The following is a 142,414-nucleotide window of genomic DNA, read 5'->3' as shown; positions in this document are numbered from 1 at the left end:
TTTTAAAAAAAAAAAAAAAAAAAAAAAAAAAAAAGATAATCTTCTGTGTGGAAGTAGCCCAGTGAGCAATCATGCAGATATACCTGAGGAGCACAGCCAGGCCGGGGGCACTGGGCAGCCTAGGCATGGGTGATGGGCATGGGAACACATTAAGCCAAGCATTGCCATCTGCAGAGAAACTGGTACATGAAACTTAAGAGGAAAAACTTGGGTCTTACTTTCCTTACCAGTTTTATGCCTCAGGTTGCCCATCCCTCTATTTCTAAGGACTACCTTAAGATATTGTTAACATTATGAAAAGGTTTGAGGTTCCTGAAAAGAAGACAATACCATTTATAACAGGAGTTTGTTTACTTCTAACACTTCAGGTTATACATCAATAGGACTGTTTCTGCCACTGCAGTCACTCTATGGTAATACTATATAAGTGCTTCATCTAAATAAGTGATTAGATGAAGGAATATAATTTGCATAATTACTTAATATCTATAATTTAGCATTTTCAATGCCCATTAACTTATAATTCATAACAGCAATTTATTCCTCTGTACCCATCCACTATTTCTCTCTCAGCTACAAATAGCAGTAGCCTATTTTTGGCCAGCCCTAGTAAAGAAATTAATAGACTGACTTTGTGATTATTTATTACTTGTTGGCCTTCTACCAGTAACTGTGAGAGTCCCAACACCCTGACATCTGTCTTTTGACAGGTGTAGATCTTGCCTTTTTCTTCTTGAGCTCAGATTTAGAGAAAGCTCAGCCTTCCCATTGTTGCTCTATGCTATCATTTTACTACAGACCTAAGTGTTCATAGAGCTGCTAACGTCGCATTCTGTAAGGGCACCTGTTTGAGAGCCAGTGGTGTCTCCCTGTGGCGGCAGTGGAGAGAAAGTCTCTTCTAGAAAGCACTTCAGACCACCTCAGCTCAGGTCTTGATCTCACTTGTCCTTCAAGAGACTGCTGACTGTGGAGCAAGGGTAGCTGCCCAAGTTCACAGCACCAGTGCCTTTCCTTCCATGTTTTTTGACACCTGGAATCATAGCATGATTGAGGTTGGCAAAAGCTTCTAACGTCATTGAGTCCAGCCACTAACCTTACACTGCCAAGCCCACGACAAAAATATGTCCCTAAGCACAGCATCTACATGTTTTTTGAACACTTCCAGGAATGGTGACTCCACTACTTCCCTGGGAAGCCTGTTCCAATGTTCGATCACCCTTTCAGTGAAGAAGTTTCTCCTAGTGTCCAATCTAAACCTGTTTTGTTACTAGAAAAGATATTAAATTGATAGTGATTCTTACTGTAATATATACAACAAAAAACTGGTTAGCTCCTTCAGTCCAGCAGCATTCCTGTTCCAGCTGGCATCTCACTGTGGAGTTGCATGAGGCAAACATGGCAAACAAAGGCTGTAAAGGGCCTCCTGGGCAGTGTCCTTCAGGCACAAGGGTGCGCAGCTGACTTCATCTGCTTTGCACTGCCTGAAGACTGTTATAGAAATTTGGTACATTGTTCCCAAGCATGGGGACAAGAGCTGTTCCGTGTGGCTTAAACTGGTTGCATCCATGCTGCCTTGCTGGTGAGACTGGGTTTGAGACAACACCTACCTGCTGCCTGAGTTACTCCACCTGGCAACACCTACCTGTTGGATCACACCAGGGTGCATTTCTCTTCTTTGCCATTTTTTAGTTGCCCATGAATCATCTTTAGTTAAGTTTAGGACAATGAGTAACTCAGTGATGCAACAGAAACTACAGCTCAGAATTCAGCTCTTCAGGCACCATAAGTAAAGCGTGATACCTTTGATTGATCTATTGTCAAAATAACTTCAGTTTAAAGCAGCGTTTAATTTCAAAGGGTTTTCATTTATTTCTCAGGACTATGGCATATGGATTTCTCTTTATCTGATGGGGAAAAAAACATGTGGTAATACACTCAGGGCTCACCTCCATGTGGAAATGCACTGGAAGAAGCATTCCCCAATAACTGTATCTGATGCAGAAACGAGAGCTGTGACTATTATTCCAGAATAATTTTTAATACCTATTTTCTATGCAGCCACCCAGTTTCTGAATTAGCTCTGAATAAGAAGTAGAGTCAGACCAAAAAAAGCATTCCTACTCTGAAATAGGAGCATCCAGAGAAGATGTACGCCCAAATTATGTTCTGGAATAGCTATTTCAGAAACTTTCCAAACACTGAGGAGCCCTGAGGGTAGGCAGTCCGAGGTCTTCCAGCAGCACCAGGGTGGCCAAGTTTGGACTGCTGTGAAATCTTGGGTGGAGCAGGGAAAGCTGCCACTAGCAGCCCTTTGTGGAGCTCCTGGAGAAGTTCGGTGTGCAGGGTTTCTTGCAGGGAAACAGATCCTGTCCTTGAACACACACCCCCAGCTCACAGATGTGAGTACACATGATGCCAAGCAGGCCTGTGTCCAGCAGTCCTGCCAGGACATTTTAGCTTGACCTTCCCTCTCTCTCTCTCTCTCTTGTGTTTTGACAGACCTGCAGTTATTTTTATAGAGTTAGCCCAAATACATACTGAATATACTGAAAATGTGTATTTAAATTTCTGCTTCACATTTGCCCTACAGTGTCTTACATATAAAGAACTCTTCTGTATCCCTTTTTTGAGGGCCAAAATTCAGTTTAGGTACTTCTCCTCACTATTCAAGAAAGACTGGAATAAAATTTTCATGTGAAACAATTTTTCTTACACTGAACAGTGAGATTTTTAAAAAATTTTTATTTACCATGTAAGGAATGTATAAATGAGACTATAAAATATGTGCATATTCTTTTTCCTAGTTTCTTTTATGGAAATACAATTTCCCCCCTCTATTGCATTGCAGCCTATTTACATATAAAATCATAGTCTTCCTTTTTGCTAGTGAGTCAACAGCCATGCCTTGTTCTAACTGTTCCTATTATTTTCTTATTGCAGACAAATGTTAACAAGTAGGTATATATGTAAGTAACTTTATGTTCCTCATAGCTACGAATTCAACACAAAGTGTATTTGCATAACCCAAAACAAAAATGAGCTTATTGTTTATAGTAGGCTGACCCTGGGTGGATGCCAGGTACCCACCAAATCCATTCTTCCTTCTGCTGCTGGAAAGGAGAGTAAAAAATGTGCCAAAGAGTTAATGGGTTGATTTCACGACACAGAGAGATCACTCACAGACAAAACAGACTCAAACTGGGGATATTAATTGAATTTAGTACTAAAAAAATCAGAGCAGGATAATGAGAAGTAAAATAAGATCTTAAAAATATCTTCTCCCCATTCCTGCTTTCCAGCTCTACCTCCTCCCCCGGCAGTGCAGGAAGATGAGAATGGGGGTTATGGTCAGTCAATCCCAGTTTGTTTCTGCTGCTGCTCAGGGTCCTTCCCCTACTCCAGCATGGAGTCTCCTCCACTGGAAATAGTTCTCTATGAACTTCTACAATGTGAGTCCTTTTTTTTTTTTTTTATCTATATGATACTTACAAAGTACTTCTACACCTCCACTGCAACTTTTACTAGGTTCATGCAAAGAAGTAACCTGTCTTGTTGGTTTGTGTCACAAACTTACTCACTTTGGAAGTTTCAATCCTCTCTTGGCATATGTTCAAAGACACCAGAATGGCTCAGTTGGCTGGCAATGCAGGAGGATGGATGTCCTATTCCTGCAGGAGCACCCAGTATGAAGTAGTAGAAATGCCAAGGTAACCAAAGCTGCTGTTGTTTATCAGTTGCCTAAAAAAAAGCTAAAACTGAGGCTAGAAAACACTGCTGAGGTAATATTAGCTAGGGGTGCTGTTTTGATGACTTAACACTGTTATATTAACTAAATATACTGACAAAAAACATTATACTTTTTTTCCACCTTTTTGTAGTTTGGGAAATTTTATTAAGCTCTACCAACAAATCCCCCCAAAATGGAAAGGCTAAGCCCAAGGGCAAGGAGGAAATATTGTATTGGTGTTTGGGATAATTTGGTGATCTCTTTGGCTTGGCTTGCTGTGGGATTTTAACCTACAACAAATGCACATAATTTCCTCATTGGGTTGGCAGGAAATGAATGTATGTGATCTATTATTACTGCTGTCAATGCAGTCTGTAAATGGAGGTACAATGGGCTCACTTGGGTGGTGTCATCCTCTTCAATCACCAGCTAGATTCAGCCTATTCAGTACCATTAGGCACTAGATAGAAAGTAGTAAGTAGTTCACTGGCTCTTTTGTTCTCTATAGACTATTAAGCCTTGAAGGGAAGAACCAAACCTCAGACATAGCTGTGAAGCAGGAGAGTATTTTCTGTTTGTTGGTTTATAAATCCCAGGGAGTGTCTGTTCTGATGTTTGCACTACCTGGATGCTTCCCGTACACATGGTTTTCTGAGAGCTAATTTGAGTGGCTTTGCCTGACCCAGCAGGGATGTGTGCCCTACCCCAGGCGGTCCCAGCTGTGGTTAAAGGGTGGTGTGGGGTCTCTTGAGGGCAGTAAATCCTCCCCCGTGCATCATCAGTCACTGAGCATCCTCACTCAGCCATACCCTGGGCAGGGCAAACAGAGACCTCATTTAATGCCCACCCCACGCACTGTGGCTAAAGGTACTCTTTAAACTACTTGGCAGGAAGGCAAATGGAGTCACTTGCTCTGCTCTGCTTCCAGCAGTGCTCCACAGCCCCCAGTAGAGCTTTGCTTTACATTCAATCACTTACAACTGTGCAAAAGGGCAGAAAGCCTCCACAAGTATGTAGAAGGGAGTAAAAGGTTACTCCCACACTGCATTTCTTTCCACAAACTACAATATTTAGAGTGTGATGAGTCTGCTGACTGCAGCTCAACGTTTTTACATTGGCAGTCAATATTTCTGCCAGTGTTGCCTACAGTTGATCTAAAAGAATGAGATTCAGGGAATTATTTTTCCACACAGAAAAAAAAGAAAACGTGATTTTACTACTATTTACTGAAAGCTGTCCCATAGATCTTCCAAGGTATAGAAAAGGCTAACTGCTAATAATAGAGGATTTGGGTGTTTCAAATATCCAGAGGTTTCAGACAGCATCTTCAAAACTGAATAACTGGGATTACTTGAATCCACAGTTAAGAATCAGGCCAGTTGCTTCCTGGTGCTGAGGGACAGAAGTCTTCCCAGCAGTCTTTCAAGATGCTGACATCTGGAATTGTTCAGCAGCTTTTAATTCCATCCTCTTTAGGTGTATAAACGTGGATTAAAATAAAAATAATATCTACCTCTGATCACACTTTTTTCCTTCCTTAAATAGTCCTCTCCCATGGGTACATTTATGGATAAACCCGGCAAGTTTTCAGAAGAAATACAGAATTTGATTGTAGGTCACTGTTATTTTCATTGTGTCAGGTCCCTAATACAAATCTCAGAGTAACAGTAACATATACTTTATATTAACAATACTTTATATTTTGTGCCTCTAACTCAGGAATCTCAAAAAGCATTTCTGAAACATTTAGCCAGTTAAAGAATGTAACACATCTGTTCATATTTGGAAGGCTCCTGCTAGGTAAGTAGTAAACCAGTTTTGCAAGTGAATGAACTGAGGTTTGGTAAGAGTCACATAACAAAACCAAAATTTAAACTGGAGATCAATTACTGCACTAATAAATAAATAAACACTTTGTATTTTGTTTTCGTTATCTGAAATTTTCAATCTCTTATGTTTTTTTATTTGACTTGCTTTCTTCCCAGGGCTAAGGCAAGCATTCTCTTAGGTTTGATTAGATTTAGATCTCTCTCTTGTTCCAGCTTTGTAAGGAAGCAAGATGAGATGCTTTGTAATACTGAGGATCTGATTGCACTACTTTTCTCCAGCCTTGGTTTCAATTGCCCATTTTTTTCAGCTTCTTTTTAACTCTTCTCACTTGTGTTGCACTTGTGCTTTGCCTCTGGAAGGCTGTGTCTCCCTGTGCTGCCAGGTGCACGCATGCTAGAGGCTACAATGTGGGGAATGCTCCTGGGCCGTGCTGTGACTGTCTTACAGGCTGCAGGACTGGGGTGCTTTCTGTGGAAACTGAAGTGCAGGGAAGGCATGCCCAGTGCACAGCTCTGCAATGAGCAGCACAAACAAAAAAAGTTCCACTACACTCCTCCACTACAAAATCTTGGAGGTCAGGACCTCTGCTTTGCAGATCTAGCCCTGCAGACCTTTAAAAAACCAGATTCCCTGTCCTAGTATTTACAAGGATGAAAAACCAGCCAAACAAGTAAACTAATAAAAAGATAATGAAGCAGTTTGTATCACCAAACAAGAAAAAAGGTATTTTTACTAATTGAGTGATTCTACAGAAAAAATATATATGGAAGAATGGCTCATCCATGTGGGGTTTTTTTAATGAGTTTTTTCCCCCCATGTAATCCTGTGCCATTCCACACACAGACATTTAAGGAAAAATGGAGCCACACAGAGCTCTAGGATCTACAATTTTAACATTTCCACCTTGGTCTGTTACACTGGACTTGGATATAACAAAATTTTTAGCTCACTGAGTAAAGCTGGCCACTTTGGATGTCACATTTTACACCACACACAGTGATTTTGGACTGAATATAAAATTTAACTTTTCACTCTTTTTGCTTTCTACAGGTCATGTCATAACCTTAGTAAACACATTTCTTTTGTTTTACTGTGTCACAGGTTAAATTCTTATCAGCCACAATCTTTTCAGCAATGCCAGTTCAATAAGAGCTCACTAAGCTTCAATTCAGTTTTCATCCACAACGTAATGTCTTCAAGACACCACTTGCAAACCTCACTAAAGGAAACAAATGCTATGTTGCAGCAGCCTGGTAACACAAGCATAGGCACTGGCAGTGCTAAGTCATGAGCTTTAGATTTCTGTACAACAGCTTCCAATGAAAAGTCTTATGAGATGTGGCTGAGGGAGTCAGCAAGGAAGTTTTGAATACCAGTGTTCTTCTGCAATGGAGAACATCTTCGTTCTGTTACAAACTGCATTTTTTCAGGCACTGTAAATCATTCTTCCATATCAAAGTTTAAAACTGCACTTTCTAACAGACAAATATTACCATAAGACAGCACAAAACTATTTTCTTTGAATATTTATGCATTTTATAACATTGCTTACTCATAGATACCTTGTTTATTCACAGATGGGAAATATAAAACACCAGATAACAAAAACTGTGATACTAACAAGCATGAAAAATTTATTACAGATTATTTTAAACTTAATAGCATACAGATTTATAGCACAATATCACACTAACACTCGTTTTGACTGATGCATTAAAAAACCTAATAAATGTTCCATTACATAGAATATGCCACTTCTTTTTTGCTGGATGATAGTTTTGTTCATTCTGTGGTTGAAATTACAGATCACTGCAATCATGGATCTCCTTCATTATCCTGCACTTGCAGATTTGGCTTAGGAAGTGAAACTGAATTGTCTTCCCCTGGTACTGCCACTGGTGCTAGAGGTGGTACTCATGCTGTTAAGTACTGCCCTGGACTACCCTGCCATGTGTCACTTTGTCAAGGTAAGAAAATTTACTGGCAAAGTCACTGGTTTTTACCAGTTAAGCTGGTCAGAATGACCACTTACTCTGCAATCAAGATATTTTCTGTTGCTGACCTAACTTTGTGAGCAATGTCTGCCTGCAGAGAAAAGCTAGTATACCTCTAAAGATGTAGTTCTACAGGAATAGTGACAAACTCCTCCATACAAAAATGTGGGCTGTGGAGCTAAAAGAAACCCATATTCAATTAGGCTATGCTGGATTTCTGGAGGGCAGTTGATCATAATCTGCATCTTCCTAGCAAGCACACCTAGGAATTACCCATGGGAAGTGCAGCTGCTCCACCATTATGGGTGGATAAGGAGTAGTCACCATCCAAGTCATGCTGCAGCTGTGTTTGTACAATTTAGACATGGTGCTTCTCATCTAAGATTATGCAGCATTATTAACTTCTGCTTTCTGGAAGCAATTAAAACTCCCCATAAACAAACAAAAATACTCAAATCTCTTTTGGGCATGAGGTTTCTGTAAGCTATTCCTTGACTCATGCATCAAAACACTGCTTGGGATAGTACTGAAAGAAAAAAAAAAAAACCCCTAGATTTTAATAGTGCTACAATAATGTTTCCACAGATCCTCAGGAGAAATGCCACTGGCTTTTTTCATAGGAGAGGGTCAGCACTAGGATTTTTATTGAGTAAATCCATTGATTCTTATGCTAGTGTAATTCACAACTTTACTCAGGCATTTCCCTGCAGGCTCGTTTAATGGAGAAAATATGCGTATATGTATGACCTGCAGAATTTCTTTGGACTTGTATTTAATTAGGTTAAAAGAATTTTTTTTTTTTTTTGCTTAGTTGTTGTTACCCTTATTGTCAGAGATATTGTAATGTCCAAGTCTTTAAAAATTACACAATAAAATTATGCCTCCAGATCTCTAAAGAACACAAGGATCAAGTCATTAAAGAAAAATATGTAATATTTTATACATTCAAGTATCTGCCACCTAAAAAATTCTCATTCTTTCTTGCAGTGGTGGTGAAGAGGCACATGACCTCTACTAGGCAGAAACCAGATTTTATAGAAGCATCATGAAAGGAATTCCTCCTTTTTGTGGGCTCAGGTCCTGTCTGTTGTGGAAATCTTCTCAGTAGCATGATGAATACTTGTAAAATGGACACACTGGTCACTGAAAAAAACCTGGGAATTGATATGCCACCCTTGGGTTTCTGTGCTTAGTCACCCATCACAGGATATCACCCTTGCTGCATTTGTGCAGACGGAAAAGACTTACTGAGGGCCAGGCAATCAAAAGCTCTTTGAAGGAGGGTAGCAAAAATGAGATTGTTTTCTTCTTAATACTGGGGTGATGAGGGGGTAAGTGGCAGCTTCCCATCTCCCAGCAACCAGGCACTGTGACACCCAGGGATGCTGCAGAACAGGGAACTTGCAGACCCTGTGCTTAGGGAGCTGGTGATTTAACTTAAACTGTGATGAAAGTTTAATCTTTCTGGATTCCAAACTAGAATTTAGCAGAACACCAGGTACCCAGATCCCAGCACGGGTTAATGGGATGTGCTGCTTTCCCTCTGAAATTACCTCACTGATAGGTTTTCATCAGTGTACACAAAAAAGATGTGGTGCAATATTACATCAAAATGCCAAGCCTTTCTTTGCAAAGAACACAAAAGAGGTTCACCAAAATTTATCATGTAAAAATAGATTAATTTGGTGGCTGAGCTGTCATGTCCCATCTGAAACAGTTCAATACTTGCCTTTATAGGCAGTGGCAAACTGATGAACTGCAGGCTCCTATGCTACTGAGCTCCTCCAGAAACCTTGCACAGGACAGCTAAACCAATGTTATTTGCTGTGAAATTCAAAGGGAATCTTACTTCCTAGGTAGTTCTTAAGCAAAATGCAGGATGACTGACTTTGTAGGCACACATAATGGCTGCTTACCTGCAAGATCAACATTGAGGTTAATGGGGAACTGCAAATCAAATATGAAGTTTTAAAAACAGTTTTGCAGAAGCAGAATGATGAGATTGCAGCACTATACAACAGCACAACAGACACAATACAAGACACAGCAGGCAATGCTATTTCTGAATCTAAACATTTTCCTTCATAGGAAATGTAATTTTATTCATTTTTATATCAATCTTCACCTTTCCTGAAGCATATGAATTTCTTGGTTCCAAGTAACTGATGGGTTTCTTTTTTTCTTTTTGTTGTTTGCAATAAATATAAATTCCTGACCAAATGGACAACTATATAGTAAACTATTATGGTATTAAAAGCAAAAGGATTTATGTAAAGTATGTATTGAGCCTACTAAAGTCAGGAGGAAAATACAGTGGAATTTCAAAAAAATTAGTGATTTCATAGTATAACTGTAATAGGTGAACATGCAAAGTCATCAACAGTGGATGAAATAAAGGCAGGGTAAGCTATGAAAAAAAATTAAATTACATTATTTTAAATCTAAATAAAAGCGATGCAAATTTAAGTTATGAAATTCTTATGAAAAATAAGTACTGGTATACAAATATATCTACAAAATGTAAACTCCTCTAATTGAAGCCTGTCCTAAAATCTCTGTACTCTCTAAATAAAAGTAAGCTTCTTAAGCATAAGCAAATTCTCAGCCAGTATAAATCTCTCCAGCTTTAGCTTAAACTGAATTCCTATATTGGCATAAGCCCCTTGTGGCTAAAGCAAGCTTTATATTCCCTTACTGCCAAACATAAAGGACATAGTCTCTGGTACCTGGCCTACACGAAGCATAACACACAAAAAGCAATGTAAGCTTTCAGAAAGTAATTGTCACCTGTATTTGCTTTACAGTAGACCTTTCTGTTAAGTAAAACTGAGCATGTTATTACTGAACATCTGGGGAAAAATTTATTTGGATCTAAAATTTTAGGTGCTGTAAAAAAGGTGGAAGATCTAGATTATTGTAGATTTACATCTCACTGGGGGTACGTGAAGGAAATTGTAAAGTAGCAAGCTGCCAGTTTGGGGATCCACACTGGCTTTACATGCTAGTGGCCTTGAGAACTGCAAAATGCAGCAACTGATGGGTGAAAACTTGATGATTTTGGAAGCACTTTGGTTTTTAGTTCTGCTTTTGAAATAGCCAAATGCTAAGAAAACTATTGTCGTTGAAGCTGAGATTAGAGACAAGAAAACCTTAATGATTCCATGATTCTATGAAAACTGAAAAGACTCAACCATGTAAACTGTTTTCTAAATTTCTGTAAACAGGTTTTTAAATTTAAATCATCTACACAATCAGATAAATAATACTAATAACAGAATTTGAGACCCTGCCCCAATATCCACTAGATTTTTTATGCTCTTAATTTCAAATAATTGTTCAGTAACATTTTAGATAAATCTCTGTCAGAAGAAATGGGGCTAGCCCAAGATGTCCTTTCAGGTTAGGTACTGCTATGATCAAGAGGGCAGAGACAAGGAAAAAAAAATCACTCCTTTAACTAGGTTTTGAACCAACTGGAGTGAATCTTTCTCTTGTGAAATTTAACTGGATAACAAAATCTCTTTTTAATACTGATCTCAAAGGCCTAAGAGAGAAACCAAGAACTAATCTGATAAAATACCTCTTTAGATTACATTGATATTTCCACACTGCACATACACAGGTTTGTTTGTTTGTTTTTTTCCTCCCCCTTCTGTATGCAGTTATTTTGAATTAAAATACACCTCTGCTAAAGTCAGGGAAAACTTTATCAATGACATCAATGAGGTCAAGGTTTCAGCCACTTGGTCTAAGCATAGAAAGAAAAACACAACTCCATCTTGCATCATTAGCCTGTCCATGGGAACTTGTTTTTTTCATGCAAAAGAAATTTAATAGGAATGGCAAATACTCCAGGGAAATTTAGGCAAATGCCACTGACTCCTACATACTTTATTAGAAAACTAATTAATAATCAAAACTGAGTAATAACTTTTGTAGAAATATTTATAGCTCTCTTCCTGATTGTCATTATCCAGGACTACAGCAGTCTCCCATATCAGCATGTCACACCAGCCTTGATTATATAGAAGCATTCAGGAAAATTATCTGAACCACCTACAGGTGTGACTTGGAAGTGTATTAGTAAAACTGCCTTTAATCCTGTGTGGACACAGCTTCAGAATTAAATCACTTTTACTTTAATTTTGCATATATCAGAAGCAAAGTAAACAAACTGAAATCAAGGTCAAATCAACAGTAAAACTATATATGTAATGAGTGAATATAATTTAATCCACATTTTAAAGTATAGTAAATTCCAAAGTACAGTAAGCAAAATTCTTATTTGCAAATTTTTTTTGTTCTGAATGAGTTATTCATGTGCAGTTTTGTTGCGATGACAATACCTTGCATTTAAACTATTTTAAATTTTCAACTTTCATCAATAACAAGATTTTTTTCTACAGTATTCTATGGAAAATACATGGTCATATTTTCATAAGCCATAACTCTAACTCCATCTGTTAGGCATTTGGGACAGTTTTGTTGTTTAGCTAGTATTTATACTTTTTCCAATGCCATTCCACCTTTTAATTTTCTCAGTGCCTTTCATTGCATTATCCATAGTATGCTTTTATACTGTATATTTCCTTACAATAGAAACCAAGTGCATTTCTCAGACTCTGGACTCCACTGGCATTCTCATAGTCAGAGATTATAGATTGCCAAACATTTAAAAGGGAAGGTGATCATATAATAACAATAACACTTTGGACGCTTAATGGGCTGTTTGGACTTGATCTTTATCCCTTGCCAGCAAGAGAAAGTTAAATTACTGTAAATTCCATCATGCCCTGAAGGTTTATGCTTGAGCAAAAGCACACCTGAGTGCTGGGCATGCTGGCTGTGGGCAGAGATGGATGGAAGCTAAGGGGCACAGAGCTGTCCTGCAGTGACATACAGGGGGACTTTTTGCAGTGCATGACACCGTTCCACTGATAGGAATATGACCAGGTGACCCACATAATGTTTCCCATCGTGCTATTAACGTTCCCAACTTCTCCTGCATAAAAGCAAAGTTTTCTTTGTGGTTTTCTTTCTCATTACATTTAAAAAGAAAAAAAAAGTAAGAACATTTTATGGAGAAAAGTTGAATTCATAGTGAAAGCTCATGGAATAGAAGTCCATCAGGTTTTTTAAAGCCAAAGATGCTGATATAGTCTCTAGAACAGGAAGCTGATGCTGGCAGGACATGCCATGGGAAGTACCACACTGGACTTACTCCATCCCTTGTTTCTTTTCTGAAACATCATTGTTAGAGACAGAATGCTGGGGCAAATGGACTTTTGGCCTGATTCAGCCATTCTGAAACAAATATCCCTTTACTGTTCCAGAAGGATGTTTGTCTTTTAGCAATATTGCTTCTCATTCTCTGGTTTGCACCTCTTCTATATTCCTCACAAACCTGGCTATTGCTACAGCTGTGATAAACAGCCTTGCACCTTCCCTTCTCTCCAGCACGAGGATATTCACACTTTTTCTCTGCAGACAGAAGCATGGTATTTAGGTGTCTTCCCAATTTATGTAAGGCAATGACTGCCTGCCTGTGATTTGTGCTAGCAGTGGAGAAAATTTCTCAGATGTGGAGTTTTCATATTACATTTATCAATGCAAAGCAATAGAAAACAAAACCACAATGGGACAATTGCTTTGAGGGAACAGGGCATTGTGGAACTGGAAAATTGTTAAGAAATATATAAGTGAGGAAACATCTATGTTCCTATTCTTCTGTAGGCTTGATAAAAGCTTCCGTGGCTTTGGGAAGGTTGTATCACTCGGATGAGAATATTTTGAGGTTTTAATCACTTAAAAAAATGTATTCGTAGATACACAATCCATGACTACTTGGTGACAGCTCTGCAACAGTGCTTGTTAGTGTAGATGTGGAATTGGCAAAGAAAGTGGGCTAGTGGATAAACAGCAAGAACGTGAAGTCAGGATGTTGCTGCTTGTTTAGTAAAAGATCTGACAGTGCTTGCTAGAAAATCTGTGTATTTTGGCTTCAAGCATACATAGTGCTTTATTATTAGTCATGATTTCTTGTTTTATTCCAGTAATAGCAAACTTTGAAAAGAGGCCAAAAAAAAAAAAACCAAAAAGATAAGCTGGAGTTTTCAGCTATGAAGAATTTTTTTTTTTACTAATATGTTGTCAGGATTAATTCACTAATATGTAAGTGAGTACTTTCAGATCATTGCACTGAAGTTGCATTACAAAAGAAGTATGTAATTTGTTTTCTCACATCTGAAGCCCATTATTAGTACAACAAGTAAAGAACATTTTAAATGCCAGGGAAGAATAGAAGTTACAAATAAACAAAATTCTGTCTTAAATCATACATGACATATAAAAAAGCTTGCTCACTGCAGAACAGTATTTCATTTTTGCCTAGATTAAAGAGTATTTATTCTTCCAACACATTTTCATTAATGACCACTTGAGATGTTTATAACACAATGGGCAGTAAACACAAGACCTATTCATCAGTCTCCTCCTGGTTACAGCCAAAGTGGCCTTTCATGCCACCATGAGACACAAACTCAATGAGGGTACCCTGCCAACTGCATCATCTGCTTCCAGGCCCTCATCTTCTCATGCTGACAAAGAGAGCACTGGTGGGCAGCAACCATGGCTCCCCTGGACACATTCCAGGAGTGACTGATGTTGTTGGGGGCTGCCCTCCTCCAGTGCCCATCAATCTACTTTTGAGTCTGGCACACTCACACATTTTCCTTTTAATCTTTTTTTGTCCTCTGGAATCACTTCTCATTCTCATATTTCTTTTTTTCCTCCAGCCTCTTCTGCTCAAAGGGCTTGAAGGGTTGGTTACGGTTGGGCTAGCACCTGGCTCTAAAAGGGAGAAAGACAGATAACATGGTTTCAACAGGACTTAATTAAAAAAATTTTGCTCCTTTCTGCAGGGTCTAGTGAGAGCTTATGTGCTCACTGCATCACTGAGAAATACTTGAGGAATAATTGGTCCCAGGAGAGTCATATGCCAGTGCCTTGAGATTCCCTCTTCACACTGCGTAGTTTCCTTTGTTATCTTCCCACTGCCGATGTTAACCAGAAGAATAAGCACTGAACTGGAATGTTTCTACTATATTTTTCTTTGCCAATCTCTTTTTGCTGTCCATCTTTTTTTGAGATATTTTTTGTGACTAATGGCCTCACAATGCTCTGAGCAAGAAGAGAACTTGGAGGTGAGCCTTGAGCTCTTCAGTGTCCTTGTGCTGTAAATTTGGATCAAAGCTGCAGGTAAGAGTTGGATCTCCAAAGAAAACTGAGGCCATGACAGCAGACTCCTGCAGTCCAGTCATGTCACTTGGGGTCAGAGCTACTGCTCTGGTAGATAGCTGTTTGGGGGAGAAACAGTCCCCCTTTTCCTCCCCCAGCACACCTTGTTTCCTTCAGATAATTGTGGAAGTACAAAACAGAGGTCCCACCTGGAGATCTTTGCCTGTTTGGAGTGCTGGTATATCCATGAAAATATCTCCGGCTGAGATTGCCACTTCACCAGGCAGAGAAGGCCTGAATCTGCAAAGTTTCACTGTTGACTTAAATAAAATGCTGGGGAGGTTTCATTAGGTTTAACTCCCTGCAAAACAGATCACTGAGTAGTCTAGAAGATGATGCATGTTTGATTACATTTACTCTTCTTGAGTGAGTCTGGGCAAACTCATGAGAGTATTCTCATGAGTTGAACTACATACTCTGTGGCTTAAATAGTCAAAAGTTAATCTCCCAGTTGTTCATTTTCATTAGATTTTGGTAATCAAAAGTTTTAACTGTGCTAGATTTCTTGAAAAAGTCTGTGATCAACATAATATAAAATACAGCATACCTCAAAGAACAGAGAATTTCAGCCACTTTGGATCTGTTTCCTGCAGACAATGAAATCTTAGTACTTGAAATCTTCTGAGCGCATTTCTAGCCAGTGTAGATATTGCACAGAAAAACACTGTTTCAGGTCATTTTATTTGAACTTTCCTTTGTCTAGGAAAAAAAATTTGAAAATACTTATAAAAAAGAAAAGGGATGTAAGATCAGAGAGATTAGGCAGTGGTGTGTTTTATATAATATTCTATTTCCCATATAGGTCACTGCCAATTTGTTATACATTACAGCAAGAAATCCTGCAGTGGAAAATAATGGAATATATTTTCATTTTATTAAAATCTAGAGAAAATTAGTATAACACTTGAAATCTGAACTAATCCTATTAGCTTTTTTGGGCTTACTTGTGCTACCTGATGCTGTTGTTATCCTCATGAAGTTCCTGTTTCTTGAATACAACTTCAGTGGCATTCTTTAGAAATGAATTTGCACAGTGTGCAATTACACTGTTGAAAAACATCTATTTCCTTTTTCAGCTATAAATGCTTTATGTTTTGTCTAAATGGATGCTTCCTTGTTTATATCTGATGAGAAGAAGCAATTCTATTAGTTCTATCCACCTTTCCAGTCTTTTTCTGTGTACATTTATTCCATTTCCTCATATTTATTTCTGTGTACATTTATTCCATTTCCTTATATTTATTTCTGGTTTAAAGCAGTGTTCATCTATCTTCATAACAGTATTTTTCCATGTCCAACAGTGTCTTTGTCATCAGTTCTGGCCTTCTTCTATTTTTGCTATGTCATCCCTGGGGATATAAAATCTATAATAAATCGTAATGACAAAGTAGAAATTAATTTAGTATGCATTTGCACACAATAATCTGCTTCCTCTAGGAGCCTTGGTATTTCTTGAACTGACTTACAGTTGATTCAAGCAGCTGTCAAGTTTTAAAATAAGTCTATTTTCCCAAAGTATTTTCCTGTTCTCTCTTACACATTTTCTTTGGACAAAGATCTACATTGACTAACTTACATGCCAAACCACAAACAGCTTTCCTATACATGTCAGTATTTCAAATCAAAGTGGGTTTGTTATCAATAAGAATGGAGTTTGGCTAGAGACAGAAGATTTCCTTTCCCCTCTAGGAACAAAGAAAAGGAAATATTCTGTCTCTTTATTGGTAAGCCTTGAGAGTTTAGAAAGGAAGGTTAGACCATCTTGGGGTGTTTTCTGGCTCCTAAACCAGCTATATTTATGCTTTGTTTTAAATGAGAATTATACTAAAATCCCAAAATAGTAGAATTCAATATTTTTCAAATTGCCTAGAACAGCTTTTATGTAATAAATGTAACTTACACACCTATGTATACATAAGTGAAATGTAAGTATTGCTTTTAAATGGGCTTGGACATTGTGATGACTTGCAGAACCCATGTACTATAGTCATCCAGAAATCATATTCCTAAAAATTGTGTATTGTATCACACAATATGTATTTTCTGACACATAACACATATGTTTTAGCTTGAAGCTGGCTAGGGAGCTGCTAGGAAGCATGGGGGAAAACATGAAGAAGAAAGTTTTGCTCTGAACTCTGGTATTAGTAGTTGCTGAACCTTCCTCACTTCCTCCCTTTCAGTTTAAAAGATATAGATAGCCCTGGCATTGCTTATTTTTGTGAACTTTGATACAGTTGTAAGTAGATGTCCACAGTAAATACTCCAGAAAGCCAAGATGAAAAAGGCAAAACAACACAGTGTTGCTCTCCACAAGTTAAAAAGGGAGAATAACTGAGATATGACCTCTAGGCATTTAAACTTCCATGAGATAAATTCCAGACTGGTACTCTGGCACTATCACTGTCCAGAAAGTGGGGGTAGGAATCTAGGAGTGGATATACAGTGCCTGTGCTGTATTCTGGCACAGCGCTATAAAGACAGCTTTTACCATGAAATGGCTAACAATGGGTCCCTGCAGGGGGAGAGGGATGTCTCCCTAGTGTTTGTGGAGTGTGCCTAACACTGCTGGGAAATGACAAATCTCATCTTGCTAGCATGGTCTCCAGCAGCCTGGCTAAGGTCTGAGCACCAAGTGCAGCTGAGAAGGTTGGCAGTGGTGGCAGCAGTGGTGGATGTGTCATCTGTAGCACAACAGGGGTTTGTTTTTGCATCTTGCTTGGAACAGCAGCACTGCAGCCTTGTTCAGGCAGCCATAGCAAGGTTGGCAAAGGTCCTGCAGCCTGGAGTCACTGCAGAATGCTAAAGCCACCAAGAGTCATGGAGCTATGTGGTATGATACAGGGGATCACCTCCTTACTGCTCTTCACTTTTCTCATTTTTGCTCTCTGTCTCCTGAGAGCTTGGTTTAGGCCAGCAAAAGAACTCTAGCCTTTTCTCTCCTGGGTCAGAGCCTGGAGTAAAAGAGTAAAGGAGAAACATTTTTCAGCAGCATAATGTTTTGCCAGGTCATGAAGTGGCTGCTAAAACCATGTTGTCTGGCTTTGCTTTCGAAACAGTTCAGTACTCCTTGGGAGTTAGAGACAAAGGCTGCATTTTCTGTTACTTCTCTCACTTTTTTCCCCCAGCTCTGTGTTCCCTTAAGGGAGACAGGATCAGAGTTCAGAAGAGGAATCATCAATTTTTTCTCATGATATTTATAAAGATGTTCATGGCATTTTAAACACCATGCAGGAAGTTTCTAATAGGATTTCAGAGCTTTCTCCTGAATACAACTTAGGGACACATGACAATATAGCTTCTTAGTGGAAGAAAACTTGTATTTAAGTGTTTTGTATTCTTTTTCACCCTAGACAGGTCCAGTTGGCAAATGTCAGCTTCTTACTCTGGAAAAACAAATTTTATTAGTTGTATATAATTAATTTTAAAAGGAAATAATAAATTTATAAGCCCAAATCTGTAGAACAGATCAGCAGAAAATAATATTCTTCTCAGAAGGATATGAGATAACACTCAGCCATGCCCTGGGGTCTTGAAGATAAATAGAAAATGTGAACTGAAATTCTCACCTCTCTAAAGTCAATTGGACTGATTTTCAGTGACCAAAGTAAAGCCAAGTTTTCACACTGAACTTCAAGATCTTAGGAGAAAACCTAAGGGGAAAAAAAGTTAAAATTATTTAAAAATGAAGACCAAAGGCATGTAGTTAATTTTGTGTGTATTGGGAATGCTGTGTGAATTTCTTAGTGAGACTAAAACTGAGCAGAATCATAAGTATTTCCATGATTTAAGCCTAATGGTAGAGTTGATGTTTCAGGCAGCAATAAGAAAAATAGCATAAGGAAGGCATTGGATTAAAATAGTAGGGTCACATGGTGACAACTTACTTGATCTTTTCAAGGTCTAAATACATAATTCAAATCAAATAAAATGGTTATTTTCTACTAAGAGTTACACAAACATGTGCCAATACAACTTAGAAATACTTTTGTTTATCAATTTGAAGGAGCGAGTGGTTAAAGAACTAGTTATAAATTGACTTGGCCTTCTAGAGGAAATCCATGCTAAACCTGATCTGTCTTTAATAAGGGAGAATGTGTTTTGTCTCCTGCCCTCTTGAGATTCAGTTAATATTAATGCAAGCAAGATGTGAAAGGAAAATCTGTGCTTCACTTTTTAGTAGCTTTTAGTCTCACAAGAGATGGGATTGAAAATGAGATAAAGAAGACTTTGTTTGAAAACTTATTGCAAAACTAAAGGCCTTTAGAGCCCTTCAAACACTTGTTCACTTGCTTTATGCTCATTGATATAATTTTGCAAAGTTCATTTTCAAGACAGAGAGTTAAAACTGCACTGGTGTAAATGCTGTGGTTACAGGTCCAAGTGAAAGTGAATGTATCTTTTGTGGAGTCAGCTACAAATTAAAGTTAGCTACACAGCATTCTTAAGCCATTACAGAAATCTTGAATCAGTACAAAAGAGAATTTATAGTTAAAACTATGATGCCTCTGAGGTTAGCGTCCATAGGACATTTTATGACAGAAAAAGTCCTTTTCTCATTGATTTGCAAATCTGGAATCTGTGTGTGTTCTTCTGCCACTGATGGGAGCTAAAGGCAGCAGGCAGCACAGGAGCAGCCGGCCTGCAGGAGCTGCTGCTCCTGCCCGGGGTGAGCCCTTTTCCTGTTAAGCAGGTAGGTGCACATTGCAGCCAAAAAACCCTTGGCAAAGCGCTGCTGCTCGGCCCCAAGGCATCAGGCAGTCACAGCAAGACTTTCAACTCTCTCATGAGGGATCCTTGAGTGTTACGGCCTTTCACTAGTGAAATCATAGCAGCATTAAGCAAGAGAACAACCAAAAATGGTGGTTTTAGAATGGTTTCTCAGTTCTTTGGACATCTGACCCTAATTCGCAGATCAAAATAATGGATAAAGGAATGCTTAGGTGGGGATTTTAATGGAAAAGTATCCTTGCAAATCTGTCTGAAAACTAAGAATGAATGAAAATACCAGCTGGTACACAGGGCATTAAATCTGAATCATTCAGCCATCAAACTGGGAGCTCCTGGCACTCACTGGACTCCAGCTGGATGCACCAGGCTTTTCCACCCTGGCTGTAGGGCTCCGTGGGTCGACGGGAGCAGGCCTGGGGTCCAGGCTGGGGTGCTGGCTGTGCAGCCTGTCCTGTGTCACAGGCACCAGTGACCCGCGGGGGTACCCGGGTGGGTGCACAGATGGGTGCACCGGTGAATACACAGGTGGGTGCACTGGCAGGTACACGGGTGGGTACACAGGTGACTGGCACACGGATGGATAAACTGGCAGGCACACCGGCAGGGTACACGAGGGGGTGGCGGGACCATTTGCAGTTGTCGGGCCATCTGTGGCGCCCTGCGGATGCCGCTACTCCCGCTGCCCAGACGGGTCCAGCTTCACCTCCGAGCGCCCCGCGTTACCCTCACAGACATCCTGCTGCCACCGCTGGCCGGGCAGCGCCATGCGCGCCCTCCACAGCATCGGCCGGCGTTCGGCGGGTCCTTATCCTCGGGACTCCCTCCCGTACCATGGGGGGCTGCGGGGCGAGCGCAGGGGCGCTGCCGGCGGGCCCGGTGCTGTTGCCGCGGTGATGCCGGGCAGGCCCCCCTGCCCGTGCCCCCGCCCCGCAAACATGGCAGCGGCGGCGGCGCGGCGGCTGCGGGCGGCGGCGGCTCCGGCGGGGAGCGGCGGCAGGTGAGGAGTGGCAGGGGCGACGGCTCCCGGCCCTGCCCGGCCCGGCCCGCCCGTCCGCACCCCGGCTCCATCCGCAGGCCGGTGGGCGAGGCGGCGGCGAGGGGCGGGCTCCCGGCGCCGCCAGGCAGCTCCTCCCTCCCTCCCTCGCTGCCGGCCGGGAGCCCCCGGCGGGGTGACAGCCCTGCCGAGCGCAGCCGCCCCGGCCGGGGCTGCGGAGCAGCGCCCGCTCCCGCCTCGGCCCGCTCGCTGCCGGCTCGCAGCGGGGCCGCCCCGCGCCCGCCATGTGGAAGCTCAACAAGAGCAGCAAAGTTCTGCTGGACGACTCGCCCGAGGAGGAGGAGACGCGTCCCCGCGGGCCGCCGCCCGCCGCCGCCTTCGCGGCCCCCCAGGTAGGAGCGCGGAGCCCGGTTCGGAGGGGTCGTGAGGCTCGGCCCCGCTCCCGCTGCCCTGCTCTCCGGCGGCATGAGTAATCACTTTTCCCACCCTGGTGTGCCGGTAGGCTGGCCCTGGTCGGAGCTGGCAGTGTTTGAGCGGATCGTGCGACTGTCACCCGGTTTTTTGGGGTGCTGACTGGCCTGTCCAACCCTGTTTCCTTCCAGCAGCCGGCCTCCGGCGTTTCTGGGACTTGCTGTCCTTCATTCCAGCGGCTTCCTACCGCAGGGTACTTTCTCTCCCAACCCTAGGCAGAGGCACTGCAACCCATGTGTTAAGCACAACACATTAAACAAGGATGTTTAAGAGCATAACTTTATTTGTGTAGAGCCCTGATGTTTTGGCAGGATTGCTTTTTTCTTTGGTTTTACTAATAGTAGTTCACTATTTTTAAATAGCTGCAATCTTGTTTGAAAGCTTTTGTTGTTTAGTGTTAAATTAAATACCAACAGTGATTTTCTCAAGAAAAGTAACCTGAAGGGAAGGATATCAGTTGAGTATCAGGAGAAACAACTAAAAAAAATATTTGTTGACTTGCTTTCAAAAACTTGGTAGCAATTAGGTATCCATCCAGCTCAGAAGCCTGTTACACTGCCCCAGCTTGGTTGCTGATCTTCTGTTGCCACAGAGTTACTTTAGATATTGAATGAGAGGTTCTGAAGTAAGCAGTTGCCTCTGGTTGCAAAACAGTGAGGTTTATTTTCAAAAAAAGGTACTAGAGCCTTCCCAGCTTTCTACCCCATGTTTAGGTTGCCTATCTTGCTGAAAGAGCTGGAGTGTGTCTGGATAAATTATCCTCACCTTGAGTTTCTGGTTGACAGGTGCTGTGAGTTGTCAACACGTGTGACAACTGCTGAAAAGAGCCTCTCCCAGTCACAGCAGTTATTCTCTCCATCTTCCAGTAGCCACAACCTCCAGTTTAGCCTTGCCTTGCCCTTGCCCCTGCACAGTAAACAGTAGAGCCATAGCCCTTGCTTCTTCTTTGGCAGCAGCTGTGGGGAGTCCTATCATAGCCCCCGCAGACTTGCTCATCTCCTGAAACCCTCCTCGAGCGCCAAAGGTCACCGAAAACCTCCAGTAAATCCCACTGACTCTTCACTGCTCCTCTTCTCTACCACTACTGATCGAAGCCCCCTTTGAGGCTCCTGACCATAGCCTCCCAGTCAGGAGAGGATCCTTCAGACTTCTGTCCAGACAATTCTCCTAGCCCTCTACTGTAGCAGCAGAGGCTGGAGTTTGTTTATTTTATTTTATCCAGTCCAATTGTCTTTTACTGTCTTGGGCCTCTTTTCCATTAGTTGAAGTCTCAAGTTATAATGGTGATGACAATGGTTTCTTGTGCAAAAGGTTTGCATTTTTGTGAATTTTAAGAAAATTTCTTTTCAACTCCCGCTGAACTGGGATGCTGATTTTAGTGTTGAGGGGTGGCAGGAGAAAAATAAATTATTCTAAGTCACTAAAGGAAATATTCTTGAAGATAAAGGATTCAGTAAGGATAGCATAACTGTAGTGTAGTTTGGCACAGAGGCTAGAGTGAAGATTGTAAGCTATTAGTTATTTTGCCTGTTAAAATCAAAATATTTTGAAAGGAATGCAACACCCTGCCCAAAATCTTTAGCAGTAATCATTTTAGAGTTTATGCACAATTTAAGGTAGAACAGACTGTATAGAAAGCTCTGATTGACCCTGTAATTCTCATGATCAGGGCGGCTTTTAGGTCAGCCATAGGCACAATGTATCTAAACCATGGCTGGGACAGGTGTCAGGGGAACCAAATGCACTTGTTCAGCTTGTTGTAGCTGACCTGGTTCATGTTCCTTGCTTTTAGTATTTGAAATTTTTGATGTTTCATCAGATCCTGTTTTATTCTCCTAATAATATGACTGCAAGTGAGTGAAATCCAGTAATGCGTATAGGGATTTGGTAATGATGTGCACTCTCTGCTGCTGCATCCTGACCTGTGTCAACCAAGCCCCTGGCCTTGGAGGACAGCAGCACCATGAGAGCTTGGAGGAGTTCTGGGGGCAGTTCTTGTGGTACCTTAGCTGTGCACAGGGATGCCTCAGTATGTGTGTAAGTGTTGTTGTGGTACAGCCTGCTGTGAATGAAGGATTACCTCATCAAGATGAGAAGAAACCAGGACGTCCCTGATTTCTTGTTGTTAGAGCCAAAATCTAGATAATTAGTGTGAGTGCTTTTTAGTAAATTAGGAAGCCCAGTTTTAGATCTCAGAAGTTGACTGTTAGATTTAATTTCCTTTTCTGATACATCATTTGGTAAAAGAGAAGATGAACCAGACTAATTGTGTTTTGACTTTGATTTATGAGATGTTGCTTTCCCAACAACCATATTTTGTCTTTATTTTCATTTTTAATAAGCAATTGGGAAGAAAATCCTTAAGCTTCTACCATTCATGCTATAAATAAGGCTGAAACTTTTTACTTCAAAGGCAAGAAATTGGTAGTCACATCTATGTCATTAAAGCAAACCACATTGGAAGTATTTCAGTATAATGAAATGTTGGTGCTGTATATTGTTTCTTCAAAGCTGAGAAAGAGTGAAGGAGTTCTCACTGTGCAACCTAATAATTAGGACATCGCAGTAGCAGACAGCAACAAAGAATTAGTCTACTATAAGTTAAAAAAAAAAAGCCCAACACAAAAAACCCCTTTGTTACTCCAGAGAAATTTTAATCATCGTATTTAGATATGGAAGCCTGATTTGGGCTTAAGCAGACATTTGAAATTGTAGACGTTCATAGTTCTTAAATAGAAAAGCCTAGTTTGATCTAAAAAAAACGTTTTGACAGTCCTGGTTTTGTGTTATACAGAATGGTTTGATTTTGTTCCAGGGGAGAACAAAAACAAATTTTAGAACATGAAAATTGCAAGGGAGGGAACTGTCAGCCTCTGGCCACTTTTTAGCAAAAGTTTTTGCATACATTCAAGTACTTTGATTTGTTAACACTTATTTAAAATAGTAAGGTGTTTCCTGAGATAAGAAAGACAAGTAAATTTTGAAACAGTACTTGTGTAAATAAATGCGTGGATTATTGTGAGGTTTTTTTAGACCAGACAGTTCTAGACTGTATCATAGAAGTTAATTTTCATTTATGCTTTGAAGCATAAGTATTTTTAATTTATGCAGTGAAGGTGCTTTATTCACTTAAGTTATAATTAATGCATGAAGGTAACTTGACATGCATAAATAGTACACACACGAGATGAGATTAATGTGTTTTGTGTGTGTCTCTCTAAAAATATGCTAGAAATGTACAGTGTTGCATGCCAAACTTGCGTTCAGTTTGGAATATAGTCATTATGTTTCAAACTGTAGTTGTTTTTCTGGAACGGAAAAACTGCTGGGTTTTGATTTCTGGAGGGCATTGTTTTGGCAGTTGTGCTAAGTTCTTCTTGGTGCAATCCTCCCATCTAATCAGTTCTCAGAGATGTCAATGCTGTGTCAATATCGCGTGTAACTCTGACGTAAAATGGAACTCCGCATTAAAATACATCTATATATTAGGGGAGGGCATGGGTGTCAGGCTGACCTATATTATCTAATGAAACTCTGTCTTTCATGTAAAAATATTTCAGAACCCTAGCCTTGATCAGTTCTCCCTAGTTGTATGTTTTTTTATGTTCAAAGAGAATATGTGCAAAAACATGTTTTATGCTGAATTTTGTTTAGACTTGCTCAGGATGTTTGAAGGTTGGCTATACAGAATTTTAGTTATCTCTTTTAATGAAGATGTGTAAGTGTCTGGTACAATTTTAATACTGGCTTTCATCTTGGAATGAGTTGAACTCAGACAAGCCCTGCAGAAATGGGTGGGAGCTGAGCAGCTTTTCTTATGTTTTACTAATACGTTGAATAAGGGTGTTTTTTAATTTAAAAAAAATAAAGTAGAAAATGTTAATCCAGCTAATGCCTTTCCTTCACTTTCTAGCCATTTCTTTGTGTATCAGGCTTTGCCTTCAGTACTCTAATAATCCTATCATACCTTCTCCTCTCTGCTAGTCTGGTTTTTTCCTCTTCACTGGAGTGGTTCTTGTGACATTTCAGTGGTATTTTCCTGGCTAAAATCCATCACTTATATTCTGTCATCATTCTTGAACATTAGATTGTGGTACTGTCAACGAAGACTTTCCTGAGCCTTCCTTGGCCTGCCTTTCTTGCTTTTCCTCCTTCTTGTCACATAGAATCTTTCAGCAGCTTCTTGAGTGGGTCCTGTTTCTTTCTCACAGTCTTTCTGGAGCTCTACAGAGCTGACAGTGTCTTTTGGGTCTTTCAGCTTTCTAAGTTTTAAGTCGTTTTCTTTTTTGAAGTGCTTCACATTTTAAGTTATACTGTCATTTTTTACACAGTTGACTGGGATCAGATCTGTTTCTCACCTCTTATCCCCTCTCTGTTGGCTTATTCTGACTCTTAAAAGTCCACAAAGCACATATTGTCTGATTGGTCTTCTATTACAGACACCATCATTAAATATTTTTTCTTTCAGCAAGGCCTCTAACCTGCAAATTGTTGGTGTTTTTTATCTATTGTGTGACAGAGAATTTGTGTCCTAGACTTCACTGTTGTTTCCTCCATGAATTCCAGGTCAAGTCTGCTTTCTCCCTCTCTCCCTCTCTCTCCCTCTCTCTCTCTCTCTCTCTCTCTCTCTCTTTTTAAAAATATTATTATTATTTCTTGCTGTCTAGACAGTTGAAATTCTTGTGCAGACCCTCACTTCCCATACTGATGGTGATTACTTCCTCTGCAGCTTCTAATACCTATCTTGTGGTTTCCCATCCCCTAGTTCCTGTAAATTCCATTGCTGATATTAATGTTGTTGTTTATGGCATAAAGTTTAAGACCTCCTCATCCTTCAGATTCCATTTCTTCAGCTGGCCTCCCTTTGTTGCAGGAAATTTGCATTTAAATCTCTGTCCTTACTTTCAAGGTTTTTCTTAGTCCATCCCCTTCCTCTCCCCCATTTGTCACTTTTATCACTTGTATCTTTCCTGCAGCCTGTTCTGCTTTACTGGCTCTGATTGCCTGGCTTTGCCAGCAGCAGCCGTGTCTGCACTCCTCCCCTCCAGCCTAACACAGAATCATCCACTCCCACTGATCCACAGACCCACCAGCATGTCCTCCTCTACAGCTTTGCTGAGGTCTGCTTTCCCTGAGTTATTTGTTGCATCTTCTTGGGGTTTTGTGAGGTTTCTGGAGCTATACTCTCCTGCCACTGCTGGACTTCCTACCATAAATATACTTTTAAAAGTAAAATGTAAATGGTTTTGAGAATGAATGAATCATTTTAATTCTTTACTGTTAAAGTAGGCTTATAGTCCTTTCCTTGCTTTTATAGAAACTATTTGCCAGACTGTGTGAGGACATCCATAACATAGTAGGGTTACTAGAAGTTGCTGAACACTTTACTAGGTAGAGTTTTTTTCAGCTCTGTCATCATCAAAGGTACATTTCCAACAAGTTTTGCTGCTGGTTCTCTGTGAGGAGCTCCAGGAAAATGTTTGTGTGATCACTGCACGTGTGATGAGAGCCACACATCAAAAGGAAGCTGTACGTGTGCTGCTGAACACTGTAACAAAAAACGATGCATTCAGCCCGTTTTGCAGAAACTGTACTAGGAAAATATGGCCATTACTCATCCGAGACCTTTATTGGAGACATGTAGTTTAATGGCAAATTCCATGACTGAATAAGAATTGTATGTCAGCTACTGTTTCTTTTCTGGATAAGGAATGAGCAAATATTAATTTCTGCTATGTTGTTAAAATAACTGACAGATTTTCAGCTGAAAATTTCATCAAAATTGTAAACTTCACTGAAATAGTTGAATTGTTACAGAAATTGAATTAAAATTTACTATCTGATCTTAGTTGTTTCAGCTTTGACACTGATGGGTTTTTGATCTTAATACAGCTGTTTCCATTTCGTGAAGCATATTTGAAATATTATAAATTAAGTAAAACTAAATTCTTAATGACATACGTACTTTTAAAATATTTTAAGGCGATTAATCTTTAATATTCTTCCAAAAATATTTCAGAGAAGCAAAGTCTGAGTAAGATGTACTTACTTACTACAGAGATGTAGTAATGTGAACACTTTAATAGAGTAACCTTGTTACAGAGATGTACAGTACTCTTACTACAGAGATGTACAGTAATGTGAACACTTAATAGAGTAACCTTGTGTATTAATGTAAAAACAGAGCATAGGAACCTGGTGTTCCAATGTTTCTCTTTGTAATGCCAATAAAATTCAGAACTACAGAAGTATTCTTGTGTAAATACTTACATTCTGAAATTAATCTTCTCTGGTACATTTGGCCATTTGTATCAATTGACAGTAAAAATATGGAAATAATTTAGATATTCTGTTTTAAAATGTAATGGAATGTGAAACAATAACTGAAGTGGTTGAATGAAACAGTTTGAAAATGCTAAGCAAGTTCTTAACAGCTGTGGATGCTAAAGAAAAGAGCATCGTCTTTATTATGAATACTGAATAAATTAGAATTGTTTGAAAGACGAAAACCAGTTTCCCTATGTTTTCACCTCTCAGTTGGTCTGGTGAATAGTAGGCAGTTATGAGAGACTGGAGTCTAGAAGATGGAAGAATTTTTAAATATGTTAGATGGGTTTTCTCCTGTAACCTTTCTGGGTGAAGTAGTCACCCACACTTTTTAAAGTTAGTGTAGTGAAATAAGTTCTTTTAGAAATGATCTGACGAATTACATTTTAAAAGCATGTTTCCAAATTAGTGTTGTCTACAAACTGTATGCCAAAATGAAATTATATTCTTCAACACACTTATGTTTTACATTTTCTTTTTCTTTATCAACAAAAGTATTTTCAGGTTTGCTGAAGACTGGAAGAGGAAACTTGCAGCATAGGAGTCACTGTTACTATTTAGATAGTTTATTGTTATGATAAAGATGCTTTTTCTAAGTGTAGGAAGCAATCTGGTGTAGGAAAGTATTGTTTATAGAAGAGAAAAAATGAGTTTAAAATACCAAATTACTCCTAAGCAAGACTGTAGAAATGCCTATGTTAATACTTTTCATTGGTGACATTAAAAGGAAATTTTCAATTTACACCATCTGCCCAGATGGCTGGTTTGATTCACTCATTGCTTTAGGGACATACAAATGGAAGACTGAGCTCTAGCAGTGGATGAAATATGGACAAGGCTGATCACATTATCTTGATCTTAGTCTAGAATATTTCTGCCAGAAAGGAGCAGAGACAATTCACAGTTCAGCACTGGAGTTTTTCTGCTGAACACATAGCCTCATGTCCAAGAAGAAACTGATGTGTGACTGAGTAATGCAGCCTTTATTTGTTAAAATTGAAAACCTTGTTTTTCCTTGTTCAGTTTTGTGTGGGTGTTCAGGTACAGTTCAGCTTTGTTTTTCAGCTGTGTTAAGGGAATATGGAAACTAGTAGAGTTGTTTCAGTGCCCATTTACATCTGATCACTGTTGCATCCATTTCCTAACTCAGAAAGCATATATCCATGCATTGAATTGTTCCAGGTGTGTATTACAGGTACAGCAAAAAAATGAGGCCAAATGCCACTGATCTTCTACTGATAACTTTCTTCTTACTCAGTGTTTGAGTGTATTTTGTATTGGTTTCGATTCAGTTCTAAACTTAGATAAGCAGAGTGGCTTTTGCATCAATAATCAGATTTAGTCTTGTTTATTTCATTTTAGGTTATATTAAAATCCTTCTCAAACCCAAGGAAATCTTTTCTTTTCTTAGCTGTATTTTAAGATGGTGATCTGGCTGTGTGATCTCCTCTTCCCAATCAGTGTTGTTTCTGGTCAGGCTGTGTATATGTAGTTGTTCTACTGTTTGGTTTGTAATCAGTGTTTTGGGAATCTTTCCAGCTTCAGAGGTTGACTTTCAGGTTTGTGATTTCCTGAATGATTTTTAAAACTTTTTTTTAACCCTTCTCCTTTCCTATCCCTAAATTATTTAGTAGGGTTTGTAGAGTACTGGAAATTATGTTAAATTCTTCCCTGGAGTGTATCTCTTCAGGTGCTGTTTGTTTTGGGATTTTTTTTTTTCCACTTAAATGACACATTTGTGGTACATTGTCACATTTGCATTTACAGGCATGACTACCTAGACTTTATATTACACTCAGTCCTCAATGAGATGTGATGATAGGCAGAGGGGATGCAATAAGTCAGTAGAAGGGTGAGAATTTGCTCCAAAAGGACCTACTCTTTTAACAATAGCTTGTTTACTCTTATGTTTGCACAGCTAATGTTTGTGTGTGTGTGTGTGTGTGTGTGTGTGTATGATAGGAAACTCCCACAACTGGGCAGAGAAAATCAATAATATATCATTTTACTTACTAGAGCACAAGAAGGACATGCAGGACGAAATGATGCTATTTCCCTTAACTCTTTGATGTTCAGCATTCTTCATCTTGGCCTGAATTATGAAAGTGAATGATCTAAAGAGACTAATTAATTACTTTACCACAAAGGAAGCTGAGGGAAGCAGATTACAATTTTGATCTCTGTACAAAAAGGTTTGTGTGCTAGTTGAATTGGTCCCTTGAGTACCTTATGGTTTGCAGTATGTCCAACAAAAGGGCACTTGTTTCCTTATGAAAACACTCTGTGCATACCAACCTTCCCCTGCCAGAACTAGAGGGCTATTCAAGCTGCTGATCAGAATTTCCCACTAGCGTTAGCATTTTCACCTAGAAGTATCTAAATACTTTAATGTAGTCCAGGTTTTTCTTTTAAATGGAAGTAAAACAATGGATTGCCATACCTGTGAACCAACCAGAATAAAACATACTGAAATTATTTATAAGTGTTCAGCATCACTATGTGTTATGCAGCATGATAAAGAGTGAAGATGAGCTTTTTTGACATATAGCTGTACAGTAGCTTGTCCTCTAAAGAAAATTGATAAACCAAATCGTAGGCTTCCTCATCAGAATGGTAACGCAAGCAGTGAATTTGTATGAGGAGAAGGGTGTAATAATGTGCATCACTTAAAAATACAAATATTCCGTGGGTAACAAGGGAAGATGGATTGTAGTGATGTCTCATCTTTCCTCCTGGGTTCTTCTCAGTGGTGGCACAAGTCCCCTCCCTCTACTCTTTTCCTCTGTATTTTTTTTTTTAATACAAAGCCCATCCCTCCTGCAGGGTGCACAGATCCCTCCCTGCCATGTGGCCCACGGCTGGCTCTGAATCCCTATACCTACTCCTCTCACACTCTGTTCTTGCCGTGTGCATTTGTCTGCTTCTCTCTGCTTCCCCTAAGGATGGATTTTCCACAAAACGTTTTCAAATCTAGTCTGTTGGAGATGACTGAATGCAAACCTACAGACTGTTTTCTAGCAAAGCATGGGATGTATGGATGGACATCACAAGCACTCTGCCATTATCCAAGTCTCCTTTTTCTTCAGCAGTGTATTTAAAAAGATAATATGAATACTTTACTGGTTTTCTGCCCCAAAAAATGTATTTTAGGGATTGGATTCTCACCAGTTTTTCTTGAGGGTTTAATGTATTTCAATCTTTGTATTTCATCTCTTTAAACTTTGTGTTGTCCCCTTACCATTAGCCCGGGTTGCATGAGTATAGTTGCTGCAAACATGTGTCTCCTTCCTTAGGAGGTACCGCTTTGTATAACCATGAGTAGTAACACTGTATTAGTACAGAAACAATCCTAGCTGCCCCCTTTTAAAAGAAGCAAATAAATACCCCTTTTTGTCTACTATTTATTGTTAATTGCATCTTTTGTAGACAGCGGTATTCACATTCTATTATGCTGACTCTCTAGACCAATACAGTGCTCTTTGCATTCGTGGTTTTCCCCTAAAAGCTTTCACTGTGAAAATGCCTTGCACTCTTGCTTCCTTGTGCTTAGCCTTGCTAGAGGCTCTGTGCCTTCACACTCCATCTTTTCTCTTCTCTCTTCTGGAACATGGTATCTCTATGCACTTTCATAATTTTATTTTCCTTTCTAAGACACTTGGAGAGCTGGAAGAATTAAAATGAGAGTGTTATTTCTTTCAAAGGTACTAACAGTGTCTTGTTTGTTCTGGAGATAGTATTGTTGGTTATTGAAACTAATAGTTCTGCCAGCTCTGGATGTCTGAAAATTTCTCCTCTTACCATATTTCCCCTTGGAGCTTTCCTAGTTCTTGTTGATTTCTTTTTGTTCTTGGGAAAAATTTGGATAAAACAGGTGATTCTCTAGCATTCTCTAGCTTGTACCGTGTCCTAGCAGAGACTCCATCATGTTAAGTTTAGGACTTTGCAACCTCATCCAAAAACTGGAGAGCTGAGAGTGTTAAGGGGAAAGAGACTTCTGAATAATGTGTGTGAGCTGTTTCCATTTAAAACATGGTCAATGTTTCTTTAAAAGTAGAGGTATAAAAAAGCCAAAAGAAATCGAAGCAGTTGAATTTAATTTGAGAGAACTACACAAATCTTAACGTTTTTGGTATCCTATCTACAATCCTCCTGTGTTAGACAGCTAACTGAATTCGGAAGTTAAGTAACTTGTTGAAATCCACAGGAAGCAATAGTCTCATTTTAAATGATAATACGAGTTCCTGACTTTGTGTTCTACCCCAGCAAGTAAATCTAGCTATCTACAGCTCATTCTATTCCAACATACAAATATTATTGAAGTATAGAGAAATGCTCTATTCTTGTCCCTTGTATAACATAAAGTATTGCCTGTAAAGTAAGTGGAAACATTAGTACGTAAATAAATATATAAAAAGATATATAATAAGTAAATATATTAAAATAGTGCATGGGATTTGAAGCTAGTCTGTCAAAATGAAGCTGATACATCTAGGTTCCCACATGACTAGAAATAACATAACACTTTTGTGCTGGTTTTCTCACCTTTCTGATGCTGTTAGCAAAGTGAAGGAGGCCTTTGGCAATGCATAGGAGCCAGGATAATGAGTGCTTTGAGTGTCTTGAGGTATGTGCCTGTGGACTGCATATCAACTCCCTAGCATTTACTTTAGTTGAAAAGGAAGAAGTTGATAAATTTGATTTTTAAAACAGTAAGTGGCTGACATAATCAATATATGGACCAGAGTGAATACTGGAGGTTTTGTGAAACTGCTGCTTCAAAGACACTTTGCACTTTTTCTGTTTTAATTCTGGTTTTTTTTCCCTGAAACTAGGGTTAAATATTTTTGGTCATATGTAGTCATAAGTTCTGGCTTTGTACTTGGGACTGTTTGTATTTGTAGTCATATGTAGAGAAAAAAAAAGGTAACATTTTTCTTACTGAAATACAGAGTGAAGAAATTGAAAATTGCAGAATTCCTGAATTCTGTCCCACTTCCTTTATCTTTGACCTCTAAAGTACTCCCAGCAATGATCTTACTTGCCATGTCTTGAAGAGAGCACTCATAGTAACAGGAGGGCCTGACAATACTAACATAGCAGCTTAATTCAGAGATGGACAGAAATGCTTCCCTACTGAGTGGCCTTCACAGGCATTTAGAACTCTAGTTTTCTTCTGAAATCTACAGTTGTGCATGGAGGGGAAAGAAATGTGGAGGAAAGTGTTGCTTTGAGTTAAGGAAATCTAGGGCTTTTTAACATGAAGGAGGAAAAAATCCTGGGACATTCCTCTCCCCCCAGCCCACAGACAATGCATAAACCATCATCTAGTACAGTATTTAGAAACTCAGTGCAGATCCAAAAAATTAAGATACTGCCATTAAGATAAAATCAAACTAATTGGACTAAATTTTTTATGATGTAAGGCTGTTTCTCTCTTTGTGGTATGGGGTTTTGGTTCTGTAAGGGTTTGATTTTTTCATAATTCTAAGTGTAGATTTATATTTTAGTAGTGGTGTTCACTTAGTTTTGTGTTGTAATCATGTTTTGTCAATTTTCTTTTATGATGTGCCAAATAGAATAAAAGCATTTATGAATAGTCTAAAATGTGTCAGTGCTAATTGTCAAACCAAAACTGACTGTGGGCCTTTTTTATCTTTATCCTTCTTTTGAGAATAAAGACCAGTTTCTTCAAGATGAAGTTTCATCTTCAGTGTCACATCTTGCAACAAAGGTAAATACCTGCTTTTTGAAAATGTAACATTTAATATAATATATATTTCAGTCTATGTATGTTAGAAAGTTGCCAGCATTTCATGGACAGCTGATTAAGGAATTTATATAGTTAATTGATGATTTTATACTTATGTATGATCCTTGGTCATGGGTTTCTCATTGAAGTAATATTAGTAGTGCAGGGTTAGTTGGAAAGCTCCCTTACTTACTTTCATTAGTGGGGATGGGAAGGCATCCTGATTTTTATTTTTTTTCCTCCCAATGATGGCTATTAAAACACAAGATGAAAATAAGAAGCCACAGGAATTACTGAAGTCTAAAGAAGTACTAAATTCTAGCTGTTACTGGCAATAAAAACATGAAAAGTAGAAGAGTTTGGGGTTCTTTATTCCATTATATGTCCACTGGCTCTCTGACCACAAGAGGTTAAGGATTTTCTTTTGTATCTCTTTCAGGAAAGAGAAGTAGGCATGCAAGTTAATTTTTTTTACCTTGATATGTGTCCAAGAATCTTCTTTAATGTTCTTAAAATACATTAGTAGAAGATGAAAGAAGTGGAAGTTATTATGATAAGCTAGAGCTTGTTTTGAAATTCCATAGGTATAAAGAAAAGTATTTTAAAATATGTTCATTAGTGTAATAGGATACTTTACATTAATATGTATAAACTGAACATCTGTCTCTGTTACTTCTTTTTGTTCTACTTCAGATGCAGCATGATTTTCCTTGAAAATAGAAGTCAGATTGTACTATAGCTTTTTCTAACCTTTTGAAGGATATTTTTCTTTATGAAAACATAAATTATCATATATTTTATACCAAATGATAAACGTTTAGGGAGAGAATCTTAAAACTAATCTATTTTCTATAGAAACATTTTTTGCCCCTTTCTTAGTCAGTCAGGAAGGCTTAGTAAGTGTGTGTTCTGACTTAAAAAACCAGAAATGCCACCAGATAAAACACTGCAGTATTTTTGTCTTTTAAAGTAAAACCCTCTTGTCTTAAAAATGTATTCTCAAGAAAGCACCTTATCCTTCTCACCTTCTTTCTAAAAGCAATTCTGTATTTTATTTGGTTGTTCTGTTGTCTTAGAAGCTGTCAGTACAGTGATATTCCAGAAATTCTAAATTTTAATATATTGATAAAAGGCTGATCAATTGCATGTGTGGCCTTTCCAGTACACACATGTCATGAATAAAGTAGTCTCCATGTTGCAACAATGTGGTGACGAGCAGCAGAATTCTTGAAGAAGGTAGTGGATGAATAGTGTGTGTGTGCTCCTTGGGGAGACAGCCTTTCTGGTCTCTTAAAGCCTGAATTTTAAGACAGTGTTGATGCCCATTTGCAGAGGAAAGCCTTTGGGTTTGGAGGTCTAAAAGTGGGAGCTAGTCCTAAAGGCTGCAGGTGGAGCTTGGTGAATGGTCTTAGATCCTGCTTTTGCAGGAAGCTGCCCACTGAGCACTGAGGACAGGCTGATTGCAGTGCTGAATTTTTCTAGTTCTCACATCACAGCTCTCTTGAAAGGCAGGTATAGGTGTTTAAAAAACCTCATGATGTCTCAAAATGAGGAACCATGAGGGCTCCAGTGTTGCTCTGCAAAATGCAGAAATCTGGAACCTGTGTTCACACTCTGCCTGGACATGTGAACTAGAGAGCAAGTCCTATGAGGAGTGACTGAGGGAGCTGGGAGTGCTTAGCTTGGAGGAAAGGAGGCTCAGGGTAGACCTTTACAACTACTTGAGTGGAAGTTGTAGGCAGGTGGTGGTCGGCCTCTTCTCCCAATTAGGACAAGAGGAAATGGCCTCAAGCTGCATCAGAGGAAGTTCAGGTTGGACATCAAGAGGAATTGCTTCACTGAATGCATGGTTAGCATTGAAATGGGCTGGCCAGAGAGGTCGTGGAGTCACCATTCCTGGACGTGTTCAAGGAACAACTGGATGTGGCACTCAGTGCCATGGTCTGGTTGACCACCTGGTGTTCAGTCACAGGTTGGACTCAATGATCTCAGAGGTCTCTTCCAAACTAAACGATTCTGTGATTCAGCCTCTGAAAACTCAGTCTTTGGGGGTCTCATTGCCATGCTCAGATTCTGAATTAAAAGTATTGTAGAAACTTCATCTGCAGTTGTTTTTAGGCCAGATTTTGAAAAGAGACAAATTTTGAGAAACAAAATAGATCAAGAATCTTCATGTACACAAATCCATGGAACCTGATGATATACATTTGTAGGTCCTGCGGGAGCTGGTGGAGAAGTGGCTAAGCCACTATCCAGCATACTTGAGAAGTTATGGCAATCTGGTGGGGTTCCCACCGAATGGAAAATGGAAAACATGACCCTGATTTTCAGAAAAAGATGTAAAGAAGACCAGGGAAGACTGGTCAGTCTCATTGCTGTGCTAGGCAGGGTCATGAAGCCACTCCTCTTGGAAACTCTTCTGAGGCTAACGAAAAACAAGGGGGGAATTGTCGACAGCCAACATGGCTTCATTAAGGGCAAATCATGCCTTTAAATTTGATGACCAACACAACAGTGTTACAGCATTGGTGAATGAGGGAGGAGCAACTGATGTCATCTGTGTGAACTTGTGCAAAGAATTTGCACAATATCCTTGTCTTTAAACTGGAGAGATGTGGATTTGACAGATGGATCATTCAGTAGATAAGAAATTGGCTGTACGGTCACTTGCAAAGAATTACAGTCAGTGGATTGATGTCCGAGTGGTGGCCAGTGAAAAATAACGTTCCTGAGGAGGTTGGGTTGGGACCAGGCCTGTTCACCATCATTGCTGGGGACATGGACAGTGGCACTGAGTGCACCCTCAGACAGAGGTGAGCCTGTGTGAACTTCGTAAAGTTCAACAAGGCACCGTGCCAGATCCTGCAGCTGGGTCATGGCAGTCTCAAACACAGGTACAGGATGGGTGGAGAATGGATTGAGAGCAGCCCTGCTGAGAAGGATTCACGGGTGTTGGTACACAGCAAGAACCATTGCTCTGCACATCAGAAGCTGGCTGACTTGAGAAAACCCCCACCACCACCAGTGCTTTAATATCTGTAAGACAAATTTGGAGGGGACTTAGTTTTTTTAATTTTGATTATCTGTCGTTTTGCTTGTTTTGAAGAGGTTTCCTGTCATGCGGGAAGAATGCTTCTTTAATTAAAATGGATTGACATTTTTTTAACTGTTAAACACTTAGTTGTAACTTTATTGAACTGTGGGGTACTTATATGGAAAATTATATCTCTAGCTTTTATTTTAGCTTCTTTTTTTTAGGGGAGGAGAGAGGGAAACTGTGGAACAATTATTTCTTCTCAGTCAAGGTCAAGAGGAAAATCTTTTCTTTTTGTTTATATTTATAAAAAAAAAATTCTACAAGTGTTTTGTGAAGTGCCTCTACTTAACTGGAGAATTTTGGTTCACCAGTTGTCAGTCCTCTGTGAAAATACTTGTAAAGGTCTGCTGAAACATGGTCCAAATATAAATTTCTGGAAATCTCATTTAATACATGCTGAGCAGTGCCTTTTTAGGATTAGCTGCTTAACTACATGATGGCATTGAAAGTGCTGGTTCTCACTGCAGGTGTACAGCAAGAACACCCTGTAATTGCTCATTTTGCTTGCTAAGACTCTGTCATGTGGCTTGTTCTGGCCTGCAGAGACTGATTTCTGTGCTCCAGAGCCCTGCTGGCCTGGCAGTTGGGAAGTAGAAGAGTCTAACAGGAATATTCTGAAAGCACCAGTACCCAGTCCTAATGCAGTCAGGGTAAATTCAAACGTACTTGAATCTCTTGCTTTGTAAACTGCTTGTCTTGTACCTCTATCTCTGTGACCCACAGCTGGTTATTCTTTGACTTGATTGAATTCTGTGCTTTTTTATCTCTCCCATTATAAGATGTTAAGCTGTATTAACCACATCCATCTGATGCACAAGTTTACCTGTTTTCAGTTAAATTTACACCACCTTCCTCTTTAGTATATATCTGCATCTGCATACTTTTTTTGGGTGCAATAAACTTTTGAAATTTGCTTTTAGTACCGAACTACTTTAGTTTATACCAGCTGTTAGTATTCCTGGTTTGTTGCCCTTTACCCTAATAGTTCATTAACCTTCTTGCCCTCTAGCAGAGCTCTAATTATCAACTGTTTACCTTTGACAGTAAAATTAACTGAAAAGTCTTCCCAGTGATGCTTTGCTGTTTCCCATTAGACTCTTGGATTGTTCATTTGCCTGTTTACCTATTATTACCTATTGTCTTTGCCTGTTTACCTATTATGGGAAGATAGTAATGTAAACATCAGAGTTTGTTGATGTGGTGAAAAATGGTGTCCTTAAAGTAATTTTTGGTAATAATACCTGTCAATTTTGTAGGAGACCTCCAATTTAAGGGGTCCTGACCCATTCTGGGGCATTTTATAAAGTTAACTATTGGTAGATGTTTGTTCCCTGTTTGTTCCCTTAAAGAAAGAAAAATTGCAGTCAACGTATACAATTTGTATACAGTTAATTCATTTGAATCAATACAGGTAACAGCTGAAGTCTTACTATGAAGGTTGAGATTAGAGTGGGGCTTAGGGGTTTGCGGAGAGCCATAATGTATGTACAAAGCTCTGATTATGGAAGAAAGCTGATAGATGACTGCAATTTTCAGAGGGTGCTTCAGGTGTTATAACAGTTGCTGCTACAAAAAAGGTGCTGTTGCCCCTAAATTCCACATGCTTTATCTTTAATTAATTGATTCTTAGCACTAAGAATGCAAGAATGCACCTAAAAGAATGCAAGAAATGAGGGAGTTAGATTTCTGCTGGCTTAAGTTGTTGAAGCAGTTTTCCACAGCATCACACAGGTACAAAATCATAGCATAAGGAAGGCAGTATCAGTGAGCATGGAAGGGCCTGGGTTGGCCCTTTTCAGCAGCAGTATCTGATAAACCAGGTCTGCCTCTGTGATCCCCTCTCTCTGGGGATCTGTCTGACAGATGAGCACTGATACTGAAGCACTGGCAAAGCAGAGGGAAGAGGAATGAGCAAGAGAAACGGCAGGCAGCTTGACCAGGGACACAGACCACATCCTTTGCATGATGTTCTAGGAGGGACTGCTTGTACTCCCACTTTCAGAAGATACACTAATTAAATGGTAGCTTTCTCATGGTGGAAAAAAAGTACGTCATAAACTAGAAGGAGTTAAAGGAAAAGAATCTGTGCTCTGGTCTTGAGCTCTTAAGATACCAGTTGGAGCAAACCATGATGGCTTTTCAGTAGTTTGCCAGTTATGGATTGATATGTATGTTTAATTTCACTTTTTACTGATTCTTTTGGGTGATTGCACAGGACATTGCTGCACAGGTTTTCCCAGCCTGAAGTGGAAGATACAGGAGAAAATTTATTAATTGCTGTGATAGTCAAACTGCTATGAGACCAGCCTTTATTTCTACTTCAGAGAATACTGAAATGGCTTCTTGAGAAGTTCCTGCTTTGTTTCTCATTGACATTTGCTGCAGTAGACTGCAGCATCCAACATGGTCCATCTAACATGGACCATGATCTGACATTTGTAGTCAGCAATAGTGCTCTCTTCCTTAATAGAGGTCCCCCCTTTTTTTTTAGTTGTCCCATGAGCATTTCACTGAACTTTTTTTTAACTTTGTTTGGAGTGTACGCCTGGTTCTATCAGTCAGCTTTGATTTTCAAAGATCACCTACTCCAAGCTCAAGCCCAAAACCATCAGGCAGAGAAAGAAGGAAAGGAGGGCATGAATGTGATATTCCTGAAAAACCTCAGACATTAAAGGAGGCATTCTGGAGGTGGAAGTAAGGTCAAGTGACCTGAGGGGAATATAGATACACTCTTTGAGTATGCAGAGATGGGGTTAGGAAGGATTAAACCCACTAGAGTGAAAGCTGTTGTGCAACAAGAAAGGTTTCTGCTTGTACACCAGCAGCAGAGAGAGTGTGTAGAAGATGGAGCCTGACTGTTCTCAGGGTGCTCAGTAAATGGGCAAGAGGCAATGGGCACAAACTGAAATAGAAGAAATATAATTTAAAAATAAGAACAATGTTTTCACCATGAGGACATTCAAGCCAAGGAATGGGTTTCTGTGGATTCTCCAGTTGTGGAGATACTCAAAAGCTGTTTGTCCATGATCCTTAGCAGTCTGCTGAGGGTGACCCTGCTTAGATCAGTGGGGTTGGACTAGATGGTCTCCAGAGGTCCTTTCCAGCTGTAAAGGAAGGAATTTCTGTGAATTCTGGATGTTTAATTATTTCTTTTTCCAATGACACAGGTAAAAGTAGTTTAAAGATTTGAGAATATAATCAGGTCAGTTACATTTATAAACCTCCTAGGAAATTTTAGGAGTAGTACTTTTGTGTAGAGAGTTACATCATAAAAATGAAATATTGAGCTTCTCTCAGTGGATTGATGCTTTAAGGCCATATCAGTACTGTGTCTTCATACTTCAAAGCTTTAATAGTTTTACATAAAACAGGTCTCCAGTGTGGTGAGGACTCCACTTACTGAAGTGTTATCTTTGCTTGCTGACCTTCCTTTGACATCCATTGCAAGGAAGCTAATTGTTCTGGGATATGGGTCTTTCTCCAGGTGCTCTGTGAGGTTGTGAGTGATTCCCAACTGATTTAGATTCTGGCAATCTGTGAGTGTGGCAAAAGGAGATGGTGTTCAGGGAGAGCATAACATGGCTGGTGTGTAGGCCTCTTCCCCTAACATGAAGAATCATTGTCCTGAGGTATTAGAGGGTGCACCCCTTTAAATAGGGGGTATTCATATATGAATCTCCTGTCTGAATTTTTCTAATTTTTCTTGTGATGGTTCCCAGCCCTTTTTGGCTATATAGCTGCTGCATGTCAAACTGATGGTTCAAGGGAATGGTGACTTCAAGATCTCCTTCCTGAGCTGTACCTACCAGCTGATACAGTTGTAACTGTTCCAGCAGCATTCATCAGTTGGTTAAAAGTGTTTAAAGAACTCTGAAAAGAAACATGGAAATGCAGCAGGCTGTTCTGAGGAATTTTGTTATTACGTGTCAGCTATATGACAGCAGTAGTCAAAAACCAAGATTGTTGCCTTAAAAACAGTTCAGTAGTTACAAAAAAGCTTCTGGAAGTGCGAAATGTGTATTTGACCACCTCCTCCGCTAAGGTTTTGATTCAGGAGGATGCTACCACTGGCAATCAAGAGTGAGCTGTTGCTCCTGGTTGGTGCAGTGAAAAGATGCCTCAGGAGATCGGTGCTGGTGCAGGCAGGTGTAGAAGAGCAGGCTTAGGCATGGTAGGCAGAGGTTCTGCTTTCACTCTTGCCCTCCTGATTTCTCTCAGCCTAGTCTGTCTAATATGTAGTGGGCTTTGTGCCGTGAGTTATATCACATGTTGGCAAAATATGGTTTACTTGGACATTGGTGTTCTTAGGCAGATTATCCTGACAGTGTTTCCTTTGGAAACCCCAAATAAGTAGTGGAAGTGTATCTGAAATATTTAGCATACTTTTCTCCTAAGGACTAGTTGACAGAAGGAATAAATCAGTTACAATCTGGGTATTAGCCTTGTATATACCTACCAAATACCGTGGACATGAAAATATGGAAGGAATGGTACAAGGTGTACATAGACAATGATTTACATGCAGATGGAAAGAGTGCAGAGATTGTACAAGTTTATCCAAAGACCTGCACATTGAATAGAAATTTTCTCATTGTTGTTCTTAAAGATATCTGTGAGTCGGAACTGGATAAATGAAATGAAATTTTAAAAAAAAATCTAAAGTTAAAAGGTATAAAAAGCTTCTGGATTTTTTTTTTTTTGATGATTGCTTGGGTATTCAGACAGTGGCAAAGGTTGGGATTGCATTGGCAAAGTATGTATGATGTTCTAGATTAAAGAAGGTGTATGTACAGGTATATCCTTTTTGTTACATTGAATGTGTGTGTATAAATGCTTGTCTCCAAGCATTTAATCAGTGTTGTTCTTTAAAGGTACATATAATTTAAATGAAGCCTCTTCTATGTCTTAAATTGCTATCTGAAAACTAGTAACAAGGTTCTATTTTTTCATAATCAGCAAATTTGTTAGATGGAAGTGACTTCATCATTGGAATGATAAAGCATCACTTTTGAAAGAAGGCAGCTTATCTATGAATTGCATCATCCAGTTTAAAGGGAAAAAGAGTTTTTAAGTGCAGCTTGTAGCTGTGTTTTTGCTTTTGGTAGCAAAGGTTCCTTCCCCAAAAGTCCTGAAATAATAGAATTTTAGTAAGATAACAGATAATAGTGTCATTGAATGGTTTGAGTTGCGTGAGACCTTAAAGATCATCCAGTTCCAACTCTCTTGCCATGGGCAGGGACACTAGACACAATTGCTCTAAGTCCCATCCAACCCGGCCTTCAACAATTACAGGGATGAGGCATCCACAACTTCTCTGGGCAACCTGTTCCAGTGTCTCACCATCCTCAAAGTAAAGAATTTCTTCCTAATGTTTAATCTAAACCTACCCTCCTTCATCTTAAGGCCCATTCCCCCTTGTCCTATTACTACATGTCCTTGCCAAAACCTCCTGCTTGTCTTGATGGTTGTGGCTTTGTTTTGATTATTATACCTCGTAATGTATAATATTTTTTAATATAGTCAAGTAACACTGACAGACTATCACTGCTGTTCTTACTAGATCCTGTGAAGAAGAGCAGCAACTTTCATATTCTGTGCTCGGCACATACATGTGTTTTTGTGAGCATGCTATCAAAGTAAAAATAACCCATACCTAGGTATTTTGCCTTGAGGGAGGGAGAATCAAACCTTTAATAAAGTTTAAAAAGTAATTTATGCCGTATGCTTAATGGTCTCAGTAAATTTAGAGAATACACTGTAGTGCACCAGTGCTGCATCATACATTGCTCGGGTGAGCCAATGCTCTTACCCTTCTTGCTTGCAGGGCAGGAAGTTGTAGTTTGGAGATTACAGAGAGGGACAACATGTGTTAAATCTGAAGAGTTTCATAATGTATGTGGCTGTCCTGTCTGTTGACTCTTTCTAGACATGAGAGTTTGTTTCATTTCTTGTCTACTGAAGCTCTTTAGACTGTTTTTAAAGCTGCCTAGATTTTCTTCTTACTGTGATACATTAAAATGGAGCCCAGCTGTACTCAATGACACCACAAAACCACCCAGGATTTGTATTGTTTGCTCAGCAAGTGAGAGCTCTTGCTGCAATAACCAGGCATGGCCATCCTGTGCAGCTCTTTTCCCAGGCATGGCCATCCCCTGCAGCTCTTTTCTCAGGCACGGCCATCCCCTGCAGCTCCATGGAGTCGCTCACTGCCAGCGGCACCACGTGCAGGAGACAGAGCCACTGCTGCCTGCCAGCCCCAGTGTCAGCAGTGGCAGCCCCGCTCCGTGCTTGCCAGTCTGTCACCCACACTGATGAGGATTTACTTCTCTCTGTAGGTTCAAGGTGCAAGTTTCCGGGGCTGGAAGGAAGTAACGTCTATGTTCAATAAAGACGATGAACAGCAATTGCTAGCAGGATGCAAGTCTCCAAAATCCAAGGGGTGAGTAAAGCCATTTAGTCTATCTGCTATTAAAATACACTATTAAAATATAGAAAATATCTGTGCAAAGTAATGATGCTGAGAAACAGCAGTGTCCAACTGCTGGAAGTTAAATTGACACAGAAAGTTTTATGGGCAAAGCTATAGATACATTAAGCTTACAATGAATAAGGCTTGTTGTATTAGGAAAGGATAGATGATGTTTTGAACATTTTTATGTTTGTCAGGAAGAAAAAGGAATTTAGCTGCATAATTATTTTTTTACTGTAGAAAAGTAGTAAAGGCTTGTGAGTGAAAGGGTCGTTCTCACACTTTCACTTTCCTCTTAGGGATTAATTATAGTTGAGTTTACAAATTCCCTTTTTTACATGCCTTACTCTCTCTTTTGAAGTCTTACTACACCTAGAAAGGCCAAGTGGAGTAGCTGTACTAGGATCTGCAAGTCTTCCCTGTTGGCACTGAGCTGTGTTTTGGCCCAGCTGTGTGCTGGTGTGGTGAGGGCAGCTCCCAGGACAGAGCAGGCTTCCAGGACAGACCATCTCCCTGTTACAAGTATCCGTAGGCATTACCTACGTGTGCTACCTCACTGCCTCATTACAAACCAAATATACCACATAGCAGTAGATCTGTTCCTGCCAAATATTAGCTTTGATAAGACTTGCTGTAGCAGGCTTTGTCTCCAGTTTACTTTGAAATAAATATGTTTCAGGGTGCAAAACCACATATATGCATATGGGGGGTGTATGTATATAAATAAACAATTTAGAATATAAATCAATATATTTAATTTCCATTTGAGCCTCTTTCATAAAACTTCACAAAAGTTCCCATCTATTAACCCTGTGCAATCATATGGGTGTTATTAAGATGCTAGGCTCCTGCAATAATGCTTTGCAATTGATGCTGAATGTAAGAATCAAGTAATACATGAAGAGAGCAGAAGTATGATAACAGAGTTACCACCAATGTAGAAAGCTATTTTGGTATTACTATGAGAACTGCCTTTTTTTTAAGTTCAGGATATTTTTCTTTAATTATATACCACATTTTTTACTTTACTTTTAAATACACATGCAACTTTAAAGTGTACTATTTACAAAATACAAGAAAAGTGTTTGGAGTCTGGCTGGTTTTAGCAAGATGAAAATTCTGAGGAAGCATAAATTCAAAATCCAGTAAAGGAAAAGGGATTTTTAAAGGTATTGCTTGAGTTGCTTCTGTTTAAATATGATAGAGCTAAGCTTTAATTAATGGAACAAAGCTTTTTTAATATAATTTTTTAAAAGAGATTCAGTGGTGTGTTTAGTTGTGGCTAAGGAATTGATATGCTACTACAGATAATGTTTTCTATTTGCTTTTTGGCTCATTCAACCTTCAAGGTTGTGTCTTTCACCCCTGGTGTTCAATCTTTCCTTGTGGCCCATTATTTATGCATAAATATTTGACATTCTGTAATTCAAATATTTCATGCTGCAAAATTATTCAGATTGAAGATTCTTAAGGGGATAAGAAAAGTAATAATATGAGTAGCCTTTCAAATGTCTGAGAGAGAAGTTCCATTTAGTTTTTGGGTTTGGGAGGGGCATTGTGAGAGTTCTTACCAGAAATACAAAACAGCTGTTATCACGTTATTGTGTGCATCTTTATGAAAATATTAATAAAAAAGCCTGGTATCTTTAAAGTCCTAATGCTGTGTACATCGACTATTTTAAGGTATAAGGTTTAACTGGTAAGGTGGTAGCAGGTATATGAAACTGAGTAACATAGTGAGTGTTAAAGCTGGTGTTAGAACATCGTCATATTCCTTCTACTAGTTTTTTTTTAATTTGTTTTTGTTTGGTTGGGGTTTTTTTGGTTAAAGTCCTAAATTGTTCAAATGCATCCTAAAATACTTCATACATTTTCAAAGGCAGCTCTGTGGAGTTCACCCCACAGGAATGGGGTGGGGGTGGTGGTGTGTCAGTTCTCTTGTAATAGAAAATGACCATACTCAGTCCTCTTCTGATTTATCACTGCAAGATTCCGCTGTGTTTAGGTTTATGTGTATGTGAGGACGTTTTTCCTGAAGCTGACAGCAATGGATGTGCTGCCACAAGCTGACAATGATTAGCACTCCTTCCTGAAAAACATAATTTAATTGAATGTTTATTAATAACTACTACATACATTCTTAAATGAAGGAATTAATCACTACATCATTGTTATTTTCTAGAACAAACCTAAAATTAAAGGAAGAGATGAAGTCTGAAAAGAAGCCAGGTTTTTGGGACAGTTTGGTGATAAAGCAGAATGTTCCATCTAGGAAACCAGATGAGATTGAGGGATGGGAACCACCACAGATTACCACTGCTGACTCTACCAGTGATGCAGCAACTCCTTTAAGTGACTATACAGCCTGGTCAGGCTGGGAAGATGAAACCAAAGGCTCCACAAAATACACAAACCTGGCCAGCTCAGGAAACAGTTCCAGGTGGAGTATCAAATCAGCTGGAAAGCTGGTTAGTATTAGACGTCAAAGCAAAGGTAACCTTACTGACAACTGGGAAGAACTAGAATGATACTGGTAATACTGGTGAAATACTTTATACATAAGAAGAGAACAGTTCCATGATTTACTCACATGTTTAAACCAAAATCAAATCTGCTCAATATTGCACCTTTATACAGTACTTTGTTTTATTCAGATTGTTACAAATTTTTGCTCACCTGATAGTAAATTTTCTTATTACATTGTTAATAGCTATGTTTTCCACACTGAAAAAAAGTAGAGAATCTATTTTGTGCCTATATTTCACATTCAGACTCTGCAGTATGTCAGCTTGTTGGATTTACCAAAAAAAAGTTGTAATTCCTTAGTGAATGTATACACTGGTTGTAAATTTGACTGCCTTATGAAGGAACTGCCACTAGCTTGAGGTCCTCCTTATTTTCTGGTATTTGAGAGCCATTCAAAATTTTAGTTTTGATGCTGTCCCTTTAACTAAGAATACCAATCTGTCGCTTGCAGAGAGAGTGCTTGTACTTAGTACTGTTTTCCAAATCTTCAGCCTCAGCTTATGCTTCAGCTTGTGCACACAAGATGCTTAGTGTCACATTGTGCTGTACTCTGTGTGACATGGGAAAATACTATTCTGATGTAATTCCTTCCATTACAGGATTGTCACCAACAGTCGGGTCAAATGGGTCTTCCAGAGCTGGGGTATTTTGTGTTTTAGATTTTTTTCCCTGGGGTTTTTTTGGTTGTTGTTTTTTGTTTTATTTTGATTGTGTTTGGTCGTTTGCTTATTTTTTAATATTGAACTTCTTTTGACAAAGCTAAGGTTCTCAGTTTTTAAGATGCATGCTGTGCCAAAAATAGAAATTTTTGAAAATTTGGAAAACAGCATTGAGTAAAGTGTAAGATGATCTTGGTATTCTGGAGGAATATTGAATCTGGATGTAGGAATAAGTTGCTTCTTATGGAAGGGCATATGTTTTCATTTTTTTACAATAGCTGATCCTTGTTCTACAAATGACTTTTTTTGCCCTTGACTGTGTTTTTCCTTCCTTCCTTCCCACTGCATAAGCAATGATCGAATTATACTCCAGCATTTTCAGGGTAGCTGAGTAACTGAGCCATTGCAAGTATGTGCATGCACACAACATTTTTGTTGAAAAGTTCCATCTTATTAGCTTCTGATACTTTGATTTTTTAGTAAAAGAAGGTGAAATGTTAAACTTGAGATTTGAAATGTATATATGACTAATAAAAGTGCCTCTTTTTAGCATATTGTCTCTCACTAGTGGGGCAGCTGATGTCAGATCCAAAGTCAGTTTCTGTTTTGTTTGTATGACCCACACAAAGACTACTTTAACATTCATGAATAAAAATCAAACCAAAAGTTTCATAAGAAACGAACAGTAGGCCTTTTCTGTCCTGATTGTTAAACTGGTGTAACAGAACTGAAACTTGACTGTCTAGCAATATGGCCAGTGCAGTCAGAAGATGAAGCTAGCATGTCAGAGAAAATCAGCATTTTTACAGGAAAGTATAGACCTTTATATAAATGATGTCTTGTAAACATATTTTTGCAAGAAGCTTATGCTGATGAAAAGGGATGCATGCAATTTTTTTCTAAGCTTGTTTCTGTTACTGCCACATTACTCCTCCCTTAGCCCGCTCTTTCTCCTCCTTCAGTTCACGTGTAGTTTTCTGGCTTGCGGTTCCTGCATAGCTATTTTTTGGAGATTCCTGCTGAGATGTGCCTGGAGGGAAACTGTAGCAAAATGGTTTTAGTAGGTTGGGGTTTTTTTCCTGATATTGATAGGATGCTAAAAGACATTGTTCTTAGGTTTACCAAAAAGAACGGTGGTGTTTTGTGCTACAAAAGAGAATCTCACAACTGGCAAATATACTTGTAACATTTGCATTAGATATTAAAAACTATTAATAGGGGGGGAAAAGTTAGCATTTATATTGCATTGTTTAGTGTGTGAATAAACTCTATTTTTGCCTTGAGCAAATATGTATGCTGAGGTTAATTATAGGAAAGAATTAGTATTCTTGGGTATAGTATGCTGCATTTTATAGTTTATGGAATAACCTCTAAGGCATGAGCTAGTATTTAATTTGGTTGTTGGTGCTGATCTGAAAGAACAGAAAAAGATCTGTTAGCAGCCCTTAATATTCTCAAAGATGGACTGAGAACTTTTAATTTCACTCCTGAAGAAACTATTTATACTGTGACTAGTAAGGGTTTTGCCTTGCACATTATACTGTCAAGTGCCTGTTTCTCACCTTGATGATGTGTTTGATGCACAGCTTAACTGCAATCTTTTTCAATTTGTTTTTAGATGTATGATAAAGGATATGCTTACAAATATGAAGCCTATTATAAAACAAAAGTGGGAAATTGAGATATGTAAAATTCCAGTTTTGCTCCTAGTGATGAAAGTTTTGGTGTGCTTTTTAAGTGATATTTCCTCAGAAATAACCATTTTAAGGATCAACATTATTAAATTTAATATAATTTATTGTTATGCTTTAATAATGTATTTGTCTGTTGAGAACTCACTGGTGTGAGCTTTCCCTCTCTCATGTTTATAAATGTGTCTGAATTTTCAGAATGGGGTCCTTTCATCTCTTACCTTTGTTAGATGCTTAATTACATTAAATGTTATGAGCTTAAGCTATACACAGCTCCATATGTGGAATAAGTGTAGAATATGTCCCTTAATATTTGTTTTGAAGTTGCATTTCAATCTATGTGAAATGTTTTAGAAGAAGGTAGCATTAAGATGGTATGATAAGATTGCACAAAATAAAATATAGTTTATATTGCTTTCTCGTAGCCAATCTGCATGACTGTTGGCGTGGTTTTAACGGGAATTAAAAGCCTTGTGTGGCTGTTACTGGTCACTTAGCTCTGAGCAAAGTCCTTTCTGAGTATTTTTATTTATTAGCATCATTTGCAAAAAGAAAAGTAGTATTTTCCATATGAATAAAGATTTAGTTTGAACTGAAACACCTTATTCCTTGACTTCTTTTTTTCCATTTGAATTTGTCATGTGAATGTTTACCTTTGCTTGGACAGGTTTGGCCACCACAATATAAGAAAGATAATTAAAATATTAGACAGTGTCCAAAGGAGGGCCACAAAGATGGTGAAGAGCCTTGAGGGGAAGCTGTGTGAGGAGCAGCTGAGGGCACTTGGTCTGTTCAGCCTGGAGGAGACTGAGGGGAGAGCTCGCTGCAGTTACAGCTTCTTGTGAGGGGAAGAGGAGGTGCAGACCCCGATCTCTTCTCTGTGGTCACCAGTGACAGGACCCGAGGGAATGGCCTGAAGCTGTGTCAGGGGACTTTTAGGTTGGGTATCAGGAAAAGGTTCTTCACCCAGAGGGTGTTTGGGCACTGGCACAGGCTCTCCAGGGAAGTGGTCACAGCACCAAGACTGACAGCTCAAGAAGGGTTTGGACAATGCCCTTGGACACGTGGTGTGATTCTTGGGAATGGTGCTGTGCAGGGACAGGAGTTGGACTCAGTAATCCTTGTGGGTCCCTTCCAACTCAGCTGATTCTGATTCTGTGACGTTACTTCCACCACTGTAGAGCATGGCCAAGGAAGTGATAGCAATGTTTGCCTGAACTCTGCGAATCATGCCATCTCAGAACTTGCAGCATCCTGGATTTAAAGCATCACACACTGCTTTTACAGTGGCAAGAATTCATTGGTTTCAACAAACTAAAAATATTTTGGTATTTTTTCGTTTAAAATATTGTGGGTTTTGTTGGTGTTTTTCTTTTTTTTTTTTAACTTACTGGCTGTTGTGAAAGCTTGGGCAGAGCAGCATTCTCTCCCTGAAGATTTCCCAGCTACACACAGAGTAGGACCTGAAATGCTTTTGCGCACAATGGCCCCCAACAAGGTGACACCTGCATGGCCTGGCCTGTGACATGTGAGGAGCAGCCACCGCTTCCAGTGGAGCAGCTGCAGAAGGAAGTTTATTGTCAGTCTCCCATTCTTCCACTCCAGTCTGCTGGCATTGTGGTTGTCTACACAGACCAAGCAGGGAGCATTTAGGCAAGATGTTTCTTGCCATAATACGTGAAGTAACTAAAGCAGAAAATGTTATTCATACAAGTTATACTCTCAGTGGGGAGAAAAAAGACTGTATTGACACACCTCTGACTAGACACAGGTGGGTCAGATGCACAGCTAGGCAGGTGGAAGGAAGTGGAAGGACCTGCATTTCCAGAGCCTGAGCGAAGAACCTGGCTGAATTTTGAGCATAGGTGTTCCTATAGCCAGGTGAATTCGGCCTGGCATCTGTCTCAATTTCTGAAACTTATCAAAACGCTTTTTATTGTATGGGAATCTTGGATGACAAAACTGTAGGTTGTGTGCAATCTGAAAACATGAATGTGCATGTTATATCGCTGTTTATTGCACATGCAAACTGTTTGTGCTGATTTGGAGGGGTTTGTTTGATTCTTTGCTCTGAGCGCCTGCTTCTTTGTTTCTGATGTGTCTGGGAAATAAAATCAGTACTGTGAAGAGGAAAAGTAATTTCCTAGAAGGCTTATCACCAGCAACAGTCGGCAAAGGTGTGTATCATTAGATACTGTCAGTCTCAAAAATTTCTTGTAGCATGAGTGATTTGTACCATCTAAGATGGGGAATCAAACATATAGGCAAAAAAGCCAGTTTACAAATCAAAAGGAGAGAATTACATTTAAGTGCCATCAGCATCATAGCAGAACGTAATGCTGCTTCTGTAGTTACAAAGAAATAAAGAGTATGAAAACAATAAAAAATAGGAATATAAATAATAGGAATTTATATGAAATATATGATAGTAAAAAATGTGTAGGGAGATGATGGTTTTTCACATGATATCTACTGACTGTTATCACTGGTAATGAAAAAAGAAATACCTACTCTGTACTTGGGAAGAAATTTTTCCTATTCTGTGTCTAGCAATTACTAAAAAATGCAAGAAAGTGAGAATATTCTTTTCAAGGCCATAACAATCTGGCAGAAGCTTGGCTGGCATTTAAGTTTTTATGCTCTTGAGACCCAAATAACACTACTAGAAGCTTTATGACACATTTTGAACTGTGAGTTTGCTATTGGAAAAGAAAAATGATTATTCTTTGCATAGAAAAGTGTGCACACACAGCTGTGTTTTCTGAGATTGGTTTGTCCACTTCTGAAAATAATCATGATATTTTGCTTTCTAGTTACTCCAGCCCCTTGTACTGAGGAGACTGGGTTTAAGTAATTTTTCAGAGAATTGGCTGGTTTCATTATTTGAGACTGTACAGTAAAACATATCAGATTTGATAGAGAAATATTCCTATAAACTAGCAATGTTTTTGGCCTTTTTTATTTTGCACCTTTTTCCTTGAAACCTGCAAATGCTGAGGTCTTGACCATCTTGTTTGTCCAGGAGTCTTCGATTCCCTACAAGGTTACACTGCTAAATTCCTCTGGTATTTAAGGGATGGAGGAAACACTGGTGTGTGTGCTAGAGAATGGATGGGAGGCAAATGTATCCTGACACCAAGTACTGTACTTGGCATATTATTTTTTTCTGCTAAAGTTTTCTAATATGCAAGATGATGAATATTAATTTTTCTTTTGATTTTTTTTGATTTTGTGCTTGTAGTCTGTTATATTTTTAAGAGGGGTGTCAGACACGCAAAGACATCCTGATTACATGAAGATTGGTGTTTCTCTCATGACCAACACCCCCCTTTCAGGCTGAAATGCCTTCAGTTTAGGTAGTGCCTGTAAACAGTTTATCTTTCGAACATTTTGACAGAAACTTGGCAACCAACATTTGATAAGGACAAAAAAAGGAAAACAAGTTGAGCATCACTTCCCATTGGGAAGTAAACCATTGTTTGATGGGATGAAGCACAAGATTCCCAGAAGTCATCATACAGATGGAGTAAATCTGCACATAGGGTTATTTTAGACACTTAATGAAAAAGATACACGCTCTTTCTTTTTTTTCATTTTATAAACTAACCCTGAAGTGCAGTAGCCCAGCATGGCTGGCTCAGTGCTGCCTGCCCGAGAGCAGCTGTGACCTGAGCAAACCATCGGTGTCAGGGTGAGCTGCAGCTGAGGCCATGGTGCAAGATCTGAGCTCCTGAGCTGTGCTGGATGCACCGGGCACAGGGGGAGGGTCTGTGACTAGGGAAGGAGCTGATGTTTTGCCATTGAGGAATGAAGCACACTATAAAGAGAATTAAGTCCATAACATCTGGGTATGTTCCTACAGCTGTTAGTACCAATATTTATTAGGCCAGGGTTTTGGTCTTAGAGAATCAGAACTAACACACATCTAGTCTTTTTTTCCTGGTGTTCCAGTTTAAGACCAGGACTTTTGGCTTTTGCTGAGCAACTGAAAAAAACATCCCCTTTGCACAGGTACAAACAGCAAGTTCTGATTGTTTGCAGCATTGGTGCTCTTCAACTTGCAGCAAACACTTCTCCAGATCTATTCCATACTACTATGCCCATAAATTAAACTTAGTTGATGAAAAATGTGGAAGGTCAGTTTAGGCAGCAGAAGAAACATAGGATTAGCAGAAGGCCTATGGGCAGCTTGCAGCAAGAGCTGAAGTGGTGGTAGGATTAATCTACTGAATGAGGGGGCTGAACTAGGGCAGGAGCAACACCCATCCTGGGTAGGGGTGGTCTCACTTCTGCCCAGTGGCTGCTTAAACATGGTCAGGCTTCAGTGTGAGAGCAGGGGAAGGGCACAGAGGGAACAGGAACAGTGCATGGCATGCACTGTGCAGCTGTGTGAGGAAAAATAGCAGAGGTGCAGCCTGCAGGAGCTGCTGCATTATGGTGAAGCATATCTGGTTCCAGTGAAAATGCTGCTGAAATACTGCTTTTAGAAATTCACCAAGTTCTAAAGGGATACCACCGAGTTCAGAAGGGGAGTGCAGGTTTGCAGCTTTAAAAGTTTCCAGTAGGAATAGTGCTAAAAATAATGGCTGTGTCTGCGAGCATAATGGGGACCAAAACATTGGGAAGAGGTGCTCTCAGCATGCAGAACTTTGTTCTATATCTGAGCATTATGTGGGAATGATAACTGACCTCAGCAAACAAATTATTCTTCCATTATCATTTTGCAATAAATACTACAGGAAAATAGCATTCAAGTGGGACAAGCATATAAAAATCAAGGAAGTAAATTTTAGAATTAAGCAGCAGCTGGTTGATGTAGACCTTGAAAATTGTTAGAAAAACTTTCAGCTGAAGGCACAATGACTATAAAATCCAACAGATATAAAAGTGAAGATGTTTTATTCATATTTGTAGAAGAATGTACACATAAACCTGCAGGAAATAAGCATTACCAGCATGTGTGACAGACAGATGGACAGGTCTGTGTGTGGCACAGAGGATGGTCCACAGGAATCAAAAGAATGAAACCCAACCTTACTCTCACCTCTCATGTCCTGATCCACTTATCTGTCATGTCTTTCAGCAGAGACATTTTAAGCATTAAAGGTAACACTCATCCTACTGAACTTTGTAGGAATTTTTGCTGGGAATTGTGTTCCAGTGTCTTTGAGGGTTTGGACCTGAGCCTTGCAGATGAACATATAAAAACACTGCAAGCAAATAGCATAAGTAGCTAATGTTTCAATATTCTGAACTCTAATAACTGTCTCCAAACATTTGATATTGATTTATTTAATGGAGGTATCTATCTGCCAATTCAAGGAACTTTAGTTGGATATTAAGGGTCTAGCCTTCCTCTAAGTTCTTTGCCAATGATGGAGTTTTAAATATGCTAATTTGTGCACCATAAAATCCAAAACGTTGTGCTACTGTTCCCCATCCTACCCCTCTCCTTCCTGCTAGCCCTCATTGCTTCTGCCTTCTAGACAGCAAAAAGGCCACTGGTCTTTTAATGCTAGTGCTAGTAGAGAACTCTTGGTTTGAGCTTGGTGTTTTTCTGGAGTTCAGCTTCTTCCTTCTCCTAAAGCAACTTAATGCATTTCTCAGGAAGGGGAACAGGGGGAAAGAAAGAGCAAGGTCCAACTCCTTTGTTTTTTCCAGGCAAGAGCCTCAGTGCTTTCTGACTCCAAGGAAAAAGGCTCACAAAGTGCTCTTAGAGAAGGTCCATGGCAGAATGTCTTTTCCCAGAAATAGGTGAACAAAACTGTTGGGAGAGAATGTAATAAAAAAGGCAGGAGTCTCTCAGAGACAGGTTTGGGAGGCAGTGACTGGGGAGTGGAAAGGGAGACCTTGTTTTTCAAAATTGTAATTTCAAGCTCCTTGTGGATTATGGCAGTGAATATCCTGATTGCCTTTGAACTGCTATTCTCAGAACTAGAAATCACTAAAAGCCAAATCACGCAGGATTGGGAAGTGATCATGGAGGGGCCACAGTTAAAACATGATTTCCTACCACTGCCACTGCAGAAGCTGTCTATAAGGAGATCCAGGTTTGGGGACAAAAGCTGTCCCCAAAGAAAAAGAAACCTCTGCTTTAGATATTTAGAACACATTTCAAGGCACCCTTTCTGCTGAAGGGGAGAGTGCCTGCCCTTCCTCCTAGGACAGCAGCACACAGGAGGCTAAAGAGCAGAGGTTTCACATTAAGGCATAACCCTTCTCATTGTTACAGTGCTTTAGATTACACAAGAGAGTGCTGGAGTAAAGGAAAAGATGATGAATTCAGGCTGTCAAAATATATTCTGTGCTTCAGGTGAGGTATTAAAAGACTGTTGTCCTAAAGGTGAAATCCTTTCCCCATTTTTTATGTGATTTAAATTAAAAAACTCAACAGACCAACACAAAAACTCAACCTCCACCAACCCTATCATCAAAATCACTGCCTTAGCTTTTTTGCCTAAGTAACACAATTGAAAGTTATCTTCTCATGCATCCAATGACCTCACATCACATAGTCACTCTTAATCAAGCTCTTATTTGCCTTAAGTCTAAGCAACATATTCACTAAATATTTAATGAGTTTGTGGAACTGTTCCCAAAACTCAGTTTTGCCAATGTTAAGAGCTTGTAACACCACTCATGACAATGTGATTCCACACTCCGAGTTTAAGATTTCTTAAATAAACTTGAACTGAAATGCTTCTCAGCACTTTTGTGCATATCTCTTAGCCAGAAGAAATGTTTAAAAAGCCACGGTACTGCCTTTGGGGCCTTGGGGTCCTGGTGGGCACCAAGTTGAACATGAAAATTATTACAGATACTGACTTTTTCCAAACCTGTCTTAAAATGGCTTATAAGACCTTAAAGTCATTTCTCTCCCTCCTCAGTTAAATGGCTAGGAGAGAGATTTCCTCTCAGGTCTCTTAATACCTTTCACCCAGCTGCCACCTTATTTGTCTTTTGAGTGCTGGGCATCTGTCAGGTCACAGTGTAAGAGCTTTGCCCTCTGTCTGCAGGAGAGGTGCTTCTGCACAGTCCCTCAGCACGAGGGGGAAGAGCTCACAGCAGCATCAATCCACTGGCTTTAAAAGCTTTCCTTCAAGCTCTCAGAGAAAGCATCCATATACTTACAGCAAGTTTTATGCGGGGTACCAAAACTTAAAGGAGTGATTAGTGGATGTCAGCCACCACCAGCCACTGTCAGGGTTACTGAGGTCACAGACAGGAAAGCATCTGAGCTGTTACAGGGATTAAATAAATGGGGTACAAATTGTTGTTAAAGAAGGGCTGATGGGTCCTGAACAAATCCAGTGGCTGCAGCAGTGCTTGGCTGGGAAAGCAAGGCTTGCAGCAATGCTCTGAATAAACAGGAACAAAATGGAGGTCCTTGGATCCACACCTGATCATTACTTTCACCACAGCCAACACCTGTACAGAAAGAAAGAAAGAAGAAAAATCCACAAAACCCTGTATTGAAAAATCCACAAAAATCAGCAATTCAGTTCAATCAAAGATTTAAGTTAACATAAAACTAGTTCTTGAGGACATAAATATTCTCCTCTTCTTGTGCAGCCTATTAACAGCCCAGCTCTGCTATTACTAAAAGGGCTAATACAACAAACTACTAAAGCAACAGCACTAGGACTGCTTGTATGTTTCTCATTCCATTACCAATTACTATAGACAACAGGTTACAGAAAGATCTTACACAATTCAAATGGATTCATCTCTATGCACCAGAGGCTTCTAGGAATAACAGATAAAAACATGATTTATTACATTGTACAAAACTGGATTCAGAATAAGCAAGTGCAGAATATGGTACATGATTTATTTTTTCTGTACATTACATATTGTTAAATTTCACTGACAAATCCAAAACTTTCACAATTTTTCCTTTACCTGCTTAAGCCAAGCAATTTATTTTGTTCTACAGGACAGAAAAAAAAATAGCTTCCTGGAGAATTTATCATCTAATTAACTTGGCAGAAGGTGCTCCAGCTCAGACTGACTTTCAGTGTTTCCCATAGCTTGTCAGGTTAGAACCTCAGTTGGTAGCACAGTGCTCTGCCACTGTACCAGTCTAGGAACAAGCAACTCCATCCTAATTAAATTTCAATAATGTCTTCTTCTTAGAAGATGAAATTAATGCAGTTGCACTTGTAGACATTCCAAACAGTATAAATGAAGGCTGTAGCTACCATCAGAAAGATTTCCAGTAGCCCCAGATTGGTCTCATGAGTTCTGCAAGATGTGCTAAGATAGGTTAAATGTTTAATAAAGTCCTTAAGAAAAATAAATATTTTTGCATAATGTATGTACAAAACTTGGTTGATTTCCTTCATTCATGTAGGTTCAACAGCAGATATAACCACAGTTATATTTTACTCACTAGCTCCTAATAACAAATGCCACCTTCGTAACGCAGTAAGAGTCTAAGAGAATATTGGCCTGTTCTTTATAATAGTGCAAATTATATGGAGGTGTTTTGAAAACCATGGCTTATTGAAAGAAGGATTAACAAAAAACCCCCTCCTTTGGTCCCTGCAAGAGTAGTTTAATTCTTCCATGAAATTTTCAAAACTCCCCTACATAATTTTAACCAACTATTAAGGCGTCAAAAGCACAGATTTAAAGTTGAGATTAAAATGATCTTTCTTGGACTTGAAAAAAAAGTCCACTGGAGATTTCCTGACAACGAAATTTTCTTAATGTTTCTCCTTTCCTCCTTGCTATTCTGCACAAAAACAATATGCCAAATGAACCTCTCTGATAATCTCCCCCATATATTTATTTAAACTACAATAAAACATTACACTTAAATATATTGCACAAAAAGCATAACATATCCTGCCTGACTCTTCACAAAAATGGCCACAAACACAGGAGAACAGCTACTGAACATCTCAGAATTTGAAGAGATCAATAAAATGCTGAGGAGATACTGGCATGAGACAGGTGTTTGGGTCACTGGCTGTGCAGGGGTGTCCTGTATCCTGAGAAATGAAGGAGAAAAAGAAGTAAGTTCTCTTTCTATATTCAGTCTCCCTTCACCCCCAATTTAGAGAAAAAAAAACTCAAAACAAAACAATAAAAAAACCAAACCCAAAACAATTCTCTCCTTCTACCAGAACCTGAGCCAGAGCCCTTAAAATGTATCATCTTCCTTATTCGTTATTTTTTGATAAGCATAACAAAAAGGCAAAAAGGCACCAGCTTTATTGAACCTAAATTATCTATTTAATCAAAACCTGAAGTCATCTACTGCTTTGGGGGAAAATGAGTCCCTTCCTTTGAAAATGATGGGCAGCAGATATTTCCTCAAAAAACCTGAACAGTATGTTTGAATTCCCAGTCTTAAAAGCTTTTCTACCTTGCTACATTTTTCCCCTAATCTTTATCTTTCATGCCCATGTTTCCCCCAAGTGAAATGAAAGCACTGCCTTAAAACAGAAGTTGGCACCTAGGCAAGGTAGGAATAGAGAAGTAAGACAGAATGGAAAGGTTTTGTCATTACAAATGCACTAAGCCTGCAGTGCTTTCTTTCCTCTTCCAGAAATTTGACCTCAGCAGACCTGTCCAATTACTTAAGATTCAAATTCTTCTTTAAACAAAAAGTTTTGGTTTGCACCTTATTAAAACCCCCTAAATGAGGGAAATGCAGAGGTGTAATGAGAAGTTCCCAGATAGTTCAATGGAGAAGTTAAAAAAACTTGTCAGTGTTATTGTAAGGCTCAGAAGTGTCCTCACCAGGCTTTAAGGAGTTTCTGTCCCTTTTCCACCAATGCTGGTGAATGCACCACATGAGGCAAGAAAACTAAATAAATACATGACAAAGAGATTACAGACTACTATGGTCCTCATTGCTTTTGTTTCCACAGGGAATGAAATTACATGCAATTCAGTTAATAGAAGGAAAAAACCTTTAAGTGATTTTTTTTCTCACTGCCACATTCCTACCCAAAGTCTTTGCAGCACCAAAATGCACCAGGTGAAATATATTCTAAATACTGCTCAGCTTTTCCAGTGAAAATTGTTACCCACCAGATTTATTATCTGTGTTTTCCCATGAAGTCTGTGGAGGACTATAAGAATACACCAGGAGGTATCACCTCCTCATCTCCCACTCTTTTTAATAATTGCTTTAACATCACCTGAGAAACAGTTTATAGACTCATGACACAGAGGGAAAGACAAACACACACATTAAAAAAAGAGACCCAGTTTTACACTGCCTATTGGGGGAATCTGCAGATGAGAAAGAACAGATGACCAAGACCAAAATCAGAAGTGTTAAACTTAACACCTTCATCTTGAGATGACATCTGCAAGGAAGATCTGCACCACTCCAGAAAACACTTAAAGGTAGTTGCTAATGGACAATTATCTTCTCTATCCATTGCCATGTCAATGTCATGTCATTACATTCCTAGTTTCCAGGAAAAAACACCACCAGAATTTAAATTCTGTGAAACAAGGTAGGGTTTATCCTCTTTCTTCTTTGTATTCCTGAATATTTTAAACTGAGTTTGTAACATGCTGCTTTTTCTGCATATCATTATAAAAGCATTTTTGAAACTTCTACCCAGTCGGGAATTACAGGTGCAATAAAAATCTCAGAGATCAGTTACTGGTGTTTTTAGTTATTGAAAACAATATAAATTTTACAGTGAAAAAAGTGGTGAGGACCAAAAAGAAGACTCACAGCTTTCTTTTAATTATGAATATTCCTCATTTTGAGAGAAATACATTTTCATGGGAATAATGAACTAAATAATAAAGTAAAAACACTTAATAAAGTGTTAAAATAATTTGATTTCAAAGTTTCAAAGCTAAGGCAGACTTCTTTCAAAGTAAGAAGAAAATTCCCCAGGAGGAGTGTTTACTGGCAAATGTAGTCGTTTTCCCCAAAATCTAGCATAGCTAGACATTAAGAAGCTCTGTAAAAGTATTTTCACCATTTCTTCATTCAGAAGGCAACAATATAATTGCTTCCCTTGACTACCTCAAGTCACATGCAGCCTGTTTTAGGGAATTTCTTTTCAGAGAAATTCTCCATAAAAGTAAATATGACTACAGCATTCCAAGTGCAATAAAATCAATTTTCGTACCTTTGTATTAAAGTTATCTGAGGTACATGTTACTCTTCAGATTTAAGTACTGAATTAAATACATCAGGGAATGCAGAAAACAGTTTACAATAACACTGAGTGCAGAGAAACCTATTTCTTAGCAAAATCTGTCTGATCTCACTAGCACCTGAGCTCATTAGAAATTGAATTATGGCTCCTAGTTTAAATGGCATTAAGAGGGAATACGGCAATAATAAAATACAAAATTATGAAAAGCTGAGATGGGAAGTCATCACTACCTTTATCTAAAAGAGAACAAGAAAACTATTCCTGCTGCTGAACTGATGTGCAGAAAGAAAAATCAAAACAAAGAGCATCAGACAATTAGAAAGGAACACATTATTCACTTTGACATTATGGAACAGTCAGCAATGAAAACAGATGAGACACAAGAAATACCTGGAGTAACAAAGCAAGGTGGTAGTCCTTTGAAATCGTGAAGAAGGAAGCAGGAAGGAGAGCCATAAAGTAAAAGAAGCAGAGTTAAGGTTTATTTAAGCCAAGGTTGATAAGCCATTAATTCTTGTGGCAAATCACAAGCAGCTTTGTGAGAACCAAAATCAGCCCAAGTGGCAAGAAGACTATAACCGAGTGTTATGTGAAGTGATTACACTGTTTTCATAAAGCCCTGGAAACTGAAAGAAGAAAAGATATTTCAGCTTCTGTGGCCATGTCTGATATAACCTAAAAGTGCTACTAAATAAGCTCAGGAAAATAAAAGAGCCTGCCACAACTGCAGTGGTGCCTATTGGAACAGAGGCAATAGTGTACATGAAAGCACTCACAGAGACATAGCACAATAATTAGTCATTTCTTTTGCATTACTGAAATTATGTGTTTTTTTTCAGTTTCATCATGGACAAATCCTTTAGCAAGAAGTTATTTTGAAAAGAGATGTTCAGTATGAAAATTTTCCTATGACTCCCTCCTAACACAGAAGAGTTCAAAAGTCACTGTACTTCCAACAAAGAACTTAGGAGACTCCTATGTGCTATATATAAATTGACTTCGGTTACAGGTTTTAGACAAGGAATACAAATGCCTCTTCCTGAAAAAATCTTAAACATTTGTTAAAAACCCATTATGATTATTATAGTATACTGAAAAAGTGAAAAGTAATTTCCCTACTTCAACAGTTCAATAGATAATTCAATTCAGTGGCCATCAGTTCCTGCTTTTGCAAGGCCTTCTTTGAAAAGAACACAAAACAGAGGGCTCCAAGAATTTTCTTTGAGTAGCTCTTTCACATTGTCAGCAATTACATTATATTATCAATTTCATAAAATTCTTCTCATCACTAGCTAGTCCTGTGCTTTTGGGCTGTATCAGACCCTTGTGGCTTTGATTCTTAGAAACTCCTAATTCTCAGCATGCTTACCCAAAACTACAATTTACTTGCATCAAGGATGTCCCTTAGTGTAAATAATTTCCATTCTCTGTTTCCAAAAAGAATTTATGGAGAGCAGTCAGTTCCTTGTTAGCATAACTGAGTTAAGATAAATTAATCACTCCTAGTCTTCTTCATGCCCTGATTGCTTTAGCACTTTTTTCTCTGCAACTATTCCCATGTTTAATGAAAGAAGAAAAATAAAAATAGATGCCTTATGAAGAAGTGTTCAGCTCTGCCTGAAGTTCTTCTGAATACCTTGGAAACAAAAGTTGCCTGACTTCTGAATTGTACCATTAAACAAAGGAACAAAATTTTTACATGTTATCAGCTTTCTCAAGACTACAGTGCTTCCATTTGTTTCAAGATTCAAACACTTGTTACTTTTCCTCTGTAGTAATTGTGATTTCTCTTTTAGAATTTGGATTTGGTGGTAGTGTTTTTGTTGTTTTTTTTGCTTTGTTTATTTTCGATTTTTCTTCCTATGCATTACAGATATAATTGTATGCCAAGTACTCACACATTTAGTTTAAGAATTTTTCTAATCAAGGATAATACTGAAGCTTGAATACATTTTCAAAGCCTGACAACAATCAGAAGTTCTGATTAAGGAATACTTTCACCTAGAACAGGATTTATCTAGAATTAATAAAGTAGCTCCTGTCCCTTTGCCCCTCACCCCTGCTTTATTTCTCACCTCTCTTTAGCAAGCTTGGGAAAGGATACAGACACAAGTGTCTGAAAAAAAAGGCAGCACTATTTTTTTCCCCATATAACTGAGTGACAGCACTACTTGACCCACACTGCCCTGAAAAAAGAGGGACAGTATTTCAGATGTCCCTGCCAATAAGGGTGCCAATTATGCATAAATGAATTAATTTAACAATCCAATTCTGCCTGATCATCATTTATTTTAAGACAGAGACAAGGCTTAGTCACCAAGGCTAGAGAAGGAATACTGCAATGTCGGCTCACAGAATGATGAGGCTGAGAGGCACCTCAGCAGCCTCTAGGCACCTCTAGCCCAGCCTCCTGCTCAAAGCAGGCTAAGCTGTGAGATCAGAACAGTTTGCTCTGAGCTTCATCCAATCAGTTCCTGATCACATCCAAGGATGGAAACTTCATCAGCTCTATGGTCAAACTGTTCCCTTGCTTGGCTGTCCTCGTGGCAGGCTCATGTGTCCCCCTGAAGCAATCTTCTCCGCCACTCCTCACATGGCAAGTCCTCCAGCCTCCCTGATTATATCACCCTCACCTGAACTTCACCCAGCTTATCAGTACCTCCCCTGTGCTGGGGGCCTCATGGCTGCAGCATCCCAGATGGTCTAACGAGTGCTGCATGAAAAGGGATAATGGCTTTCCTCAATCTGCTGACTGTGCTCTTGTTGAAACAGCTGATCCCAAACACCTGCTCCAGTATTTTTGTGCAGAAGCACACAACCAATCTATAACTGCACTGTCACTTTAAGACCTGCCCAAATTTCTAGGATGAGGCAGCACTGGAATGGTGATCTAGGAGGTACTGCTCATCAGTCCAAAGTACCTTTATAAACTTCCTGTGCTGTGTTTCAAAGAATTTAAAAGTCCAGAATGAGCCCTATTACTCAGCAGTAGGTTCGAACAGCTGTCTTGTCACCTTGACTGCTATAACCTCCTACTGGAATACTACTGCAACCTGCACAGGCTCACTGCCTCTTACTGTCCCACCATCTCCAGAGTTTAACATTTAATTCCAAACACATTCAGAGTAATTCCTAATATTAGACATTTGTACTTTTTAATTATACTAAGATCAAAATGAGAGCCATTTAGTGTAGAGAGCATTAACTCTACACAGTGATGGCAGGCAATCCAGAGAAATCTCGTACCACAAACGCCCATCTAAATGCACCTTTGAAACTTCCCCTTTCAGAGAGAGGCTTTACCCTACATATTGAGCTACATGCTAAAGACTTATTCTACTGTAATGAAAGTTCTTAGTCATTCTTGATACAGATCCTTCAGAAAATGCCCAGGCTTTTCACAGTAGAAGCCAATTCTGGCTACCTGCTTCCCTACTATTAATTTTGCAAAACCTTACTACCTGGAAGGGCTCCCATGGTATCAAAAATACTCAACTTCAAGATCACATCATTAAGGAACATGCTATTTCTAGCAGGATTTCGCTTATTCTGCTAAACAGCCTAGGTTTTTTGAAGGAAAATTAAAAGGCCTCACACTGACATACAACTTCTCATAAAAATCACAGAAAGATGACACAAGAGCAACTAATTTATGTTATTTAGAATATGAGTAATATGAGTATTTTCTAAGATTTCTCAAACATTTCTTGCTCTTTGTTGTCCACTTGACAGTACCCATATCTGATCTTCCAGCTGTAAAATTAAAGAAGTGTCACTAACTAGAAGGCTCTGTTACAGTACAACACAGAGCAAAACAGGATTAAGTAATCACACACGTTAAAGAAGAGAATGCCCTACTGAAATTAAAATCATCCTGTAAGACAACATATGCCTTATGGTAAACCTCAAAACCAGGGTAAAACACACTCTGGAAGAAGTTTTAAACATTCCTCCAAGCTTCATATGGGACAGAAGCAAAAATATAAAAATACAGCGCTCTATAGCAATGTGGTAAGAAAAAATGTAGTAATTATTTCTCATTAGACATGTATTGACTACCATGGCATCATTAAAAACACTAAATTCAGACTAGTCCCTCACAACTTTCCATAAGAAGAAATTAATAAAAGTAGACAGAATAACTCTTTCCACATGACACTTTTCATTGCAATTCTAAGTATTGGGGTTATCAGATAGCAAGAAATAAGAAGTCAAGATTAAGAACAACTTCAGAATTTAACACAGATTTTACATGGAAGTTTTATATATTATTTTCAAGTTAGATATTATCTAATCACCTTTCACATGAGAAAACTGATAAGATGACCATAATATTTTTCCTTGCAGATGATCACCAGTAGCTGTTTGAACTTATTTCTGATTATCTGTTCCAAAGCTCTTACCTTCCAAAACAGAATACTACAGTGTCGACAGAAGTGCAAGGTGTCCCCGTACTGCTCCTTTATTGGGTAATATTTCTGAAGTGCAAAGTACATCAGCTTCCAGTCAATGTGACCTTTCTCTGATGGAATCAAATGCCTACAAAACTAGACATAAAATTAATATCTTCCTTTAAAATCGTTGTAGTCAATTCAGGCAAAGGACAGGGGAAGATGGCGGGGGAAGGTAGTTAAACTGAAGTTTTGTAACTAGAATTGTTTGAAGTCAATATTATGACATCATACATCTCTGCAAAGCAGTGACAGAGATCTGGCCACAAAAAAGATGGAAGGCAGACACTGAAAATAGGAGAGTGCATATTTGCCAAGAAAAACTAGGCCATACACAGCTATCTAATTCTACTGTCTCAAAATTATTCTAATTATAGTCAAGAAGCATTTAACAAAACAGTATTTAGAGTTGTAAGTAATTAATTTTATCCTTCTAAAAAAACCCAAACCACTCAGGAATGAGATTTAAAAACATGATTGTGCACTGCAGATAATGGTTTTCTGTTAAAGTAATATGGATTTAAATAAAGCTCTTTAATTTTAAAAACATACACATGTTTATTTTTTACATTTGCTTGTGATCTCTCTAGAAGGATAGCAATCATCAGTGATTGATGTACTTCTTGAGGACCTAATCTGCACGTAAAGATTAGCTGCTGTACAACAGCTATTTCTCCCCAGCTTGAGAGATAGACAAGGTTTATTAAGTATGTATTATAAAAGACTTCTGTTCCACTCAGTGTGGATTAATGCTAATACATTGAGTGCTTTCTTAATTCAGAAGACAATTCCTGAATGGGGAGAGAATAGAACTGCCTTTCTGATTTCAGCTACACTTTATTTTGTTTCATAATGGCTCATTTTTTTCCAAAAATTCTCTTCAGATATCAATTATGTTTTCATGGTTATTTCAATGGCTCAACACACACACTGCAGGGGACAGAAAAACCAATATCATGTGATTCTGTGGCTTATTAAGCCAGTACACTTTTAACCAGTTATGGGAACATCATTAGATAATAACTTAGTAAGGAATTAAATGTGAACATTCAGGAACACACTGGAAACACTGTGTACAAGAGTACTTTATGGGGCACAGGGACAGCTAATTTCACTGAAACCCTTCAGGATCTTTCTCCCTGCATTACCCTAGTATAAGAAGCTCCTCTCTAATCAGTTTTGTCACTGTTCAATAGAGCTTACCTCATCTACCCTCAAAATCCACTCAACTGCTACATAAGCTTAAATTTGTTATCCTTGTAACTTCACCTTGAATTCTTCTGGGCTGCTTCTGAAGATGGGTTTTCAGTTTGCTTCTGTCTGTCTATTTTTTTCCACAGTTAATTCTAAAACCTTTCATCTCACACACACACACAAAAAAATCTTATTTGGGTCAATGGTGCATGAGTTAATTGAGCTTCAGTTCTGTCTTCCCCATTACAATAATACTTAATCTGGTAGTCACCAAGCAACTTCAACCTGCCAGATTTAAGAAGGGGCACTTTGGCTTCCTCCAGTAGAGAATGTATTAGGTTTCAGAAGTTCTTCCTCAGCTCTGATGAGGTACCTTCCCCTTCCTTAGATTTATTTTCACCTAGTCAGACTTTTTCCCAGCATTTATTAACGTCAGAAAATGAAGACAGTTCTGGAGTCATTCCTAGATTAATTTAATGCTCTTTATGGGGAAGTGACAGGAAAGTACTGCTTCTCTTTCTGTTAATAATTTCAAAGCATTTGTTCTTATCTTCTTAGAGAAGATTCAAGAGGGCTTCTCCAGAATTATCATGCGGCTTAAAAGTCTGAGAAACCTGTCTGTCTACTTGATTGGTAAAGCAAGCTCTACTTCAGAGGAAGACTTTAGAGGTATCCTCTACAACACTGGCCAGGCAGTTTTTTAGAAAGCCCATCTTGCAATCACTCATCATGTGTAATCATAAATATTCTCTGTATTTGGGGCTTGATTCCTACTAAATATTGCATTCACTATGTCTGTGAGTTTAAGATAACTACTGGGCTGTTTCCTTGCATTCACTTTCAAAAATAATGCAAGGAAACAGCTCAGGAGTTATCCTAAACTCACAGGCATACTGAATTGAACATTTAGGAGGAATCAAGCCCCAAATACAGAGAATACTCATGATTACTGCACAATTATACACTTTCATCTCAAAAAGGACAAGTTCATGCTTCATTATTAGTATATGATATCAAAAAAGCCACATTTATACAAAAAACACAGTTTATTACCTGCTTTTCTGCAAAATGGTACTGGCAGAGTTTTTTCCACAACTGTCTGTCTTCACTAAGCATGTACAAAGTTGGGGTCACTTGACCCAAAGTAATAATGTCCCAGCCATCAGAGAACCTGTATAAGATGTTATTCAGCATATGGAGAGGGAGATCGCTAAGTGTGAGTCCATTGTTGACTTGCTGGAAATAAGAGTTCAAGACTTTTAGCTACAAAAACATGACAGTATAAAGTACAAATAAGATTCTTTACTTTAGAGAAATCTCGGGTCTTAGTTTAATTTTTTCAAATAATTGAATAAAATCTATGGTTAATGCTTGCCTACAATTATTTCCAACCGCTGTTGGAAATTTAAGTTAATGTACAAAATCAATAAACTGTAAGCTTTATAACTCATAGCTTTCCTACTGTTAAAATAAACATATCCTAAATTCGTTATTTAAATTTCAAATCAATTTTGAAACACTTCTGTTCTCTCAAAATATTATGCCGTCTTGAAAACTATAATCTAGTCAATTCATCTATATTGTGCTAAACCCTTAACTATAAGAAAGGCATGAACCAATTATTTCTAACTTGTTGGATACTAGTTTCTCAATTTTTATTAACAAACAAAGCACATATCAACTTGTCTTAAGCCAACTAGAGTACAGAATAGAATATAGGATACAGGACTAAAGACCAGAGATACAAAATGAAAGCATTTTGCAAGTAAGGGGCAGAAGAGAGTGGGATAATTTCTGAAGTCTAGCTCCCCCTAATTTATAAGTGAGAAGATCTGCAGAGATGACAGATGAGAGCACTGAGAACATTTTCAGTAAGACTCTACACCTCTGTGAACTGCAGTGGGGTAAGCAGCAGCACAGCTCCTACACGGCTAAAGCTGGAGCCCACGGTGCCAGGTGGCAGAGGCCCAGCAGGCTGCAGGCTGTGTCCCAGCTGGCAGGGAGGGAGCACGGGCAGTGCCAGCTCCAGGGAGCAGAGCTGCCCTGTCACAAGGTGGTGGCAGCACAGCAGCCCTGCTTCACCCATGGGCTCACATTTCTGTCTGCTTTCTTCCCAACCATTCACCTTGCTTGCAGACCAGACTTCCCATAGAGTCATCTGGTACAAGCACTGCCGGGGCAGCAGCATTCCTCTGCTGAGGAATGACTATGTGAGCACTACAGATGCAAGATTCCTCATGGGCTACTCCAGCCAGTGTAAAAGAGCTCCAAGGGAAGGGAACAAGCACAGCAGCAACTGCACTGTCTCAGAAGTGTCTGTGCTGTGGTTGCCTGCTGCACGGAAATTGCTGAGACCAGGTTTCTCAGTTCTCCTTTCTATTCCAAAAGTAGCTGGTTTATTCAGATAACCAGCTCACAAAGAAAGGACAATTTCAAAATTTCACAGCTGGAAGCCAATAGATAAAACACTTGTATGACTTTATAGTGAGCAATATCTTACAGGATTTCTTCCAGGAGTAAGCCAGTCAGGTTAAAAAAGTTGTCTGCTTATCATCAGAAGTTTCCACTATAAAGTCCTGGTACAGTGCATACCACATGCTTTGAACACAGTCACATGAGGAGAAACCAGATGCTGAAGTTATTATATATATTTTTTTTTTTTTACAAAAGCTACTGTGCTAATGAATAAATCTGTAAAATGGCTACTTCAGTTGATACACCTCCAAAATGTCTTTTAGATTTTTATTTCTTCAGATGTAGAAAATTTATTTTGGAACTAAAAATTGGGGCTTTTCCCCCCATGTTTATCTGACAAGCTAGAGATAATTTTTTTTAAACTTATTTGAGTGAGAAAAACAGTTTTATCTACACATCTCCACTACAAAGCAGCAGTACAGACACCGTAGCAGCTTTCACTAGAGAAAAGCTATTAATACATTAGAAAAATCAAGCTGACGCCAGTGAGTTAATTTCACAGTACTTCTTCATAAAACAAAACAAGTAAAACTGCTAGTTTGAATATATTTGAAACTTGGTTCACTTACAAATCCTCATGCAATATTCAACATAATTCCCCTCCCCCAAATATTAATTAATTATTTAATAATATACCTTGTTCATCTGAAGATTTTTTAATTGTTGTTGCCACAGAAGGATAGTTTCTAATCGGCAAATCCAAATATTGATGTTGCCTACCAACACAGATTTTCCTACTCCCCTAATCAGTATACAGAGAGTAGAACTCAGATCCTGTAGAAGATCTTTGATCAATCGTGGATTATATTGGTCTTCCATAACTGGAAAACAAAACAAAGCAAATACAATTTTGGTTGACAGAGTTAACCAAGCTAATAGCTCAAGCTAATCAACACTCCTTTTTTAGATGAATTAATTACAACTCAACTGTTTGTGTACAAACAACTGCCCTAATTCCCACCATGACATTCATTGGTGCTGTTCCTTATGTGCAAGATCAATAATGAACAATTTCACAGGCAAATTTGATGCAAAAATTCATGCTATGCATTTAGTAAGCTTAATGCTAAACAGGTAGGTATAAATCCAATTTCTTCAGTTCAAAGCAGACAGTACATCTCCATTTAGTGTGGATACCAGAAAAAAAAAAATCAATATAATGTAATGGCGTTTTCTTAAAATAATCAAAATGTATGTTTTTTGAGTCTCAGTACATCATGCAAACTGAAATCCAAAAATTTATTAACCTAAAAGCTTTCGCATTTTGTGAGGAGTATAATTTAAAAGTAACCAATAGTTTTAGAATAGAATCTAAATGTCACAATTTCACCAACCTGTTTCAACAGACTTTATTCAATAACAAAGAGAAAGTAACTTACTGCAATCATGGGATGGGAAGTATGAAACCTGGTATAATTAAGAATGCTATTACTATGTCTTACAATGTAAAAATGGTAATAAGACTCAAAAAAAAAAAAAAATCAGTTGATAGCTTAGTTACAGCAATTAAATCCGAACAGTTAGATTACATATTTCTAGGTCTTACCCTTCTGCACAATTTTGTCCAAAATGTTAAAGTAGTTCTTCTGTGCTGCACCACTCAGTGAAGTTAACTGGGATTTTGCAATTAACTGCAACAGCTATGACAAAAAATTAGAAGTCAGAAGAATGACAGAAGTAAAGGATGGTTTTAAATGCACATTTAGTGCATACACTCCCCTAAAACAGCCTGCATTGGCATTTTGTGAAAATACTACTACAGATTTCAGAAGACAAAGTAAGACGTGGAAAGCTTTAAGCATTCCCACTGGCATCCCATGAACAGTTTCTGAAGGATGCAGGTTTTCAAAATACTGTACAAATGCTTATCTCTAGCAAAGCACATGATATACTTTATGAGCTGTAGTGAAGCAACAGAGTCTATTTCGGGGAGCTCACAAATACAAATGTTAACTTGGATGTGGCTGGGTCCTGAAATCCCTGACAGATTTGGTGGCCAGTAACATCACTCTGAACTGATACCAGTTACCAGAGTTACAGCTTATGAGTGAAAGTATTATACTAGTCAAACTGAAGTGTGATGGATTTAGTGCACTACTTTCTACTCATGGAGAGGAGATACCGTATTTTGCCTAAACTAGGCAAAACCACTTTCTGTATTAGACCTACATTCATGTCCCTGGTAGAATAAACCACAGCAATCTAATAATGAGCAGTGTACAAACCACGTCAGTAACTTTCTCTTAAGTATTACGGTAAGAATCTCCTAGCTGTCCACACATCTGTCTCTGAAACCACTGTGAGCAAAAAAAGTTACAAGAACGGTGGCAATGGTTCAGGGCAAAACAATTACAACAGCTTAAGTTCTTGCCCCACACATGAATGCCAAGCAATAGCTACTAGAGGCAGCCCTTGCTCCATTCTGGTACATTTGCTTTTATATTTCAGATTAAGTTTTGTGGGAGATAAGAACCATTAGCTCTTCAACAAAAAATGTTCTCTTATTATGAGAGACTTTGATGTTGTGACACAATTGCAATGTTTAGAGGTGTGGCACTGAGCTTTGCAATTTGCACTTTATAACAATGAGTTCAGAACAAGTGTTCTCAACACACTGGAAAGGGAAAGCATGGAGCAGAAAACAGCATTCCCTAAAGAGTGTTCCAGTACGAGGTAGCACCAAGTGCTGGCACAGAGGATGAAAAAGACTAAGCTTGCCAAAAATTATATTGTATCTTCATTTCTAAAACACCAATTTGACACTTCACTCAACAATAATTTTCCTTGGGAGGAAGAAAGAATACACCTGTTCTGTCCCTGATTTAACAATGTTACTTCTGGCTCCTCTGCATGTTCTCTGACAAAATATTATGTGCTATACAAGAAAGAAATAATTGTCCTGATGTATTTAAATACAAGCAATCTAGTCTTAAAAACTGTATAAATAGATATCAGGATCTCTTTGTTGGCTTTTTCAAAGCCTATTAGCCTGATTAATAATTGAGAACATACCTAGAGGTCTCTGGCAGTCTGCCAGTTCAAGCAAGTATGTACATTTCTCTTGATTAATTAAAAAAAAAAAAAAGTCAGTTATGTTGCTCAGTCTAAAGATCAAATTAAAGAAACAAATTCCACCTGACTGACTGTAATGGAAATTCTAATTTCAGTGAAAGTTAATATGCAAGGATTAAGATTATTGTAGCAAAAGCAAAGTAGCAGAGAGTACTATGATCTCACACACTGATACATGCAGAGCCATGGCTTATGCTGTCTACTACGGATTGTAACTTTGAATGGATCTATGTTTACTCAGAAACATTTGACCAAAACCCACCCATATCAAATTCAGTGTATCAGAATTTAACAGCTACGAAGTTATCAATACACTACAGCACCCACAAATACAAAAAAACTAACTGATCCTACCTTCTCCCCCTCACTGCCAATCCTAAAAGAGTCCTGGACAGACATCAATATTAACTTTTAATAATTAATGAAATTTTTAGGTAGTTGGAGAATCATCTTGATGGTCTGGGATCAAAGAAGAGCTAGGGTAGGGTTTGGTCTTTAAAAATAGAATTCTTGAGTTATACGTTGCTATCAACAAACAGCCACCACTTCAGGGGAACTGATGCAGACATGATCAAGGTTTTGTATTTGTAAAACAATTTTAAATTTTAAAAATTCCAAATAAATTCTAAAACATTTAAAGGACTTTGAAAGTGTTTCTACTATTTTAAATTCACTCAGATTTCTTAGGGTCTGCTATTAGCAGAAAAATGGTTTGGATTGCAAAGCCAAATTTCTGAATTTTGAAGTACTGCTCCTTCCTCAATGATCTTAAGCCTGGCTGACTAAACCAGCTTTTTGTATTTCTTGGTGAACAGAAAAAAAGCGGGTCAACATGCTTATGCTGGACTTTGCACTTTGTCTTGATCAACTGTTTGGAGCAACCCAGTTCAGGCACTGCAGCACCTAAAACAAACGTGGAATTCTCAATCTGCATTTCTTTTACCTGCTTGCTATTCAACTGAAACTCCCAACGTTGACACCATTTATACCAAATCACTTTTTCAAGTGCTTTGGTTTTTCTTCTTCCTACTATTCAAGGCTGAAAAGTCTTGGGAAGGATCAAGGCTCTTGATTCTGCTCCCAAAAAAGCATTAAAAAGTAATGTTCTAAACCACAACATATACATATACCAAAAAAACCCCAAACCCTGCAAGGAGAACAAACCAGGCAAGTACCCTAACTACTAGCCTGGAAGCAAATCCTTTTTGATTTGTTTCCACATCTTTTGTTTTTCTGAAAGTACAATACATTGCCTCATCTTCACAGGGATGGATAGAATGTGTTTTCTCTACAAATAGTCCACAGGCTAGTGGTAAGGGTGTTCTCCTGGTATGTTTATTTAATTTTTGTCTTTTCAAGTTCAGGATGCATTCCAAGAAATACAATATTTGTGAACAACCTCATCACTGAGCAGTCCACTCTAGTCCTGATATGACTTGCATTTTGAGCTACTCTAGGAGCTGGGACAAGCACTTTACTACCTCAAGTTAGACAAACTTCAGGCTAGAAAGAGATCAGTATCGCCAAAATAGACATTTCCAAGTGGGCAGCTGGTGAGGCATTGAGGTAATTAAGGCTGCAGTCTCAAGTTGTACAGAATATTAACAAAGATAAATGCATAGATATCGTCCGTGATAAAAAAACTGCAATGAATCACAGGACTGGTAAGAAGTCACAGAAGATACAGAAATAGCAAAATACTTGTATATCAAGTACTCTTCTAGAAATTGTTACTTGAAAGATATTTGAGATGCAGCGAAGTATATTTAAGATTAATAACCCTTGGCTATTTTTGGTTGTATAGAAATTATTTTACCTTTAAAGAGAGTTCATTCCCCAGACTGATGAACAACAACTGAAACTACCATCAATGTTCCCCTAAATGACACAGCACAGTGGCCATCACCATCCTTCTCAAGCTATAGGCTTTCAGACAGCCACATAATGAGTTTTCACCAGAGAAAATTTACTCAGTTTGAAGTTGCTACTTGCATTATAAATTACATATGATCAGGATATTTATACAATTACAAATCATCTGTTCAGTGCAAAAACATTCCTTTTGTATACACAGGCAGATCAGTAAGTGCATTTTTATAATATACATATAAAATAAAGAGCTTACTTTGACCACGTAATTGAACCTCCTAATGTCCTGAATCGCACTTGAAAAGTCTAAGCGGTTAAAGGCTTCCCCCAAGGTGCAATAGCCATGTCTCTGAGAAAGGGAAAAATACACTTGAAATGGAAGGAAACAAAGACAAAATAGAGCAAAACATTCAGAAAACCACTCTGACATGCAGCTGATGCTAATGGATACCATGCTCCCTAAATGTAGTGCCTCTGGACTGAAGAGGTACTTGTTCTACAAGAAATTAAATTAAACAAGATACACTACTTGTAACTATCAGATATGGAGGCAAGGCCTTTCAATTCATATTAAATGTGTAATCTGGCATCACTGGTGTTTGATTTCCCTGGGAATCTACCCCACTCTTGCATGGCCACAATGCTGGCACTCCCTCGTGGGAGTCCCCATTTGCCATGCACAAGGAAGAGCTTGCTTGTACAGCTGTCTGAGCCTACAATTATGAGAATTATCTGATCCACACTTAAGGGTGAGAACACAGCAAGTTGCTTCTGAGATCAGAAGAAAAAATGGTCTCAACATCTAGAATTTATTTTCCAGGCGCTAGAAGCTTAGCGACTTTTTTTTTTTACACATCGAGAGCAAAAGCAAGTGCATTTTCCTTTGGTACTTCTCCACACTCTAATGTGAAAATGGAAGTTTTAGAGGCTGTTGAGAAGACTTAAGGTGGTAGAAGCAGCCCAAAATGACATGGGATTACGTAAACTCAGTACATTTAGAGCCACAAAGCCACACTGGAGCCCAGGAAAATACACTGAGGCTAGGAAAATCTGACTGGTAAAAGAGTCTCACAGAGCAGTGTGCTATTATGGTTTTATTAGCCCAGGGAAGAAGGAGGATAAATAATTATTTAAAGCTCATTCCTAGACAGACTTCCTTGGTAAATTATGGGATGTTGACAAGTTTTGAAGTACAAATAATGTTCCTTTTTGTGACTCAGTAAACACTTACCATGCATGTACCCCAGCAGTATGGGACAGTTAAGAATTCACTGCAGAGTGGTTATAACTACTGCCTGTTAGTTAGTGACCAAATTCAGGATTGCACTGCTTGCTCATTCAGCTGATGCACCTCAGACCCAAGCACACTGCACACTTCACAATATGCACACCTTGCTTAGCTAACAGCAATGAATTAACACATAGCCAATTAAACTTTTGTTGAAATTTAAATTTTGCAGCTGTTCTCTGCCTAAACAGTTATTATCATTAGGTCATGCTTAAAACATTAACATAAGAGACATTTCCCTGAACAGACTGCTATGAAACTACAGCTTTACCTTTCCCAGTGTACCATCATGACAAAATTATTCCAAAACATCTCCAATTTCATTTCAGCCACACACATGCACTTGCTTTGGTTTTCTTCAATTTCAATGCTCTCCCATAGCACGGTTCACATGTTTCTTTCCAAGACCTCCCTATCTTTTCATCTTGCCCTAAAAAACAGTATCCAGTTTGGGAAGAAATGTTTCCTGGTTGTGAGACCTCTTTCAAAATCAAGAAAGATCAGAACCTGTAAGGAAAACTAGAGCCTCCAAATTATGTTTTAGAATAGCTTAGATTGTTGGTCTGGATTTTTCGGTTATTCCTTGCTACTTTTTCAGCCTAGTACTCTAAGCTTTTAAATTTATACAAATAATTACTTGAAAGATAAGTGTTTAATTCTAACCATCCCTGGTTTGTTTTTTCTATTAAAAACCCAAATAAATCTGAAAGATTAATGGTCAAATATTAGAAGGTAACCAAAATACTTTGTCTGTTCTCTGAACGGACAAGGAACAGAAGCAAATACTCACACATGACTAGTACACCAACTTCTGCACAAGTAGGGGAAAAAAGAAACCCTTTATATACAGGTTATGAAGGACACCAGCGCATGATTTTAGGCTATTTGTATTTTAGCCTCAATGTACTTTTGAAACCTCAGCTTAACCTTATCATTCAAAGCACCACAAGGACTGGTGACAGTCTGTTGTCCCCCTGCTCCTTCTCACCCTAATTTAAGACAGCACAAAAGGAAAAAGCATTTTCGAGACTTTTGCAGACCAATCTAAGTAACGTAATCTAGGAGATAAAGCAGAAAGAGGGCTGTGAATCTGGTGAAAGGCTTTAAAGTACCCTTCAGATCTAGGTCTAGGGCAGTCTCTGGGTCACTGCTCTATAAGGTCTGCAAAGTCTTGCAGTATGTCCTTTTATGTAAGCTCTTCTCCACAGCATGCCCTTCCTGGTAAAAAGCTCCAGGTTGTCTCTCTCAGCTGTAAAATGCAAAGCTACTTTTCCCTGCATGGCTACAGTCATCAGCCTCACCTCCTTCCCCCTCTCCTGGCTGACATTACCATGTGGATGTAAAACCTCCTTTACTGGTGTTCAAGCTCCACACATCCCAGATAGCCATGGCAATCAGCACAGGAATGAAATTCACACTTCAAGACAGTTTAATCTCTACATACAATGGATGTATTTTAACTCTTGACTTTCCAAGAGGTGACTCCAAGAGCTTTCATATTCCCGTTACAGTTAGATGATAGAGTTTATATCCCAAACTGAAAGCATGTGGACTTGGTTGAAAATAAAGATCCTCTTTGTAAAGTTTGAAACTGATGCTTTACTTACTTCCATTCAAATTTACACCAAGATCCCAAAATACCAGGTGGCTGCCTGCAAGCAACTTCTTCAGAGATATTTCTTGGGTTTTGCAAATACTTTCAATTTTAGTTCAAAGAGACAGTAGAAAGATAGAAGGGCTTGGATAAGTAGTGAAGAACTGTGTATCTGTCCTAGCAAGTTCCCACATGTCTGCCACAAAGACCTACCTACAAGTCACTTGGACAGCTGCCTTTGCCTCACCATGTGCAGGTGTCCAGTATTGCCAATGAAGAGAGTTAAGTACAGCCCCTAAGACCACATGGCAAAAATACTTTTTTCAATATACTGTCTGTCAAGAACCACAAAGATTGACCCACACCATGCAGACTTACTTCCTTGGTGCTTTCCTTATGAACATAAATCCACTTTTCACGATAAAAACCTACAATAAAATCAAAATATAAGCATTTTAGGCTTCCACATTAGTTAATGCCTTCCAGAAACTCAATTAAACATACAATTTTCAATAAAATGCTTCGTAAGATAGCAGAACAGCTTTAATGAAGGAAGTTTATAAATGATGGAAAAGATACCTAAAAATTGTCACAAGATGGACTTCCTGAAAATAATAGAAAAGTTATAGAATTTATTTTTTTTTAAACCACAAGACCTGGCACACAATTGGTTGATGAATGGTGACTTTTGTCAGCTGTGACCAATCTGACATGACATAATTATGTCCTACATAATTCCTGACATTTTTTTTTTATACAACAGGCTCCTCAGCATTTGAAAGTACAGCAGATATAGACCACACTTTCGTTCCTGACCACTCCATCCCCTAATTCATTTTCTTCTGTACAGGTGCCTGTTCTACACTGACTTGGTTCAACTAACTGCAGAGGACAGCAAGGAAGTCAAGGGTACAAGACTAATGAAGGCAATCAGGCTGACCTTCAGCTTTTACAAGTCTTGCATGTTGTCAAATGAGACATGCAGCCCCTTGAATCTTCTGAAATACCTGAAACTCAGGCAAGCCTGGAGAAGCTTGCAGCTTTCTGCAACACCATCTCTCTAACAATTTTTGGGGATACACAAATAACAGATCATTTCAAGATCAAAGCATTAGAAATGACAACTAGCTGCTAACCAACTTACCTTTTTTACCTACTCTACCAAATTCTCTGCTTTACTTGCTGTCATACACATTTGCAGTCAAAAGTACAAGCAAGCTATTACACATGAGCACCGATAAAATGGCTTTCATATCTTAATTTTTTTAAAGGGACTTGTCTCCAAGAAATTCAGTCCTGATAAAATCTTTATCAGGAGATATGATTGTTATGACAAAATATATTTATTTATGAACTGATTCTGGAGTTGGTTGACTAATTAGAACTTGAAATAAACAAAATAAACCATCTGCTTTGGGAAGCAGAAGCTCCCATAAGCATCCAGAAGAATTTAATCTAAAACTAGTCCACAAAACATAACAGTGGTTAGTATCAGAAGACACCTAATACTCAGCAATTACTATTCTTAAATGAATTACCTTTGGATCTTTGATAAAAAAGTCCAAAATAATAAATGATCTATAACACAGTTTCAGTTAAGACATAGCACTTTTGACACCAGAATTTGTTGTCAATGCAGAAATAGGCATAATTTGGAAGGCTACTCTATAGGTGAGTATAACATTACTACTATAACATTTCTCTGGATCTACATGTGTCTTCTAAAATAAATGAAAAACCCCAGCCTTACATTGTGAATCTGTGTTATTCCTAAAATGATCTTTTTTCCTTTTCTTGGCTGCAAACTCACAGTCTTCAGTATTGTACACTTCTTCATTCTCATCATCTCCAGTTATGATACTGAAATAAAAACATCTAATTAGAATAGCAGTAATTAAATATTTAAGATGCATACATCTTACAATTTCCTGCATTAAAGTCTACCAGCTGGAAAAAAAAAAATCATGTTCTTAATTAAGAGCCTCTATCTCATTGTCTATAGCAACATGTATCTGGAGAGAAGCTGTCTTCTTTTCTTCCCAGAGGGGGTGAATTTTATGCCAAAGTGATTAATACATGAAAGTATCTTCCTAAGAGGTACCTTGAAAATCATTACTGACATTCAGGAAGGACTAAGGAGACAGTACTAGCTGGACAACTGTAAAACTCTGCAGAGTTCTGGTGCACAAAAATCTGTTTTTTGAAGTAGACCAAGTCTTAACTGCACACAGGTAAAAAGTCTGTGAAGAATTATTGCACATCCTTGCACAGGCAGAAAGCCAGCAATGAACAACATCTCTCTTACTACTGTCACCTTCAGGGCAAACAAAGTCCTCCTTTTAAGAAACTCTTGATTCACAACTCTGTACATACTACAGGTGTCATGGCACTGTTTTACCAATGATTTGTACAGCATCAAGAGGCAAGTGGTCTGTCACTGCCAGACAGACTCAACTCCACCTAGGTCACTTCTGACAGTTAACTATGTAACCCAACACCGAGGACTACACCAAATGCTTACGTATATCAAACACACAGTGTGAATATAAAAAATTACACATATAAATTACTGAAAATCTTTTTTAATAAGCTAACATTTCTAAAATGTATATGCATTTAAAACTGTCTGTGCTACAGGAAATCTACACAGCTTCATGAAATTTTCATTCCATTTTTGCAGATAACTGTAAGGACCAGCAACAAAGATAAGAATGGGTGTTCTCTCTTCTAGCACTGAGAAGGAAGATACTTCATATGAAGGCTACAGTCTTGCACAGATAAGAATAATGAAGGATACATGGTAATGAAGTGGACTTATTTATCTCTACATTACTGCTCTTTGGCAACAAAGTTGTATATGAAACCCCTCACATTCATTACTATTTTAAATCTAAATTGCTTTTTATCACTGCCAGTTTGAACTTCAGGTTAAAACAAATGAACACTGTAAACTCGTGGACAGAAGCTTTTTCAAAAATAACCTGTATCTGGGCATTAAGTGACAAAAATCAAATCATTTTAGTCTATTGCTACTAGCTTACAGAGTTAAAATTTTCAGGTTTGAACCATCTGTTAAACAACACTGTAAAAAATGTTTGGCTTCTGAATTGTTCTAATCAGTACATGCTAGCTCAGCTTAAAGACACACAAGTTAACAAGATTTAGAAAAAGAAAGTTGCTTTTTTTCCAGGATTTAAACCTAACATCTTCATTCAGATAGTGCTCAATACAAGGTGATAGCATTAGTTCAATCCTTAATATTTTTAAAGCAGAGGATAAAGACTCAATACCTTAAACATTCTATACAACAGTGCCAAATATCACATCTGGTCAAACAGCAAAAGAGTTCAGAGGGAAGAAACCAGCAAGAGACAAAAGCAAAACATCAACACAAGTTATTTGCTTATGTAACATTTCAATCGAGCAGTTTGTTTTTGTGGGCTTTTTCCCCCCCAAAGCTATCATATAGGAAATCTCTAAACTCACTAAAATGAATTTAATTATGATTTAACATATTGGCTGCATCACCACATCATGTGAGAAGCTATGGCAGAATCTGAAGAGTTGCTACAGAACCAGAAATCGAGCCAAAAGCTCCCAGAGTTTTATCATCCTAACAACAGATACAAGACTAGGTCCCTGATACTCTGAAACATAATCCAAGCAGCACAGAAACTCTCTCATGCCCCTTGACCCAGGGCAAGCAATTGTGAGAGGGTGGGAGACCACATGCCTGAAGGCCTGCTTAGAAGAAGAAGGTTAATATGTAAAGATTCCTTCTTTTGTTCCTGGATCCAAGTGTCCCTAGAAGGTAATTCAGGCCAGTAACATACTTGAAGTGATTTGAATCCCACTCCTGACACCCCGTAAGATATACTTCCCCAAGCATCATATAAATAACTAAGGCAGCTTCAGGAGTCAATAAATGTAAGGAATTGTGAAGATGAAGACTTATTTCAAACAGTCTTCATCTAGCATTCAAATTTGCCTGTGACATTCCTGGAATTCCTTAAGTGTCTTCAGAGAAAAGACAAATTGGACTGTTACCTCTGAGGATCTTCTGATATGAGGCTTTATTTCCTCATGTTCTGTTCCACTTCACATAGAGAGACTTTCCCTACTCATCTGTAAACACCCCACTCTTCTTGACAAACATTTAGTCTGAAAGCAATGAGTGAAAGCAAGGGTCCCACAGACATCAGAAGAATGGGACAGACACAGTTACCCAATGACTGCTAGCATCCCTTCCAGAAATCTGCAGAGCTGCTTGACAAGTAATAAAGCTGCTCTACTGTTCCAAAAGCAACCCCTGCCCCCTCAAACACCAAGATAAGATACAAGAAACCAAATCAAGTGCTGCACGTGCCATATGGTGTAACAGAAGCCTTAATTTAGTGTTTTTATTATAATACTGCACGTGACATTTGAGTGTACCTGGCAGGATTTAAATATGTACATAATACTGCCAATTTACAGCTATTCTTACTCTCTTGTCTTGATGAACACTTCATAAAAATTGTTCTAAAGCTTTTAAAAGCAAAGTACCTGGTGTCCTTAGAACCATAATATCTTCAATAGATCATGCAACAATTTCAGTTTTCCCAAAAAGTAATTTCATGGCAGTATTTAAATAACCTCTTGGGTATGATACTTAAAATGATGGAAAATGAGACAGGGCTATCTGAGCTCCAACTATTCTCCCTCATCTCCTTGCTTCTTTTCACATGGCCCTCAACTCTTGCAATTATTTACAGAGACAAATTATTTTAGAAGTGACTCTCACAGCTTGACCATGGAAAAATCCTGAGCTAAGTGCACGCACCAAATGATTTTGTCATTTGACAAATATATTGTAATGTTATCTGTTCACAGATTCAAATCAAAGGACTTCTATTCAGAATCAAAACTGCCCTTGTGAACACTGTGTCTCACAGAATCAGACAAGAGAAACCACAGACTGAAATTACTACCTTGTCAGCCCAAGCTGTTCATATGAACCTAACACACAAAAAGTAAATATCACCATCATTAAAATCTTATTAGTCTAATTCTCTTTTACCTCAAAAAGAACACATAAGACAGCTTTACTCCTAAGTTGCAGGCTAATGAAAGACACTGGCATACAATTCTGTAAGGCAGCTCCACCCCCACCAAGCTTCTCTCCACCACAAGGTTTCAAGGACACAGTGCCACAGCACTGGAAGTGTCTATCTTTGCTTGAATTTACAGGCAGTCACGGCCAGCATTCACACCACAGAGCCTGAATGCACACAGCCCAAGCCACATCTCCAGATACTATATGCCTTGATCACTCTTAGGCAAATAACTAAGACCTACTGAAGTGATGGTTTCTTTTTTTTTTTTCAATCTTAGTTTCCATAAAAGATCTAAAGTGCAATTATTCAAGCAATTAATTATTATGCCAAATAATTAAAACTCTTTCTGCACAAGTGATTATATTTGTTCAAGCACGGTTACCATTAGGTCTACCAGTTTTACTAATTCAGCAGCTGGATTCACCAAGGCATTGGATGGTTAATCAAGCAAGGTTATAAGTTCTATTTTAACAAGAACACATTCTTCGATTTATGTAACTTATGTGTCTTTAAGGTTTATTTCTGAATCTGTTTGTGATTATATCCTCCTAATTTCTGAAGAGAAAGTATTTGCAATGGGTAAAGGACAATATTTGGCAAACAATTCTATCTACACTTTCTCTCACAGAAGAGAATAGAAACAAAACTAGAAAGGGTTTCATTCAACTAGATAGCTTGAATTTATTTCTTTATAAAGGAAAACTGCTATAACTGCTCCCTTAAATACAATACTAAAGTACTAACTTCAGAAGAGATTTTTACAGAATATTTTAGTGAAAAAGATTATTCCTTACAATGGATATAAATGAATAAAACCCTGCTAGAACTGCCAGATTGACATACAGCATCATCCCTATTCACAGGGCAGCTTGAAGAGAGAAATAGGTATTTTTGCACTGTTTACTATATGTTTCTTCTACAAGGAAGCACTTGATAAAGTCTCATTTTTCAGTCTCATTTTTCTTTAGTGCTACATCATGTTAACAAATCTCCTAAGCTATCTTCAATATACACCATAATTATTTCCAAATAGCATAAGATGGTACAGAGATCCAGCCAGCAACACATCTTACACTGCTGTACCACAATGTGAAGTCCTGCCCGTGACACAGAAGAGCCCCAGACCTGGGTATGTGCTGGGTACAGACTGGACAGAAAGCAGTTTTGCAGGGAAGGAGCCAGGAGTCTGGAGGACAAGTAACTGAAAACAGGTCAGCAGTGTGCCCTTGTGTTGTGTTAAACCAACTGCACCCTGGAGTGAGCTATGGAAAGTGTATCCTGCAGACTGAAAGAAGCAAACACCCATCTTTATTTGGCATGAGTACTCATCTGGAGCACTGTGACTAGTTTGGGGCCCCCCCAGTACAGTGAAAACATTGTCATACTGGAACAACTCCAGTGGGGAGTCACCAAGCCACTGGAGTACATGGTGCACAAGGGCAGAGAGCTGACCTTGCTCAGTTCTGAGAGCTGGTGGTGAAGGGAAATCTAATTGCTGCCAGTTTTTAATATGAGGCTATATATAAGATAGAGTGAGACTAAGTTTGGAGAAGGTGGGCAGTAGTAAGTCAAGTGGTAATGGACACAACCTGTGATAAGAGAAACTCTTACTGGAAATTAGGAGGGCAGGGAGAAATGATGCAACGTAGGACAGCACAACAACAACAACAAAATAACATTGACAGTAACAGAACTTAGAACGGGAACCCAGAAAAGATCCTCCATTCTTGGAAAAGCACAAAGCTGAACTGGGCAAGGCCCTGCAGAACCCAACCTCAGCCGGCCTTGCTTTAAGTATGTGTTTCAACCAGATGACGCTCAGAGGTCATTTCCACTCGAAATTGTTCCATAATGTTGTGCAAACAGACATTAATTGCAGTTTAGTGGCAAAACTCAACTGGCATATAAAAAGTTCAAGTTACAATCATAGATCCAAAGTTAAAGGTGTAGTGAAATTACTCCAAAGTAGTGCTACAATGCCAAGACGTACCAACTTGAATTCTCTAGTCTGAGTTTGAACAACATACATTTTTAATTGAATAGACAAAAGTAAAATTAAGAAACAAATTAAAGCCACAGTTTTTGGCTCCAGAAGAGTTCAGTTCTAGGGTGTTCCAAAAATAAGGTAAAAAAAAAAAAAAAATCAATCCAGTATTTTTGCTGAAAGAAGCCATAAAAATACCTCACCTTGCTCTTTGGAGAAAACATATGTTTATACATTTATACACACACACAATTAGGAGCAGAAGTCTTAATGGTATTCATAAAGACTGATCATTCCTTTCATACTGATCAAACAGTATTAATTAAGCAACCTACATGATATTTCTTTTTGAAGCAACTTGCAGTTGCTAAATACTTATTAGATTTCCCTTACTTTGCCAAATATATCATTAAAGACATAAATGAGAGAATATTTTTTTCAAAGGTATTTAAGGCAACTTTTATGTTGGAGGCTTACTGAACATTCTTCCAGACAAAGTTTTGTATCCACATTGGCCAGACTGTGTGGATAAAGAAGCCCAAATGAGATCAGTGACAGATTAACACAAAAGGAAAAAAGGCATGAAGGAAACAGTAGGTTAAGCTTAATAATAATGCTTCACTGCTTGATAACTCCCTTGAGGATTGTTTTATTAAATTTTCTAAATTTAAATTGAGAAAACACAGGTGTGTGACTACAGCAATTCCTAGCTTCCCAGTAAATCCCTCTCTAAACCATATGAGTTATCTTTTACTGGATTAACAACAAAACACCGAATGTTTCCTTTCCTCATTATGAGCACATTATGCTGGAATTTATGACCAAGATCCTACCCCTGAGAATTACTTCTTTGTGGAGGAGTTTGTTTTGACAAAATGATTTATATCACACCAGTTTGTGGGCATTTGCCACAAGTATTACTTGATTTACCTAATCTCTTTCTCACCTGTCCTACAGGAGCACATACAGTCACCTATTTTGTTAGAGAATGAGAATTAAGCTACCACTGATTGGATATTTGGAGCAATGGCATTTTATGGCTGCCACAAACTAATCCAACACCCACACAGCAGAAAGCCTTCATTCACTTCCAGGTTCAATATGCCTGTTGCACTTGCAATTTACAAGTGTCACTTTTACCTTTAAATAGTACTCAACAGGCATTGGGGTGCAGGTTTGGGTGGTTTTTTTTTTTTTGTGTGTGTGTGTTTATTTTTTTATTTTGTTTTTTTTTTTTTCCCTTTTTTATTTTTTTCTTTTTATTTATTGTTTTATTATTTTGAAAGACATATAGGCTAAGAAGGGATCTGGCTGCCTCAAATAAGCAACTCACAAAGCAGTGACAAAAAAGAGACAGCCTCCACAGGGGTCTCCTGTCTGCCTAACTAACAAAACACATGATTGCATTTGTATACAGATGACATCAGCTACCACAAACAGTTGCAATCTGAATGGAAATTCAGTCAATTTTGCCTTCCCACCTGCTATTAATTCATGCAGAATCACTTGTTTTTTTAAACTTACACAGTGTGGCTGATATCATTCAGCTGATTATTCCCATCCTCAAGTGCATGACTAAAGGTTTCACATCTTTTCCATCCATCTTCTGTTTTAACCCATCTCCATCCAGGGGATCTCCAGTCTTGGCCCAAAAATGGCATGGTTTCTCTATAAGCAGCAAGAAGAGATTCTTTGTCTATTATTTATTTTAAAAGTTTCAAAACTTCCTGTCATTATTTCAGTTTTCTATTTAGCCTTAAAAAGAAAATACCTTGAGAAAAGTTCTCTGTATAGCATCCTTTAAAGAAACAGATTCAGTGGTTTAAGTAGATTTTTTAATTCTCTAATGATGTTCTTCTTGTCTTTCAGCATTTTATTAGATCAAGGTAGATTTCCTTGTTCTTTGGAGAACAAGGAAAAAAATCCTGGTAGCCCATGAATGGAATGATACAAAAAAAAAGAAAATTATATAAATTATATCATGTGCAATCTGCTCTGTTATGATCAAACAGATTACTGATTTTCATACGTGACTAATAAATGGTTTTAAAGAGATCGACAGCTCACAAAATCAGTGTTGCTCCTTTTGTTTTTTCTAATTCTTACAAATACTGAGTTTATGGTACAATGTGTAGTGATGCTTTGGGAAAGGAATTTTAACATTCCCAAAAATCTTTTTATGTTGTTTTTGAGGCCACCTCCCATGCCAGCCTATTAAGCAGATACCAGGACAAAAGGACACTGCAACAAAGTCCATTGTGACATGTCTCCAGAAATTCCTACAAATAGATGCAGGTCATCCCAGATATATAAACAGTCTTCTGCTACCATTTTTCAAAAGTGAGATTCATTTCTGACACAGTAAGAATTTGAACAAGGCAGTTTTCTACACTTTGAAGACTATAACCCTGCCAGCGTTTGCTGTCTTCCCATTCATCACACGAACATATTGCTCCTTCGTTTAACAAGGGATTTCATATGCAAGCTATAGAGGGAAGATAGCATTATCATCTTCAAAACACATGTTAGTACATAACAGCAACAGCTTTGGCCCTCACAAACATGCATTTTCTAATATTTTTTCAACTTTAAAAAAATATTAGGCCTGCTCAGTAAACATCACTATGAATTTATTTAAAAATTTGCACTCTTGACCAGCATTCACCCAATATATTTGTTAGAAGAGGATAAAAGCCAGAAGAAATACAGGCTGAGTGAGCCAGCTGGGATTTTCTTTATTTAAAAACCTGCATAGTACGCAAAACAAAGTGCATTGCCTAGACCTCAGGATTGACTAAAGTCCCCCTCCTACTAATAACTCAGCTTTCCTCTGCTCCTAACAAGAGCCTTTTCCAAAATCTACATCATCCACTCCCCCAGTTGCAATAAACTTTATTCATGCCTATCTGCTTTTCCAATCCTTTTACTGCTTCCTAGGAATAATATGAAGCACAAGAAGTTGTTCAGTACTCCCCTCATACTGGTGTCTCTATCACAGAATGGTTTGGGTTGGAAGGGACCCAAAGACCACCCAGTTCCAATCCTGGGTGACACCTTCCACTAAACCAGGTTGCTCAGAGCCTCATCCAATCTGGCCTTGAATGCAAAAAGGATGGGATACCCACCATTCCTCTGGGTAACCTGTGCCAGTGCCTCATTACTCTTAGAGTAAAGAACTTTTCACTGAGACCTAATCTAAACCTACCTGCTTTCAGTTTGATGCCATTCTGCCTTGTTCTGTCACTACTGGCCCTTGTAAAAACCCCTTCTGCAGCTCTCTTGTATCCCTGTTTTAAAGGGCTGGAAGACTGCTCTAATGGTCTCCCCAAAGTCTTCTCTTCACCTGGCTAAATCCCAGTTCTTTCAGCCAGTATTCATAGGTGCTCTAGCCCTCCTCTGGACTCTCCAGCACATTCACAGCCTTCCTATGGTGAGAATCCCAGAGCTGGATGCAACACTGCAGGTGGTGTATGAGGAGAGCAGAGCAGAGGGGCAGAATCAGCTCCCTTGACGCACTGGCCACACTTCTTTTGGTGCAGCCCAGAACACCTCCAGCTTTCTGGGCTGCAAGTGCACATTGCTGACTCATGTTGAGCTCCTCATCAACCAATAGCCCTGAGTCCTTCTCCTCAAAGCTGCCTTCAGTCCATCCTCCACCCACCCTCTACTTGTGCTTGGGGCCACCATGACCCAGCTGCAGGATCTGGCACTTAGCCTTGTTGAATTTCAGGAGATTTGCACACTCTCATTTCTGTCCTGGCAGGTCCCTCTAGATGGCATCCCTTCTCTCCAGCTTGTTGACTGCACCACACAGTTTGGTGCCAAAAACTTACAGATACACTCAATCCCACTGTCCACATCCCCAGTAAAGATGTTAAACAGGCCCAGTCCCAATCCCAACCCCTCAAGAATGTCACTTGTCACTCATCTCCACTTGGACACAGAGCCATTGACTGCAACTCTTTGAGGACGACCATCCAGCCAGTCCCTTATCTACCCAGCGGTCCATCTGTCAAATTCATGTCTGCCCAGTTTAGAGACAAGGAATTTGTGTGGGACAGAGTCAAATGCTTTTCATAAATTCAGGCAAATTACATCAGTCACGGTGTGACCCTGTATGACCTCATCCACCAACCCTGAAATCCCACCGTAGAAGGCCACCAGACTTGCGAGGCAGGATTATCCCCTGGTGACTCCATGCTGCTGCCATCCTCACAGAGCCTAATGACATCCCAACGCCCCAGGCAGGCTCCACACGCCCCCTCCAGAGCGCCCAGTGCCGCCCGTCCCGCCTCGCCCAGCCCCTTCTGCCCACCCTGACTCCCAGCACCGCGTCCCACGCTCCCTCAGCTCCACACGCCCTTAAGAGCCAACCCTAAACCCCTCAAGCCACGACTGCCTACGCGCAGCCCCAACCCCGCAGGCCGACGGGACTCACACACACGGCCCTACAGGTGTCCTCCCGACCCCGCTGCCGGTCCGGTCCGGTCCGGCCCGCGCTCACCGCTCACCGCTCACCTCCCGCCGCCGCCGCTCCCTCCGTCCCCGCCGCTCCCCGCCCGGCGCTCGGCCCGGGCCTGGGCTGTTGCCGGAAGTACCATGGGCCGAGCTGGCCACGCCCCCCCCCGCGCTGATTGGTCGCCTCCCGCCGCGCTTGTTGCTACCCGGCAGCGCGCGCCGCCATTGGCGCAGCGGGGCGGGGCCGTCTCCGCCCGGCCCGAGCCGGCCGCGTCACGTGACGGACGCCCGCGGGCCGCACGTGCCAATGTTTTGGTCGGCGGGGGCCAGCGTTGTGAGCAGTGTGACCCAGCCCGTGTGCCCCCTCTGTGCCCCGGGTGTGCCAGCGTGCCTGGAAAACCAAGTTTATGGAGGGCCTTGTTTCTTAAAACTTTAAACCATTAATAGGTGATTCTATAAACATCTGAGATTTCACTTAAAATCAGTTATTTTCACTTAAATTCACACTTCAGTTATTCACTTAAATTCAGTTATTTTCACTTAAAATCAGTTATGGAGAAAACCATTTAAAAAAAAGTCAAGGCATTAATAATAAAATAAAAATAGTATTTTCAAACACTGTAATTGGTTTGAAATTTTGTGCTGTAGAAAAAGGCTCTTTTATTTTAATTATTTTAATGCTTAGGATTGACAATACTACAATTACTGCAACTTGTCCCTACCTGGAAGCAATCCTTAATGTTTTTGCTAGTCTTTCCCATAAGAAAATGGAGTTTATGAGCTTATAAAAGAATTTCAGTGTCATAACAGCACAGAATTCAGCAAAAATTCAGACTGGAAGGGCTTATTTTCTGTCTTTGGTCTTAAAAAGCTTACCTGAGTAGTTATATTTGGTCTGGGAGTCATTGTGTTCTCAATATGTTACTTTTAATAATTACGCTAGAGATAGGATTCCTTTCTTTTCTTGAAGACAAAAAAAAAGAAGTTGGATACCCAAATATTTTTCAAGACCCCAATATCCTGGCACAAATACAGCCATGGCAAAGGTGCTGCCTTTGCATCGCCACGGCCCGTAGGCCACTCTGTGCCATTGCCTGATTGGAAACATTCCCAGCCCTGCACTGGAAAATGATGTGAGTGTGAGTCAATATAAAAAACTCTACACCACTACTCTGCCAGGAGCGTGTCAATCTCCTTTTCCAGCCCATGAAAAGGGGTGGGTTTTTTTTTTTTTTTTTTTTTTTTTTTTTTTTTTGGTTTTTTTTGGTTTTTTTTTTGTTTTTTTTTCTCTTTGGCACCTGGATCTACAAAATTCCTTCATAATGTGCCACAAATCCTTTTGTCTCTAGGATCCTTCTGCATTTTCTGTCTTTGAGGTGTCCTGGGGTGTGTGGACGTACAATGAGTGCTCGATTAACTCGTTGCTCTGCTGGGGTTGCTCCTTTAGGGCAGGCTGGATTTTGCTAGCAGAGCTTCATGAGTGAAACATCTAATCCCAAAGTGATGCACTTCAGAAAATATGCTGCGGTTCTCTTGTGTTTACCTGAGGAGAAAGCAGCTTTAAAAGAAAATAAGCATGAGGTTACTTCTTGGAAAAGTGCAGCATTTTGGGAAAGCCTCCCACTGGAGCAGTTTGTGGAGGACTCTGTCCAGTGAGAGGAATTCCATGCTGGAGCAGGGGAGCAGCCTGAGAAGGAAGGAGCGGCACAGAAAAAGCGTTATGAACAGAGCCCAACTGCAGTTTCCCATCTCCCTGTGACACTTGTGGAGGAGAGGAGGTGGCAGAAAAGTCAAGAACAAAGAGTGGAGTTGAGTCTGGGAAAAAAAGGGAGTTTGCAAAAAGGTGCTTTTATTTTTGTTTCTGTTTCTCACAGTGCTGTTTTTAAAATACCCGATTTTTAATTCACAGCAAATTAAATTAATCTTCCCCAAGTTGATTCTGGTTTACCTGTGATGGTAATTGGTGGATTATGGTTATTGGTGGATGGTAATTGGCTCTCTGTCGTTATCTGGACCCATGAGCTTTTTCTTTTTTTTTTTTTTTTTTCCCTGTCCTGCTGAAGAGGAGGAGTGACAGAGCAAAGGGTTGGGCACCACACTTCCTAATATCATAGAACGGTTTGGGTTGGAAAGGATCTTTGAAGGCCCTCTACCTCCAATCCCCCTGCCATGGGCAGGGACAGCTTCCACTAGACGGAGCTTAAAGCTCCGTGCAGCCTGGCCTTGGACACTCCAGGGCTGCAGGATCCTCAGCTTCCCTGGGCAGCCTGTGGCAGTGCCTCACCAGGTACCTCATCTAAAGCTCCCAGGTATCTGATCCCACTGCTCCTGTGGCAGTGGCTCCCAGGTATCTAATCTACAGCTCCTCTCTCTCAGTTTCAAGCTTTTCCTATCACTACACACCCTTGTAAAAAGCCTCTCTGTGGGTTTTTTGTAGGCCTTCTTCATTTCCTGGAAGCTGTAGAAGATCTCCCTGGAGCCTGCTCTCCCCTGAGCAGCCCCAGCTCTCTCAGCCAGTCTTTGTGGCAGAGGTGCTCCAGCCCCCTGAGCATCTTTGTGGCCCTTCCCTGTCCCCAGCGCTGGCTGCAGCACCCCAGGAGGGGCAGAGTCCCCTCCTCAGCCTGCAGGTCACACCTGCTGCTCACACTGCTGGTTACACTGCTGGTTACACCTGCTGCTGCTCACATTGCTGCTCACACTGCTGCTCACACTGCTGCTGCTCACACTGCAGGTCACACTGCTGCTGCTCACACTGCTGGTTACACCTGCTGCTGCTCACATTGCTGCTCACACTGCTGCTGCTCACAGTGATGGTTACACCTGCAGGTCACAGTGCTGCTCACACCTGGTGGTCTGAAGCCCAGCTGGGGAATGTTACCCTGGGAGAACACCTCACACTTCAGGGAGGATACCATAGGGAAGGAAGAAACAGAGGAAGTCATATGCTTCTAGCTTTTTTCTTTTTTTTTTTTTTTTTGTATAGGTCCTAGAAGGACAAGGACAAGGACAAGTGTGTCTTCCCAGCTTAGGCGGTCACACTCTTTGAATTGTGCTTCAAATTTAATAAAGTTATTAATAGCTGAGGTACATAAGTAATTGGGTTTTCCATGACAACTCTCTTTCCCGCATATTTTCTGCTGCTCATGCCCAGATATTATAATATTTCACCTGCTGGCTGCAGCATATTTATATTAATTATACAATTAAGGGAGCTGGAAGAATGTAATTTTTAATTTATTTTTCAGTAAAGGGCCACTTATTACAAGGCTTTATGTATATGTGGTTTCATTCCAAGTGTCTAAAACTCTTGTGATTATTCAACAAGCAGATGCAAAGTGGTTATTGCCCAGAGTTACTACTGAGCCATCCTCTCTTGCAAGTGAAATTTTCTCACTCTGTACTTCGAAACCAAAGTAATTTTGCTATTTATGGTGTTTGTGAAGTAATTCTACTATTTAATGTTTATGATATCTTTCCATCTGCCTTTTTTTTGTAACAAAATATGATGAATTTTCAATTGAAGAAATATAGAGATATTTCCCATATTAACAATAGTTTCTACCTTAAGAGTCCATGCTCTGACCTATAAAAAATTCATTGAAGACTGAGAAATTTATTTTAAAATATTTTTATGTGTAGTGCATGTCTGTGTTACAAGTATACGAAAAACAGCATGTTGCTCACTTTAGAGGGGTTTCAAGATGTAAAATAACTTAATAGAATGTGGAAGCTTTTAAGACTATTCTGATCAACATGGGAGTAGCTTGAGCACTTCTTGAATAATTTAATATTGATTGACACTATTCCATTTCACATATTCCTTATAAAGTTCTATGGTAATTTTCTTATTCTGGTGTCACAGCCTTCTATTATGTTTTATTTAATACTAAAGCAGTTTAAACCTTCCCAGTGGAAATTGAACAAACTGATCTGAAGTGTGGCTGTTAGTGCTTTTGATTGTTTAAGAGAGATTTTAAAGTGAAAATTTCATTAAACCCAGATGAGTTTTGCAATTGGGATAGTTACCCTTACTGCTGATTGCAGGTCCATATAGATGAGACACTAGATCATTGCTACATTAACATGAAATTAGGAATAAAATGGTGAATTCCATCTTTCCCATTTTTTTGCTATTAAATTACTGAAATTATGGTTTCTTTTTAATAATCCACAGCAAAGGTGAATTCTTTAAATGAGTTTACACTGAAGGAAAGCAAAGCTATTTTACTTTAAAATTACAATTGCTTGTAAGATCTGAGACACATTATTAAAAGCAAAATGAATGTTATTTGGTGTGGCTTAGGATAGCCTCATGGAGCATGTAAAGCATCTTGTCATTAAGATTCATATTTCCTTAGCTGTTTGGTCTCAAAAGATGCATTTAGGAATTTTTATATATGCTTATGTTTATATATAATATGTTTATAGGAATCACTTCCAATTTTTTCCTAGAAATCACCTGAAAATGAGAGTTGTGGTAGATGCAAATGACCTTCTTTCCTTTGGGAGAGTGTTTTTCATTTTGCTGAGTAATCTCTATACATATTTCAAAAAATAGAATAGTGCTGGCAAATAATACCACAGCCCAATTCAGTTACTTAGCAACTTTTAATGCTAACAAAAAGAAACAGGAAAGTGATGCAGAGGCAATAAAATCATTAGAAAGCAGAAGGAAACTCATGACAATGATGAAGAAAAAACTCATAAGTAAAACAAAAATGGAAAAGAACACATTATCCAAGCAGTTGGTCTTTTTCCAAGGAGTCAGTTGGTTATAGTTTCATTTTTCAGGAAAACACCTACCAACCTATAAAAACAAATTTCAAAACTTGGAGAAAAGCCTCGTCATCTCAGATATTCCTTAATATGTGTTTTTCAGTGTATTACACAGTTCTTCAGAAATTTCTTTTGTGGCTGGCATTGTTTTAAAACTTATCATGGATAGTTCCAAAACAAGAGGTAATGCTACCACTCTTCCTTCATTAAGTTTATTACTCTCCTCAGTGTGAGAGGATAAATAATTTAGTGTGTTAGGGAAACTGTAGATGCATAACACAGCATCTCCCTCCCCAAAGGCTTGGCTGCTGAGGAGCAGGTCCAGCTCAGGAGTGGTGCAGCCCAGGACAGCCCCATTCCCCCTGGGAATGTTGGAGAGAGGCTGCTGACTGTGCCAGGGGAACCAGACTGGCCTGTTCACATAGTCTGCTGAGCTGGGCTCCTACCTAGACCTGCAGATTGGCTTCCCAGCTTGGCCTTGGACTGCCTGAACCTGCCTTACCCCTTGATCTGGACCCTTGGTTGAACCTGGCCACCATCCACTTGCCTTTTGCAGAGAGGCTCTGACTGGCACAGCCCCTGCCGTGTCACCCAGCACCCCTCTCAACTCCCAGTCCACAGGGATGTGAAATCATCAGACAAACTGCTCCCCAAAGAGCCTGGGGAATGGAAAGAATTGTCTTGTAAGAGCTTTGTGGGGAAAAAAGAATACACAGATATACAGTAGGTTATTAATGATTACACTCAGAAAAATAATTGTCTTCGGCAGATTTGCAAATCAATGTTGGTTGCAGAATTTTAAAATGGAAGATGTATTTTATAATCATTCACTGTTGAATGTAAAAACAGATTTACTTTGGTTGGAACAAACACTATATAGCAGAGGGAAAAGAATTTTGAAAGCTAATAATTACTCTGTGGAAAAAATCAGTAACACTTTGCTGGGAAATAACATTAAGGGAGAAACTGAAGAACTTTCAGTATGGCAGTAAAAACCATGGTTTTAGATAACTCCAGAGAAACAATCTGAAAAAGAGCATGTACCATATCTTGAGACAAATCTTTAATTGAAAGCTCTGGGACACGAACAGAAATTACATCATTTGATCAATGGCAGGCTGGATACTGCAACTAACTCATTTGTGATGGGGGAAATGTGAGGTCAAAACTAAGGTTTGAAAAAGAAATGTTCATTTTTCAAGATATATGTGCTTTGCCTATTTTAGAGAAAGATAACTAAGAAAGAAAATTAATTAGTTTAGGAATTTGCAGTGTGGGGTGTAATTTCATGGCAGTCCAAGCTATAGAAATTAATAAGAAATTACTCATCAAAATAAGGTTTATTGCTTTTATGGTAATGAAGGATGGCAAGAGGTTTCTAGCCTTCTTGAAACCTTTAATCAGAAAAAAAAATCACCAATTTTTTAGAAGTAGACTTTCTATATTGGTAAGTTACCATCTGTTTTCATTATATTTGTATGCATCCATAGAACCTTTAAATTGGTTTGGATTTGTGATTTCAGATAAGTTCTTAAGAGAAAGTGACTTCTGCAGCAAAAGCTGGGGACATAGAACTCAAGGAAAAAATAGATCAAAACTGAGGACAATGTTGTAATAATTAAGATAGATATACAATTAATGTGTAAATGAGAAGATATCTAGCTGTTGAAGGAGAGAGGTTTTTTTCCTCTCTTGTTTCTGTTGGCTTTTCTCATAGGAAGAATTGCAACAAAAAAAAAATCTAACTTTACAGAGAAGTTTCATCAGTATAGGTAGGGAAGCTTAGTCAGTATATATGATATAGTTGAATCTGACTGCAGAGAACTGAATGCAAACTAGTAAATGACCTAGAAGGGTAAGAAAAGAAGTAAACTATTAGTCTGCTATTCTACAAAATGACGTGCACTGATGTTTGCTAAAATGCTCAGCTGAAGGAGATGGCTAACAGAACTGCTAGTTGGTAAGTTTTCAAAGACAAGGAGAAAAATGGGGTTTGAAAGAGGGAGATAGCTAGAATGTTTAGAGAGATTAGGTGTTTATTAGTTTGGCTGGACCTGATAAATTGAGTTACATAGCTAGAAAGCAATCAAAGATTTTATATAGAAAACATATAGAGGGTTGGAGAAGTGTGACAGAACTGCAAAAGAGCAAATACTGTCTCTATTCTTAAAAAAATAAACCCCATCAATTATAATTTGTAAATTTAACTTTAACTTCTGGTAGAAAAATCCAATACTAATATCACTTCTGTAGTGAGCTGCAATACAGAATTAAGTGTATGCATGTTAAATTGGTAGATGGTAGGAAATTGGCAAGATCTCTAAGAATGTGGAAAGATATGCTAAGAATTAAAAATGACCTTGGAGAAGCGGTCTGAAACAGAATGAAATTCCCTACAGACCTTCTTTTGTATATCTACTCATAATTAAAACCTCTGTCCATAGGGTGCTTTGCTCCCATTTAGCTATGCCTATGACATACATGGTTTAATGGGATAGCATAAACCCAAACATAATTACTAATGCTGCCAGTAACTGTCTTTATCTCAGCAGCAGAAGCTGTATCTGATACAACAGCAGTATTATTGTGATAAAGCTGACAAGTGAGGAAATAAAAAAGAAAGCATGTTGAAATTAAAAGAAACCCCAACCCTGAAGCTTACTTAGGTTTTACTTATACCAAATGAAACACCTATAAATAATAATTGTCTTAGTCTATTTATGTTGTGGTTTATGGAAGTGGTAGAACAGAATCATGCTTTCTGATTTACAAAATTTTAATGGAAGCTAGCAAACACATTTTAATCTTGTCCTGGTTTCAGCTAGGGTCGGGGGGAGGGAACAGGGGGGCTGAGTGAGTGGCTGCGTGGTGTTCACCTCCAAGTGGGCTTGGAACCATGACAGTATTTCATCTGCAAGGGATGCAGAATCTTAACTTTAGTAACTCAAGTTACCCTCAGCTACTGCACTTTAGCTCAGTGGTATCAAAGAACTGTGGTTCTGGCTTACAAAATGTCCTGTTTCAGGTTTGTTTTTTGAAGCAAACTGCAAATGCATAGCAAGGAAAAAGAAAAGTCATGTACAATAAAAATTGTGATTGAAGTCCCTAAAGTCAAAGTGTCTTTCCACTGGCAATGCAGACTCCACAGAAATTTCTAAAAAAAAAAATCTAACAGATTTCTTACTTCAACTATTTTTATACTATACCTACGTTTTTACCTCCAAGTGGGCTTGGAACCATGACAGTATTTCATCTGCAAGGGATGCAGAATCTTAACTTTAGTAACTCAAGTTACCCTCAGCTACTGCACTTTAGCTCAGTGGTATCAAAGAACTGTGGTTCTGGCTTACAAAATGTCCTGTTTCAGGTTTGTTTTTTGAAGCAAACTGCAAATGCATAGCAAGGAAAAAGAAAAGTCATGTACAATAAAAATTGTGATTGAAGTCCCTAAAGTCAAAGTGTCTTTCCACTGGCAATGCAGACTCCACAGAAATTTCTAAAAAAAAAAATCTAACAGATTTCTTACTTCAACTATTTTTATACTATACCTATGGTTTTTTTTCAGAACTGGAAAATATTCCCTTCTTACTGGAAGTCTTTCTCTGATGGATTTGTGCATGTTGAACTGAATGTTTAGTGTATTGAGGTTTTAGCAGGTTTCAGTTCCCATGTCTTTCATTTGAGCAATCAGTGCAAAGGTGGGGAAAAGGCTAGAATGAGATTGTGGCACAAGGAGGAAGAGGACGTGCTGAAATAAAAACAGTTACTTCTGTGGAAGTAGGTGGTAGAATAAGGGGCTTGGGATGATCACACGATGAGCTCTGGAGCATTGTAAATTCTGCTGGCATTTGTGTTTACTTCTGTGGGATGCAGGTTTTACTCTCATGCTCATCTTTTATGACAAATGTAGTTAGTACCATGCATTATGTTCATTATTCATGGTGCAGCTTTGTGGCCAGAAGTGATGTTTTAGCAGTTTTGGGACTTTAAGCCCTTGTACACATTTTTGTATTAGACTGAGCTTTGATGGCTGCTTTCTTTGAGCGGTGCTATGTCTGCCATCAGTAGTGACATCAGATGGCTGCATGCACTGTAAGGTTTCATCCCTTGCAGGTGTCCTGTAGGGGCTTTAAAACCTCACATTTCCACTCCTCTTTCTCAGGAGGTTCTGAATTAGGATGGTTTTCTCTTCAAAGCTCTTGGACATTCAGCTTGAGGTCAGGCTGTCCATGGCCAGAGGGAGCTACTGTCATCTTTAAAATGCACCGTCTCCAGCAACCGGAAATTAGTGCTTTTAATCTAGTGTATTGTATCTGTGGGGTGCCCCGATTAAGGAAGGAATGACAAGTCTGACTGCATGTTCTCAGAAGGCTAATTTATTATTTTATGATACTATATTATATTAAAGAATATTAAACTGTACTATACTAAAGAATACAAAAAGGATATTAAAGAATGCTAAAGAGATAATAAAGAAACTCGTGACTCTCTCCAGAGTCCCGACACAGCTTGGCTGTGATTGGCCAATGAGACAAAACAACTCACACCAAAACCAATGAAACAATCACGTGTTGATAAACAATCTCCAACCACATTCCAAAGGAGCAAAACACAGGAGAAGCAAATGAGATAAAATTGTTTTCATTTTTCTCTGGGGCTTCTCAGCTTCTCAGGAGAAAAATCCTGGGCAAAGGGATGGCATTTGTGTTTACTTCTGTGGGATGCAGGTTTTACTCTCATGCTCATCTTTTATGACAAATGTAGTTAGTACCATGCATTATGTTCATTATTCATGGTGCAGCTTTGTGGCCAGAAGTGATGTTTTAGCAGTTTTGGGACTTTAAGCCCTTGTACACATTTTTGTATTAGACTGAGCTTTGATGGCTGCTTTCTTTGAGCGGTGCTATGTCTGCCATCAGTAGTGACATCAGATGGCTGCATGCACTGTAAGGTTTCATCCCTTGCAGGTGTCCTGTAGGGGCTTTAAAACCTCACATTTCCACTCCTCTTTCTCAGGAGGTTCTGAATTAGGATGGTTTTCTCTTCAAAGCTCTTGGACATTCAGCTTGAGGTCAGGCTGTCCATGGCCAGAGGGAGCTACTGTCATCTTTAAAATGCACCGTCTCCAGCAACCGGAAATTAGTGCTTTTAATCTAGTGTATTGTATCTGTGGGGTGCCCCGATTAAGGAAGGAATGACAAGTCTGACTGCATGTTCTCAGAAGGCTAATTTATTATTTTATGATACTATATTATATTAAAGAATATTAAACTGTACTATACTAAAGAATACAAAAAGGATATTAAAGAATGCTAAAGAGATAATAAAGAAACTCGTGACTCTCTCCAGAGTCCCGACACAGCTTGGCTGTGATTGGCCAATGAGACAAAACAACTCACACCAAAACCAATGAAACAATCACGTGTTGATAAACAATCTCCAACCACATTCCAAAGGAGCAAAACACAGGAGAAGCAAATGAGATAAAATTGTTTTCATTTTTCTCTGGGGCTTCTCAGCTTCTCAGGAGAAAAATCCTGGGCAAAGGGATTTTTCAGAAAATATGAATGTGACATTTGTGTACATGTAAGTTTGCCTATTAGACTTTATTTGAAAAATTAATTTGGTTATAAATAACATAATTGTCTTTGTTTTCAATAGAGTAATTTACAGCACTGCTGAATGAGAATGGCATCAATGGGCTGTCAATCTGACCCAGAGATGAAACAGCAAGCAAGCAGTCAAAATCTTTAGTTGGTAGGGTATAGTAGTGATGGGTTCAGAATAATTCTGTCTTTTCTTGGAAAAATGCAACTACAGGTAATTCTAATGAACAAAACAAAAAACTGATGGCTGATTGTTATAGAGGTTACTGTATAACATATGCTTCATATATTGTATATTTACAACTAATTTAACTACTCAAAATCTATCAGAGATTAGTACACGGTCAGTGATTTTATGCCTCATCATTAGTAGTCCTCATGATTTGTAATCCGCTGTGATCTCCAATAGTAAGGGTTCCCTTTGGAAGCACTAAACAGAGGAAGCCTTAGAAAGTAATGTATGTTGTGAAATAGGAGCGCAATATACTTTAATGATTATTATTCATAGACTTGCTCACTGTGTAATTATAATCCCTAAATTCACATTTCCTACTAAAGAATCCATTTGGAGGAGGGTGGCTGGGAGGAGGTGGTGAGTTTGTCCAGTAAGCTTTCTGGGTTGAAATTCCTGCATTTGATCTCTGCTTACTCTATTAATATGAGCACCACTTCATATGACCCCCTGAAGTGTCACCCAACTCCCAAGGGAGTCAAGGAGGATTTTGACCTTTATTTCACAGGAAATGAATCAGGCTTGTTTATATGGAAGAAAAGCAACTACATAATATACAACTACAATTTTAAACTTTATAGTTAAATTCAGTGCCAGTCCGGTAGAAAAAAACAGTCATGAAAAAAGCTGAGTAAATTTCAGATTTGTTTTCTTGGTGTTTTGTTTATTCCCTGATAAGGAAGAAACAAAAGCAGCATTTTATTCACTCACAGATAGATGTCTGCATAGTTCTTGGGACCATTCTATTAAGCATGACAAAGTGGCAGTCCATCTAAACAGTTCTGAGAGGTTTAGAACTATTAATTCAGAGTGTACATTTCTACAGATGCTGTTTTGAAATTTTTATTATGATTTAATAGATATCTTAACCACAAAATCTATGGCTGTAGATAGGAACTTTTACAAAATACTCAAAGACCTTGTGGATAGGATTTTTTTTTCCTCATGCATTTTATAGAAAAAATAGGATAGCCATTAAACTAAACAGGCATTTTCAGAAACTCATAGGCCTGGAAGACACATAGATTTAATTAATATATTATCAGAACACCAGCAATATGCAAAGAATGAAATAGTTTTTGCAACCTATTAAAATAAAACTGCCTCATGAACACATGTATTAGACTAGAGGAACAGCAGGAAGTGATCAATGTGCCTTTCAAGGTAGAAATTTATGCTATCAAATACCAATAAGCAATGGGAATTGTCTTGCTGATAGCATTGGAAATGCTATTTAGGCTGACATTACATAACTAGGTATACAGTTAACCCATGAGCTAGATTCAAGAATTACTTAGATGTTTTTCTCCTGCAAGCACCCCGGTTAAATGAACATAACCTTTACTGCAGCAATGATTGCCTGTCCATACCAAAAGGATGATTAAATGTCTTTATAACCCTGAGAACAGAACAGGAATCATATTCCATTGTGTCTCACTTTCCCCCTTCCATTTCTTCTGCTTCTTTCTACTTTGACTTTGTAGGTCTCAGAGAGTAGAAGTCCCACGCTGCTCCTCGGCAAAAGCCAGAGGACTTGTGCTCCCACAGGGAGCTGGGGCTGGGGCCCATCTCCTTCAGCTACTCTGTGGCTTCTGAGGAGGCTCCTGTTCCTCACAGAAAGGCAGAAAGGGCGCCATGCACTGTGTTGTCTCCCTACGCTGTGGCCATTCTCAGCTCTTCTGATGGTGTTTAATGTATAGATCATCCTGTAGGCCCTTTGAGAAAACAAACTGGTACCTGATGAGTGCATCCACACTGCCATGAAATGGGCGAGGTTAGCAGTCACTCCTAATAATGACTAGCAGTGAGTCTTTGGGATAAATGGAATTTAGACCACCCTGTAAAGTACAGGTTAAGTTTAGCCAGTGTGTTTAAAGATGGCCCAGTCACTTCCTTCGTATTCTATGATTTCTCTAAATGTCCAGTCCTGTGATGTCATCAGTTGTGAAAAGTGCTGATGCTGAAGGGAGTTTTGTCTAGTAATGGCAACAGGATTGCACCCTGTAGAGTTCTGTTCTGTGGCATCTATTTCATTGGAATAAATATGCTTAAAAGAACATATTTATGATTGTACTAATGATTGCTGCTGTTAACCTATACCCTTACATTAATTCTTCAGCTTGGGGAGGACAAAGCAGCTGCCTATAGATTATTAAAGTTAGGACATAATTCTGATTTACCTGTCTGAAAGATATTACAATTTGTTGTTGCTAAATTAAAAACAGTTAATCGCTTTCCCATGTTCATTTCTATTGAGGAGATAATTTCCTGATTGAATTTGCTGACAGTTCTAAAACGTGAATTCATGGCATGTACTATTTTTGTGTCTCTATTTTATAGCATGGTTACATTTTATTCATTTAATTAAAAAAAAGTAAGTAATTTATAACTTCAATACTAGATCTTTCAGCTGCAGAATTGGGATCTGTACAAAATGTTTTTGGCATAGTAGAGATAAGAGTATCAGGGAAAAGTGTTTTTTTAGCCCTTAAAGCTGGACTAGGTTGAGTTACTATAGTGACAGATGAAGTTTCATCTGGATGTATCTAACTCTTTGAATGCTTGTTCCTTTGGTAGTCTCTTCCGTGCTGGTTATGGAAGCTGCCTGGTTTAGGGAGTATTAATCCCATGGCAGTAATAAAGTGGTGCTGCAGAGGTTATATCTGTGAGGTGAACTGGGTTAGTAACTTCAGCCAGAATTTGTCAGTAAGTGAAGACTGGCCCCAAGATGCTGTTGTTTTTCAGATAAGTCTGTGGCAGTCTGGGGAATTAATTTTGTTTTAATGTCAGAAAAATTACTGAATTAAAACCAATTTGCAATTATTTAACCTTACTTGAGGATATGCATTTAATTTAATGCAGTGCTGACCACTGACCTGATTTATTTATTATTATTATTTACAATTTTATGTAGAATGTATGTGCTCTGAGCATTATATCCATCAGGAGATAGAGAGCAAAACCTTCACAGCTTCCAACACTACCAAGAAAGTAATGGACCCCACAAAGCAGCAGTCCTGCTGGTGGGAGGAATAATCTGATGAATTCTAGTGGCAGCAGCATTAGTGGTTGTAAAACACTGAATTTAGAGGTTAGAAATGCATTAGGCAAGTGCTGTATGCTTTCAGTAATCTATCACAGCAGGATCTAGCATGCATCTCCTTCTCCTTGGATGACATCGCCTTCTAGCAACATCAGCACAAATATTTGGAAGAAGATAGAGAAACATATGGCTTGCAGTACTTCCCTGGCAAATTGCTTCAGCAGAAAGCATGCCTTTTCATTTACCTTCCCAGCCAATGCTTAGAGTTAATCACAGCAACCAAGTGCCACTGCTGTGCCATATGGAACAGAGCTAACTGCGTTAACAGAAATTTAAACACATGTGGGGAGAGTCACAGGAATTATGAGTTCTGGGAGTGTACATTTAATAGTCAGACAGGAACACTTGACAGAACATAGAGGAAAAAATTGCACATTTCTTGAATCTTACTCTTTCCAAGACTCTCTTTTGACTTAAGCTTTCACCTCATATGCTCCTTCACGAGTTGCTCTGCTCCGTAGGTCTTAGCTATTTGATAGAGGAGGCAGCAGCATGGCTGAGAATGCAGTCCTGATCTCAATGAAATCAGTGGCAAGACTCCAGTGGACTAGAACAAGCCAAAATTTCTCTTTTAATGTAGGTTCAATTCTATTAAAACTGTTGCCTTAAAACAAAAACCAAAAACCATCCTGCTGTCTTTCTAAATATCACAGGAAAATGCCACAACTGGATCCCCATTCTTCAGTTACTTGCCATTAAGATGAATTATTGGGTTGGACTGTGCTTTGGGTTTCCAGGTCTAAAGAGATTGTCTTGGCAGCTTTGCTGTATCTTCACTTTAATCAATTGTGTAATCAAATTGTGCTTCTTTCTCCAGTGTTCTGTCGACCTCTCTTAAAATGATTAGAAGAGATTTAAAGGATACTAGCTGCCATCAGTGACAGCAAGCACATAACTTGAAAATCTCATTACAGCTTGTGAGGAATATTCAAACAGAGCTATTTAAAAGACAGGCTCAAGTCCAAATTTGGACAGTTAGTAAATTCCTTCCAGATTTTATGAGAGTGAGGTGAAGTAAGATTCATCTCATCCACCTTTAACCATCTCTAGATGTGTTCACCTGAGTTTGCTACCTGATGCTGGCTATATAGTCGGGGAGCACAGAGAAGTAGGCAATTTTAAAGCACATCAATAATTTGGCCTGTTTTAATCTTCTGCTTTAGTATGAGATGAATTCCTCCCTGAAAGTACCAGTGTCTTTCCAATGGCTGCAGAGGGAGCTTTAAAGGCAAATGTGTATATTGTAAATATGTCTAGTTAGATGAGATTCATTTCCTCTGGGATCACTTTTCATCCTCCTGCAGGACGTCCCATAATCCTTGCAGCTTTTGGGGAAGAATTTCGTTTCCCACCACAGTTTCCGAGTACTGTCCCATGCCTAGGTGGCCCAACAGAATTGAAGTTAAAGCACAAATCCCTGCTAGCTGACCTTGGAAAAGATATGCAGTAGGCATGGAAGGAGTTTATCACAAATGGTTGATAAGGAGAAAAGAAAATCAAACTAATTTTAAAGATTAGTATAGACATACAAATACGTGCTTATTCTCCTAAAAAATGGTAAATAGAATATTAAATACACTGTTGGGTTTTTGACACTAGGTGGCAACAGTATACATTAGAAATACAGGATCATCAACCAGTAAAAGTAAACTATACTCAAAGAATTAAATGAAGGAGAATCCCAGACATTATTTTTAGAATAGATTTTGAATGAAATCTGAACAAAACGAAGCATGTTTAAAGTACCACATGTTTTTTCTATCAAGATATAAACCCTGGAGAAGCTAATTTAAATCTACTAGAAAAGCTTGTATTTACTCTGAATTAGAATCTGCCCTTCCATTAAAGAGTGTTTATTAGATGTTCATCAATCTAAACAAAGGTTTTATAGTGCTCTTACTGGCTGGATGGTTACAGAAAATCTGATGGTCACAGACCCTCTCCTTTGCTCCTCAGCTTCCTCAACAGATTGTTGTATTCACAGAGTTTGAAAGCAGTTTTCTTTTATCATGAAACACATTTGTAGAATATAAGAATTAAGTTCTCATTTGCAGCTCTTCTACTGAGTAGTAGTGACATTATGCAACATGACTCATTTAATTAGGAAAAAAATACTGAAACACTGCAGAAAAATTAAATTGTGATGATAACTTGGGAGGAGACATCACAGGTGCACTTCTCCTTTTACAGTGGTCTAAATATTTTGGTTTGGTTGGTATCATCAGTCAGTGCAGAGGAAAAGAAGGATGTGACTTTCTGGCAATTCTTTTTCTTTCCTGATGTACCTGAGATACCATGTTTGGGAGATAGTATGGATAGTCCTGTATAGACTTCACAGCTGCTTAGGGAAACATCCCCACTGTTTGTTGGTTTAGATAATTTTTCTTAATATATCTTTCTCATTGTCAGATTGCCAATGGTGTTGTTTAACATCCCACAAGAGGAATCTAGAGTTAATATTATGTGTATCATAATACAACTTCTACAGTAAATGAGAACACTAGACTTTCAAATAACAGAATGGACTCTTTAAGGGTTAAAAACACAGAGAAAAGTTCCTAGACTATTAATGAATAGATCCTTTTACTATTGCTATTTTGAAAGAAAAAAAATCCTTTTTTTTTTTGGTGGTATACTCTTCTGGGCCATGGAGTTTTAATATTGCTACTATTTTGAAAGAAAAGAAAAACTTATTTCTTTTGTACAATATAAAGCAAACTGGACATTGTCTGAATTAGTGTGCTGCAGAGTTCTCTGTTCTCTGCAGGACTAAAACCACAGTAGTACTCATGGCTTCACAATAAAAGAATATCAAGAGATCCCTTTGTGGTTCAAAGTGAGCATTGCCTACTTTTTTTTTTTTTTTTTTTTTTTTTTTTTTTTTTTTGTATAAAATCATGCAGTAGATATTTGGAACACAGGGAACAAAGTTATCTTCCTGACTGGAAGAACTCCATCTCTACTGTATTTTAAGTGGACTCTTCCTTCCACCTTCAAGCAGAAGCTCACTAAGCATCCACATTATCTGTACTCAGGTCTGTGCTGTGGTCAGACAGCCTGTGTATCCTGGATTCAGGTTCTGAGTTTGCCACTAGATATTTCTGTGGAGAGAAATTATGTGGCATCAAGCACAAACTTTTAACCCAGTCTCAAAGGTTCAAGATCCACAGGATAACTTTCAGTCCTTATGTGACTTTGAGGTGAGGTATGGCCTAAGGAAAATATTTTTGGAGAAGGGAAACAATGACCTTTCTTTACTGTTAGGTGAATATGGTAACTACATATTTCACAGATGTGGAGTATGAGGCAGAAAGATTAAGTGAACAGCTCAAGGCTATAAAGAAAATTTTGTATCAGAGCCCAGATCAGAAGGGAGGAACTGCTGACTCCCAGTGCTATGCTAAGATACCTCTCTGTGTTAAAATTGGCCTATGAATCATCTTAAAAGCCAACAGTAATGCTTTATGAGTCTCAGCACTGCAGATGCTATTAGTCCTGTTGAGGAAGAAGGCACTTCTTTATCAATGTGCAGCAATAATCATTCCTCACTCTTACAAGCATTTATAAATATGCAAACCATTCACAGTCTAAATCCAACAACCTTACCTTCCCAGGACTAAAAAAAATCATATTATTATTATCATCACTATTATTATTACTATTATTTTCCAAAATGTAGTTCCCAAAGCCTGTAAAAATGACTTTGCAATCATATCCATTTCCTGATAATGCCTTTATTTTCCTTCCTTAAGAGGCATTTATAAGATATTGTAAGCTCCTTGGTGGCAGCAGTGCACACAGAGAAAAAAATCCAAATGTGAACCTTTGTATTTCAGGACATATCTTCATTTGATTCTGAATGATACTACCTGATTATTTTCTGTCCTGTTTCAAATATGAGCAATTTTATTGTTCCTATCTTGTGAATAAAGTGTTGAATACAGAGCTGTTGTGCTGCAGCTTGCAGAGAATATTCCAGTTGCCAAACCTTGCAGGATATAGCTGGCTTATGTCCTATAGAATATATTTTGAGATCTAAGGATTTGGAATCACAGAATCACAGAATTGTTAGAGTTAGAAGGGACCCTTGGAGATCATCCAGTCCAAGTCCCCTACCAAGGAAGGGTCATCTAGACCAAGACACACAGGAATATGTCCAGGGATTTGAATATCTAGAGAGAGAGATATTCCACAACTCTCCTGGGCAGCAGTTCCAGTGCTCTGACATCCTCAGTGTAAAGTTCTTCCTCATTTTGAGGTGAAACTTCTTGCGTCTTACTTCATGGCCATTGCTCCTTGTCCTGTTGCTGGGAACCACTAAAACGAGTCTGGCACCTGCCTTTGAGGTACTTGCATGTATTGATGAGATCCCCTCTCAATCTTCTCCAGACTGAGAAACAGAGGTAGCTCCTGCAGTCTCTGCTCATGAGATAGATGGTCCAGATTCCTAGCCCAGACATCTTTCTGGTCTCCTCTTCAGTAGCTCCTTGTCTTTGTTGAACTGTTTAGACCAGAATTGAACACAGTACTCCAGATATGCCTCACTAGGGTCAAGTAGAGGCTGAGGATCACCTCCTTCAACCTGTGAAATTCCTTTTGCTTCAGTTACTTTCTCATCAGTTAAAATCAGCTGGATCACCCTGGCTGACAGTCCCTAAACCAGGTGAATTTTGAACCAAAAGCCACATTTCTTTAGGTGGCTTATTGGAGTAAATCAGGAGTAACTCCGCTTAATGGTGCCACTATGAAGGGTGAGGGGGAAGCAGGATGGAAATGTCATGAGGGAGGTTCCCTGGGCAGTCAAAGTTACCTGATTACTCAATTACTTGGCTGTCTCCCTCTGAGCACAATAAGCTTCTTGGCAATTCTAGATTAGAAGGCAATTTTCCAATGTGAATGGGACATGATGGCAAACGCCAAGTAATCCATATCTCCATAGCTGTCAAAGCAGACAGCTCAGAGGGCATGGAGAAATCTAAGTCTCTGGCCTAGCACAGAAAGGGCTCTGAGATTTGATATTCTCTCTGAGTCATGAAGAGAATTATTGCTATAAAGGTGCAAGGCCTGAAGCTTTATGGGTGATGGGGGAGATTTACATACCTGAGTATGAAATGCACTAAAATTACAGAGAGAAACAATATGATGCTGCACACAGACTCACTCACAAGCAGGCATTAAGCATAAAATGGATCTGAAAGAAATCATTGGTAAGCTCTGAAATTATGCTACTAATTGTTTTGGTGTCTGATGTCTCAAAAATACCACCACATTCTCTCATCTAGAAACAAAAATGAGCTTTAGTGGGTTTTCACTTGACTTGCAGACATGAGCTCATGCAGATACTTAGCAGTTGCAGCATTTCTACCACCCTGCCACAGTGCAATTCCACTCTTAGCAAGAAAATCTGTACATACTTGTTTACATTCAAGTAGCATAGCTCATTAACTTGATGTCCTCAGAAAATAGCTTTTAATTAATTGTGATTTTTTTTTTTTTTTTTTTTTTTTTTTTTTTTTTTAGTTCATAAATACAGTGCCAGATTTATAACTGAAATGAAATGCTGCATTCATGGTCTATTTTCACAACAGAGAGATATGTAAAACATTTACCTTAATCAATTAGTAGTATTTAGCCAGCTACATAACTAGCCCCATTGAAAATATCACTATTTACATTTATTATATATAAAACATCAAATTTCCTTCTTCATTTAGCTGTTCTCTCACTGATTGTCCTTGGTAAAGTTACTTAAACTTCAGTGGGCCACCATTGCACAGCTTAATTTAGTATAGGTATTCGGCTTTAAAGCTGCTTTTTCTCTGGAATAACTTTCATCTGTCCCTTCTCCATAATGAATCCCATATGCATTATAAAATTTGTCCATAAACAGGTTAGCGTAAGAGCATTTAAGCATCAAGAATGTTATACCCTTTAGGAATTGTCATTTAAAAATTATAAATAAAAATTAATTTTATTAAAAAGGTTTCTCAAAGTCATATTAGTTCTTTTCTCAGTAACTTTGTTTTGTAGCTGCTATAAGTTCACTTCAGACTTGTTAACAGCTCTAGTAACCAAGTTGTTACTGGAGCTGTTACATCTAACCAGTACACTGTGAAGAAACCAGAGTACTACAGATAGTGCTGGTAATTGTGCAAGTCTGTTCCTGCTGCATGCAGGAGGATCAGAGAAGAGTGCAACTCCAGCAGCCATTTGTTCTTTTTTCAGGTGTTACTACTATCCAATCCAGAAGTGATTTTGTAGCCTAGAAATTCACAATGAATGAACCCCAAAATGAGAGGAAGGCTATTGTACCAGTAAAGAGGAATGTCAGATAAAAATGTGTGAAATAATCGTTACCCTTTTCTGAAAGAGCAGAAATATTGTTTCATGGCACTGCCTTGGAGCCTTGTTGTGGTATAACCTCAACCTGACTCAGGCTGACTTGAACTGTTACCACTAATCGAATGCCAGAGGCAATTCCAAAAAATCCTTGTATCTGTAGTGAAGAATGATGAATAGTTTGTAAAATGTTTAGGCATCCGTCACAGAGAAAAGTGGTGTTTAGGTGTGTGGTGTTTGTATCTCGGTAGGTCTGTACAGTTTGTGTATTAACAGCAACAACAACAACAACACAGAAATTACAATGCTTAAAAAGTGTTATGTCTTCTTTGGTGTTATTGTGTCTAAACAGCAAAAGTTTCAGAAAGAGATTTAATCAAGTACTTATACAAATACAGCTTTACTGTCATTTCATGGAATAAATCATTCTTATTATACTAGTATGGAACTATAAATGCAGAATCAATGTAAATAATGCACAGCACTTTAGGTAATATTGTCATAGGAAGGCAGACTTCAACCTACTTTATTTGAATAAATTCATGTATGTGTTTCCTTTATAAACAAACAAACAAACAAACAAACACATAATGAAACAGAAATAATGAATGACCTTATCATAGGGTGCTTAAAATCATAGTTTGGTAAGCACAAACCAGGGAGACAGCCAGGCTCTGGCCCTGCTGTTTTGAGATGGAAGATAATTTAGGGGTATGTCTGCAAACTGTGTTGTGCCACTTGTCTTCTCACGGTACAGAACTGTGTCTGCAGTGTCTGATCTGCTAATACAGTCACAGCCCAAGCGTGGAATGGCAGCCTCCTGATTTTTTAGTAAGAATGAAGTGAAAGAAAAATACAGTTGTTTTCTCAGGGCAGAACACAAAGACAGCCTTATTTTTTTCTAAAAAGGTATAAAGTTCTCATGCCTTTGAGGCACATCTTCCAAACTGGTTGGCTTGGGATGGGACAAAGGGGCACAGTGTTTTTGTGAAGACTCCAGCACTCAAGAAAGAGATAAAACAATAACATAATGATAATCTGCAAAATACTTAGCTAAGAGGGAGGCTGGCATCACACAGAAAAAAAAAACCAAACAAAAAAAACCCCAAAAAAACCAAAACCCCAAACCCATAAAACTACTGTTGGGAGGCTGGAAGCAAAAAGGATAAGCAAAAGATTCAATTGCTTTAACCCTGAGATCAGCTTTTTTTGTTCCACTTATTCACTAGAGATTTTCTCATTCCCTCAGAAAATGACACTGCTACAGATAAGAGTCTTCTTCAGTATTCTGCCATAATTTGATCCTTAGACATGTTGGAAAGAACTGTATGTGGTATGTAATTAAACATAGTACTGAGGCAGACATACAAGAGAGCTTAATCTTTTCCACATGATGTGGAAGCAGATATGTCACTCTGTTGGTACTGTTTTTCTTATTCTAGGCAATATTTGCTGTGACTAGCACTCTTTTCCATGAGAGTCCAAGAAATAAAATAATTTGATAATCACAGGATTTTTATTGTACAACTCTGATAAACAGGATTCCTCCAGTGTTCAGTCTGTGTTTGGTCTTCATGCATCCAAACTCTCCCATTTAAGAAAAATCTTGGATGTCCTTTATAAGAACCTGTACTCCTTTTGTTCCTCAGATATGTCACAAAAACATGGGGACACGTTGTTTACTTTGTGCTATTGGCAGTGCTGAATGATTGCTTGCTGTAACTGTCAGCATGTAGGAGAATATTTTCAGTGCATTTTTCTAAATCGACCTGTGATTTGTTCAAACAGAGAAGCCAAAAGAGATTACACACAACATGGTGAGATTTCCTTTGGAGCAGGTTGCAAAACCCACCTGTTTGCTAAAAGGTTCTTATCACTGCAAATAAATATGACAAAAGTAAAAATCAGGCAGTATTTCTTAGAATAAGTGATGATTCGGGAGCCAAGTCTCTGGTGAGTTTGATTTATAGAAATCACAGTGAAAATCCCTCAGCTTGTACCCTAAAAACAAATGTAAAACAGGTAGGACAACCAAAATAACACTGACTATGGCATATATTAATTACTAGTCTTAAATTTTAAATGTCTACTCTCACTGTATTCATCCAATTTCCTTGTATAAACTGAGAAGATTTTTCTTGACTTATAAATGAAATTTCAAAATAACATAAATTTTTGATTTTGTTAGTATATCTGTGAGAGGGTTAAGACCTGCATTTTTTTTTTACCTAGTCCTGAGATGTCTGAACAGAGGATAGTGCAAGTGTTACATTATTAGTGACAATTTCAATATTTTCCTTGTTTGTTTAGAGTTTTTTTAATGTGAAATGGTAGATGAAAATGAGAAGTAAATTCATACCATATGAAGATTTTATCTAGTTGTGAAGCAGGCTATCAACCAAACCTTACACCACTACCCATCAAACCACTAAACATAAGTCATTTAATTTTTGAAATTTTAAATTCTAAAATCTTAAATCCAAGAGAATAATTCCTTCTGCATGTGCCTGTACAAAAATTCAGGAACTGAAAAACTGATTCTGGTAAATACCTCCTAACTTTTTTCCAAGCAATTTTATAGAAAGAGGGAAAAGAGAAAGGGGATCCATATAAATACCTCAAAGCTGGGTGTCAAGAGGATGGTGCCAGACTGGACCATCTATCTCAAGAGCAGAGACTGCAGGAGCTGCCACTGTTTCTCAGTCTGGAGAAGACTGAGAGGGGATCTCATCAATACATACAAGTATCTCAAAGGCAGGTGCCAGATTCTTTTTAGTGGTTCCCAGCAACAGGACAAGGAGCAATGGCCCTGAAGTAAGACACAAGAACTTTCACCTCAACATGAGGGTGGCAGAACACTGGAACTGGCTGCCCAGGGAGGTCATGGAGTCTTCCCCTCTGGAGATGTTCCAAACCCACCTGGACATGTTCCTGTGTAACCTGCTCTAGGTGACCCTGCTTGGCAGGGGCGTTGGACTAGATGATCTCCAGAGGTCCTGTCCTATTATGTTTCTTTTTCTTGGGCCAGGTCTCATAAGCCCTCAAAAGAAACATAATACACCCAAGGATAGCTCAGCTATTACTTTGGGGGCATAAAATAAGCAGGATGACTTCTGCTGCAGTGTTAGAAACAAAAAAAGGTTTAATAAAAGGCAAAATAACAAACAGAAAAACTCGAGCCAGGTGCAGAGGTCTGCTCCTGGTAAAAACACCTCACAAAAGCCTTTTGATCTTTTGTTTTCTTCTTTTTCTACTTGATGGGTCAGGCATGACTTTTACTGTTCTAAGACTCTGTTCCTGGGTCATTATCTCACTTGAAGAGTATTCTGTTCTGACAATTGATCTAAGAAGAAAAATAAAGCAAATTCTCTATTAATTAATTGGAGAATTTTTGTCATCAATCACTGTCATAGTAGTCTTTTATTAACATTATTAATACAGCTATAAATAAGGAAATACTATTATTTCTGTTTCACCAATAAAATGTAATTAGAAAATATAAAGTGACTTGCCTAAAGCCATATCAGAATAGTAACCGAAGCATGTTCAAAATTCTTAATGCTTGAGTCTCAATCCAGTTCCTTCACAATTAATATTATTTCCTGTAAACAATTTTTATTCCTCTAACCTGTACTTTTCTCTCACAATTTCTGTGTTTTCGACAGTTACTGAAGTTGTAACTGATATTTCTGGTTGTTGCTCTTTAGCTTATATTTTAGTTCTCAATCATAAAATCTTAAAAAACATAATTTATAACAAGAAATTAAAATTAAAGTGGAAAACAATAGTGTGATGGAAATGTTATATTTTGCTGACATCAGATTTTTCTTTAAAGCATGTTGAGGCAGACAAATGTATGTCATATTATGCATTCCTGTTTAAATAATTTAAGAGAAACTGAATATCTTCTTATCCTTCTACAAAAAGTTATATTCAGAATTGATATTTTAACACTGAATGAAAGATACAATATAATCAAATGATCATCAAACTTCAGTATTCCAGGAAAAAAACCCCATCAGTAGATCAATGAGAGATGCCACCTGTGAAGGGCATTCAGAGGGTTCTTTCAAAGACACCTTTGACTCCAGACGTTCACAGAGCAATTCCTTTTTCCTGCATAGCAGAATGTAGGACTTTCCTCAGTGCTCAGCTTTAGGCCCAGATGGAAGTTCCAAAATTCTGTTTAAGGTTTGGTATGCCCAATGCTTTCATTAATAACATATGCAGATGAAAATCAGCTACAAGGACCACAGAAGAGAAGAAAGCTACAATGTAGCTATATATATATATATATATTATGAGTCCAGCCCAGGAAACAGATGTCTTCCACCTTTGATGAGGTTTCAATATAACATGGAAACCTATTGAATTAACTTTCAGGATGGTTTGTCTTGAGAAACATAGACTCGACCCACATTAAATTAAATTAATGCATCTGAGTGAAACTAATGAAAAATATGTATTTTTAAATTTTTTGACCATACCACCAAAGTGTCTTTGTCCCCAGAGTGGGAAATTGCTTTCTTAGCCATATAATCAAGGGCACATTCTTTATCTAATGATTAAAGAACTGGGAATAAGTTAGTGTGAGTCCTGTGTTTCAGTCCTTCATGCCAGATCCAGTTCTCTACTGGGAGTAGGAACATTACTGTGTGAACTCTGCCTGCTCTCTTAAAAATTGGATTCTGAGGTGCTTTTTAGGCCTTAGCAAGTAGTCAGTAAGTAGGCTGTGTACATTGCAAGAAATATTACCTTATGTATGGTATGTATTGTATATTTTCTGCTAATGTCTCTGCCTAGTCATGTGTATAAATATGAGTGAGCTGTGCTTCCAGTGTCTTGGTTTTTAATTCTGCAATTTCCATAGTATCCTCTTTGCTAAATAATGGATCAACTTCAGCAGCAAATAGTAGGTAGTACAGTTTCCTTCCTCCAGCACTCTCTCATTGAAGAAATTAATTCAGGTTTCCTGCTTTCTGTACCATTCCTACTTTGACCTTGTTTGGAATGGAAAGAGTGACTCCTACACAGTATTTGGAAAATAATTATTCTTGTGCTTAGGAGACAGTGCTTTTATCTCTGGTGCTACATCCTTGTGGTCCCCAATCAAGCATCCAGTTCCAGAAAAAGGGATGCATCTGTAAAGATCTACCCTGATTAAGTCCTACTGATGGGCTATAGGAAAGTGTATTTAATTTTAAATACTCTCTATAAACATTTACCTCTCTTCATAGAGATTGCAGATTTAAAAGGTGGATTCCCATTTTCAGAACTTGCTACCAGATGTTTAGATTCCAGCCTCCTTTAACAGGTCTAGCCCATGGGCCTTAAACTAGAATGTGAAAGCGTGTAGACTATTCATGTATCATGTTTCTTTTTCTACTCCTTAAATCCAGGGAGTCAGTAAAACTGGGAAGCATGTTTACATGAAGTATGACTCACTGTTTTAATTAAAAAATTGGCAAAAAATAATAGAGGGCATGCCTTTTTGTAGCATTCATTTTGCAAATTGTATTTGATTGCTGCCAAAATTTCTGTCCTTACTGTCAGTTATTTAGTCCCTTTAGCAATATTTCTTTCAGTCTACCAGATAGTAAGGGTTTATGTTTCTAGTCACATGGGAATGATGTGTTCAGGTAACTCCCTTTGTTATGAACAGGAATAAAGGGCCTAAGCCAGGTGTGTGTTCCATCAGATTTCATTTGGATTTTTAGTGATTGTTGAGGAAGATGATTCAACCCCTCTACTCTGCTTTCCTGAGACCATGCCTGGAGTGCTCCATCCAGCTCTGGAGCACCCAAGGACACAGAAGGACATGGACCTGCTGGAGCAAATCCAAAAGAGCACCACAAAGAAGATCAGAGGGCTGGAGCATCTCTGCTATAGAGACAGTCTGAGTGAGTTAGGGTTGTTGAACCTGGAGGAGAAAGGCTCCAGGGAGACCTTTAGAGCAGCCTTCCAGTACTTAAAGGGCAGGCTACAAAGAAAGCTGGAGAGCGACATTTTATACGGGTCTGTAGGGACAGGACAAGGGGGAATGGCTTCAAACTGAGATCCTAGGTGGAGATTCCATTTTAGTAAGAAATTCTTTACTGTGAGGGTGGTGAGGCACCGGAACAGATTGCCCAGAGAAGCTGTAGATGCCCCATCCCTGGAAGGTCAGGGATGTTCAGGGCCAGGCTGGATGGGGCTTTGAGCCACATGGTTAAGTGGAAAGTTGCTGCTCATGGCAGAAGCATTAAAACTAAAGGATCTTTAAGGTCCCTTCTAACCCAACCCAATCTGTGATTCTATGATTGGTACTTTACCAGCAAAATTGCCTACATGTAGTTCTTACATAGCCAGAAGAGAACAGTCACCTTTTAAGCTCCAGTTCCATACATTTTTTAACCAAAAATTCAGTTAAAGATGTATTTTTTAACACAGACCTCTCTGTATTACCTCAGTATTGGCTTTAAAAGAGCCTCTGACAATCACATCCCTATTGAGTGTTACAATTTTTCTCCCCTTTACTGGAATTTGTCCAGGGCTTTACTTTGTGCTTTTCTTTCATAATTCAAAGGATGGAATGCTAGAAAAACCTAAGGCTAAGAAAGATCGAATAAAAGAAAACTAACAGAAGCAACTGATTATTCTTCTACTTCTTTTACACACAGATGATACCCACATGCTTTATACACCTCATTTAGATGAAAATGTCCAGATGAAGAGAATCACTGATGAAGGTTCTGCAGAAGCAGAGGCTTCCAGTTCATGGGAGAAGAAAACGAGACATTCAGGAAGAAATCCACAAAAAAGACCGGAGGACTGGATAACATGACCTACAAGTAAAGACTGAACAAACACAGATTATTTAGATGAAATAAGAAAGGATTATCAGGAGAAAAAGAGAGGGAAAGAAGTGTCAAACTTCAGTTAAGTAAAGGTCTTTGGTGAAGATCAAGGATTTAATTTTTTCTCTTTGTCTATGACATATGTATGCCATGGGATGCAAGGGCTTAAATTACATCAGAAAATTCAGGTTAGACACCAAGGAAGTTTTTTAACAGTTCAAGTAGTAAAGGGATGGAAAAGCTGCCTAGGGAAGGTCATGGCATCTCTGTCTTTGAAGAACTTTGAAAACAGATTAGAGAGATGTCTACCAGGAATAATCCAGGTATAGGTGTTCCTGCTTTGTTGTACAGTGCTGAAACACAGGAAATGAAGGTCTTCTGTAGTTGCTCTGACTCTGAGACTAGTAGGAATAACAATGCGCTTCCTTCATTTTTGTAAACTTGTACTTTCCAGACACTCCCTGGTGCTGAAACACAAGATCCTCCAATGGGCTAAGCAGAGCTTTTCATAGTGCTGGCAAATCCTTAAATTTGATGTAGTCATAGCTAAGGAGCCAGGAGAGAAACTCAGAAGGCCGGGTGATATGGGCATTCAGGTAACATAATTTCGTTTGTAGGGAAAGAAGTGAAGAATAGTTCTGACCTTTGGCTGAAGGGGTAAGTGGCTGGACAGAGGAAAGGCAGCTATCCCCATGAAGAAGGGCAAGTATCCCTTTGAGGGGGAGCTTGTTGAATTCAAGGATGTTAGAGTGAGGGGTGAGCCATACACTGGCTGCTGGCCATTTGCTTAGGAAGCTCCAAGCACTCTTCCAAATAAATGTAGGTATCAGGATCCAAGCACACCAGTACCACAGAATAATAAAAAGCTGCACTGAGAAAAAACAGTGGCCTGGAGGAAGCATGAGTGAGAAATTACTTGTACAAGAGATCTTGATTTAAGTTGATAAGGAACTTAAAAATTAAAAGCTAACTTTTAATTGCATTGCTGCAAACTTTCTTTTAGTGAATGACTTTCATGTTTATGGATTGGAAGCCCAGAAGGAAAAGCAGCAGCAGCAGCAGTGTTCCCACTGGAGAGAGGACTTCTGGCACAGTTTTAGTTGACTGCTGAGATCCATAGTGGAGTTGGAAAGTTATCAACACACTCCTGCTTGACATGAAAGCAAAATACCTCAGACAGATGATGAATGGTCTTGTGCAGTTGTGACAGGAGGGGACTCGACCCAGTGGGACCTGAAGAAGCTCATCAGGATCACTGACATGTGCTGTGAATACAAACCTCTCTGCTGTCCTGATCAATACTTTATCCACCCTTAAGATGAAAAGTGGTTGCATGCTATACAGCTCTGTGGGGCACTAACAGCAACAACAGTAATCAGGAAAGTAGAGCTGTAAATAGCTAGGAAATGACACACTAAATTTCCTATTCGCAAAAAAAAAAAGATTGCTTGGTTCAGTTTTTGAGCTTTGCTAAAAGAAAATGATATAAAATCTATTCCTAAATTGTCAGCAGAGACTTAAAGCAGTTCTTAGCTCATTGCCCATATGCTCACCCTTCCCAGTGATAACTTTAATTCACTGTGAGAAGCATTGCTTTATTTTCACTGCAAGAGTTGTGCCTAGACTCAAACTGACAAATCTTCATTTTTCCAGGCATCTGGGGAGAACAAAACTTTCACTGATTTCATAATATATAAGAACTATCTCTGAAGATAGGGGTTTGCAGTTGTTTCCTGAAAATTCATAGTATGCACAAATTTTGCAGGGATGTCAATAAATGTGAAGATGCTTTGTAAGATCATGTTCAGGTTATTATTATTATATAATAGATCTAATTATTATTTTTTATTATTCTATCATACCAGATTATTATGAAAATCTATAAACAGTATGAAGGGCAGGAGGAATTTCCTACCTCTAAGAATGGTGCTGCTAAGATGTGTAGGAGATACAATAAGAATCACAGTCCAGTCACTGCCAGAGCTGGTGCTCAGCATTTAATCTCTTGGTATTAAATGTAGCGATTGATGGAGCATTTCCAGTCTCTGGGGAAGTTATTTAACATTGTTGAAGTTATTCTAAAAGAAGTTGAGAAATCTGTGACAGCTGGTCAAATTCATTTTATGTGTACTTCATTGAAATGAATCTGGCCCAGAGAGCATTTTCAATTTCTCTTGAAGTGTGACCACAAGGCATAAGCTGGAATGGAGAAAAGAAATCAAGACATCAATCAGTTTCTAATAATACAGTGAATAGGTCTGAGCTGTGAGATACCACTCTAAAAGTAGTAGGCATGATAGTAAGGAATTTAGGAACCTTGTCAAAATTGGATATAATAGCTTGATTTATTAATAAGCAATAGAAAAAATTATTTAATGGGATTACAGTTTTTATTATTTTTCTGTTGCACCTTTCACTGCAGTGTGGAAAATGGCCTTCAGGAAAAAAAGAGCTTTTTTTTTCTTCACATAGTATGATAATTACATCTTTAGACAAGATATACCTTTAAACCCTGAATTTGGCAGGGCTCTGAGAGCACTAATAAGCTTTAATGGCTTTGATCAGAATTGCCTGGAGCCTCCACCCCCACTATTGTGCTGGGGGCTTCATTTCGGCTCAGGGCTGGGCACTCAGCCCTGGCCTCAGCTGTGCAGTTCTGGTCCTGCCTCCAGGATGGATCCTGCACCTTTGCTACAGCTTTTTCTCTGCCTATAAAACCTGAGTGTTCTGCAAAGCTTGTTGTTTTGGTTTTTTTTTTTCTTCAGTCTTGTACTAGTTAACTTTAAGGGCTTCTGCTTTTGCATCAAAATATATTCATAGTAGATCAGTTAGCATTAGGTTATAATTATGACCAAGTTTTAGTATCTATTGAGGCCTAACTCTTTTTTCTTGAGTGACATGAAGGGTCTTATCTCTGTGTGTATTGACATTCATCCTGTACCACTGGAGTTGCTTTGCAAGCAAATAAACAAAAACCAGTTAAACCTGTGCCTATTTTCCTGGTAAATATTTTAAATTAGAGAATCATGGAAAAACAGTTCAGAAGGGATGTTTGAAGGTTGTTTAGTTCAGACTTCTGCTCAAAGTAGAGCTATCTCTGAAGGCGGGTGGGGATTTTTCAAGACTGTTTAGCTGAATTCTGTCTCCAAGGATGGAGATCAGACAATTTATCTGGCAGTCTGTTTGATTAACCCTCACTGTGAATTTTTTTCCTCATGTTTGACAGGAACTTCCCTTTTTGCAGCTGGTATCATCTCTTGTTCTTTTGCTGTTCCACTCTGAGAAGAGCCTTGCTCCATCTTCTCTATTAATTTTCCTTCAGAAATGATAGAGAGATCCTAGGTGCCCCTGAAGCCTTCTCTTCTTAAAGCTAAACAAATGCATTTCCTTCAGCATCTCTTCATATCACCTGCTCCAGATCTTTAAACATTGCAGTAATCAGGTGCTGGGCTTGCTCTGATCTGTTCTTATTGCTGCTGTGCTGGGGCTAAAAGTGAAATCACAGTGTTCCAGATGCAGCCACAGAAGTGCTGAGAACAGGAGAATAACCACGTCCCTTGGTCTGCTGACTGTACTGTTGCTTGTACAGTCCAATATGTGGCTGTATTTGATTTGTATGTGCAGTGGAAGTCTGAGTGTGGCCACAGGTAGCTTCAGGGTACTGCAAAACCTCTTAATAGTTCCCCATTCTGACTCAGCCTGGAGACTGCACTGAACAACTGAACAGGGATCTCATCTATATGCGGGCAAGACTGCAGCTTGCCAGTTTATCCATCCAGCTGCCTTTTCTTTTTTTTTTTTTTTTTTTTTTTAATCCACAGACAGGGGAACACAGGAGTGATTCTCTCTGCTTTTTACTTTGAAACTCTGCCCTTCACGTTGGTCATTCTGAAGAATGTGCAAATGTTGGTCATTTCATGGAATTTGCAAGCTCCATATCATCTTGCCGTGAACAGTCCTATCTTGGCTAGGGCTTTTTAGAACATGGGTTTACTTACAGTTTCCTCTGACTCCAGTGAGAACAGCTGGCATATTGTTGCATATAGGTGCTGCTGCTTCATACAACAGATGACAGTGGTGAGTCAATATCAACAGAAATATTCAGGTCCTTGCACTGCCAAATATGTTAGCATCTTGTGAACAGAAGAGCTACTTGGTCCAAAATATCCCAGAGTTTTAGCCTTCATACTTGGCATATAGTTTAGAAAGGTTTGGAGAATTTTAAGGCAGAATTTGTTTTTGTTATGGATATGTTTGTCTGCAGATGATTACCTGTAAAAAAGCATGGAGAGGAAATAGTTATTGTCATGTCTCTGTGTCATGTTATATCCCATCTGGCAGCCAAGCCCCACACTGCTGCTTGCTCAGTCCCCTGTCAGGGAGATGGGAGAGAGTGTCAGAAAGACAGAACTGAGATAAAGACAGGCCAGTAGGTAAAGGAAAAACTGCACCCACAAGCAAAGGAAAACAAGGAATTAATTTATCAGGTGTTCAGCCCCAGGAAAGCAGGGCTCTATCACACCAAACAGTGACTGGGGAAGACAAATATCATCATTCCAAATGATCCACCTCTTCTTCCTTGTTCTTCCAGCTTTGTATATGCTGAGCAAGACACCATATGGTGTGGGGTATCCCTTGGTTCAGTTGGGATCAGCTGTCCTGGCTGTGTCTCCTCCCAATTCCTTGTGCAATCCCACCCCCCTCCTCTGGGATCAGGAGCAGAAACACCTTGACACTGTGTGAGCATTGCTCAGCAACAGTGAAAACATCCCAGTATTGTCAACCCTGTTTTCAGCACAAATCCAAACCACAGCCCCATACCAGCTACTGTGAATAAAATTATCACCAGCCTAGACAAAATCAGAATGCTAACGACTGCAGTCTTAAGCTGCACCAGGAGAGGTTTAGTCTGGGCATCAGAAAGAGGCTCTTCACAGAAGGAGTGATTGGGCATGGAATGGACTGCCCAGGGAGGTAAGGAGTCACTGTCCCTGGAGGTGTTTAAGGTAAGAGCAGATGGGGCACTCAGTGCAATGACCTGGTTGACAAGATGGTGTTAGGTCATAGGTTGGACTCCATAATCTTAAAGATCTTTTCCAACTTAAGTGATTCTGATTCTGACTCTACTTGCAGAAGCACTACAGTGCAGGGAAAATCTGTTTTTTTTAGTATGCTGATTTAAATACCAAGGAATAAAGAGAAAATGAACACACAAAAAAATATTTCATTCTGCTATAGCCTGCCATTACAGAGGTTACCAATTCCCCTGTATGCAATATTCAGCTGCGAAGCAGTGAAAATGTGTTCCCGAACTGTATTTACAGTTGTCATTATATTACCGGACAAAAACTTGAAAAATGCTAAGCATCCATAAACACCCAAGAGGCAGACAGCAGCCAAGGGAAATAATCTTCCTCTTCACCTGAAGAGAACTTAACACTTCTGTATTTACATCTCAAACAAAAAGTGAATGTGTGTTCCTTTTCAGTACTTAAGCTGCCCTTTATTGAAGTACTTGGCTGCTGTTGAGTGAACTTTATGACATTTGTGGAGGTTTGGAGCCACAGCTATTGTGCGTGTATAAGAGCACAGTGTGGCTCTGTCCTGGTACAGATGGGTTCACTGCAGCACAGAGAACAGAGACACCTGGTTTGAGTCAGGGCAGAGGAGAGATGCTCAGGGTCTGACACATGCTCCTTATTATAGCTGCCTCTCTCTGCAGGCTGCCAAAGGTCTGCTCCACAAAAGGGAAAAATGTGGAGTTTCTTATCATTGCCCCAGGGATCTAGAGTGCTTCAGAGCCCTGAACAAAGAAAAAACAATTAGAAAGCTGTTCATATGGCAAATAGAATGATAAATCTGTCTCATGTCAAAAACAGGTTTTGAAGGAACTATTACTATTCATTTATTATTATTTTTAAAATAAATAAAAATGAAAAAAAATAAGGTGAGCTGGGAATTCAGCTGAAGAAAACAGCCTGCAACTATCAATACTGGCTTTTCTAATGAGTGTTTTTAGGATTTGGGTGTTCTGGACTAATAAAGGCAATTTTTAGGTTTGGTTCCTTTTTAGCTCCAGCCTCATCCTATTGAAGGCAGTACATTGGCTACTCAGTGAAGTCTGGAGAGGTATTTAGGACAGGGAGGAGTCATGTTTAAGACATGTTTATACGTTCATGCAATTTATCTCACTCATGAGAAGCAGGGGCCAGAAGATATTACTGGTGTGGTGTGTGTTCTTCACATCCTCTTCATCTTCCATGCAAACATCACTGAAATTAAGTTCATGAAAATAGTTAAAACATCCCACTCAAAAAGGCATCCAGTAGAGAAACTGTAGTGGGCAGCTTTTATACTGCATGATTTTGTTTTTACTGAAATGCTGCCATCCCAATTATGTACAGTTGTTCAACCAAAGTCTTACCAAAGCAGAGCAGAACAGAAATATTATTTCCTCATGTCTTTAGAGGCATATTTCTTTTCAAAAGTGTCACTATAGCTTTCCTCCACTAGCATGGCACTTCTGATTTTTCATCTGAATATTAACTTCCATGCTAAACCTTTTTTTGAAAGAATATGTACTCAGTTATCCCCATACTTGTATTCTGGTAGATTATTATTACCTCTGAAAAATAATATTCTGCACTTGCATTTACATTTTGACACTACTTCTCTCATTTGTCAAAATGGTTTTGTATTATTGCTCTGTTCTGTAATAAAATTCTTCAACTTTGTGTAGCTTGCCTATGTAGGAAGTATATTCTGTCCCTTGAAGAGAGCTAGAGCTGGGAAAATCTGCTTCAAATTTTACTCAATAGATCATCTTATTTTGAAAGTGAAATACTGATTGCTACCCCCTTAGTGATTACACAGTGTTTGAAAGAAGAGTCTGTATTACATTATAATCTGCTTTACAGTAAATTAGAGGAGTGACCTTTGCAATACTGACGTTAAGCAATATAACTTTATCTCTTAATTTTGTGAATTCTCACCTGTTTTACTCTGTGTCAGATGATCCAATTATTCTTTCAGGACCCATTCTCAGTTCGCAACATTTATTACACATAATTTCTAAATGTATCAAGAAAAATCTCTGTTTTATATGTTTATTTTTTCCTTTGGCTGATACAGTATGATGTATACAAAAGGCTTGACCAAAAAACTCTGTATTTTTATTAATAAAATAATCAAGAAACTCGAGACTAAATTGGATATGTCCAAACCAGGAACAATGTATACTGATCCTATGATCAGAGTATATAATATTTTAAACAAATGTCCATAATAACAGTAGTAATTCCTGTACCTTGATCCTTGTCATGCCAGTGTTTTAGCATGATTATGAAAGTATTTAAAAAATATATTTTGGACTGAATTTGGCTGTTAGATACATTTCTGCAATTCTGGAGGAATTCCCACTTAGCTAATAGTTACTGGAAATTTAACATTGCTGGACCTGAAAGCCAGTGCCTGCATTCACTGAAGTATGTAGCAATCCTCCCACAGATTCCATTAGAGTTTGCAACCTCCAAGTATTACAGATGTTCTTTTTATATCTTAGAGTATTAAAAATATTTTATTATGAAAGCTGTCATATACTCTATTTTTTTTAATGTACAAGCAAACACTTAGCTTTAAATACAAATTATGTCATTCTGATGTTGACAATACAAAGTCCTGGGTAGACAATTTTCCATGTACAAAAAAAAAAAAAGATTATAGTCTCTTTTTTTTTTTATTTTTTTTTTAATGTAATTAGTTCTTGATTTGAGTTGATCTGTAGAAATTGAAGATAGGGACAATAGAAGGAATGAAGGAAGGCCTGCCTTGTGTAGTGTTTGCCTGTAGCTTGGACTGGCAGATATATTTGGATAAAAGCAGTCTTTCCTGCTACATCTATATTCATAAATTAAACCATATTAGAGTATATCCCCAGGCAATAGTCCTCTCTATTTTTAAATTCTTAGAGTTTTTTTGGCAGGACTTGACCCATGTCAAGTAGCACTTGGCAGCCCCTGGGCACTGTTCTGAGTTGGCACAGGTCATTCTGATGAGAAGCTGAGATTGGAATGTTGAATTTTGCTGGCTAAGAGCGTTTGGTATCGTGGGCTGGAGGTACTGGTGGATAGAGCACTCTTGGACACATGCTTCGCAGCATGAAAACACTTCAAACAGCAAAGCCCTGAACTTAAACTGTGAGTCTGTACAAACACTATCAGCATGTGGATAAGCTAAAAATGTGACTTTCTGAAGGTAGATACAGAAACTATGTGTTAGTAAATTCTGAAAGGGCTGGACACAGTCCCATGATGACATATCCAATGCTTTCCCAAACAGCATTTGGGTATAGTTCAGGGAGCATCACAGGCCATCCCATCACATTCCAGAATGTACGACACTGTTTTGGACTGGAAGAGAAGCTCTCCATGTGCTATGAGCCTCGCTGTGTGGGTCAGTCTCAGGGTCTGTCTCATTTTGTTTACTAGCACAGATGCCTTCATGTGTTTCAGGCATACTAATTCATATTTAAGTTTCTGACAGAGGCTGTAAGCTACCATGCAAGAGAAGCTGGCACTGAACTTTAGGTTGTGCTAGGGAAGCTTTCCTGTCTGACCCTGCAGGAGCCACTCTGGCAGTCACACCCTCACCACCTGGGCTGGGACTGAGACACCTTGGTGGAGGTGGCTCCAGTGACCAAGGAGTCCCCTCTTCACTCCCTGCACTCTCCACTCTCACACAGGCAGACCAGCTTTCCTTACTGGCTCAGCCATGGGTTTCTAGAATCTGGATCCTTGAAATGATTTAATCTTGGTGCAGTAGTTAAATAACAAGATGAAAGCTCAGACTGGTTGTCTCTATGGAGGGAACCCAGACAAAGGAAACCTTGGGCTTTTATATCCTCAGTCTAAGTGTGTGAAAGCCTGGTGGTCTTTGGCCCTGCTGTGCCTCTGAGACTCTGGTCATGCCCTTTCTTGTGCAAAAGATCAGTACCAGTTCCCGGCCTCTTGCCTCTCAATCCCACCACCCAGAGCTCAATCTGCAGCCGGCACACTGGGCTCCCTGCACTAAAGGTGTTCTTCAACACGCTCAATTAGAACAGTGGCTCATTAAACCTGTTCAGGCACCCTAATACAGTATTTGGTGCACTTCACCTATATCCATCAGCCTTCTGCCTCTCAAGAACATTTCAATCATTATTCAGGGAAGTAGACTGGCAAACCTGGGGAATGACTTCATTTTGAGCAGGTTTATCTATATGTCTGATTTAATTAAAAATTACTTCTCTGTCTGTAGAAATGGAAAATTTTCCAGTAAGAAAAGCATCAAAACATCACCCAGAGGTGATGTAACTGCTAAAAAAAATTCATACAGTCACAGTAAGATTTGCAGAATACTTGGTTTTTGCTTTCCTAGTGCTCGGCTTTGGTGACTTGTGCTCTGCAGTCCTGACCTGTAGAAAAAGTGCCTTCCACACTGCATTTATGAGTGCTCTTTTTTATAAGGAACTTACACAGAAATCTGTTTGTGCACTGCATTTTTGTTGATATGGCATCTTGGGAGTGCTGGAGCCTGCATTCCTTTTGCATTTTGCATTGTAGCTCAAGTTAGCTACACAACCAGGTGTCAGAGGGAAGATCAAAGGGATAAATCCTCATGTGAGCACAGATTAACTCCTGGCATTTCAGCAAGAATTTCTGTATATTTTTTCCTATTTTTAACTAAATTTTGTGAGGGTTAAATTTACTGAGGCAGGAGACTGTAGGAAAGAGAGAGCTAATTGCAAACTGTAGAGATGAGAAACCTTTCCTTTATACATCCACGTGCACCAAAGCTTTCTGAGGCATTGGATCAGCTGCACAAGAACAGATAGCTAGAAGAATGTTCTAGGTGCTGATGAGCAGTTGCATGAAATATTCCTGCCCTTGTGCTGAAGTCCCTTATGTATACCATTACCATTGCAATTCCTTCTGTGATGTGACAGGATTTGACCTCAGTTAATCTGCCAAATATGTTCCAAATCAGAGGCTTTTGGGAATATTTTCATGACATTTTTTCATAAAGATAGAGAATTTCCATAAAGGCCACTACTTCAGGTAACTAACTTCCTCTGAAAAAAAAAAAAAAAAGAAAAAAAAAAGAAATTGTGCTAACTCGGCAATCCCCTAAAGGAATGGCTTGGAAGTTCTGAATCTCCCTTGTTATCTGAATTTATCTTGGGGAAATTTTCCTGGTTTAATGAAATGGAAGTGGCATGTTTTGGCTTATTGCCTTTTCAAGATACATACAGAATCACAAATGAGCTGGTAGGGACTCAAATTCTGGAGGTGAGTAATTTCCTATGTCAGCTACTTCCTTTTGCAGACAAGTTTGCTATCACTGGTGTGTAGTTATGTGTTTTAGAAGATGTCATGCAAAACAAACAGGAAGCCAACCTGACATTTGTCATCACTGAGTAATATCTGTCCTTAGATCAGGGAACTTAGAGTCAAGGGTCATAATTTTTGTTCTGTATTATACAAGAATGTCCTTGATTTGTGACTGATGTCTGATGCTGTGATGACTTGTGTGATACTGTTACCAAAGACAGCTGAATTTGAAATTGTTATTTTATTTGTCACAGTCAGTGATCACACTGATTTTAGCTGTGGCAGATGAAAATATCCCTTTTTCCCTGAAAGATTTTGCAATTATTTTGGGCTAGTGCTGTTTCCACTATAATACTGAAGCTGAATTATTTGGTTAATGATAGTTACACATCTTGACGTGAGGGCAACTGCACTGAATAACTGCAATATTATCAATTTTCTAAGTTACTTGTTTATAACCTTTTATGGTGATAGGAAAGAAAGAATCATTATGATAACATGGTCACCAGTCAGGAAAAGGCAGCAGGGTGTAACTTTTCTTACTGAGCAGAAAGAAAGTGGAGAGTTTGGCAAAGAATAGGAAACATTTCTGCAACCTTGCTCTCTCAAATTGATTGGAATTTTCCGTCGTTTTGTTTTACATAAACCCACTTTGTTTATTTGCTTTTAATTTTAGAGAGTTTTTGGTGCATTGCAGTCACAGTGCATCCCACTGAGATAACCTAAAAGGACATTATGTTTTCATGCACAAGGAACAAATCATGCTCTTGCAGGCTATGGCTTCTTTAATTTCAATTAAGGAAAGTGACAAGAAAGAAAAGAAAATAAATACTCCATGGCAGAATATAGGAAAAATATCTCTTTTATTCATAATGCAGAAAGAAAAAAATAGCACAGAGAAAAAAGAGTAATTTGGAGGTAGGAAGCATAATTGTGTTAATATTCCTCAGGATTAAACTGTATGTAAGGACTCCCTAAAAGATGGGTTTGGAGTCCACAGCATCTTCACAATTTTTCATGGCACTGTTGAACACCTTAAGTTTTTGGTAGTCATTCATTCAGAATCACAGGATTTAGAATGGGGAGAAGGTCTATCCCTTAGGATCTGCTAAAAGCTTTCAAAACAAAGAAAAAATCCTCCTCATTATTTCTACTTTGATGGTTTATCCTTATCTATACCAACTCAAGAATTGTAACCACGTGATTACATGACAATAAAGTAAGTTCTTGCAGGGAGAAACTTTCAACTATATGTCCCAAGTATATGTCAAAATTCAGATAGGAAATATAATAAAGGCAAGAAACAAAGTACTGTGCCAAAAAGACCATAATTTTAAGCTACCCACCCAAGGACAGTATCATGCTTCTTGCAACTGAATAGCTGCAGATAAACAGTCTAAATAAGGATTTAATGCCTGTAAATTTAAAGGAGATCTATATGGATTATATTAACATTTTTACCAACGGAAATAGTGCACTGGTCAGCAAATGTCCTGTGGGAAATGTCCTTCCCATTTGTCAGTCCATCCCACTTGTTGGTTCCAAAAGGTCTCTGCCTTGTCCAGAACAGCCTGAGCTTGTGCTGGCATTCTGCACAGAGCAGAGGGGAGCCAGTTACCCTGCTTGGGGCTGCCTCCCCGTGTGAATACAGTCTCTGACCTGCACACTGCTTTTAAGAATGGGCAAACCATAGGTAAAAACAAAATGGACTGATTATTATTCTAAAATGTACTTGTGAAGTACTGTATTTGCTGCAACTGTACCCAAGGAGCCCCAGGTGTTCCTAGCCACTGATGCTTTGTTTAGTAAGCTCAAGGTGGTCTCTAGACCACTGTCCAAAGAGCTATTGATGGTTGTGCAGGTCTGACAGCTGGGACCCAGGAATTTTAAAACATCACAAATGCATTTGAAGGATCTGTCATCTGAGATCTCACCTATACTTTTTGACACTTTTCTGTAGGAGCTCCATTCAAAATCAAATGTATTCACCTGGCTGTCTTCTAGTAAGAAAGTCAACAGTAGAAAACCACATTCCAAATATTTAGAAATGCTGATGTCCTCAGGGCAGAGTTAGCACTTGGCCAGACAGTACACAAAATATTCATTTGAGGCCACATCTAGTGAGTAGATTGATACTTGTCAATAAACAGATCACTTAGCTGTTGAGAATTAGGCGTTCATTGCAGAATGTTTACTGATATAAATCTTAGTGAAAAATTCTTTATATCATATACATCATAAATATGTTTTATATAAACATGGAAAGGAGAAATATGAAAGCAGCTTATTACCAGTTATTGACAGTGTGGAAGTGATGACAGCCAAGCAGGTTTGGACTGATGGGATGTTTGGGATGAGAGCAAAACTGGTTTTCAGGGGGTAGAGATACCATGACAACGTGACATAAGTAAACCAGACACATAATTTTTTCCGCTTTGACAGAGGGAATTAATTAAACACTGCTTAAATTGCTATGTTGTCATCATCATTGTCAAGAGAAAAATTTGTATTTATAAGGTTTTTTAAAGTAACTTTTTAAAAAACTTGTTTCATGTCTGAGGATGATGATCTACTAGACAGAATGGGAAAAGGAGATGAAGAAATTTTAGAAGTGCTCAAATTCACCTGAAAAAACTTCAACAATATGCTCTAAGGTGTTGATTAAGAGCAACTATGACAATTATCTATGTCACTCTGAAGCAGTAGACTACATATTATCTTTATTATCTGTCCTTTTTCATACCTGACTCCTTTTGACATCCAGCTGTCTAGAATTTTTCTGGAAGTCTAAAATTTCTTGAAGAATTCAATCCAAAAAGGCAAGACTTCTTTCCACAAGTCCTCCAGGATTTTAGTTAGGAGTTACAAAGTTTGCAAATTTTAATGCTTGTCGCTCATGGATACCTCTAGTAGCTAAAAGAGGAGAAAGTTCTTCGGTTCCTCGTGTACACTACCCTGCTTCTTCCCAAATCCATGATTTAAGCCTGTCATTACAAAAACTCAATATTTTCTTTCAAAACATGATTTTCAGATCAAGTTTTGTTGTAATTTTCTGTGGGTTATATACTATATATCAAGTTATATATTTGTCAGAGTGGTCCTCCAAAGTGCCCAGTTCCAATCTCTATATTCTTTTTATTTGTCACAAGGAGGCCTGTAGTGAAGTTATTTGATTTTCTGAAATCCCTTGGGAAATGAGAAGTTGCCATGTATGATTTTAGGATCTCCAGTTACATGTGGAGACTGACACTCATGTCAGTCTGTCAGACTCGCACACTTACGAAAATTTTTACTCTATCCTGCATTTGCTTAAGTCACAATCTGACAAGTCCCTGGTGTTCTTATCGATATGATAAATACTTTACCTAAATGTGTCTTTTTAATAAATTAGTACATTGACTAATTCTGATGTTGCTTATTTCTAATTAAGTTGTAATGACTTAATATAAAGAAAAATGAAGGTGGAAACTGTATTGCTCAAAGCCTCTTTTGAGTTTTTCTCCAAACATTTCAAATTTCAGTGCAACGAATCTCTTACCTTTGACAGCAGTGATCTCTTTAGGTTAGTAACTGCTTCCAAAATTAAGTGCAACTCACTGGAACCTAGTTTATCTGTTCATTCACGGAGGTTTTACAAGACTTAGTGCAACTTTTCTGTGCACATGCGACATGTGCTGCCCTTTTGCTCCTGCATGATGTGCAGAGGTGGCAGCAGTAGACGACAGAGGATGTGTGCTGTGGAGCTGAAGCCTCAGTTTTCTGCTTCACACCTTGATTTCTGAGGCTGAAACTCAAGGTCTGCTTACAAATCAGTCCCATATATGGAATCCTGAAGTGATAAAAGTTTTCTTTGTATAGGATGTGTTTGGATACTTGAGTTTAAAACAATCCCTCAAATGACAATAGAGAAACATTTACCCGAGTGAGGCAGCAGTACATAAAGAGCTGGTGTGTGAAAGGAGAGCATGCCTGCACTGGCCATCAACAGTTGCACAGCCACACAACCATTTTTCCACTTGTTAGGAATACATTTTGAAAAAATTTGAGCTGTTCATTTGATACCTTGTAAACCTACCAGAAAATCTTGACTACCATGCAAGTCATGTTCCAACACTTTAATGTTCAGAAACCTTGTGGTAATGCAAAGATATATGAGTTAGATAATGCATTAAACAGCAAAAGTGGGAGCCTTTTATAATATTGACTTGTTGCTTACTGTGCATTTTTTATGTATAGATCAGCAGGATGGTGTTAAACAACATGGAATGGTAATAAATGAATCTTGGCTAGTTGCAAACAGCCAGGAGGGACTGGCATATAACTTACACACTGCTAACAAGCACATGTAAAGTGTTTGTGGTTAAGGCTTTGGCTTTGTTTACAGTGGAACAAATCTTGAGTGAATCATAGTTCCTTTGATCAACTGATGTAAGGAAAGGAGATGAAAATGGCCAGAAGAGAATAGTCCTGCCATTGGAAGCTTTCTGTCAGGCTGGTCAGATCTGAACTGACATGTTTGGGTTATGCTTCCCTGGGAGTATATGGTGGGCAAGTATGGGCTTCACTGGAGTCACAAATGGCACCAGGGCTAAAGGCCCTCTTGGCCAACCCACAGCACCTGCAGTTCCTGGCCAAGCAGAGACAAATCCTTTATTTTGGGTTTCACTGACAAGCTGGGGCTTGGTCTTTCAATTGGCTTCATCAGGAAAGAACTAAGAGAGAGAGTTGCTAAGGTTCAGTCTGACTGTGCTACCCCAGGTGGCCTTTGAAAGGGAGAGCTGGAGGAGGTCACAGGTCATCCGTATTTTGGCTTTCTGATTGTACTTTAATCAGCTGCAGCAAGGACAAGGAACAAAAGCACCCTTCAGTGGAGGAGCTCACATGCTCACAGCTGACCTACTACACCTTTTACCAGGAAGACTGGGAAATCTGACCATTTTCTGCCATATGGTCTTTATCTGCAAAATACTGTGGTTTATTTTTTTAGCATGGTTGCCTTATATGGCTGACTTACAAACCCTTTACTTTTGGCCTGGTTCTGTGTTCCTTTTCTTAGTTTTGCATCTAGTTTCCTAACAATAGCAGCAAGAAATATTCTGCCTTCAAAATACTTCAAGACACATTACAAAAAATGAAGTAATTAGAGTTTAATTCTGCTTTTTTCCATGGCCTCACCAGTTTAAGTTGTGATAATGATGTAACTGCTTTGTCTCAAAGCTTTGCATTTAAATATATGCACTGGGATCAGAAGGCAAAGTCATTTACATTAGAGATGTATACTTGCAGGTGTGTACCAATATACAGAATATCTAGTTTTTACTATAGTCAAAGGAGATCTAATTAATGCGAAGCCAAAGGATGGCTTGTCTCAAGCCAGTTCAAGTACAATTTAGTTGCCTAAGCATAAATAATGACTCAACAGAGCTACCCTTAAGCACTGTCTATCTGAGCAGGAGGCATGTATGGCGAGGGGTAGCTAAACTAGAGCTCTCAGAGGGGGTGGTGGGGTCTGATATCATATCCTGAGGTGCGACTCACAGAATCACAGAACCAGCTTACTTGGAAGGGACCCACAAGGAAGTCAAGTCCAACTCCTGGCCGGGCACAGCACCATCCCCAAGAGTCACATCATGGGCCTGGGAGTATTTTCCAAACGCATCTTGAGCTCTGTCAGCCTTGGTGCTGTGACCACTTCCCTGGGGAGCCTGTTCCAGTGCCCAAACACCCTCTGGGGGAAGAACCTTTTCCTGATATCCAACCTAAACCTCCCCTGACAAAACTTCAGGCCATTCCCTCGGGTCCTGTCACTGTCACCACAGAGAAGAGATCGGGGTCTGCCGCTCCTCCTCCCCTCACAAGAAGCTGTAACTGCAGCGAGGTCTCCCCTCAGTCTCCTCCAGCCCAAACAGACCAAGTGCCCTCAGCTGCTCCTCACACAGCTTCCTCTCAAGGCCCTTCACCATCTTTGTGGCCCTCCTTTGGACACTCCCTGAGAGTTTAATATCTTTCTTATCTTGCAGTGAGCAAAAGTGCCCACAATATTCAAGGTGAGGCTGCACCACACCTTGCCTAGCAGAGCTAGAACCACTGAAATAGTTTAGGTGCAATGATCTAGTACTCCAAGCATTTTTGTATACTTCAGGACAAATACTGCCCAGAAAGATAAAAGATGTCTTCTAACATGTTTATTTTATTTTCTCTGTGCATGAGTAGCTCAATTCTGCTCTTAACTAAGCAGAAACCAAAGGCACTTTTGAGTAGAGTTCGGCATAAATAAAACAGAAATTCTGCTGGAATATCCTCTTACATAATGAGTGCTGTTAATTTGCTTGCTAGAAAGGGCTGCAGATTTGGTTTACAGCTCTGTGCTGTAAACAGATCATTGATTATGACCAACCTTAAAATAGTCCTCAAAAGATATGTCAAGAAACTATGTTCTAAACACCAGGGAAGATCCAGAGTATCTTCCCCATGCTATAGATATTTTTTGTCTGTTTATCTCTAGGGCTGTGATGCAACTGGAAGCTTTAATACCACTACCCTTAAAAGAATTCCAGTTTGGCAGACTGAGCAACAAGTAAAATTGGAATATGATGTTGTTGAAATGATCTTGTAATATTAATAATATCTAGTAAATAGCCAAAATGCCTTGATAGTGGATGACTGATAGATCATTTATTTTTGTTCTTTTTTAAGGCAAATGTTGTGAAAAGGAAACATTTCTTCAAGCTTGATATGAACTAATGAACAAATTGTTAAAAATCAGTGAGATTAACAAAAATATATGATTAATTATCCCTATAAACACTTTAAATATGTCTTAAAATATCACATTGGGTATAATTCTGTTATTAGGTTTCGTAATGGTGTGTAGTGCATGTACTATATTTGTATATGATACAGTGTGGTAATTATATAATGCAGTATACAATATATAAAAGTTATATAATATGTTGTATAATGTGTTATATGATTATGCTATATCACTATTACATATTTAATATAGACCATTATATTAGACAATTCATAATTAACTTCCAGTAAATAATGGACCTCTTAGATAATATAGATTGTCTCAGTGAAGTGAAATGAAGTGGTGACATTGCAGATGAGATGTGGAGCAAGAGACCAAGAAATATTTGACAGAAAGTGTTTGTTTGAATTTCTGATGGGGAATTTGAACAATAAGGAAAAAGAATAACTAGAAAGGAACAAAATGTGGAACTAAAGACCAAAGATTTGGAATTATTTATGTGACAGCTGTTCTTGTTACACATAACTGATGTCAGCTCTTGAAGGTCTAAGTGCATTTCAGTGTCTCACTCATGCTGGAATCTCTTGGGTTTTTTCAGTGTTTCTCAGCACTGTGTATTATAGACTCTGAAGTTCAGGACAGAGTTCAAATGCAATCTGTGAACCAGAAAAATCCCTTTTTTCTCATGGAATACTTCAGTGTATGTACAGTAGTTTAAGCAATGTTCCAGTGAACAGGTTTTGCTTAAGCATATGAGATCCATCATCAGGGTTTTGTACAAATAAGCAAGTTTCAGCATGTGGCTGTCCACAGATGACTCAGTACTTCAAAAGCTGGACTTTTATTAAAGAGACTTTGTCAATACTGGAGACGAGAAAACAAAACAATTCTTCCTGTCTTATTTGTTTAATCTAAAGCAATTGCTAATTAGCCTTCACCAGAAGAGGGATCAGCATAGAGTAAACTGGCCTAAAGACACTTTGGAAAATGGTTTTGAAAGAGAAGGTTTCCTTGCCAGTGGAATGGTACAGTTGTTGGTGACAATGAAAATTATGCTATACCTTTTCTGAGTCAGTGATTCCTTTAAATCCTCTGTGAATCTGTGGGGCCTGGTTTTCCTCTCTCATGATGTTCAGCATTATTGATGTCAATAGTTTTTCAGGTTGACACTGCAATAAATGGGAGAAAAACAGTTGTCTTGTCACTTAAAAAATTAGCTTTCTTTTTTGTCAATAAAAGGGCAGCCAATAAAGGGAAACTGAGAGTGGTCATTAAGTTAAAGTAGTAAGAGTAAAGCAGTAAGAGAAGTGTTTTGGGTAAGATCTGACATTTTCTGCACAAGGTGGGTAGCCCCTGACTCTGCAAGGCTCCATAGAAATGGTAATTAAGCTCTGTGCAGGTTTAGAGAACAGCAGGGAAGGTTCACAGCAGGGAAGGCTCACAGAGCAGCATGTCTCCTGCTGTTTTACTGAGTCTTGATGAAGACTGCTGGCACTGTGTTTCTGAGAGATTCTGGTGCCAGCTAGCACCACGGCAAATGAAGACTGAAATGCCCTTACAGAGTGCCAGGACCTGCAGGTGTTTTGCTGTGCTCCTTTAACCTTTCCCCATGCTCTCTTCCCAATCCCGGGAAGCCAAGTGACCCAGGAACTGCAAAGCACCAAACCCTCCTTGCCCAGGCAGGTGCTCTTCTGGCCATGCCTTGGTGCAGGGCTGAACATCCTAGTGGTCTCTGGGGGATCTCCACAAACTCTATCAGCACATGCACCCAGTCCATGGCGTCCTTACTTTTGAAGAGGGATGAGTCAACTCAGGATGTGGATTTTGACATCTCACGTGGGTTCATTAAAGGATGTGCATGGAATATTTGTCTGAGGCGTCTCTAATCTTAGCAAGTGACTGGTCTCCTCTCCATGGAGACATGTTTCATAGAGCCAAGCAGCTGAAATGCTGTCTACTGATTTTCTGCCACATGCTCTTGAAAGGGCTGCTGCTGCTATCAGCCAGTCTGCTTGATGTGACTGAGCTGTCCCAGCTTCTAGCAGAGACATTTTCCTGCAGACAAAACCCATTGTTCACAGGTAGCAGAGCTGCTAGCTTGGATCAAGTGGCTTCTTACCACAAGAAAAAGGCTGACCGAAGAGCAGTCATTATTCTGAAACTGACTCTGTCCATCCAGTCGGCAATTTCTATATCCTCTTCTCATTCTCTACTAAGTTTGATTTAAATTCTCCCTGATCACACTACAGACTTTGCAGTCACATTGCTCTTTGCACTTCAGGGGATTAATGAAAACACAAATTTCCTTTGAAAAATGAAAGTAAAAAGGGACTTCCCAAACAGGATCACAACCCTACACCACTGCTACAATCAAAACCACACATTGCTGTACACAGGAAAATTTCCTCATCCTTTACTTGTGATTGTCCAACAAGGACTGTAGTATCACAGGAAAAACCCAGTCCCCAGCACTCCTCTGGGCTCGCTGTGTTTGACGCCTTGGCTGCCACGAGGTCACTGCAGAGAGAGGAGCTTCTTCAGGGCAGCAGCTCCAGGCAGGGGCCATGGGCAGCACTAAGCCAGCAGAAAGGCTGGGCCCAGTGGTGCTGCCAGTCTGCTTCTAGGGAGAGCCTGGCACTGGATGTATCTGGGGCTGCTGCCAGGGCAGGGGCTGGACGCTGATGGCCCCTTGGAGGAAGGACGTGCCTGCAGGGTTTAGGGTCTCTCTTGCTCTAATGTCTCTTGCTGAGAGAGATGGTGGGGTTTGCACTGTACTCAGGCACTGAGAAATGTGTCTCTACTGCCCAGGACAGGGCTCTGACCCAGAGGAGATAAAGCTGAGAGTTGGAGCCAGGTGGGAGAGAAGACCAGGGAGAAGAAGCCTCCATCTGTATGATGAAGGTTTTGGTTATCAGCAAAGATAAAGCAAGAATCTGAAATCCTGGTGTTGGCAACCAGGCAGTACTGAAAAACATTCATTCTGGATTGGGTTCTTGTACTGGAACAGTGGACCAGGTCTTACAGGATTTTTTCTTTCTAGCTAATCTTTTTCCTTTTTGTCCCAAAATAGAGCGTTATGTGTCTTTCACAGTTCTGACATGAACTATCACGGCATTTCCCACCATATTTCTATTATTTCTTTTCCTCCAAAATGTAAGAAACACATTACTCATAAAATATTTCCTGCCTCCCCCTTTCAGTTTTCAGTGAGATAATTGAAGGCCTGTCACAACTTGTGTGCTTTAGTCCTCATCATTTCTTCCCTGTTTTCAACAGCCACTTCTATCAGGGAGTATAAAACCTCCAGATTCAGCTTGTAAGCCAAAGAAAACAACTGCAACTCACAGAACACCTTAATAATTTCAGCAAAATGCTGAAGGAGGTATTTTTTAATTAAAGATTTCATGTTTTCTTCCTTACTTTCTTATTTTAATTTCTTCATCATGTTCTGTTATGAGGTGGGGAGATTTTTTTCTACTGATTCCATGACACCACGCTGGGGGAAAAAATGTTTGCGCAACTGGCAAGTTTTTTATTGGAATAACTTTGTCATCTTGTTATCTCTTAAATTCATGGAATCAGTATTTATGTGTACCCTTTTTCCAGGCAATCTTCAAATCAACATTTTCTTCATTAGGTTGTTGCAACATTTAGATTAAGTGTTTTGGCAGAAGAAATTAATTCTATCCCAAGTTTGTGGGTTAGTATTTGGCAAACTTTAATACATAACAAATCAATGGGATTTTATCAGGATTCTGCGCCATGCATCCTGGAGCTAATATGCAGAGGGTGGAGGATGGAAAGAAGCAAAACTTTTGTCACAGCAGAAGCTCTTGTGAGTCTGATACCTTAAGAACTACTGCTCTTGCTCTATTATGTGTGTGGCTGTTCCTTCCACAAAACCCCCAGGGCTCAGCCTGGAGGAACTTCCTGGTTCTTATACTCCCATTCCTGTGTTTCAGGGACATTACTGTGTTTTCCGTCACAGGATTTGAAAATGGAACTCAAGTTTGTACCATACCAAGTTCAGTAAATAATAACTTGAAACCATACATTATATAAAAAGTCTTTCTGGCTGCCACACAGATATGGCCAGACAACATGCAGCTCACTTCTAGTGGAGCACACCCAGATGCCTCCTGTCCAGTGGCTCTTCAGCGACATTATTCCTTTACCTCTTCTTGATGAAGAAAATGCATCTGTTAATCTAAGCTGGAGCACCTCCGTATTCCTTCTTTGTGGATTTTGCACAATAATTCTTTCTTGTGCCCTAGATTAACCTCTTTTGCCCACAAAAAGTAGTGTAATGTTAAAAGATAACTTGGTCCCTCATTTTCTGAGCATTTTCTGATAATAATGTTTACTGTTGAAAGTGCTGAAAGCTCAGTCTTTGGAAAATTGGCAGTTTTACAAGCCTTAAGAAGTCACACTGAAAAAAAAGGAGACAATTCCTATCTCTCTATTATTAATTTGTATGCACATGAAAAATAACAGCCAATAAGCACTGTCATTGATAAAATACACACATAATTTACAGAAGAGGTTCAATACATTACTGTAGCAGATTAATGAATGACCAAGCATAAAATTAAATAGGAAATGTAAAGACAACTTCTATATTTTATAGTTTTGTCCTCTGCTCTCTCTCCTTTTTTTAGAACTTGGGTTTAGTAGCCTATTTCTAAAACTCTTATTAAAATGTTGTGAAGTGATATATACTGTTGCCTAATGCTGAATTTCAGTACTTGCAGCCCAGGCACACAGAAATCTCCACTGTGTCAGCAGTGCAGAGCTCCTGCAGAGAAAGGATCACCTCCCCTGTCACCCTGCCACACACCTGGAGCACAGCCTCCACCTCAAGCCAGAGGGATGGAATGTTTGAGGCAGGCTTAATAAGGGGAGGAAATAGGAGAAAACATAGAATTAAGGAGGACTTTAATTTGCTTGCTTATTATTTGGAGGGACATAAAAATTTGAGCCAATGTGGAAAATTTTTTGAGAGACAAACTGGGATGTTTGTGTTATAAATATGGAACTTGTTGAAGAGGAAAAAGTAACAGACAGTTGTGGTGTAAACTCTACCTGAAAAAATAGTGCTCAGTGAGAATATGGATGTTTGCTGATGAAATTTGTGCCCTTATTGATTACAAGAACGCCATGTAGAAATTATAGCAGAAAACATGTTCAAGATGTAAAGCAGATTTTACTTGATTAGGCCAGATTTCTACGTCTGTCTCCTTCCATATTTTAATTTATGTTTTTACTTGCAACTGTACCATGTCACGTCATCATCTGACACCAGATTATTCTCACTTTTTTACATTTAAATTATTTCTAATGAAGGTTATATATCTCTATTCATTGTCAATATCATAGTGACATATGTACACATATGTTCATACTGAATATTTAAATTTAATTTAAAAAAATTACATGGCTTTATTTCTTATTTCACCAACTGGGGAATTAAACCAGTTAGTCTATGAGAAAGAATATATTATTCTTCTTTGGCTTTTTTTTCACTCTTGCAATTTTTTCAGACTAAAATAAGAAAACTACTCTGTTTAACAGCACATGCTTCAAAAGGAATGCAACAAAAATAAATGTTTAGGTTGTGGAAAATCTACTCTGACTAAAATATTTCATGGCTGTCTCACTGTAGGAGTAATAATTACTGATCAACCTATTTTCATTGTTTTTTGAAGTACTGTAACCAACTGCATTTGTAGAGGGCTGAGTGAACTTGACTTATTCACTAAGGCTCAGACACTGTAAAGTTAATGAGGCTGCTGAACTTGGAGACTTCACAGGAAGTGAATATAGGACACTGAAAGATGTGTGTCCTTCCATTTTATTAAGAAACATTTTATAAGTTTAATAACTGTTACAGATAGCAAGGCCATTACAGCAAGGAGTCAGAGAAGAAGCCACATTCTGTGGCTTGTCAGGGATTAATGAGTCTTCCACGGCAGAGCTGTGCTGCTGTCTTGGTCATTGAATATGCATTCTGCCAGTGTTGAGAAATTCCTTCAGTTTCCATGAAATGTAACTCTAGTCATCCTCTGACTATTCAGTCCTTTATCTTCAGATCAGTCCCTGGGCAGATCAGAAATCCTGCCTTGAAAAGGAAAGAGAAAATTCCCATCTGTACCTGCCATAAATCAAATACTGTATTCAAACCAGACTGCCTTTAACATTGAAACATTAGATACCATATTAATATAGAACATCTTTGGTTTTAAGATATAAGTCTTTGGCACTGCATTATTGGGTTTCTTAAAGGCTTTGTCTCGGCAATGTAAATCTCCTAATATTTCTTCTTATCTGTCTCCTTTTGCAGCAGTCAGGGGACAATTTTTTTAAAATTATATTACACTTTGAAAACTCCCCCAGTGATATTCATTTATCCTGGTGTTTAATTCTTCAGGGTTTTCTCAAACCTTGGCATCCTTGCTGTGACAACAAGAATGACTAGGAAATCCATCTGTTCAGGCTATAAATAGAACATCAATAGGAATTATGTATAGTGTTCCAATTTATAAAGAAGACTAAATACTCTCAACCTGACAGTGATCACTTGTCACCTGCATTTTACCTAATGGTGCTAAAATTAAGGACTTTCTTGCTATTATCATCATCATCATATTTAATTGTAATAGAAAATTTATGCAATAAGCACTTTCTGGACAGTGTTTTGAAGAACTTATAGGACAGTGCAGGCTTTCTGCTCATTCCTATGAGGCATTCCTCACACTTTCTCTAAAAATCTCATCACTGCTCTTCAGTCCTAAGAGATGTTTCTGACCTTGTTGCTCCTCTTCAATTCCACTTTCTTCCACTGGAAGAAAGCCTGCAAGAAACTGATGGGAAAAGCCAAAGTCTAGATCTGTCTTGCACCCTAGCTGTGCAGAAAATGAAGAATAAGAGTGTGTCTGCTACTCTCATGTCTGTGGCTTTCTTACAAAATATATTGGCAACCTTTTTTCCCCCTTTTGATACTGAGAAAGAGAAGAGTCTCACATAATTATTATGCTTTAAACTCTAATTTTGTCTGTCCTTCTAACTTGTGCCTCATGCTTCTCAGGGTGGTGATTCACTAGAAGGGCTAATGCACCCTGGCTGACATGGCTTGTCACTGCCTCGTGGCTGCTTGAGGTGCCCATGGATCGTCCCAGCCACTGCTGCAGTGGATCTCCTGGCTCCACACACAGCACCTTGTCAGGTGCAACACACACTCCCACCACGCTGAAGGGGCTTGTCCTGCTCATATATCCCACAGTAAGTTATGGAACAGGGTAGCATACAGAAATAAAGCTGGAGCTGACTTCAAGTATTCATGAAGTTCAGCTGGCAGCCCCTAGACAGGACCACCTATAACCGCAATTTTTCTCTTTTCAAAGATTTGAGGGGATAGATATTCAGTAGTGTCCTAGGACAATCCCTCTAGAGCTTCATTATTTCTGCCATTTAAAAATTTGCCCTAATACCAAAGCTGGATTTTTCTCTGCCATTTAAGTTCATCATAGTGGGGTGCCTTGTTCAGTAGAAGTCCCAACAAAAATGTTAGCTATTTCCCCTGGAAATACATGTGTGAAACTTCAATGCATGTTGTAAGTCTGCCTGTGCATTCTGCATTTCTAAAGCATTTCGAAGTACATGTAGAAAGTCAAGAGAAGTTGTACTCTGCATTGAGTGTCTAAAATCTCTGTTCAGCCTGGAGAACAGAGACTGAGGGCAGACCTCATTGCAGTTACAGCCTCCTCATCAGGGGAAGAAGAGGGGCAGACCCTCATCTCTGTGGTGACCAACGACAGAACCTGAAGGAAGGGACTGAAATTGGGTCAGGGGAGGTTTAGGTTGGATATTAGAAAATGATTCTTCATTCAGAGGGTGCTTGGGCATTGAAACAGACTGCTCAGGGAAGTGAACAATGCTCTCAGGCACATGGTGTGACTCTTGGGGACGGTCCTGTGCAGGGCAGGGAGTTGGACTTGATGATCCTTGTGGGTCTCTTCCAACCCAGCTGATTCTGTGAGCTTTTAATGATAATGGGCTGCATCTGAATGCAAGGTCTTGTTACCAGTGCTTGAAATAAGGTTGTGCATCACTATCCCTGAGTTCACTGGGATGAATCAGACATTCCAGCATCTTCTTGTACCTATCAGGGTGGATAGTGCCAGGAATCATTTAATGACTGCAAAAAGGGAAACAAGGGGGATTAATATCACAACAAGGGAATAAGGAAAGCTGCTAACATGCTACACACCATCCCTTAAAAAATTGACCAGGGGCCAAAATCAAAACTATGAAATATTCTTTTTTAGAGGTGTAAAAGAAGAATAACCTGGTTTTACTTGAGTTGTCAAACTACCTGTCAAAATTTTCCTATAAAATCTTTGCCAGAAAAGGAACTGGAATAGCAAATTGATGAACAGGACAATAGTGCAGGGTTACCTCTGTGCAGACACCATGACTAGCTGACTGATAGCTGAATGATAACTGAGTGATACCTGAGTGATAACTCTGTCAGCTTCCAGTCAATATGTCGGTTAACACAGTTAATTTTCATTTGGATCTGGAAGTGTAACTATGACAACAAGGACAAAATATATATGTGTTATTACACACTTAATCTTTTAAAAGTGGATTTTGTTTTGGTTCTTATCTCATATCCAAACATGATTCTGAAGCTGAGTGAGCATAAACTATTTTGAGATAAAATGCCAGATTTTGTCATTGGTTAAATATAGCTTATATTTGCTTCAACAGTAGATAATGCACATAGCTGACCTAAAAACATGTTTGCATGGTACACAGAATCTTGCCCCAAGAGAATATTGCTGCCTAGATTGCAAAAACCAAGCAAAACTCTACAGATAGGCATCACACTGTGAGCTTTTATTGTCTGACTGCATCTAATGGTAGAACTGCCAAAACTAGCAGCAGGATAAGAATAAATTATGAACAAATGAAGAACTCTATCATTCTTGTGTGATAATCCAGATTTCCTTTATCTATAAATAATGATCCCAGTGTTTGAAAATGAGAGGGACAAACATTATATGAACAAATGGTAGGAAGATTTTACATCCTTCTTAGAATTATCTTCTCTGACAAATCAAAACACCAGATGCCTAATGTAAACAGGATGGAAACCCTGTGAATTAAGTGTCCATATAAAAATATCAATGCCTATATGAGATGCCCCAAACTTGGTGTGCATGAGTTTTTTGTAACCTTAGTGTTTTGTGCTCATGAGTATGATGATCCTATGGCTCACAGTCAGTGTTCTCTTCACAGTCAAGAGGGAGAAGGTGTTTTTTGCACAACAGATTGCTCAACCTAGCAGCTTATTCATATAAGCACTATCATTTAAATCAGTAGGTTTCCCCATGATAATTCTCTCCATGTAAAGAATGGCATGCTTATTTAAAACCACATATACCAACACCACTAATGCTAATTCTTCCTTGCATGGATTTATACCAGTGGAGTTGTTTCTGTGACGAAATCACACTCAAATCAGGGAACTACCCTCATAAAAATAGCACTAAAAATACATATCTGCATCTTTATTGTATTTGATGAGCTGAAGTTAAAATGGGACATGCTTCAAGCCAAATATGATGGTGAAAGAGAAAGAAAGAGAAAAAAGTGTCAAAGAGAAGAGAGGAATAACAGACAAGATGATAGAAAAGCTAGGCAGACCTTTAGGATGTTAATTTCTTAAGTTTTGAAAAGTTCTGCCAACTTTAAATTATTATTTAGCAGAATACATCAAATGAGACTTATTTTGATCATGACCTCTGGTACCGGCCTTCCTCTAGTTCCTATGGTCTCCTTTTTTGGTGGTTTTTTTTGGTTTTTTTTGTTTTTTTTAATGTTTTCTCTTGTTCTTCCTATCCTTGTTTAATCTTTTAAATCTAAACTAGCTCAGTTTTTTACCCAGTTTTACCTACAGGAAGATTTGCTGCTGTGAAGTCCCATTGTTTCATAGGGCGAACACAATGTCTTTTTTCACAGGCAAGAAGTTCCCTATTGAACTGAGTGCTGTTGAATTATTTAGGCAGAATAGCCAAGGTATGCTACCATATGAATTACTCTTTACATGCTTACATCCATTTGTTGCCTTGGCCCACTGCCTGCACAGTCTGAATAGAAGTCAGTCCATTTCAGCCTTTTAACCTACATGCATATCATTAGGACTTTTGGCAAGAAGTTGAATGTGGAGACAAAATATACAGATAGCATTAACACTTCTGCATACAAATAATTATTAAAAAAACCCCAAAAAACCAAACCAAAAAACCCAGAAAAAACAATGAAAGTTTCATATAGGAAAGACTGTAGGAACAAATAGGAAGATTGATACATTTCCTAGTACAAAGTTTTTATGTCAGAAGATACCTTTAGCTACATGGATCTTGATTTTTGCAATTTTTTTCTTTTACTTAATGTACTAATATAGCTTGCCCACCTAGTTTATATACAATGTCCACAATATGTTGGATGTACTAAGCATGTAATTACTAACGTATGATGACAAGAATCCAAGTTCAGATCCTGTAGGGAGGGCTCTAGATGTGAGAAGAACTTCAAATTTGTACCGGTTTAAATATAAAATTCTTGTCTTTGCCTGCTTCTGAAAAAAGGGTAAGAAATCAAAATTTCCTAGACTCTCTCAGCATGGAAGCTAATTGAATCAGCCTGTTTTAATAACTCTGCAAGAATTAAGGTGTTTAAAAAAAAACAACTTTGTTTTTTGCAAAATCAAAACTGCCTAAGGAAATTGTATGAATGAGCTATTTGATATGTACCATGCAACATTTACTTTTGCATTACTAGAAAATATAGAAGTCTGGTAGCCTAAGAAAAAGTGTTTGAAAACATAGTTTGTATAGGGGCTTGAAGGAGGCAAAAAAACCCCCAACATTTAAAAGACCAAATTAATACAGAATTGGTGTGGATTTCTTACAATTATATATAATTATAAAAATTTTAATAATTCTATTATTATAAAAAGTGAGGTTTGGGAGAGATCTGCAATACAGATTCTCCATGAGTCCTCTGATTTCCAGTGACTACAGGATCTAAAGATTTGTCAAATCAGCATCTTTTTTTCGCGGAAGGTGCTCATGGGATATTCCACTTCCTGCCTAGCAAAATAATAATAATTTTAAAAAACCCAACTAATGTGATCTCTGCTTTGATGTTTGCAAAAAAAGCAGAGTGGTCAAGAACATCTGAAAGGAGATTAACAAAATCACATATACTCAAGTGAAGTCTTGCCAAGCTGCATTTACTATGCAGGATAAATTTGATTTGCAAAAATGTGGAATATAGATTACTGGATTAATGAATTAAAAGAACAGACCTTACTCTCTGTCTTTTGCTCATTTTCTGTCTCATGAGAATAATAAATTCTATTTTCTCTTCTCACTGGAATAATTAAAATTTTGAAGAGCATGAAAGTACAGTACTGAATATTTACTTATTCATTTGCAATTTTGCTAAACTTTCCTTGTCATAAAGTGAACATCAGTGTCTGCACCTACTCATTGAGAAGAAATAAATGCCCTACTCAAACCATAATTTTTGCTTCCTTTCCCTCTGATTTAGAGTTGGTCCAAACTGGGATTTTGGAATGATTTCCCCCCACATTTCTTGCCCTGTTGCAATTTTTTTTCTCACTGACCTTGGATCCTGAATCGATTTTGCATCTGTCAGTGAATATTCAGATTGTTGTCTGTGAATTCCATAGGAGGGAGGTGAGCTTCCAGCTCACACAAAGGAAGAATCTGGTGAGAGGTTTTTATCCAAGGCACAGTGAAGCCTGTGAGATTCCCTCTTAAGATTTCAATGCACACAGGAGAGGTTAGAACAGCCACTGCTCATCTCAGACAAGTAACTGTACTTTGAGGGGACATAGCAGTAGCAACCATCACTTCCCAGAAAACAGGTACATACTAAGGCACATTTGATTATGTGAGAAAGAAGCAGGGCAACTAGCAAGGAAAGACAAAAGACAAAAGTGTATGTTGAATGACATTAAAAAAAAAATTAAAGAGAGACTTGAGCATATCAGGCAAGCCAAAAATAGGGCTTGATGCCCAGGAGAAAGAAACTTGATTGCATTATTTGATTCCAGATAAGGGACTCCAAGGCAGATGTAGTCTTGATGGAGGGAGAGGAGCACTTCCTCCTCTCCAGCTGTGGAC

General features: G+C 38.8%; 2 protein-coding genes across 9 annotated transcripts; one reads left to right on the top strand and one right to left on the bottom strand.

The window, feature by feature from the left end:
- The first annotated feature begins 20,730 nt into the window (after positions 1-20,730).
- LOC121358927 (testis development related protein) lies at positions 20,731-48,159 on the top strand. 2 transcript variants are annotated; one of them, XM_041477505.1, is made up of 4 exons: positions 20,731-20,964; positions 33,042-33,101; positions 42,552-42,655; positions 44,868-48,159. In XM_041477505.1, exons 1-4 carry the CDS (start codon positions 20,857-20,859, stop codon positions 45,211-45,213), a joined length of 618 nt encoding a protein of 205 aa, XP_041333439.1. In that variant the 5' UTR covers positions 20,731-20,856; the 3' UTR covers positions 45,214-48,159. The 2 variants fall into 2 exon arrangements, with proteins under 2 accessions (XP_041333439.1, XP_041333440.1); XM_041477506.1 differs by lacking the exon at positions 33,042-33,101.
- Positions 48,160-55,017: 6,858 nt separating this feature from the next.
- On the bottom strand, positions 55,018-86,368 carry FBXO25 (F-box protein 25). Of its 7 annotated transcripts, none has more exons than XR_005955970.1 (11): positions 86,244-86,368; positions 83,250-83,393; positions 76,396-76,505; positions 75,024-75,073; positions 72,020-72,112; positions 68,369-68,462; positions 67,459-67,643; positions 65,401-65,583; positions 63,106-63,249; positions 59,093-59,328; positions 55,018-56,557 (listed from the first exon to the last, which is right to left on the bottom strand). XR_005955970.1 is itself a non-coding variant. In XM_041477431.1 (11 exons), exons 1-11 carry the CDS (start codon positions 86,324-86,326, stop codon positions 56,468-56,470), a joined length of 1,203 nt encoding a protein of 400 aa, XP_041333365.1. In that variant the 5' UTR covers positions 86,327-86,368; the 3' UTR covers positions 55,018-56,467. The 7 variants fall into 7 exon arrangements, 6 of the variants coding, with proteins under 6 accessions (XP_041333365.1, XP_041333367.1, XP_041333366.1 ...); XM_041477431.1 differs by having other exon boundaries at positions 59,093-59,119; XM_041477433.1 differs by lacking the exon at positions 86,244-86,368 and adding an exon at positions 83,497-83,516 and having other exon boundaries at positions 59,093-59,119.
- Between the last annotated feature and the right edge of the window lie 56,046 nt (positions 86,369-142,414).

This window comes from Pyrgilauda ruficollis, unplaced genomic scaffold (assembly GCF_017590135.1).
Source record: "Pyrgilauda ruficollis isolate IOZ18807 unplaced genomic scaffold, ASM1759013v1 scaffold40, whole genome shotgun sequence".
Classification (NCBI taxonomy): domain Eukaryota; kingdom Metazoa; phylum Chordata; class Aves; order Passeriformes; family Passeridae; genus Pyrgilauda; species Pyrgilauda ruficollis.
This window is presented reverse-complemented; position numbering and strand designations above follow the sequence as displayed.

What these genes read in the sequence shown, in the direction of transcription:
- FBXO25 (XM_041477431.1), bottom strand. Translation starts at nt 86,326, where the DNA reads ATGGTACTTCCGGCAACAGCCCAGGCCCGGGCCGAGCGCCGGGCGGGG. An exon ending in GGGAGCGGCGGCGGCGGGAG is followed by an intron (nt 83,394 to 86,243) that starts GTGAGCGGTGAG and finishes TGCTGCTTATAG; the next exon opens with AGAAACCATGCCATTTTTGG. An exon ending in ACCATTTTGCAGAAAAGCAG is followed by an intron (nt 63,250 to 65,400) that starts GTAATAAACTGT and finishes TTTTATGTCTAG; the next exon opens with TTTTGTAGGCATTTGATTCC.
- LOC121358927 (XM_041477505.1), top strand. Translation starts at nt 20,857, where the DNA reads ATGTGGAAGCTCAACAAGAGCAGCAAAGTTCTGCTGGACGACTCGCCC. An exon ending in TGTCACATCTTGCAACAAAG is followed by an intron (nt 33,102 to 42,551) that starts GTAAATACCTGC and finishes TTCTCTCTGTAG; the next exon opens with GTTCAAGGTGCAAGTTTCCG. An exon ending in AAGTCTCCAAAATCCAAGGG is followed by an intron (nt 42,656 to 44,867) that starts GTGAGTAAAGCC and finishes GTTATTTTCTAG; the next exon opens with AACAAACCTAAAATTAAAGG.